Source organism: Colossoma macropomum, unplaced genomic scaffold (assembly GCF_904425465.1).
Source record: "Colossoma macropomum unplaced genomic scaffold, Colossoma_macropomum, whole genome shotgun sequence".
NCBI lineage: Eukaryota > Metazoa > Chordata > Actinopteri > Characiformes > Serrasalmidae > Colossoma > Colossoma macropomum.
This window is the reverse complement of record NW_023495319.1, coordinates 48,438-165,570: the sequence shown is the minus strand read 5'-3', so window position 1 is coordinate 165,570 and position 117,133 is coordinate 48,438. Positions and strand designations below refer to the sequence as shown.

The 117,133-nt window shown below is 40.1% G+C and overlaps 1 protein-coding gene, 1 non-coding gene and 1 pseudogene across 2 annotated transcripts; 2 read left to right on the top strand and 1 right to left on the bottom strand.

Moving 5' to 3' along the window:
• Positions 1-1,764: 1,764 nt before the first annotated feature.
• LOC118801765 (von Willebrand factor A domain-containing protein 7-like) lies at positions 1,765-70,861 on the top strand. The gene is made up of 15 exons (XM_036562129.1): positions 1,765-1,999; positions 5,710-5,918; positions 6,789-7,061; positions 10,394-10,487; positions 10,570-10,695; positions 14,026-14,212; positions 16,115-16,287; positions 16,483-16,598; positions 17,862-17,978; positions 19,564-19,737; positions 21,883-22,015; positions 23,033-23,185; positions 23,421-23,513; positions 24,149-24,420; positions 69,831-70,861. Exons 1-15 carry the CDS (start codon positions 1,948-1,950, stop codon positions 70,203-70,205), a joined length of 2,547 nt encoding a protein of 848 aa, XP_036418022.1. The 5' UTR covers positions 1,765-1,947; the 3' UTR covers positions 70,206-70,861.
• Positions 62,280-62,350, bottom strand: trnag-acc. Its single transcript has one exon. It is a non-coding gene; the product is annotated as a tRNA-Gly (tRNA).
• Positions 70,862-91,732: 20,871 nt separating the features above from the next.
• Positions 91,733-115,141, top strand: LOC118801766 (annotated as a pseudogene).
• Positions 115,142-117,133: the final 1,992 nt, after the last annotated feature.

The following is a 117,133-nucleotide window of genomic DNA, read 5'->3' as shown; positions in this document are numbered from 1 at the left end:
AAAAAGGGTTCTGCTATTGATATGATGTCAAGCCTGGGACAACAGAAGAACCATTTAACCATACAAAGGGTTTTTGAGTGTTCATTGTTCTATATAGAACCATTTTTGTTGTTGCCGGAATTAAAAAGACAAGAGAACTTATGAAGGGTGACATTTTAGCACTGACTGACAAAGAAGACCATAATGCAGTTGGACATAGACACCAAATACAAGACTGGACACCATGACTGGACACAGAAACAGTTCAGACTGACTCTTTTATTACTCCTAACACTGGTGAGGTAAGCCCTGCTGATCTCCATTGCATAATATATTATTAACACACAGGAGGCGTGATGTAATGTACAAACAACGCTTTTTCAAAACTCAGGAGACCGGTCCGACAATAACAAATCTGTACTGGTCTGTAAGGGGAAAGTGTGGAGCCGCATGCACTGTACAGCCCGAAATGCAAAAACTGCATTGTGGCTGCTCGGCACCCCACGGTTCCCTCTCTAAGGAACCCAAAACTCGTTGGATGGATGTAGGAGAATTTGTAACTCGCTGCGAGATTCTCCGGTTGGAGAATGGTCCAAGATCTACAAGCGGTAAATAAAGCTGTAATTCCTCGAGCACCAACTGTGCCCGACCCCCACACCCTGCTCAATGATCTGCTTCCTGAAAACAAGTTTTTTTTACTGTTGTTGACATAAGCAAAGCCTTTTTCTCCATTCCTGTGCATGAAGATAGTCAGTTTTGGTTTGCGTTTACCTTCAAACAAAAGAGGTTCACTTATACTCGTATCCCACAGGGGTATAGCGAAAGTCCTACCATTTTCTCAAAGGCCATGTCTGCTAATTTAGCTAAATTTATACCTCCATGCTCAAGCCAAATTTTGCTGTAGGTAGATGAGATATTGCTTGCTAGTCCTGATGAGGACTCGTGTTGGACTGACAGAGTAGCCCTTCTCCACTTCTTGGCGGAGAACGGCCACAAAGTCAGTAAAGACAAATTGCAACTTTGCAAGACAGAAGTGAAATATCTTGGCCACATTCTCTCCCATGAGGGCAGGCACATAGACGAGGCCCGTAAAAGTGCTAATCTCCAGGCGCCTAAACCTGAGACAAAACGACAAATGATGTCTTTTCTCGGCATGGTTAATTATTGCCGTAGTTGGATCGCTAATTATGCTGAGATTGTAGCCCATTGACGGACCTCATCTACTCTAGCCCCATGGCAGCCCATGACAGCCTCCTCTGGACTCCCGAAGTCGAGGACACTTTTATTCGTATTAAGCAATGCCTTAGCCACCAGCTGCTGAACTTATTGTTTTAACTGAGGCATGTAAGCTCGCGAAGGGTAAGTCCGCCGTAATCTGGACGGATAGTAACTACGCCTTCTCTACGGTTCACATTTTTGCCTAGCAATGGCAAAACAGAGGCAAATCAATTAACCACAAACAACTTATCCTAGACCTTTTAGACTCCATTCAATTGCCTAAGCGTCTCGCTGTTTGTAAGTGTGCTTCTCACACACACCACGATGACCCTGTCTCTAAGGGCAACCACAGAGCTGATGCGGAAGCGAAGCGGCTCACATCCTCTCTCTCAGTTCCGACACACACACACACACTTAAATGAGGAAGTTCTAGCAGATATGCAAAGTGTTTCTCCTGACACTGAAAAACAGCACTCCGTATGTAGACGAGGTCAAACAGAGTGCTACTGTTGTACAAAAAGCAAAACGTGACCCTTCTGGGTTAGCTTGATAAAACAGGATGTAAGAATAACTGAAGTTGTTTGCGGTCCAGACTGTCTAGGGGGTGGAACGTACATCTCTGTGTGTAACTGCTCCCATGCTGCAAGAATAAAAGCTAAAAAGACATCGGTGGTCTCAGGCTGATTATTTCAAGAAGATGTCTCTTACAAGAACCCTTGAAGGACCATCTTTCTTAAGAGTGTGGGGACAATGACTTTAGTGAATTCACAGACTTTTAACGTGTCAGATGCCCTTCATGACTGTAAGTACTGCTGCTCTACACGCACTACTGTAATCTGGCCTGTTTTATCTGCTCTGTCAACATTGTTTATAAGGGTGATGATGAGCGTGGAATCAAATGTGCAAACGTTAGATCACAGAAACAAAAAACAAACATTTCTGTATTGCTCATATCACCCCAAACAGGTTTGAAGGCATGACCGTGAAACGACTTTGAAAAAAACTGAAACTGATAAAGCACACACATCCGTGTAGGGTCAGACCTAAACGTGGAGCTGGAGCCGACATCTATGAGCTTTCAGACTTTCAGGTAAGACGTTTAACGAATGGTTATTATTTAACTATTTATTTTTTTAAAAAAGCCAAAGTCGTGCTCAGTATCAGGGAAAGTGTAATGAAATTTAGAATACGACTATAACGTGGGTCATGGTGGTGATAAAGAACTCCACAGAAATAAGCACAGCATTAGCTACATTGGCACAGCAATGCTCTGCAGCACACTCACTTTCATCAGTAACTGTTTTGATGTAATATCTTTTAATTCATGTGGGAATGATGGAATGTTTGAAGGAAGTAAATTCAATACATTAGATTTTCCGTGTTGATTTACAAATTACTGTTGTGGCTTTTACTGTTACTGTTGTTGCTTTAAATAACCGACATTGCGATCGCTTATACTGAAGCATACAGTCAGTTAGGCAGGTCTCTACATGCTGTAAGCCAGGTCACACTGAAACTGAAACATGTGAGCGTTAAAATAAACACTTAAAAGTAGTACTTAAAAGTTTTGGTAATAATTTATTTCAAGGCTACCAGCATAGGAACTTTCCTAACACATGCATATGCATTTAATAAAGCAATACTGCAGTATTGTTTCATTTGCAGCATTGATGTTAAGTATCATTCTCAAAGTGTGGAGCTTATAAGGTGATACAATTTTATAATGCCCTGAATCTAAAGTGACACTTTTATACATCATTTTACATACATATTTTTCTGTATGTTAATACCAGTAGTGGGCAAAGTGCACAAATATCCTGTACTCAAGCTAAAAGTAGAAGCACACTTGAGAAAAAAAATCCTCAAGTAAAAGTACAAAAGTACAGTATTTTAACACTTTAAAACCCCAGTCTTATCACATTAAGGCTTATTATTCAGTAACTATGAGGACTACAGTGCAAACTGGCTGAGCTATTCTTAGGTTATAAAAGCATATAATAAAATTTTGGGCCTGCTGGTGTGTCCTGGCCATTTAAGGGGTTAAATATAATTAAATGTATAGGTAAAAAATAAAGAGGATGTATTTCGCAGAAAATTGCCCCGAAGCCTCAACAACTAAATTTAATACACAAATTCCAAAAGCCTCCATTCTCAGAGCAATGGACTGGCCACCCCAGAGTCCAGACCTCAACATCTTTGTTTTGAATTTGATGCCAACAACATGTTCCAAGAAAGTTGGGACGGGGGCCTGTTTACCACTGTGTTTCATCACCTCTTCTTTTAACAACACTCTGTAAGTGTTTGGGAACTGAGGAGACACTGCTGTAGTTTAGAAAGTGAAATGTTTTCCTGCTCTTGTTTGATATAGAATTTCAGCTGCTCATCAGTTCAGGGGCTCATTTTTAGTATTTTTCATTTCATAATGTGCCAAATCTTATCAGTGGTGACAGGTCTGGACTGCAGGCAGGTCAGTTTAGCACATGGACTCTTTTAATACAGAGCAATACTGCTGTAATACATGCAGAATGTGGTTTTACATTGTCTTGCTGAAATAATCAAGGCCTTCCCTGAAAAAGACGTTGTCTGGATGGCAGCATATGTTGCCAAAACATGTATTTATCGTTCAGCATTAATGGTGCCTTCACAGATGTGCACGTCACCCATGCCATGTGCACTAATGCCCCCTATACCATCATGAATACTGGCTTTTGAACTGTGCGCTGATAACAAGCTGAGTGGTCTTTAGCCCGGAGGACACAGTGACCATGATTTCCAAAAAAAGAAGAAGGTGGCAGCGTTTCTGGATTCTGTTTATATTTGGTTTCTTCTTTGTGTTTTAGAGTTTTAACTCTCATTTGTGGATGCAGTGATGAACTGTTTTCACAAACAGTGTTTTTCAGAAGTGTTTCTGAGCCCATGCAGTGATTTCCACTACAGAATCATGTCTGTTTTTAATGCAGAGCTGCCTGAGAGCCCAAAGATCACGGCCAGCTAATACTGGTTTTTGGCCTCGTCCCTTACATACAGAGATTTCTCCAGATTCTCTGAATCTTTTAATGATATTATGTACTGTAGATGATGAAAAGCAGAAGTTCTTTGCTATTTTATGTTGAGAAACGTTATTCTTGAATTGTTGCACTATTTGATGGTGCAGTCTTTCACAGAGTGGTGAACCCCTCCTCATCTTTACTTCTGAAAGACTCCGCCTCTCTGAGATGCTCTTTTAATACTCAATCATGTTACTGACCTGTTGCCAATTTACCACCAGGTTTTTTTTAGCATTACACAACTTTACCAGCCTTTTGTTGCCCCATCAAAACTTTCTTGGAACGTGTTGTTGTCATCAAATTCAAAATGGGCAAATATTTTTCCAAAAAACTATAACATTTCTCAATTTCAGCATTTGATTTTCAATGAAATATAGGGTTTAAATGATTTCCACAGTATTGCATTTTGTTTTCATTTACATTTTGCACAGCATCCCAACTTTCTGGGAAATAGGGTTGTAAAACCAACTACTGCACTCTCAGAAATAAAGGTAGTAAACTGTCACTGGGTCAGTTCCCCTCTTGTCACTGGGGTGGAACAATCAAGGCTCCATCTCAGTACCTTTAGTCAGGGAACATAACTGAACCATAATCCACTGAAATGATATGTTCTAAGCTGTACTGACTCCACACACCCCGTCTCGTCTCCAGGACTTTATTTTACTGTTCTGTTTAAAACATTCGGTTATGAAAAGGTACAAATACGAACTTTTCACCTGGAGAAACTTATTTAAGGTTCACAATCAGACCTTAAAACCACTGTTGGAGCTTTGAGGGAACATTTACACTGTTTGTACCTTGATGAACGAAAAATGTACCTGAACAGAACCTTTATTACCAACAGTGTAAGACTGAACTTCAGAAGCTGTAATAAAGGTAAACAGTGGACACACTAAATACTAAAAACATTAGCTGTTGAGGCTTCTGGGTAAATGTTTCATTAGTGCTGTGCAAACATCTCACCGTGTTTAACGTCACTTATCCTGGCAGTCAGTGTGTTTTCACGAGAGAAAAACACAACATGGCATTAGAATAAATATAAATAAATCCTTAAAAAGTAGTTGAGATGCTGTGAGCTGGTTAGAAGAACACAGGTTTGGTTTCTGACTCCTCACTGCTCTCCAGACATCGCATGGATCAGTTCAGTTCCATCAGCAGCTCCTCATTTAACATAATGAAGCACTGAAGAGATAAAGCAGGTATTGGATCATCAGTACAGATAACACTGAGCTTCCTTGAGGAGAGCTTTAGTAGCATACATACATTCACTATTTGTTGTATTAAGTTTATTTGTGTTTATTCTAATATTACTGTTTTTTCAGAGCAAATTTATGCTCACTGCCCACATACAGTACTTTTGAAGCTAATTAAAACTTACTTAATGACAGTTTTTTTACTGAAAATGAAACAAATGAAGGGTGTTCTCTGACCTTTTTTGTTGTTTTGATTTTTGTTTCTTTGACAGGTGGACCGAAAATGTTTCCAAAGCTCATTTTCACCACCTTCTCCTTCTTCTTCTTCCTTTCCCTCATCGCTCAGATGAGCATTCAAGCTTTTAAAGTCATTTCTTTATCCTCTAATACCCACCACAACATCACAAGGGCAGCTGTTTTGAAGAAATCAGCAGAGGCCTGCAGGACCCACGTTCTGAAACAGGGTGGAAACTTCATCCAGGTGAGACAACAACAATCATATACATAAACTGCAGTGCTTACGAAAAAAACACAAAACAAACATGTCAGGGCTTAGAACCTGAAACCGATAGTTATTTGTGTGAAAGTATGTGCACACTCACAACACTGTAGTGTATCATTTCATGTCAGTACAACCATATTAGCTAAACACAACAGATGGCTAATTAGCCATTTTGGCCACTATAGGTTTGTACATTAATAGTTGCATATAATAATTATAATGTTCTACGTGTTAATTTTATAGTATTAGTTCTCTAGCATTTATTAGCTGGGTTGTTCTGTGCTGTGTTCTGTTAGTTTAGGATGTACTGAGTCAGTCTGACGCTGATGGCTGAAAAAGATGTAGAGAGGCTTAGAGCGAAGTGACAAAACTCTCTTTCTGTACAGTGCGGCTGTGGCCACCTACAGCCAGCAAATAAAGTACAATAACTTGTGGTCTTCTTTAATAGACTATTCTCAAATGTTAATGCGGCAACTTAGCCAATCAACTCTATCAAACTCAATCAAGTTTAAACATGTTCAATTTCAGCTGAAAAGCACCGCTCGTCATGTTTCACTTTTAATGAGGAAACCAATCAAAAAAGAGAGTAAAACTGAACTGGAGAGTGAACGTGGGCTGAACAGTAGGACAGTTTTGCTCACATTTGTGGTTGTGGTGTTCACAAATCCAAACATCTGTTTCTGAAGTATCGACGAATATTCCAAGCTTGTAAAATGCTGTTCGGGCCAATCAGGTATGCTCTGTACCACCAAGTTAGGTTTTGGATTGAGGTTCAGGTCGGATATTTAGTTAATGACAAGTTAAGCATCTGAAAAGCATCCAAATAAAGTGCTCCCTGTTTTTCTGCAGCCAAACCCGCTGACTGCAGAGTCTCTGGCCAAAGCTTGCCTCTCTCCTGCCTCAGCCTCCATGCTAAAGTCTGCCATCAGGGTTGTCAGCATAAGGAACGCCTGGGTGGATGGCAAGCATGTGCTCAATGCAGAGTACCATTTCGATGATGAGAGTTTCGAGCAAGCGCGCAACCTGATCACGCAGGGAGTCTCTCTGGTGAAGGCCAGCCTCAAACTGAAGAACTACGAGTACGCAAGACAGCGGCTGGGCGAGACCCTGCACACCTTACAGGTAATGGCACGAATAATAGGGCTGGGTATTATTTAAGGTTTTCAACACTAACATTAATATCCATACTTTACAAAATTATGTAAAATACATTGTCTCTCCATAGTATATAGGACCAAAAATCAATTTTACAAAAAAAAAAATGAAACTGGAAAGGGAAAGTCTGTGAATGAACTTTAACCTGGCTTGACAACGGAGACTAATAATGCTTCAGAAGTTACACAGTTGATTGTTTTTGATAACTTCCAATTGGATTTATTATGCAGTAATTCCAGGTAGGTGGTTAGGTGGTGTTGCTAGTGTCACATCTGCTGCTGACCATACTCCTCTGCACCACCAGAGGTCACTGTCTCCTGAGTTTTATCCCAGCTATTCTCCCTTGTTTGTCATTTGGTTATGTATTCAAAACTGTGAAATCTTTTTATTTGTGAAGTCTTGTTTGGTCTTACCTAGTATTTCTGAGCCTTTCTGTTATTTGACTAAGACCCAATCCACCCGTTCCACCTTAAATAGTCCAGCAGTTCTCATGCGCCAGAATGTAACTGCCACTCCATTTAAGGTGGAACAGGAAAATTTGAACAAGAAGCTGACGAACAGGTGATTTCAGCTTCCTATCACTGAAGAATTAGGGGTGGGTGATAAAAAATAATTGCCCCCCTCTTTGAAGGCATATGATGCCCTAAATGTAAATGAACTTTACCCTCCTCTGCTGTCACTGCAGACTGGCAGGGTCTCCTACAGAGCAGCGCTGGTAGCTGTTAATGAAGTGATGCTCTTTTTATTTGAGGGTCTCATTTCAGAGGAAGATTTCAACCACTACCCATTTGTGTCTCAGTTCCAAGGGGCAAGGAGACACTCGAAAACAAGGGGTAGGGGTAAAAATAAGAAATAGTCTTGGGCCTTAGTTTCTTTTTTTTTTTTACTTTGTATTGCCTGGTCCTTACTATCTTTTTTGGATTCATGACTTTGGACTTGTTTGCTGATATGTGTTGCACCTTTGGCCACATTGGGCCTTGTTGGGTTGTGTTTTTGGTCTGGTGTTTAATAAACTTGCAGCCTGATAATCCATTAATAATCAGACTAATAGCTTAATCAGAATAGAATACGTCCATGTAAACACCTCAGTCGGAATAGTCTAGTCTGATTGAGGCCATTCAGAATACAATCTCTATCCGACTGATCGAGGTGGGTAATCCTGTAAATAATCTGTTAAATAGAAGAATAATATCCGTGTAAACGCCTGTATCTGATTACATTCCCTATCGGAAAGTTTAAGTCTGTTCTGATCATGTTCGTCGCGTCATAGTGAAAGTTTATACCGTTCAACATGGCGGAGCAGAAACTGGTCTGCAGAGGAGACGAAGTTTATGCTCTGATCTTTAAAAGACGGCGGTGGGACGGACGTCCAGCTTATGTGTCTCAGAACACGACGTCTTCCTCTCGGCCTTCTTTAATAAGGACATGTGAAGGACGTTTTCCTGAGTCTGACATCATTTTAAAGCAGTTAAAAACACAAGCGCTGCTCACTGCTGCTCATCTCACTCTGACTGGACTCACGCGATGCTCGCTGTCATGGTAACGTCTACACTAAATAGTTCTCTCCGCATGCGTGTAATTTTGGATCTGATTACTTGTAGTGAGCATGATTGTTGAGTACAGTAAGCAAATAAACACCATTTTTACTATAAAACATTATTTTTAAGAGGTTTAACTCAGGAATTTGAATAAAACAGATTCAATGTTTACTTTTTATATCATTAAAGTTATACTACATTTAAAATTTAATTTGTCACAGATTCTGGTCACTGGTGTTTTCAGGACTCTTATTTTACATTATAACACAGTATTTTCAGCTCTATTAAACGGCTTCTTTGGGTCGAGGCTCATCAGAGAGGAAGCATCTGAAGGCATAAGAAGGCGAGTCACACTTGCTCACTATATTTCATAAATTTATTAATAATTTAGTTTATCAGGCAGCTCATAACATCTATTTGTCACCGGTGTTGTGTGTTTTAATGGCTGGGTAATTAAACTTTTGTCAAAATAATGCCATAAATATCATTTTAAATACACAAGGTCACCTGATCAGCCAACGAGTCAGCCAGTTTACAAAATCCTCAGTTTTAACCAGAATGTCACTGGAGTCACCGTCACTGGTGTTACAGAGTATTCATACACCACCAGTGACTGTAAAATGATTAAGATTAAGACTATTTCGTTTTGTGATGAAAGAAATAGACTTTTTAAAGTTTCCACTCCAGATGGAGCTGCTCTTGACCTTACATGCTGTATGGTGGTGTCCTGATGATCATCACTGAGGGCACTGGTGACTGCGGTTGCATTTGTGAGGCACTGGATTGGCTGCTGTCCCCTCTGGGGCTAGTGAGATGCAATTGAGAGACTGGGAGACACGTAATAATATAAGTGGAATGACGTTTAAATTAACAGTGTACGAATACCGTATGTTGAATTTTGGTTTAAAAAAAACAAACACAAGCAACCTTTTTAAGTTTAGGCTGTACAATCAATGCAAAGTTCTTACACAAATCCATAGGACAGGGGTGCCCAATCCTATCCACAAAGGGCTGGTGTGGCTGCATGTTTTCATTCCAGCAAAGCGGGAGATCCCATGATCAGCAGCTTGAAGACTAAAACCAACTGATTAAACCAGTGGCATCGGGTGAGCTCCAGCTTGTTTTGAGTGAAAACCTGCAGCCACACCGGCCCTTTATAAATAAGATTGGGCAGCCCTGCTATAAGGGAACACAGATAAACTGTTCTCCTTTACTAGCACATTACTTGCATGACTCACATACAGGAATCAGGAATGATGCTGTTAAATGCAAATTTGTTTAATTTAATTAAATACTTAAATATGTATTGAGCAATGTTTTTACTACTGCTAATAAACATTGACTAAGCTTCATTAAAAAAATCATACTTTAGAAGGTATGAGGCAGTATTTTTCAGCTTGCTCCCCTTGGAGAAGACCACCTGCCTTGTGGTCTCTTGGTAATTTGAGTTTGAGACCCCTGCTTTAATGCAATGTCTGGATAAAGCTATTCTGGATAAAATTAAATTGTGCATTACTACATAAAACTGGAGCCTTTGGTACCAAACCAGTGGCCAATGGCAAATCTGCAGTTCCAGCTTACTGGTGCCAAAGAATGTAGCACTTTAGAGAGTTTTTTACTGAATTATTGGATCTTATATAAGTAACATCATAATCAAGCTATATTCTGAAAGCATCTTTAGAAGCAGATTATCTCAGAACTAGTGAGCATAAGTTCATTAAACTGGCAATAACTGACACCGATTTTATGCTGATGTTGTAGGATTTCTACAGTCACAGTAACTGGATTGAACTGGGAAACAGGTCTCCGTACTCCACCCTCATCAAGCCAAGTCTGCCTTTTGAAAACCTTGCAGGTATTTGTGAATCTGTGTTTATAAGTATATTTCTTATCTGTGTGAATGAACATAAATTAAATATGTCTCACGCTCGGATCAGACGTGAACACCCCGACGTGCAGCAGCTGTGGTGGCGACTGCACGGGCAACATTTTGGACACGATCATCACCCAGAAGAAACTGACTTCTGGATATTTCAGCCTGACAAGCCCTTCCAAACCCAAAGGTACTGAGCAACTGTTTTCACAAGACTTCTCTTCTTGTTCCCAAAGTATATTAGAAGTAAGCAAAGTCTCTTGCAAAAGTATTCACCCCCCTTAAAAGTCGTTAGATTCGTCTAGATAACAAATGACAGCCAGTATTTTTATTGCAAACCAATATGCTCCGAAAGTACATTTTCCAAATCAAAATGCAGTATTTCTCAGCAGATATTTGTTTTATTTATTTTTTATTCCACCAATCTTTAACCCCCTTAGACTAATACTTCATAGAAGAACCTTTTGCTGCAATAACAGCTTTAAGTCTGCTACAGTGAGTTTCTACCAGCTTTGTACTCTTTTTGGGAGAAATTTTTACCCATTCACTCAGATTCTCAATTAGGCTGAGATCTGAACTTGACTGGGCCTTTTAATACAAGATGGAACTAAGAACAGCTGCGTGCCACGTTTTGTGTTTGTTTTAGTTTGTTAATGTCGTCTATTGTACGTCAAACTCAGTCAGGAGCAGGGAACAGTTACCAGATGGCAGGCGGCTTGGACACCTGAGGTGGCGTGGATTTCGGGCCCCTTTAGAGTCTTTACATCAAACGAAGAACTACATCTGCTAAACAAAATCAACAAGGACTTTTCACCTGCATCTCCCCTCTGCTTTACGGAGACCTGGCTTTCTGAGCTACACCTCCCTGGCTTCCATCTGCACCGAGCAGACAGAGGCACAGAGCTCAGTGGCAAAACCAGAGGAATCTGCTTCTCTGTCTACGAACTCTGGAGTAAAGATGTCGTTGTACTGTTAAAGCCATGCACTCCTCATCTAGCGTCACTTTTCATCAACTGCAAACTGATCTACTCTCCCAGAGAGTTTTCTTCTTTTATTTTGGTTTGGTTTAGGAGACATCCCAGATAGCACATTTGATATGGCCCAAACGTGTATATACCACATGGAATGATGGCACAGGAGTGGGCCAGATATGGTTGCCAGAGCCCAGCCTGTTTGATCTCACGATTACCTGGTGAAGGAGCAATTGCTTAGTCCACTGCGGTGCGCAGGTGCTGCTGTTTACAAGCCTACATGTCCAAAATGTTACTACACTGTGAAAAAGATCTGTTCAATTTAAAATAAGTGACGTGTCTGACAGAAAAGTTTAAGTTCAGTGAACCTCAGATCAGTTTTGTTGTTTAACGAATGCAACATTTTAAGCAGCCACAAATCACTGTAGAATAAAACTTAAATTAAACTGCAAACTAGGATATGTAGTAGGATATGTAGTCTGCCTAGTACTGAGGCAGACTGAGTTGAATTAAGTAAAATTAGCATTTTAACCTGGCATTTCTTTTTGTTGAAATAACAAATAAAATGTCACAAAATGTAAAACAGTTTAGGTTGGATTTTTATGGCCAAGATCTGAATGTAAACTGTGCTCCCCCACAGTCCTGTTAATCCCTGTTTAATATATAAATGATTATCATGTAGCTCATGTCAGCACTGGCAATGTTTGACATGTGGGCCATATGAGCATTTTAATATGTGGGCCACTTTTGGCTAACAATCAATTTGCCAGTGTCAATGGTAGCAGCACTGCCATATCTCTGCCAGAAGTGGCCCACATCTGCATGCTATCTGGGATGCGAGAAAGATGCACAGCAACTGCTGGCCGATTAGATAATCAAAGTAGAAAAAGGGAATCCGGACTCACTTCTCATCATTCTGGGAGACTTTAACAGCACAAATCTAATGAAAGAAATGCCCACATTTGACAACATGTCGCTTGTGCTGTGAGAGAAGGGAACATTTTGGATAATTGTTTTACCACCTATCGCGCCGTCACGCGTACGGCTCTCGGTCATTCCTACCACAGACTCATTCACCTCATCCCAACATACAGGCAGAAACGCAAAACCAACAAGCCTGGCATCACTAGAGTGAAGAGGTGGACCAGTGGAGACACTGACAAGCTACAGGGCTGCTTTGTATCCACAAACGGGACTGTTTTTGCATTTCAACTACAGCACGGATGAAATACAGCAATGACAATGGTTTTCAGCTGAACTCAGACAGCTTCGGAGGGAAAAGGAGGCAGCATTCAGAAGTGGAGACAGAACGTTCTAGGAGGAGAAATACACAGAAAAGCTGAAAAGCCACATTGCTGATAATGACCCAACTTCAGTCTGGAAAGGCTTTGATGTGTTTGTCTTCAGTGAGCTTCTTTCTAGCCTCCCTCCGATACAGGCCAGTTGTATGCAGACCTGGTACTCCTTCACTCCAGCCTCAGCCACTGACCTCTGTATCTCCTTCATAGTGACTGCTGGCCTCTCTGTGGTTTCCTTCACAGAGTCCCCTTCTTGCTTTGAGTTTTGGGGGATGGTCTTGTCTACGCAGCGCTTGCGTGGTATCAGCTTCCATTTCCTCACAAGTGATCCAACAGGATATCCAAACACTTGGATATATTTTTGTAGCCTTTTCCTTTCTTGTGCATATCTGTAACTTTATCTCTGATTTCCTTAGACTGCTCTGTGGTCTTATTTTCAACTCTTTCCTCCAGATTCACAGTCTGTGGTATTTGAATAAGGGGGGTCAGAAAAGGTGTTTTTGTTCAGATAAGGTGAACTTTTTTAGTGATTCACAGATCGATGCCAATTGTAGGCTTGTGTAAACTTGGCGCTTCCCAGCACAGGGGTCAAATACTTACGCAAACAGGATTTTTAAGTTTATTTTTTTGTCACAGAATTTTTTTTTATAGATAACCAACATCATTTTAATTCATTTCGAGGGTGAGTGTTTTAAATAAAATAACAGCTTCATTTGTGATTCCATGATTTTTGAATACTTTTGCAAGGCACAGTAAATTGGTCGAGACTGAGGGTATAGCAGATGCAGTGTAAACAGAGCAAACAATAATCAGAATTAGCTAAGGATAAACGTGTTCGTACAACATCTATAGTACTGCATAAAAGCCAGAGCCATTTTATTTATATCATTTCCAGGCAAGTTATTCATTTTTCAAAGCAGAAAATATATAACAGAAAAGTGACCTCATGGTATCTTGTCCAGTGAAACGATCTTAAACCTAGTCAGTGTATCTGAGTGGTGGCTCTCCCTTGCTGCCTGTTAAATAAATCAGCAGTTACCCTTTAAAGTGCAGTGTCTCCCATGTCTTAGTCTATGCCATCGCCACAATATCAAATTTCCAGAAAATAAAAACTTTTGAGAAACTTTTCAGAAAATTTTGGCACATTTTAATGAGGATCTGTTAATGAGGTGAGGCAAGAAGCCCATGCATGACATTTTCAGAGAGCCCAAAATGTTCTGAATGTTCTTCTGCCTGACGGAAAATCCACAGGGAAGTGCAGCCATGGAGGATTTTTTGATTTGACGAGTCGAGTGGAGCCCAAAGGTGGCATCAACAAGGATGGCGCCACGACTGCTCATGGCAGCCTCCACTTTGTGGCAGCAGATGTGGCTACAGCAGCCACCGGGGACCTCCTGCAGGACATCAGAGAAGAAGCAGGAGACGTTGAATTCCTCAGGTAGGAATGAATTATCAGCCATTAGTGTTGAATCAGAGAGGATTCGTGAAGCGAGAGCAGCCATGTGAAAATATTTACAGGAAAGTGATTTGGTTTTGGAAGCCAAACTAAGGTAAGGTATGCAGATAGCCAGATGGCTGCCTTTCCAACTTTAGCTTTTAGCTTGTTGTCCTTCTCTTATGAAGTGTCTGTCATTTGAGGAATCCATTATGCCAGCTGTAATGACGATTTGAAGATAGTTAGTACAGTTAATGGGCTGCAATGAGACCTTTAGCTTTCTAGTAGCAGCAGTTGCAACAGTTGTGTGCAACAGTTTGTTCACCTGTGAACATAAGAGGTGTACAAACTTTTGCACCCAACTGTATCTGCTTTCTTTCAGCTAATAAAAAATCTAAACAATAGTGGAGGTGGTTCATAACCTGTAAAAAGAGAGAAACAATGTGAAGACAAATTTTCTCAAATTCTCAAAAAGACATGTCTGAATTGTTTGTAGTTATTATTGTGCACATTGTAATTAATTATTTCATGCTGGTTTGTCCCTGATCTAGAGAAAGGGAGGGGCTAGCAGATAAAAGAGATGCCTGCTGCTGAGACAGGGGTTTCTTCTGATTGGGGTTCACAGCTCCTAGTTTAGGGGTCGGCAACCCAAATGTTAAGAAGAGCTATTTTGTCCTTTCAACAAAAATCAAACCACCTTGGGAGCCACATTTTATGTCCATTTACTATCTTGGCTGTAAACGTGTCTCAGTATTTGCTAATGCGCTAGTATAGACTGAAAAATATAAAATAATATAAACAAAAACGCAGACTTACTTTGCTCTGCTTTAAGCTTTAGATCAGCTATAGCCGCTTTTCTCGCATCTCCAGCAGGAAACTTTTCCTCAAAAGTGGAACAGTTTCTTGTAAAATGTCTCTCAATGTTCGACTTTTTACGAGGCTGAAGTCGCTTCTCATTCTCCAGGTTCTTGTTCTAATTTTCCCTGTTCCACCTTAAAAGATACCTGAGGCGCCAGCATGTAACTGCTGCACTATTTAAGGTGGAACAGGAGAATTCAAATGAGAATCTGACTTCAGCCTTGCAAATTTTTAGTTTTTCAGTTTCTCGCTGCAGATTAAACGTATCAGGAAACCAGCTGGAGTGATTATAAATGTAAACAAGTCCATTAATCTCCAAATTATCAATGTTCATCTTAAATCTCTCTCTTTGTCTTTTCGTTAGCTGCTAGCTAGGCGAGATTGCTGTCTGTGTTGCTATGGTGACCAGCAGTCTGTGCTGATCTTCAGGGTTAAAGGGTGAATCAGCAGTTCTACATTAACTCCAGAGTTTAAGACCATTTATTGTTAAACTGTGTTGAACGATCAGCAGAGCTTTATTTTACTGTAAAGGAGGATTATTTTATTTTTACCTACTAATCTAATTCAGCTGCGGAGCCTCAACAGGGCAGTAAAAGAGCCACATGCACATTGCTGACCCCTGTACTAGACTGTTAGGACCTACCATGCTGATAAAAGCTGGTGGGAGAGTGATTGCCAGATATTAGCCGCAGGGCTAATGGAATCACTTAGTTAGCTGTTTAAGTGCTGCTGCATCCTGTGACAGTATCTCCAGTGTGCAGCAGCTTTATTAAAGTGGTTATAATAGAGTAGAAATGGTCTAGTATTTGACTTTACACTCCCAGCTAGGTGCAAAAATTAGGCCTGGTCTTGGCGAAAATTCAGCTGCAGTGGTTTTAAAGTTATGCCCAGAAAGTCAATAAGTTTTTGACCAGACTTAAGACCTGTTGGTGTTAGAGGTCCCTGGTGAAAAGTATGTAAGATGGAGATGAAACAAAGACACGCTGATGTAGATCCAAACCTGTTTAGATGTTTATCTTCTCTCTGTTTGTCTTCTTTATCTGCCAGACTGATGGGAATCTCTAAGTCGTCCTCAGTCCTCTGTTTCGTGGTGGACACCTCAGTCACTATGACAGAGGAAATCGCTGAGGTCAAACATATCACTTCCTTCATCATCGACAGTAGGCGGGGCACCGCGGACGAACCTTCGGCCTACGTCCTCGTCCCCTTCAGCAACTCAGGTGGGCTGTGCTGTGGTGCTTCTATTTATATGTTTTATTTTTCAGGAATATAGTTATGTACTTTTGCATTGATCATGTAGCTTTAGTCTTTTATGTATTCTGGTCCTCTGAATGAGACCACTGTGAACTGAAAATCTGAATATTACAAAGAAATTTCAATTTTTCTCCTAAATGTCCTGTATTTGTATCCCACAGGTTTCGGACCAGTGGATAAAACAACAGACCCTGATGTGTTCAAAGCTAAAGTCAATGCTCTTTCTGCTGGTGGTAAAGGAGCAGATGATCTTGAAATGAGTCTCTCTGGACTTTGGGTACGGTACAGTTCATTGTGTGTCTTATTTATTTATTACTTGTTTATTTAATTTTAGTTGTTTGAAACCTACATGAAACTAAATTGTCCTTGAGATGTATAATGTAAAGCATCTGCATTTCACTTGAAACTCTGCTGAAACAGTTGCAAGCATCTGAACTTCGTGAAGCAAATTTCATGAAACAGCCAATCAAAACGCAGATTATGCATCATGTGATCACGTTCAACTGCATACTGTTAATTGACTGATTTCACTGGATGGGAGGACAAAAAATTAAAACCCTGGGCAGTTAAAAGGAGACCACCCTCTGACTTAAGGTTGGTTTTCTGGAACAACAAACATGAGTTTTTCAAGGCTAACATTTCAGTGAACAGCTGCTTTAACTAGCCATTAGAAGAGGCCAATCCTGGTCCAGAAAGTAAAAAATCCTCCCCAGGATTTTGTCCCAACTCCCTGGCTTCTCTACTTTGCTCAAACCAGGTGTTTAGGCATTTGGAACAAAATCCTAGGGAAGGTTTTTACTTTCTGACTTGGATTACCCACCTCTTGATGTCATCTATACTGTGAGAAATAAAGGTTCTGTGCAGGGACATTTTTCATCAATCAAGATACAAATAATGTAAACGTTCCCTCAAAGGTACAAAAGTGGTTTTAAGGTCTGATCGTGAACCTTAAATAGGTTTTTCCAGGTGAAAAAGCTTTTTCCAGGTGGAAAATGCAGAAAGCTGCAGTTGTGTCTGTTTAATCTCAGCATGTCCATCTTTGTGGAGAGGAGTGAATAGTTTTTCACAGCAGGGGGTTCTTACCCCTCCCCTTTCACCCCTCATTGCTCACTAGCAGCTCAACACAGAGTCACAACATTTCACATACAGAGACACAAAAGAGTCCTAGTTCATCTGATAAGAGAATTACGGAGACAAAATATTTTATTTATATTTTATATTTTATTTAATTTTACAGTAAAAATATCCAAGTCTGTTTCCATTCTGTTGGTCGAATGGCCACCAGGGGGCCTGCAAGAAGAGGTTAACGGGTTAAACAAGTTGAAAGTAAAGTTATTATTGTTTGTGATTGTATTTAATGGGTATTATCGGCTCTGAGGGCAGAGCTGACAGATTGTGTGTGATGCATTTGAAAAATGTTATGATTTTATGATTATATATTTATGTTTTCTGACACCAGCTTCACAAAAAACACATGATAGGTATGTATACTTTACATATTTAACACATTCTTCTAATATCTCTATATATCTCTCCACAGCTCGCTCTTGCAGCTGCTCCTGTGGCGTCTGAGATCTTTCTTTTCACTGACGGAGAACCCAAAGACCCTGAGATGAAAAGTACAGTTCTGGCACTGATCGAGAGCACAAAGTCCACGGCAAGTATTAACCAATCAAGGATTTCTTAGAGCTTAGAGTCTTGTCAGGTACTTAACATTAAACTTTTTTTTAATTCATATATATATATATATATATATATATATATATATATATATATATATATAAATAAAGGAAAAATGTCTACCTGGCCCTATGTGAAAAACTAATCACCCCTTATCTACTAAATTAACCAGCTATCCAAATTCAATTGACTATTAGGTTCAACTTCACAATCCACACCCAGACATGATCACTGCCAGACCTACTGAACCTAAACATCACTTAAATAGGAGCTGTCTGGCAATGTGAAGCAGCTAGAAGGTCTCAAAAAGCTGGACATGATGCTTCATTCTAAAGAGATTCAAATACAGACACAAAACAAACTCTAGCAAAATCAAACCTGTAATCCCAAACCTGAACTCTACCAGTCTAGAAAGGGTAACAAAGCCATTCCTGAGGCTCTGGGATTCAAGAGAACTACAGTGAAAGCCGTCAACCCACAAATGGTGAAAACCTGGAACAGTGTTGAACCTTCCCAGGAGTGGCCGACCTACCACAATTTCACAGAGACCACATTGATGATTCATCCAGGAGGTCCCAAAAAAACAGACAAACATCTAAAGAACTGCAGGCCTCACTTGCCTCAGTTAAGGTCAACGTACACGATTCCACAATAAGAAAGACACTGGGCAAAAATGGTGTCCATGGGAGAGCTGCAAGGTCAAACCACTGCTGAGCAAAAGGAACACAAAGGCTAATCTTACATTTGCCAAAAAACATCTAGATGACCCCCAAGACTTTTGGAATAACATTATGTGGACTGATGAGTCAAAGGTGGAGCTTTTTGGAAGGCATGGGTCCAGTTACATCTAGCGTAAAGCTAAAACCACATTCCACAATAAGAACATCAAACCAACATTCATTAACATTTATAGAGCACATAAAGGGCTGCTTTACTCAATTTTGATGCCATATCACTATGAAAATGAACGCTCTTTGGAATAAGCCTTTATAAATGTTTATATAGGTTTAAGTTAGGTGTAATAAAACGTTTATGTAGGTGTTACCAAATGTTTTTGTAATTGACATGAACATAATGAATTAATCTAAACTGCCCATAATACAGAGTGGTATTGTCATGCAGTGCTGGCCAACAGTGACTCTCCACTTCACCAAAAGGGTCAGTTCTAATAATCCATCAACAATCTATTCTGGTCTTTTTCTTATCCAGTTATGTAGTTACTAAATATTCTTCCACACTGATCAAAGAAACACCACCAACCAACATACTACACTGGCACTGGTCAGGAAAGAAACTGACAAGCCAAAGTACCCGTGTGAATATGTGAGAACATTTTAGAGACAGTGAAAAGCTACAAAAAGGCTGTTTAGAGCAATCCAATATTTAAGATTGGGCCTTAGAAGTCGCAGTTATCTCTCACACTAACAAAACATCATTTTATAGGACTTATTTTGGACTGGTTTGTTTATTAAATCTCTTCTTGCTACTTCTTTTCTTGAGTGCCTTGCTGTCCCTCATCTCATTATTATCTTATCTCATTTTCATCTCTGTTGCGTTAACAGGTGAATTTTGTGCTGACCAATCCTCTGACCAACAGGACTCGCAGCCTCTCTAACCCTGTAAACCAGGTGTACGAGGATTTAGCGGTGGCCTCAGGTGGACTGGCCATCGAGGTCCCCAATCAACTGCTATCTAACACTACTAGCGCCATCAATGACACCTCCGTCTCTTCTCTGGTAAACCCAACACTGATAAAAACACTTCTCAACATCTCTGCACTCATAAAATATGACAGCCAGATATGCAAATCAGAAACACATTAACAACTTCCAGTCACTTTTTTGTTAAACAGTTTGGTTTGTATGTCCTGATAACTGCGCTTTGATGGGATAGAAATGATACATCTGTTGACTAAAGTCGCCCTCAGCACTCTTGAATGTTTGTACTCTTGAATGTATTAGTTGACCCTTTTTCACAGAAAGACGTTAATTCATTTCTGTCTGATCTGGTGGTCCCTCAGTTTTTGCACTATAATTTTTTTCTTCAATAATGCTGATTGAATGTATTTTGATAGAATAGAATTCAGAACCATCAGCCAACTATGTTCGCACACAGAAGTATTAGACCTCCGCATTTAACCCATCCGTGCAGTGAACCACCCACATACATGCACTAGGGGGCAGTGGGCAGCCCTATCCACAGCGCCCGGGGAGCAGTTGGGGGTTAGGTGCCTTGCTCAAGGGCACTTCAGTCACATACTGTCAGCTGAGAGGATCGAACCAGCAACCTTCCGATCACAAGGCTGGTGCCCTAACCTCCAGCCCACGACTGCCCCTCGAACGTGATGGTAGCGGTGGGATGAAAATAAGTATGGCTTATAAACTAGAAGTGAACTGGATTTCTGTCTTCATAGGTGAGCAAATTAACATTTATATAAGTGTTTTTATAATTTTATAATTGTTTTTTTATTGTGTCAGACAGGACTGTTGCTGATTCTGGTGACTGTTCTGTCCTGGTCTTGCTGGACTTCAGTGCTGCGTTTGACGCTGTTGATCATGATATACTCATTGAGCGTTTGGAACATTGTGTTGGGGTCAGGAGTTTAGCTCTTAATTGGTTTATCTCTTATATTAAATACAGAACCTTTTCCGTTAACATTAGGAAATACTCCTCTGCATCTGTAGCTATGACATCTGGGGTTCCACAAGGGTCTATTTTAGGCCGTGTCCTTTTTTCGTTATATATTTTCCCCCCTAGGTCAAATTATTCGCAAACATAACATCTCATTTCATTGTTATGCAGATGATGTACAACTGTACTTACCTTTGAACCTTGGAAATCATCTTTCTTTAGGAAGATTCAATGAATGTATCATGTGTATATGATACACCCCCCCCCCACCCCCCACCTCAGTATCCAAGAGCTTGAAAAAAACCTTGGGTTCTTTAACCCCTTTTATAAAAAAACACAAGTTAAAAACTTCGGGTCATTTTTGATACTAAATAAAAATTTGATAAGCAAATAAATGCAGTTTAAAATTATTTCTTAATGCTGGAAAAATCTAGAAAAAGTCTTTCATGCCGTTGTGACATCTAGATTCGATTGCTGTAATGCACTATATTTTGGAATTAACGAAGCATCTCTTCAGAGAGCCCTTTATTCCAGGTTTAGCATCCTTACACTGGCTCCCAGCGCATTACAGAGTCCCATAAGAATGGCATTGATGGTTTTTTTAAAGCTTTGAATGGTCAGGCACCTGCATATGTTGTGAACATGCTTTGTATGTATGTGTCCTCAAAATATTTAAGGTCTGCATCTAAAGCACTGTTAACTGTTCCGCGGTCTCGTCTTAAACAAAAAGGGGATCGTGCTTTTGCTGTCGCTGCACCAAGACTTTGGAACGGTCTCCCAAGTGACATCAGGCTCCATCTGTGACTATTTTAAGCTTAAAACACATTTTTATCAATTAGCATTCAGCAGCCGTTGAACTGTAGACTGAAGTCTGTACACTGTTGTGTGATTGTACGGTGGTGGTGATCGGAAGGTGGAAATTTTGTAGTTTATTGTAAAGCACTTTGGTTTTAAATGTGCTATATAAATAAAATGTACTTACTTTGCAGCAAGGTGTGAATCGTTTTTCACAGCAGGGGGTTCTCACCCTCCCCTTTTACCACTCATTGCTCACTAGCAGCTCAACACACAGTCACAACATTTCACACTCAGAGAGACAACAGAGTCCTAGTTCATCTGATCTGGGTGACTGAAACTGAGCTGCTGTACATGCATTTCACTGTTACTGTAATACACATCCAGAACCACTGTGGTGAATGATATTAATGTGAGTTTCTGAGTGTTAATCCACCTCTCCTGTGTCTCCTCAGGTGACCATATTTCAGGCAGTGAGGGACCCGGGGACAGCAGAACATTTCTCCTTTGCAGTGGACTCCTCTGTGAAAAACCTGACGTTCTACATAACAGGAAATTCAACACAGTTCACCATCACTGCTCCCTCTGGTGATCACATACTGTACTCTACTGTTCTGAACCTACAATGTAACAAAACATTTACCAAGTTGTCTCCAGTTTATTTTTCCTAAAAGCAGTCTTTCCTGATCAGATTGTTTTAAGTGTTCTTGTTTTTATGAGATATGCTGCTATGTATAAGTGTTTAATATTATAAAGCCAATCTGGTGGCAGATGAATGCATAAAAAGATTTTAATGTGCTTGTCCTGAAAAATATCACGGGTTTCGGTAGGATAGTAGTGCACAAAAATGAAAGAAATGAATGATGAACGGAGCTGTAGAAGGGTCTAAAATGACTGAGAAAGCTGTAGAACATTGAGAACAGAGTCATAATAAAATGAATACTGAAATTGATCATATTTCAAATGTAGAGATCAAATCTCAAGGCAGAACCCTTGAAAATAGATAAATAAAAATGTATAAATGTGGCCTGTACAAAAGTTATGGCCTATTTTTTATGTAACGAGTAACTTCCCAGTAGATGTTTGGAATCAGCTGCAGGTTTATTACACAAGCAGAAGAAGCATCAACAAAACCAGGCAGGGTCAAAACCAGGCAGGGTCAAAACCAGGCAGGAAACCATAGAAAATCAAACAAACAATCCAAAAAAATGTGATCATTAAACTCATTAAAGTTACAAGAAAGCAAAAGGAAATACCAGAGATAGGCTAGGACCATGCTTAAAAAGATGATTCAAGGGTTCTGTAATAAAGATAATAGAACCATGTACACTCAAAAGAACCCTTTGCATGCTTAAATGGTTCTTTCCATCATGAAAGATTTCTATATATAATCATTTTCAAAAAGTTTCTATATAGAACCATCTATAGCACATTCTCCATCAGTCTAAAGAACGATTTCACAATGGGTTCTGAGTGTTCATAGTTCTATATAGAACCATTTTCTTCACTAAAGCATCCTTCCGTAACCTGAAAGAACACAGTGCATAAACTGTGCTCTGATGTAATAACATATACAAGACTAGAACGTTTCTCCCCTCCTCACAGGTCAGTCTCAGTCGAGTGGTCAGCCAGATGGTTCTCTGGCTGTGATTCAGAGTGTGGTGAACTTCCACATGGTGCAAATCAAAAACTCCAGCCAACCAGGAGAGTGGCTCATCTACATGAACTCAACTCAGCCCTACACACTCAAAGTCACCGGTAAAACTCTCTCAAGCTCACCGAGAGGCTTAAAAATATAATATGAAAATAGATATTTTAGCAAGTGGAATCATCATTCCAGGTCTATGAGGTGCTTCTCATGTAAAAAGGATTTCATCCTTACTTTAGGCCTTTAGTACATTTTAAGCATAAGTGAAAAGTGTTTTGTAACTCACTTAATACTCTAAGCTTGCACACGACATAATCTCCATTGCAAAATCTGCTTTGTTTCCAGGTAAAAGTTCAATAAACTTCCAGTTTGACTTTGTGGAGGTTTATCAGACCCCTCACCCCGGCTACACCGTGTTCAAAAGCAGACCTCGTGCCAGTAAGTCAACCCTCACAACCCACAAGACAGCCTAGTTTCTAGATAGTTTCTTGTTGTTTTTATCCATGCAAACATACTTTAGTCCATTTCTATATATGTGCACTATTGTTCCAATGTTTGTAATTGATGTTTACAATAATATAAGATCAATTTGATTTCAGATACATGTATAAAATGCCTAATTTTAGCAAATTAACAGTAATTGTGTATTAAAATGTGCTGAAGTGTGTCTCTGTAGAGGATGTGTTCAATTATTTTCACTTAAACAATCAACCACATCTTGTTCATTACATTCGTGAAACATTTAATAAATAATATAAGTCTGCATCATTGTAATTCATTGTATTATATAAGTTATTATATATAATATAGCAATAAATATTAATGTGGCCAAAAATTCCAAACTTTTGATATGATTGCAGTTGTCTGCTGATGTATGCATGCAGTTAGCACTATGCTAATTGGTAGAGTTTAAGCTTTAATTACTTGTTAGCTACATCAGTCTCATAGCTTCAGTACATAGATTGACTATGTTGGGGTAAGGATTTGGGGATTTCTCAATGAACTACTGCAAACACCCCCCAGTTGCTGAGAACTATCCACAGCATTCCTTCTCTCTTTCTCCCTGATGTTAGATGGAAACGTGACTCTACTGCTGTCTATACTTGGCTCGGGGTCGGAGGTGCCTACAACAGTGCGCCTGGTTGAAGCCTCAGGCTCCGGGTTCTACACAGGCCTTCTGGAGGACGTGGGGAACGGAGACTATCTGGTGACGGTGACCACAGTGCCAAAGGGGGAGTTTTTTGTACGCGTCAATGGTCAGATCAACTCCTCCTCCACCTCAGACTATAATGTTTTTCAGAGACAGTCGTCCACCCGGCACAGAGCTTCCAACATCAGTGTCACTGTGAGTCCATCACACCATGAACACTCAACTCCACATCCGTTTTAATGATGGTTATTGTATTGTGTGATTATAGCATTGTGTGCTACACGTCAAATTAGAGCTGGGTAACAGAACCAAAAATCTTATCACAATGTCATTTTTCATATCATTTATTATCAATAATGATCGATAATTACACTGTGATAGTTACAATGTGGCCAAAAGTATGTAGACACCCCTTATAATTACTGAGTTCAAGTCTTTCAGCCACATTGCTAACAGGTATATAAAAACAAACATATTTCTGTCCTGCTAGATCTGCCCTGGTCAACTATAAGTGCTATTATTGTGAAATGGAAGCATCTAAAGCAACAACAGCTCAGCCACAAAGCGGTAGACCATGTGAATTCATCAAGCGGTGTCACCGGGTGGTGAACCATGAAGTGTGTAAAATCGGCTTATCCTCTGCTGTATCACAGTAACTAACAACAGAGCTCCAGACCACATCTGGAAGCAACATCAGCACAAGCACTGAGCATCAGGACCTTCATGAAATGGATTTCTATGGCTGAGCAGCTGCACACAAACCTAAGATCACTATGCGCAATACCAAGCTTTATTGGCCAGGTATGCTACGCATACAAGGAATTTGGTTTTGCTTACAGGAGCTCACAGTGCAGAGTACCAGACAGACATTTACATGTAGTGAATAAAATAAAATAAATATAAAATATAACTAAATAAAATAAAATAAAATGAAACAAAACATTCCTACCATCACTCACTCAAACACACACACACACAGTCATATCTGTGGGGCCTAAAGAACGACATTTCCTTCCAATGTACAAGTTACATTGATGAATGACAATGACAACTTGATGAAATAAAAGAACTGGAAAAATTATCTTTCAATGCAGTGAGATAATTTAACCTTACAATGTGCAAAGTATGGGTCTAAAGTTAAAGTACTGAGTGCAGCAGCAGTTAAAGGGTGTATAGTGGCAGAGAAAGGGATCAGTAAGGTAACAGTCTGACCTAAACTGATCTTTAGTAAGCTTTATCAAAACTACCTCAATAAGTATCGATATCAAGCAGTATTGATATTGAAATATCTTTTATTTAGATAATCATTGTTATCATTTTAATTCAAGTAAATGTTTTCATTCCTATCAGCTGTTGTTTTCCATCCTCCTCAGGCTGTGAGAAATGGAACATGGTTTCCAGGGCAGATGTTCAGTCTCCCTTTCACCGTGGCAACAGACAACAGCTACAGTAACTACACCGTCACTGCCCGGAACAGTGGTCAGTACAACATCATGTTTCCCAGCTCTCTGACAACAGGGGGCGATGGTGTGGCTAACGGCGTCGTGGTGCTCAGCGCCCCAGATAACACTAAAGCCGGCACAGAAGACATTCTCACCATTGAGGTGACACAGCCGGAGACAAATGACACCAACTACGCTTTCCTGAGGCTCGCCGTGTCCAGGGCCGTGGTGCCCCCTGCTGGCCTGGCTCTCAGTCTGTGGCTCAGTGCAGTAACTCTCCTCATCAGTCTCGTAATCAATAAGTAGAAAGAAACGGAACCTGTGAATGTGGGTTTATATGTGGAGGTGCATTTTTACTAGGGGCAGTGATATAGTAAATAAGAGAGCAATTTCTAACTCACTTCTGGGTGATGGGTCAGGTGAGCGGTCAGTGTTTTTGTATGTTTGTGAGAATCATGTCATATAGAGAAGGAAAGTGGTCAGAGCACCCCCTACTGTTGGCTTTCAAAACATGAATCACATTGGAAGTGATCCACATTATAGGCTGTACAACATAATGTGCTGTGTCACACTATCCTGATCTTCTGGAAAGTGGAACTGTTTCCATTTCATCCCTGAAGCTGGAAAAGTTCTGGATTGAATTCTGTGAAAGATCACACAAAAGATGATATATTGGCAAATCATCTTAAATCTAGTTGATAAATTTAATATGTTTAATATGATGTAATCATATATGATACATATTCTTGTATATTGTTTTGCTATTTTGTCTAGTTAGGGTTAGATGTATTTGTCATGTACGTTTATTGTTCTGTTTTATGTATTTAGTGTATAGTCTGCACTCATTTCACACTGTTCTGTATCTGCACTCTGTAAAGTCCTATGTAACGTGCTGCTGTTGTGTGTTTCACGTTGGGGCCTAAAGAACGACATTTCCTTCCAATGTACAAGTTACATTGATGAATGACAAGGACCACTTGATGAAATAAAAGAACTAGAAAAATTTTCTTTCAGTGCAGTGAGATCATTTAAGTTGGTGTGTCATGTTGAAATAATCATATACGTCACTGAAAAAGACGGCGTCTGAAAGGCAGCATATGTTGCTCCAAAATGTGTTCAGTGTTAATGGTGCTTTCACAGATGTACAGGTTACCCACTAATACTCCCCACACACCATGATAGACACTGGATTTTAAACTTTACACCGGTAACAATCTCTATGGTCCTTTTCTTCTTTAGGCTGGAGAACACAACGTCCATTATTTCCATAAACAATCTAAAAGGGTGACTCATCAGACCACAGTACACGTTTCCACTGAGCATCAGTCCATTTCAGATGAGCCTGAGCCCAGAGAAGTCGGCGGTGTTTCTGGATGTTGTTGATGTGACTCCCACTGTGCAGCGATCGACAGTGTTTATTGATTACGGTTTGTCAAAGTATTCCTGAACGCATGTGGTGATATCATCATTGAAACAGTGCTGTCTGAGAGGTTGAAGGTCACAGGCATTTATTTGTGGTTTTTGGCCTTTTCCTTTACACACAGAGATTTCTCTGAATTCCCTGAATCTGTTGATGATATTATGCACTGTGGAGGGTAAAAAAAAAACATCATAAACATAACATAAAATTCTTGCAATCACTCACTGAAGACTCATAAAGGACTCTGCCTTTCCTGGATGCTCCTTTTATATCCAAGCATGATTACATCAACTCTCTGAAGATGTTTTCTGAATATTTAACAACATAGCAGTCCTGTCCAAATGTTTTTGGGACATGTTGCAGGCATCAGTTTCAGAATGAATGTATATTTATATAAAAAAAAGTTAAAAGTTGCTAAAATATATCAAATATCATGTGTTTTTTTTTTTTTCAATACAGAGTATAAAGTAGGTTTAGAAATCCTGGATCTCTGTAGCATTTTATCTACTGTCCCAACTTTTTTGGAAGTTGAAGCAGTGTACAGCTAAGGCCCATGTTCTTCAGTTTTCTTGTCTTTCATTTTCGCTGAGGTCTCCTTATGTTGTTGGTGTAACAAAAATGGTCATAAATCATTTTTAAATGACTGTTTCCAGCTTCTCTTTGAACAGGCTGCTTCTGTTACTGTGCCTGAAAAGACTGATATATGTAAATGAGCTTCGTTCTGATTGGCTGCTCTGTATTGGTGCGCAGTCGTCACCATATGTAGCAGAACATGATATCACCAGTAATGTGAGGCTACAAGCAGGAAAGAAGCTTTGGGTTCCCCTTCAAGTGATGTCGCACACACGTCCAGGTAAGTTCAAGTGCTGTCAGTCATTTATTAAGCATCGATCACCCAGTCAAGAAGATATTTACATATTTACAGCAGTGTTGGAGGTTTAAAAACAAAACTGGTTCTTAAGGTGACTCTTAGCTCCTCAGCTAATATCAGTAACTCGTGCTCACAGCCTAAACATCAGCCTGATGCACCTAAACATGCCTTGAGGCTACGAGGCCAAACAGACTGCACACTATGGCTCCCTTGAGCCGACTCCTTGACTACCTAAAGAACCCCATATGGTCTTGCTTTATACTCTAAGCCCCACCCTAATTGAGGCTGGAACATACCAATACAGATTACAGGGGTAACAACACACCAGTGGCTCACTATCAACCCATAATATATGCATATGCAATGTGAACAATATTTCCATGGTCAGTTCTTATTTCTGTACCAGTAAGTAAATTCACATTCCACTTTAATTAACTCTTTCTTTTCTCTCTACAGGTTCATTCTGGCTTTGCTCCCCCTCTGCGGGTTAACTGTGATGGAGGGGGGAGGCCCCTGTGGCACCATTTCAAAGGAATAAAGGTAAGCATACACGTACACTGATCAGCCATAACATAAAAAACCACCTCCTTGTTTCTACGCTCATTGTCCATTTTATCAGCTCCACTTACTATATAGGTGCACTTTGTAGTTCTACAGTTACAGACTGTAGTCCATCTGTTTCTCTGATACTTTGTTAGCCCCCTTTTACCCTGTTCTTCAGTGGTCAGGACCCCCATGGACCCTCACAGAGCAGGTACTGTTTGGGTGGTGGATCATTCTCAGCACTGCAGTAACACTGACGTGGTGGTGGTGTGTTAGTGTGTGTTGCGCTGGTCTGAGTGGATCAGACACAGCAGTGCTGCTGGAGGTTTTAAACACCTCAGTGTCGCTGCTGGACTGAGAATAGTCCACCAACCAAAAATATCCAGCCAACAGCGTCCTGTGGGCAGCGTCCTATGACCACTGGTGAAGGACTAGAGGATGACCAACACAAACTGTGCAGCAGCAGATGAGCTATCGTCTCTGACTTTACATCTACAAGGTGGACTGACAAGGTAGGAGTGTCTAATAGAGTGGACAGTGAGTGGACACAGTGTTTAAAAGCTCCAGCAGCACTGCTGTGTCTGATCCACTCGCATCAGCACAACACACACTAACACACCACCACCACGTCAGTATTACTCATCCACCACCCAAACAGTACCTGCTCTGTGAGGGTCCATGGGGGTCCTGACCACTGAAGAACAAGGTAAAAGGGGGCTAACAATGTATCAGAGAAACAGATGGACTACAGTCTGTAACTGTAGAACTACAAAGTGCACCTATACAGTAAGTGGAGCTGATAAAATGGACAATGAGCGTAGAAACAAGGAGGTGGTCAGAATGTTATGCCTGATTGGTGTATATTAAACTCTTCCAGTGTCTCTCTCCAGTGAGCTGTAATGTCTGAATCAGTCCAGGCTGAAACAGTCCTGATATCAACCTTCTATACAATCACAGTTTCCACTGATGCTGACTGCGCTCTAGTGAGTTCACAGGCCACTAACAAATGTACAAGAAATGTACTACTGCAAGACAATGCAGCCACTCCCCCTGCTGTTTTTAACTGGAATAACACATTTCATAATATTCATTGGAAAACAACTTGGTTATTTCCAAAAAAGCTTTCTATAACCAACAAACTACAGGAAGTTTACTGTAGAATAATACACAGACGCCATCCAGTGAAAGTGTACTTTGAAAAATGCTAAATTGGAGTTTGCACTGTAGCTTCTGCAGGTCAAGCAAAGAAACTTTAACACATCTATTTTGGGAATACCAATAGTCCTAGATATTCAGGACTGACTTGGATAAATTTATACCAAGACAGGGGTCCTTAATGGCCAGAGAGGTCATGAAGATCAAGGTGTGAAATAAGCACCAAATAAAGGGTCACACTGTGAAAAAGGTTAAGAAGAACCTCTGTTCTAAAAATATCAGACTTAAAACTAAATACCATTTTTGAGTTAACAAGACCTCACAGCAATGAATTTATATTTAAGGTCATTATCTTGAGGCTCTAAAGTCCAGTAAACATCACAAAGCTCTCAAAACCTGTAATACCTTTATACATACATACATACATACATCATCTAAACCGCTTATCCTTCTGGGTCACGGTGGGGTGCTGGAGCCTATCCCAGCTGTCATTGGGCGGAAGGCAGGACACACCCTGGACAGGTCGCCAGTCCATCGCAGGGCAGACAGACAGACATAACATTCACACACACACACTTAGGGGCAATTCAGCATGTCCAATTGGCCTGACTGCATGTTTTTGGACAGTGGGAGGAAACCCACGCAGACACAGGGGAGAACAGGCAAACTCCACACAGAAATGACCCTGGTCACCCGGCCGGGAATCGAACCCAGGCCATTCTTGCTGTGAGGCGACAGCGCTACCCACTGTGCCACCGTGCCGCCCCGTAATACCTTTATAATGGTTTCATTTTAAACGATTTTTATACAGATGTTGTCCTGTCATCATTGTCATCATATTACTTCTTGCTGTATTTTAATAAAATCCAAAACACTTCATATAACTTCAGTGTTAGGCTGAGTGGGCGGGGCTAAACTGCTGTAGGTCAAGGGGGGGCTGAACTGCTGTAAGCTGAATGAGTGGATTTATGTAAATGTGTCCGTGTTCATGACATCACTTTCCACATGCGGGCTGTATAGACTGGCGAGTGAATGATACGTCTTGAAACTGTAACAGTGTTTATACAGTTCTAGGCACCGTTATTGGCACCCATGAATTTTAAGTACATAATGTACAATATCTACAAAATCAAAAATGTGTTATGAAACATCTTTGGTCAATATACACTCATGTCCATTACCCAACAGTTAAGGGTAAAAAAAAAAATGGATATGACACAATTTTTGGCACCTTATTGATGAATTCCATTCAGATTAGACTAGATTAGTTTCACCTGTGATAAATGAGGGCTCACATGACTTTAATTAACCAATGAATGATGGCTTTACTGATTAAAACGGCCACATTACTTTCCCTGATGCCTTTTTACAATGCTGAAGACATGAGAGCTGCCTAAGAGCATCAGAAGTGCTATTATCTCCAAACACAAGAATGGAAAAGGGTGCTTTGCTGCCTCAGGTACTGAAGGCCTCAACCGAATTTAAGGGAATAATGAAATCAGAAGATGACCAAGACAATTCAGAGTGAAACGTGCTACCTAGTGTAAGGAAGCTAGGTTAAGGTCAAAGATCATTGGTCCTTCAGCATGATTAAGATCCAAAGCACACATCAAAAAGCACAACAGAATGGCTGCAAAGAAAGAAGTGGACTGTTTTGAACTGACCAGCAATGAGTCCTGATCTCAGCTCCAGTGAAAGTCTTCTTCTGCCATGGGGAAGAGACACCCTGCAAATAACCAAGAGCTTGAACAGTTTGCAATGTAGGAGTGTGAAAAACTACCAGCAGACAGGTGCAAGAAGGAGTCATCACTGGTAAAGAGTGTGCAACAAAATATTAGGAAAGGGTGCAGTTAATACTCTCCATGTCAGATATATATAATTTTGCTTCAAAATCACTTCCTGCAAGTTGAAAAGCCACAGATCTTCTCTGAAATTAGCCCTGTAAATGATGTTAGTTGGAGTGGCCAGCAGGTGGCACTGTGAGCATGTGCAGTGTTCAAAATAAGAACTTTTTTTGAGCCAAAACAATTCTGACTCTAAGTTTCTCTAGAACGGAGCGTTTCACACCAAACCACTCTGAAAGACTCTGTTTACATCTTAACCGTTTACTTGTGCAAAAATGCTGAAAAATCAAAGGGATTGCCCTTTATTTATTTATTTATTTATTTATTTTTGTTATTAAATTGCTTCTCTGCGATGGAGAACCTGCTGTATAAGATTATTTAAATAACTTTTTTCAATTTTATTATAGCACCTAGAACGGTTCTGCTATTGACACAAGACTGTACCACTGTCACACTATTATTGGTGTATATTATACTTGGTTCTCTCGATGTGGCCTACCTTTATTATCAGAGCCCACATTTTTCTAGCATTTGACCCACTCAACTAATAACTTAAAGGGTCCACAGGTGTTTAATCACAAATACGCACACAAAGCTTCTAGAGTCTCCATAGAAAAGCATTGCTAATAGAATGGGGCGCTCTAGAGCAGCCACACATGACCCTAAAGGTCAGTTTAGAGTCCAGGCAGAAGGTGTCGTCTGACAAAAAACTGTGGTCAACAGATATTGCAGTGCTGCAGGTCTTCATGGTCCTGCGTCAGCATTGATGATTTCATTTATTGAAGAAAAATTGCTGTTCAATGCTGTCCTACCTGACCCTGTGTGAAAAAGTAATTGCCCCCTTAGCTACTTAATCAACAAGTTAACCAAATTCAGTTGACTATTGGGTTCAGTTTCACTATCCACACCCAGGCATGATCACTGCCAGACCTGCTGAATCCAAACATCACTTAAATAGGAGCTGTCTGGCAGTGTGAGGCAGCTAGCTTCTCAAAAAGCAGCACGATGCCGCGTTCTAAAGAGATTCAAATACAGCGTCAGTGAACTCTACCAGTCTAGAAAGGGTTACAAAGCCATTCCTGAGGCTCTGGGACTCAAGAGAACTACAGTGAAAGCCGTCATCCACAAATGGTGAAAACTTGGAACAGTGTTGAACCTTTCCAGGAGTGGCCGACCTACCACAATTTCACCAAGAGCGCATCGACGAATCATCCATGAGGTCAAAAAAGAACCTAGATAAACATCTAAAGAGCTGCAGGCCTCACTTGCCTCAGTTAAGGTCAACGTACACGATTCCACAATAAGAAAGACACTGGGGCAAAAATGGCATTGATGGGAGAGCTGCAAGGAACAACCACTGCTGACCAAAAAGAACACAAAGGCTCGTCTCGCATTGACTAAAATACATCTAAATGACCCCCCAAGATCTTTGGGATAATATTCTGTGGACTGATGAGTCAAAGGTAGAACTTTTTGCAAGACGTGTCTTCTAAAACAACTAACTAAAACACTGACAAGTTTAGATGATAATGATTCAAATCTGAGGGAGTGAAGTGGAGCAGCTGGAGCTGAAGGAACAGAAAGGAGAAATGAAACCTGTTCTGTGGTGTTTGGATCTTAATGTTAGCTTAGTGAGCAGCTACAGACCCGGACAGAGCCACACACCACAGTACAGGTCTGATCCTGACTGACTGCTACTCTAAGTCTGAGACAGTAAAATTAGCTGGTGTTGGAGTGACAGAAAGCTGAAATCAAACCTGTTCTGTGGTGTTTGGGACTGTAGCTTGTTGGCTAAGCTAACGAGAGCTTAGTTAGCAGGTGAAACGTGCTACACGCCACAGAACACGTTCGATTTCAGCTTTGCTGTGGTGAGTGGAGCTCTTAGTCGTTGTCGAGCTGCTGTCATGTTTAGGTTTTTTTTTTTAGCTGTTCAGACATGGAATAGAAATATGATGTTATAATTTTAAAATATCATTTTAAATACCATGTATTATATACCTTATTACTGTTATACTGCCCCAGCCTATGGGATGAGTTACAGTACTGTTATTCATTGACAACTAATTAGCCAAGTAGCTATGTAGCCAGTCTACAGCTTACTGTAAGTACAGTACAGCACTAGAAACTCTGCTCTCAGTAAATAACTAAAATTTACAACAAATTTCAGTAAAACTAAATTACTGTTTTATTTTTGAGCTGAAAGATACAAGGTATAAAAGGCTAAGCTAGTAACATTAGCCTAGGTAAGATTAGCATTTGTGTGGTTATCTTGACTGTTGACTGACTGCCTTTCTCTGAGTAAACTTCTTACGTACTGTAGCTTTCTTGTTCTGGGTTCATTTTAATGCAGTAACAGTAAAATGCTGAGTGTCGTACTGAGACATTGAGCAGTTCTTCAAGTCGGTGAGCCGTGGTGTCGGTGCTAAATGTTGTTAGCAGGGTGCGCCCCTTCATTAAAATCAATGTTAAAATGAACATTCCTATGTTATGTTATGGTTACATTGTCTGCTTTTTATTTTTCAGTTTCCTTTTTTTTCTCTCTGTTTAGTTTTTCTTGATTTTTTACTCTTGTGTTTTGTGTGGCTTGTATTGTTAATTGTTAATGCACTATTTTTGTATGTATGATATGTCAACTGGACCCCAGGAAGAATAGCGGCTATCAGGGGATCCTAAAAATAAACAAATAAACAAATTAAATGTGTAGGAGCCAAATGCTTCCTAATAGCTTTAGGGACAGCCATAGAGTTTTGTGCCTAATTTTGAAATGTATATAGTTTGATGTTTTTATAAATCCATAGGTTTACCTTCATGCCTTGGCCTTGATACCATGATTTTTTTACGGGGTCTTGTGTGGTATTTTTTTGGGAGGGGGGTTCTTTTTAGGAAAGAGCGGAGCTGCGCGGTTTTCTGACCGTGTCATTGTGCCATGAACTGAATGTGGTTTTGGGGACATGTGGAAATGATTGGCTACCAGAGTGGAGCACGCATCAGTTACCCGGCTCAGCTTTTGCTTTCGGTTGGAAATCCCAGAACAAAAATGTTTGTAGTTAAACAGGCTTGCAGTTCCATGTCACTATAAATCTTTCATTAGAACCGATTGTAGTTGTTGGTGATTGGTTTTGACAGATGCTGTCACCTCCTGAAGGGCAGGGCTGAATAGTTGTTTTTCTTTTGGCAGTGATGCATTTAAAAAAATGTTGTTATACAATGCAAATGCAAAAACGAAAGAAGCTGAGATGACAAGTACAGTTCTGGCACTGATTGAGAACTCAGCAAGTGTTTAATTAACCACGATACCATTGTGGTGGCTTTTTTTCAATCAGTGAATGAAACCAGTGAAATCAGTGTTTTTCTACATGGCCCTTGACCAGACAGACATTATAAATAGGGATGCACTGATACCACTTATTTTCTTTCCAATACTGATACCTGATCCTTACATATGGGTGAATAGAGTACCAATAGTGATAGTAACTCTATCTAACCCTCTATCTAACCACACAGGGCCTACTCTACACCATACTTAAGACATAAAATGAACAGGGTCCCCACGCCTTATTATACTGTTCGCAATGTCAATTCTGTCAGCACGTTTCTGCATATGTTATAGCCCATATAACATATGGCTGCATACAGCCCCTTAGATGACTGCCCGCAAAACTCACCCTATGCTGGGTTGGTTACGGTGGGCTAACATATATAAAAGTCTGTGCATATAAACCCAAGAACACTATACTAACTTATTGGTTCTGTGAAACAGCAAAATTAGTTAATGTTACCCACTTGTCAAACAGAAACAGAGCAACCTCCTTAATAAACGTCATTTGATTTGATCCCTTTTCATGTTTTTCAACGCTTCTTGTTCAAATTTCCTCGTTCCACCTTAAATGGTGCAGCAGTTATGTTCTGGCACCTGAAAGTAACTGCTGTAGGCCCGGACGAAGGGGTGATGTCATTGGATATCGCTGTTGATGGACAAGTAAGCCGATGGCGATGTGTGATAGAGAGAGAGCACGAGACAGAGAGCGGGACAGAAAGAGAGGTTTGTTAAGAAACTGCCTGTGTTAATTCTCTCTGCTACACACTGTAATGCCAGTTTTACTGCACGGATTCCCTTTAATTCCCTTTGATTCATGGAATAAAAAATGAACGGCAACATGCTTTGGAGCTTCGTCTCGTTTCCTGTTCAGTTCATATTAAAAATGCACAAGCAAACTGTTACAACCATGTCTAGTCTATACAGTCATACGCAAAAGTTTGGACACGCTGGCCAAATTACCAAAACAGACCAAAAACATGTTGATTTTTTTAAGTGTAAATGAGTTACACATCCTCTACAGAGAGCACACTTCTGCACATTTTAATACACACTTACTGTTTATTTACTGAATTTAACATACTAGAATAAAAAAAATAAAAAAATAAAATGTGGACTGCGCAAATATAAAATTATATATATTATTTTTTTCCAAAATGTTAATCTAGAGAAATATAACTTGTGTGCAAAAATTTGCGGAAAAATATAATATTTAAGTGTTTTCTCTGTAGAGGGTGGCTTCAACAAAATCAACAAAAGATCTGACCAAAACTGTTCAAACTTACGACTGTATTTGAATTAATACAGGCATTAAATCAGCAGCCCTCTTTTCGAGCTGATCAGTGAATAAGTGTGTATATATATATATATATATATATATATATATATATATATACATACAGGACCCCCCAGAGAACAGGTATTATGTGAGTGGTGGGTCATTCTCAGCACTGCAGTAACACTGACGTGGTGGTGGTGTGTTAGTGTGTGTTGTGCTGGTGCGAGTGGATCAGACACAGCAGTGCTGCTGGAATTTTAAATGTTCCAATTGGTTAAACTCAGTAAATAAACATAAACTGAGGACTAGAATTCAATGGAAATAAAATGGAATATTTATTTTTTTTCTCTGTAGACTTATTTTCAGTTAGAAAATCAACACGTCATCTGAGAGTGTTCAAACCTCTGCATGCATCTAAAGGTAACTCTATAACTTGATTGTCTAAGATTGTCTGTACTAATGTTTACAGTAAGGGCACAGACTTAATCATAGACTCATTAGACTTAATAACCAAAAATAACCATCTCTGCTTTTCCAAAAATGTCAGAATTACTTCTTAAAGGTTAGACAGGATCTGACCTGACCTACATTTACTGGGACAAATCTGTGGATAGTTTCACTATCGCGTAAAGGTGTGAATGACAAAGGTATTTCAGCTTCCTTAGTCCTCAGAACAGGTTCACAGGTATTTACAGAAACACACATGGAGATGATGTGCCATTGAAAAAGCAAACCTACGACGACCTTCTTTCCAAATTCATCCCTAAGATTGTGGACTTTTTAAATGCTACTGTCCATTTCATTTACATAAAATGAGTCTTTATTCTTTGGTGCTGGTATAGAGCTCTGTGTAAAAGTCAGAGACCATCATATTTATTAATTCCCATTCATAACAGTAATTACACATTTAAAATCCCAGTCTTATTACATACTGAGGCTTATTATTCAGTAACAACAGGGACTTCGGTGCAAACTGGGTGAGTTGTTCTTGGGTTATAGAGGTGTGTAATAAAACTTTGGGCCATTTTTCAGCACCAGGAAGAAAAAGCAGAAAACATTTATTTTACAGAAAACCACACAGATTTTTTTTATTTATTTATTTACCCAAAAAGATTTGGGTGACTGTTGAGTTCTAGTGTTTGTTAGCTACGTTACCTTTTTAGTTCTAGTGCTAAACTAAAGAGTCAAAATTTGGACTCCAAACAAGCCTCGGCTGATCGTCTACATCTGAGTTAAGTGAAAAATTGCGTAAATTTGATTTTTTGCCAAACCATTTTGAGAATGTTCATGTTTTAGGGAAAGCCCATTAGATAAGACGGGGAGTTGGGGGTGGGTGGAATCTTTTTTTGGGGCATCTTTTTTGCCTCAAATCTAATGATACTTCACTTTTTAGAGTGCATATGACACTTATGAAGGGTACATAATGTCACCCTGTGGGTTTCAAAACTTCATATCAGATGAATCAGAATGATTGATTAATTTTTTTGAATTAGTGTGCACTACACTGTAAATGAGATCTGTTCACGGTATTTTGGAGTTATACTCTGTTAAGGCAAATGAAGTCTCAGTAGTGAGAGAAGAAGTGAACACTACAGCGATAAAATGAAAAACAGGATGACATACCGAATAAAAACACACCGAACTGATGGTCACATGCATGGAACCAGTTTAAGATGACATGCTTTGTGTCAAGGTGCATTATATCATGATGTTTAATGGACTTTTTTGCATTTTGAAGGCAAACAAAAAGGCCTTAGAACCTTAATGACAAAGCTCTGACTTTCAGTTTTGGTTGTGAAGAAAAGCTTCTCCGATTCGTGTTGTGCTGAGTGAGCTTTCAGGACTCGTCACATTCCACACAGTTATGTAAACGCTGATGTTTACTGAAGCTGAAATCCATCCAGAGTCAGAATAGGCCTTATTATATACAGCATTCTGTATTAATTGTCATTCAGTTTTGATATACAGTAAGTTAACTGGGCATCATCTTTTACAGTCTCCCAAGTTCTAGGTATTAACCTGGTCAGTGTACATTGCAAAATACTAGATAATTATTCTGGATAAAATATATTTTTATCCAAAATAAGTTCAGAGTTTGTTTTAATCATTACACTGAAATGGCCAACAGGTTCTAGATATTAAATTAAGTTTGGGACAGGGGCTGTGTAAGACTGGGAAGTTTGTCGAATAATCCAAAAAACCTGTTTTGGAACTTTCCACAGGTAAACAGGTCAATAGGTAGCAGGTGATGCTGTCATGATTGAGTTTAAAAAATTAAAGGCCACCACTTTGTGAAATAGTGTTTGATCGAATAGTCCAACAGTTGTAGGACAACACATGAATGTAGACAGTCCATAACATTTAAAGAGTCTCTGTGTGTAAAGGGCAAGGCTGAAAAATAATATTTAATGACCATGACATTTGATCCCTCAGATGGCACTGCATTAAAACAGACATGCTTCTGTAATGAATGAACTACATGGACTCAGAAATACTTTGGAACACCATTAGTAAACATTGTTTATCACTGCATCTACAAATGCGAGTTAAGACTGTGCTATGCACTACGCAAAATGAAAGCCTTATATCAACAACATCCAGAAACACCGCCGACTTCTCTGGGCTTGAGATTTGAAATGGATTGATGCTGAAGAGAAATGTGTATTGTGGTCGGACAAGTCAACATTTCAGATTGTTTATGGAAATAATTACACATTTTGTTTCTGGGCCAAAATGGTAAAGCACCATCCAGATTGTTACGAGTATAAAGTTTAAAATCCAAGGTCTGTCATGTTATGGGTTTATACAACTAACATCTATGAAGACATCATTAATGCTGAAGGGTACATACGCATTTTGAAGAAACATATTTTGCAATCTAGACAACGACTTTTTCAGAGATGTCCCTGCTTGTTTCAGCAAAACAAAGCCAAGCTACATTTTTTACATGTTCCAACAACGTGGCTTAAAAGTAAGAGAATGCAAGTGCTAGATTGGCCTCATTGGAAAAGTGTGGCGCATTATGAAGCGCAATATATGACAGTGGAGACCCCAGACTTCTGCTGGTCTTCTGCTGTTGTAGCCCATCCACCTTAAGGTTGGATGCATTTAGAGGTGCTATTCTGACAACCACTGTTGTTAAGAATGGTTATTTGGTCTCAAACCACCCCATCTGGCACCAACGACCAAGTTCAGTTTCCCTCCTTACCACAAATGTAGTCAATTAGCCAGGACAAGTTTGCTTTTTCAGTTTTACACTGGAGATAAGAGGTTAATAGAGCTAACAAGTAATGAAAGCTTATAGATAGATAGATAGATAGATAGATAGATCACACGGTTGTTTATTTTTATACCTCATCGGTTAGCATTGTGCAAACTGCTTGACATAAAAAGTAATTCCATTTGTGTGTACAAAATTTCATAAAATAGAAGAATATGTCTATAAAAATAAAAATTTTATCAGCTCCACTTACTATATAGGTGCACTTTGTAGTTCTACAGTTACAGACTGTAGTCCATTTGTTTCTCTGATACTTTGTTAGCCCCCTTTTACCCTGTTCTTCAGTGCTCAGGACCCCCATGGACCCTCACAGAGCAGGTACTATTTGGGTGGTGGATCATTCTCAGCACTGCAGTAACACTGACGTGGTGGTGGTGTGTTAGTGTGTATCGTGCTGGTACGAGTGGATCAGACACAGCAGTGCTTCACACTAACGTCCGTCATCAGTGATATAAACAAAAGGAACACCTGGGTGGACAGCAGGCACTCGTTTGATCCAGAAAACCATTCTGATCTTCACGATGCAGGGAATCTCTGATGTGAAGCCCAGCCTCAAACTGACGAACTCCAAGTGCACAAGACAGTGGCTGGGCGAGACCCTGGACACTTCACAGGTAACAGCATGATCAACATCACATTCATCAGGTTTCGGCATAGTTGGTAGTGTCTACATTCAATTATACAGTTGATCAGCCCCCCCTACCTCATTACCTTTATTACGGCTTCCGTTCATTTCAGGAGACTCACTTTCAGTTTTTCAAAGAAATCTGCAGCCACCTCAAATGTTCCACTTTAGAAGTTGGTTTAGCATTTTCAGCTTTTCACCATCCATGTAATCCCAAACACATTACCAGAGTATTTTGAAGTCTCAGCGCATCCTGCTAAACACAGCTCCTTGGCACCACCATCTTTGTTAACATGTGCAACCAGATGTCAGGCTGATGTCACAGGAGCTGGGGACAGTGCACAATGGTGGCCATCACCTGAACATGTGGATGATCCAAGCTTGGCTCTTACTCTCACCTCCACTGCTCTCCCACAGCACTCACGGGTGGTACGACACACCCTTGGTGGCTGTGACGCCCTTGAAGATGCAAATTCATCATTATCCTCCTCTATAGTCACACAAACAGAGTGCTCCATCCTCTGTCAGAGCTATGTAGCTTAGCTTAGCTCAGCTATGGGCTGAATCATTAAAATACCTGCCGGCAGTGAAACTTTTACTTCTGACACCAGTTGTAGCTTTTACCGCTACTGAAAGAGACACGGCTTCCACACGAGCTGTGGCGTTTTATTTTCCAGCTGTTGTTGGCCACAGCCATGTTATACATCAGCAAAGCTTTTCTTAGTGCTCTTATTGGATGGTCAGGATATTGGTTATTGCAATTATTACAGGATTGGTTGTTGGAGTTATTGCTTCTGAGTGCTGATTGGTTAGCATTGCTGCTACTGCATGCAGGAGTTAAGACTAGGTTTAGTATTAGATTTTGGATCGAAATTAAGATTAGAGTTTGGTTTCATTTTTGGGTTGAAGTTAAGATTAGGGTTAGGTTTAGTATTAGATTAGGTTTAGTATTAGATTTTGGGTGGAAGTTAAGATTAGAGTTAGATTTATTTTTTGAGTTGAAGTTAAGGTTAGGGTTAGGTTTAGTATTAGATTTATATTTTGGATGGAAGTTAAGATCAGGATTAAGTTTAGTGCCAGGCTTAGATGAGTTTAAGTTCAGATTAGAGCTAATGTTTAGGGTGTAAGATTATGGTTAGATTTAGTAGAATCTTTTATATTCTTTATTTTTAGTAGAATAAATTCTAGATTTAGAAGAATATTTAATATCAATACTATATTGTACCTTATCATGTGGTGAAATCAAAAGTGCATATCTTAGCCTGCAGATAAAATGCATCCCAGCATTCCTCATGTTCCTCAGAACAGGTTTGTAAGCATTTCTATGAAACAGTTCAGAAATAATGTAAAGCTGGAAAGGTAAGCCAACACCCCTGAAGAGGACCTCCTTCCCCAAGACCGGGCATAAAAGGGCACGAATCAAATCTACTCACACTTTCTGTTTTCCCCATTGAATCACAGATTTGCAGCTCCTGAATTTAAAGCTACAAACAGCATCTATAGACATCTGAACTCTCAGGTAAGAAACTACGATTGTTTTAACAGCCAGGATGCAGTCGGTAACATATATACTGGTACATTTCTATTGGTTGTGGTTGTGATAAGAAACTACATCATTTACACAAGAAGAAAATATAATGCATCAACATAGTACTCTCTTTCAGTTTACTCAGCTTTGACAGTAATTGCTTTGTACAATATCTTTTATGAATGTTAAAATTATGTACACATGAAACAAATTCAATACATATATTTTCAGTGTAGGTTACTGATACTGAGATTGCTTTTTCTAAATAATTGCTCACAGTAAATCAGACAGTTCTGTATTAGATATAAGTCACTTTGCAGCTGAAATGCTGCAACATGTAGATATTGAAATGAAAACGGGCACAGAAATATTATATTTGAAGGCTACCAACATAAGAACTTGCTTTAACATTGAATAACATATTGAAACTGTTTATAATACTGATATTAAGCATCATTCGCAAGTAGTGGAAGCAGAGGTTATTAAATATTTTGATGCTCTGTAACTAAAGTGACATTTTTACTCATAATTTACACATATTTACATACTTATTTTCCTGTATGCAAATATCAGTGGTGGTCAAAGTACAAATATATACTTCAGTGAAAATAGAGATACAGTTATACAGCAAGTAGAAATGTGAGAGTAATTTACATTCAAAACAGCCCTTACATTCATTTACCATCATCATCATCATCACCATCATCATCATCATCGTTAACCGCTTAGTCCAGATAGGGTCGCGGTAGCAGTTGGGAGAGCAGAGAGTCCCAGATGACCCTGTCCTCCGCAACTTCCTCCAGCTCATTCCCGGGGACCCCAAGCTGCTCCCAGGCCAACCTGGAGATATAATCCCTCCAGCGGGTCCTAGGACGACCCCGGGGTCTCGTCCCAGTAGGCTGTGCCTGGTTAAACCCCCACCGGGAGGCGTCCAGGGGGCATCCGGATCAGATGCCCGAACCACCTCAGCTGGCTCCTCTCAATGCGGAGGAGTAGTGGCTCTACTCCGAGCTCCTCCCGGATGGCCGAGTTCTCACCCTATCGAATAGAGTGTAGCCGCCACCCTGCGAAGAAAGCTCATTTCTGCCGCTTGTATTCGCGATCTCATTCTTACGGTCATTACCCACAGTTCATGACCACAGTTGAGGATCGAGATATTCATTTTCCAGCACCAGGAAAAAAAAAACAGAAACACATTGAACAGAAAATTAGACAGAAGCCTCAACAACTAAATATATCACATTTCCAGAAGCTTTTATTATCAGAACAACGGACTGACCACCCCAGAGTCCAGACCTCAACATCACTGAATGTGTTTGATTACTTCAGAAAATCTTCTAAGACTGAACTTTGGAGGTGTGTCTGCAGATTCTTTGAGGAACTGAAAGTGAGTCTCCTGAAAACAGTGGAAGCTGGAATGAAGGTATTTTTAAGAGTAAGAGCGACACACTCAATACTCAAAACAGCTGATAGTAGATTTAGCTGTTGAGGCTTCTGTGTATTTTTTAATAATAAGAGTACGATGCAAGTTTAAAGTCTCACATTGTATAAAACCATTATCTTTGCAGAAAAAACATATAACTTTGGAATAAATACAGATCTCAAAAAGTACAATGTCTCATGAGCTAGTTAGAAGAACACAGGTTTAGCTCCGTATTTAATTTGTTGGAGGACTGATTAGGTCAGCGGTCGGCAACACCCGGCTCTTTCACTGCTCTGTTGCTCCACAGCAGAATCAGATTTGTAGGTAAAAATAAAATAATCCTCCTTTACAGTAAAATAAAGCTCTGCTGATCGTTCAACACAGTTTAACAATAAATGGTCTTAAACTCTGGAGTTAATGTAGAACTGCTAATTCACCCTTTAACCCTGAAGATCAGCGCAGACTGCTGGTCACCATAGCAACACAGACAACAGTCTGGCCTAGCTAGTAGCTAACAAAACGGCAAAAAGAGAGATTTAAGATGTGCCGCTTGACCACGCCCCCTCCTCCACAAAGTGCTTTCAGCGCAAAACCCTGTCCAGATAAACAGCTTTGTAATCTAATTTTCTCAGGTGGTTAAAACTTTTTGCACACTACTGTAAGTTTTCTATTATGGCGCTTTAGGGCCACTGTTACAAAAATAAAAATAATAGACTTCGAGAATAAAGTCGTAATATTTCAAGAATACAGTCGTAATATTTAGAAAATAAAGTTGTAATGTTTCGAAAATAAAGTCATAGAGTTACAAGAATAAACTCGTGCTATTTATGGTCTGTATATGGTCTAACTGTAGGACAGCTGCCATAACGTGTTGAGGCCTCGGTTGCTGTACTGACGAGGATGAAGACGCAGAGTGCGCCGGCGTTCCACTCACTCCTGCAAGTTCTCCTTCAACAACACAGACAGACAGTTTCCTCCGAGTCCGTCTGGCTCTTTATTCTAGATAAATACAGTTTCCTGCTCAGCCGTTTCAGCCGGTTCTTATACTAATAACAGGCTGGTGCTGATGTGCAGGAGAGACAGGGAGACTGAGTGTTTCTTTATGGGTGAATCCATATGAAAATATAGCTCCACAAACTCCTCACCGCCCCTCATTTTAACACAAGAGGTTGCTGCTACCTTGCCTATGGCTACAGTATTGCAGCTTTAATGTCATAATTCTATGTCTTTATTATCAAAATATTATGACTTTATTCTCAAAATATTACGATTTTATTCTCGAAATATTATGACTTTATTCTCACATTTTCATATCATACGACTTTTTATCTTGAAATATTACGCCTTCATTCTCAAAGTCTGTTTTTTTATTAACAGTGACCATAAAATGCTGTTGTAGTTTTCAGATTTTCCCTAATGCTGAAATATGAATGAATATGTACTTAATGATGATTTTGACTGTAAAGTAAATAAATTAAGAGTGGACTCTTGCACAGCACTGTATGTTGACACCATTTTCTGTTTCTTTCACAGGTGGACTGAAAATGTTTCCAAGACTCATTTTCACCGCATTCCTCTTCCTGTCCCTCATCGCTCAGATGAACATTCAAGCTTTTAAAGTCATGTTTTCATCATCTAATACCCACCAAAACATCACAAGGGCAGCTATTTTACAGAAATCAGCAGAAGTGTGCAGGGACCACATTGTGAGCCAGAAAGGAACCTTCGTTCAGGTGAGAGAACAGTCAAAACAAACCGTCATGCTCACATCAGCACATCTCAGGGCTTAGACCATGGTAATAATAATGGAAAAAGATGACATGAAAAAGAATCCTGTTCTAAATATAAACTAGTCGGAAGTAAACATTTCAGCTTGCAAATAAATGGATGATTCTACTGAACTGGTTTAAACTCAGAGCTGATAGACATTTGGGACTTTTAACTGATTTTGGACTTTAGACTAAAATTCTTTATTCATCTGATGAGTGTTCAAGGTTAAGGAGCAACTGAGTGAGAAGTTTAAGCTCAAGGATAATTGAAATGAATTTAAACAGAAATAGGGTCAGTGGTATAACGTGAAAAAGGTAATCATTCTACACCTTGCTAAATGTGCATCCACAAGACAATACACAGTATAAGTTATTCTTCAACAATGTCCAGAAACACCGCCGACTTTTCTGGGCTTGTTTATTGACTTGCCTGACTTTTTGGCAAGAGTTGGTCAAAGTAGTGCTGTCTGAGGGGTTGAAAGTTACAGGCATTCAGTTGTGGTTTTCAGCCTTTTTGTTTACGCACAAAGATTTCCCCCGAATCTGTTGATGTTATTATGCTCTGTAGAGGGCATATAATCCTTGCAATCACTCGGTGAAGAATTTCATTCTTAAACTGTTGGATTATTCGCTGATGCATTTTTGTCAAGGTGATGAACCTCATAAAGGACTCTGCCTTTCCTGGCTGCTCCTTTTATACCCAAGCATGAATACATCAACTGTTTAAGATGTTTTCAGAATATTTTACAGCACTCCTAGTCTTAAATTGCTCCTGTCCCAACTTTTTTGGAACATGTTGCAGGCATCAGTTTTAGAATGGGCACATATATACAAAAAACAATGAAGTTGATAAAGTAAAACATTATATCTTGTCTTTGGTTTTGTTGAAATGCAGGTCAAATTAGATTAATTATATAAATCACTGCTTACTGTTTTTATTTGCATGTTACGTGCTGTTTTTAGAAATTATAGTTAGTTGCATATTTAGTTATTCAAACTACTGTGACCTTTTAGAAACAGTCCCTTAACGACTTTTACTTTTGGTTATAATCAAAAGAGTGCAGGCTTTTCCACATTCCATACATTTATGTAAACACTGATGTCTACTGAAGCTGAAGTCCTGGCAGTTTTTCAGAGTCAGTTTAAGATTTATTACATACAGCATTGTTTATTCATTGTGGTACTCCAGCATCTGTTTGTTACGTTGGTAGTCTGTTTCTCTATTTAGCATTCGAAAGCAATGTCTTTTTTAAAGCCACAACAACTGTAGCCTAAACTAAATAAGCCAAATAAACCAAAAGCCTTTAGATAGACCTGTAATTGCACCTTGAATTATCAGCAAATAAGAAAAACACTCATATACTATAATAAGGTCACACACAAACAGGCTCAACAAGAAGGTCCGGCTCGATGTTTAGGTCTCGAATGATCTTAAAATCAACATCGTACTGATGAAAATGTGATGACAGTAGTAGATAATTCACTCACATCCTCAGAAGACGCTCCTTCACTGAGTTTAGACTGACACAGACTCATGGGAAATGCAGTCTGTATACAGTCAGCATCTCGGTTTTTTTACTGAAGCAGACTGAGCTCCACTCTTCTAATGTTCAACACTGTTGAGGGTGTTTAAAAGTGAGGTAAACTAAGCAGCTACCTGTGATAATGTAAGATCCTGCCAGTTCGTTATCTACTGCAGGCTGTAGCGCCCCTGGATTAAAAACACTAATGCTATTGCCGAGTTTGTTAGCGATAGCTAGCTAGTTTAGTAGATCTAGCGTATTTGTTTACTTTGTGAAACCTAGAAAAAAGCTTTAAACATGTGAAGGAACACTTGTGTGTCTGTGTGACACCTATGCTTGTCCAGGGTCGCCAGGAGTCCGATTTTAGACTGGTGCCCAGTAAGAACTGCTGACTCTCTAAAGCAGAGACATTATAAAGGAGGAGGAGACCAATCATTGGTTGAAAAGTAAGTGGGAAAGTCAGTGAGAAAGTGTTTCTCTATTTAATATTTGAAAGCGACGTGGTTTTTCAAAGCCACAACAATTGCAAAAAGTAAGTGTGAAAGCTTGTAATGGTCAATGTGGTATCTGAGTGAAAATGAAACCTACACCACTGTTCAGAAACATCAACGAGCATGCAAAGCCTGTAAGCCTGTAACATGCTGTTCTGGTGAGCCCTAAGGCCTGATTCACACATACTGCGTCTGTGTGGCGTGAGTGATGAGTGATGCGTTTCATTGTGGTGTCCATGTTAAGTGGTCAGCGCTTTCACACAAGTTGCACATGCGAAGCGGCAGAGCCTCCCAGACACTGCACTGAAGTGCCGCGGTGTATAGAGAATAGACCCGGCACTGTTTTTTTCACACACTGCGGCAAAATACATTGAAATAAGCCATGAAAATCAGTGAAAATGAAATAAAAAAAGGTTTGCAAACTTAACAACGCTATTTAATTTAATTCATGATGAAATACTAGTTAAATAATCTGTGCTGCAAACAGGTTTCCCGGTTTGTCTACCAGGCTTGAAACTTTTGCCTAATTACAATTCAGAATGTTGTTGAGGATAAACAGATATATTGTGCACCTTTATATATTATACTTTTATGGAGCAGAGTGACTGATGTGACTATTTATCTGCCTGAAAAATGAAGGTCTGTGTAACTTTCTCACTGCTCCACTCTGCAGCACAAACGCTGTATGTATGAAAGACCAGCTCTAGCGCTCATGCTGCTGCGTAGCTCACGCCACACAGACACAGCATGTGTGAATCAGGCCTAATGGTTCGTCTATTTTCCTTATATATAATGGGATTTGTAATGAATATACAATGGTCTGTATGTGAGTATAATAAGTACTGATACATAATTGTTGATAAATACAATAAGCACATGTCTGAGGCAAGGCAGTGGACTATATTAGTTTGGTTCCAGTGTTTCTGGGATCATCCTTCTAGATGAACTACAAAATCAAAAACTTAAATTATTACCAAACTGTCTGACCAACCTCAGTTATTACCAGGTTAGAGGTAAGATTAGCCTCGCCAGGACAGACGTGATCTCCTGAGACTGGCTGGATCATGGTGAAATTCACTGTTATCAAGGGTACACCCCTTCTGAAACCCACCCCCCCAAATTCTTATAGTTGGAGCTGATTTAACGTCCAGAGAACAATCTGTAACACAAGCTAGCGAAACGCTATCATAAGCTAAGCGTTCATCCTTCAAAACAAATGTTTCAGGAATGAAGATCCTGTTCCAGGTGTGCTGATGGACAACGTCTATTCCATGAAACAACTTCAAATACCTTGTTTGGAAGCATTAACACAGGAGAAAAGAGATGTCTTAGTTTCTTTGCCAGCAGGATGTGGTGAAAGTTTACTTTACCATAACGTGATATTTAAAAGACTAAAGTTGATAGTCTTGATCATATATCCATCACTGTCCATAACAAAGGGGATTCCAGCTGAAATACGCTAACAACAGGATTGTCAGAGCTCTGCTCTCACAAGCTGTTGGATTGGTTTGGAAATTGTCAGACTCAGTTTGCTCAAATCCTAAAGTTCCTGACCACATTTAGCTCACATTTTCTTATGGTTGTCCCCAGATGTTCTCCTTACAAGATCACATCTGGCCCTGCATGTCTAGGAGCAAGATTAGAACGATGATTAAGGGTTACATTTAAGTTATCGTTAGAATTAGGTTTTGGACTGAGGTTAGAGTTATTTTTATTTGAATGTAATTAAATGACAAGTTAAGCGTCTACAGTGGACCAGCCTAATAAAGTGTTTCCTGCTTTTCTGCAGCCAGACCCGCTGACCGAAGAGTCTCTGGCGGAAGCTTGCCTCTCTCCTGCCTCAGCCACCACACTAAAGTCCGCCATCACTGATATCAGCAAAAGGAACGCCTGGGTGGACGGCAAGCACGTGTTCGACGCAGAGTACCATTTCGATGATGAGAGCTTTGAAAAAGCACGAAACCTGATCACGCAGGGAGTCTCTCTGGTGAAGGCCAGCCTCAAACTGAAGAACTATGAGTATGCAAGACAGCGGCTGGGCGAGACCCTGCACACCTTACAGGTAACGTGACATGACATGGACGTGAAATGATGTACCTCACTTCACTGCTGAAAAGACCAGCACAGACCAACATGATTTCCATGCTGGTTTAAGGTGGCTTATATCAGTTTAGGCCGGTCTAGGGCCAATTTAGCTTGTCCCGCATCCAAAGCACAGCATATGTTGGTTTTGGTGGTGACCAGCATATCAACTTCTATTGTCACTGACCACAATATCAGCATCCAAAACACAGCATATGTTGGTTTTGGTGGTGACCAGCATATCAACTTCTATTGTCGCTGACCAGAGTATCAGCATCCAAAACACAGCATATGTTGGTCTTGGTGGTGACCAGCGTATCAACTTCTATTGTCGCTGACCAGAATATCAGCATCCAAAACGGTTTTGGTGGTGACCAGCTATTTGGTCTATGCTGTTTATTCTAATAGTGTTTTCTTCAGGCATCCATTTACACAAATGTGTGAATGGGTACATGAATCTTGGCTAGAAAATGCTGATAATCTTTGCGTTAGCTACATTAATAACTCACCATAGTGAACCCTTTACAAAGTAATAATTCTAAAAAAGTCAGTCAATATGTCATCATACCATTGAAGTGTCCATTCTGGTCACTCATTTGTCATGTAATGTTGGCCCTGGACTGATTACATTCGAAGCGAATAAATTAGCAAGTGGAAGCCTTCAAAACTGAGGTTTAGGTTGTTTTTGCTTAAAAATCGAACACTTGGAGAAGCTTTACTTGGCCATCTTCGTTCTTTTTGTTGTCTAAGTGGAAGTAGCATAACTCTGCAATGGCTTCCTCTCAACAGGAGTGACTAACACAGTGTGTCAGTTAGACTTGATTAACCCAATTTCAACTCACTTAATAATACAGTGGATTAACTGTATATCATTGTTGTCAGAAGAAAACCTTGTATCTCTAAAATGGTAACTATACAGGAGAAGGAAAAAACCTACTTTACTTTTAATGTAAGTCAATGGAACCAGAGGTTTTTTCAAAGTCATTTTGGGCCGTTTCTTTTGGTCCATTCATCATGAAATTTACATACAATTTAAAGAACAACAGGCATTTTCACATTATGTCAAAAACTGAAAAACAACAAAAATGGAGATACGAGGTTTTCTTTTGACAGGAGCAATATACTTTTTTCAAACCTGCCAATAATAAAGAGCAGTCAGCTCAAATTTTGCTAACCCACCAAAGCACCCCCCCCCCTCACACCAGAAACCCACCCAGTCTGGTAACACTGGCTAGCATTCACTCACATTCCACAGAAAGAATGCCATCACAATAAGACTCCTGTAGAATTATACTAATACTGGTAAATGTAGCTACTACTACTGCCACTACTACTATGAATATTGTTATTATTAGTAGTAGTTGTGTTTTGTGGTGAAAAAATATTGCTGGTGAACATTGACTAAGTGCTTAACTGAGCGTGTGTTACGTAGTTTAAATTATCCTTAAAAAGGAATCAGGCAGGGCAGTTTTTTTCTTGCATTTTTTCAAATGGGCCCCTTTGGGGAAGACCACCTATGTAGAGGCCCCCATGTAATTTGAGTTTGAAGCAGCAGTAATATCCATCTCCAGCCCATAGCGTTGTCTATGGTTCTGGTGCTGTCTTGCATAAAATTAAGTGAAGTGAAACCCAGAGTCACACATCATTACATAAAACTGGAGCCTCTGGGACTGAACTGGTGGCCAATGCAAAAATCACAGTTCCAAATTACTGGTGCCAAAGACTGTAGCATTTTGTGCAGTGGAGAAATGATTTTTGATTTTCAATTTTAACCCTAAAGGAGCTAAAATACATCTCAAGTACTGGATCTTACGGTTACACTTTCTTTGAATGTCACCTTTGTAAGCATCTATAGACACATTCATAACATGTTATAATGCATTCATAAGGCATCATAAACATGGCTATAAATATTTATAAAAATGCATTACACGTTATAGCCATGTTTATTATGCATTATGAATTGTTAACATAATACATTATAAGTACTGTTCATAACAAATTATAAGAGCTCATAAGTTGTATTTGTCCGCTCTAAGTAAAGTGAAGCGTACTGTACTAAAGCCTCCTCCAGTGTTCAGAGTGAGGCTTCAAGTTGAAGTATCTACTGAAGGATTTACTGAAACACTAAAACATTCACAGTAAAGCACATTACAGGCTTCAAATGTCAGAGTTTAAACTAGAGCTGCCATCAGTGTTTTACCCAATGTGGGAAAGGTAATGTTCACCACCGTTAGCTTGGCACTAACTTAACACTGCATTTCCAATAGAATGCTAACAGCATTAGCATTAGCTGTACTGTAGTGTAGTGATGATACAGAGTGAAAGGCTCCAGTGGCCTTCACTCCACAGTGACTTCACGCTCGGGGTGATGTCAGAGGGGGTTCAGGGGAGGGGCTGATGGGTACTTGGTTTGCTGTGATATAATGTATTGTTTAAAGTGAGACGCTGGGTAAGAAAAGCATATTGTAGCAGTAATTCTAGGCTGGACAGCCAGTTTGGAGCGTCTGAATATTCAGGACTGAAGTCTCGAAGATGCAGCTCTAACAGCCCCAGCGCTGAGGAGTAAAATACTGGAAATCTCTTTGTATTAACTGGAATAAACTTTGTATTTGTCTTTACACTCTCCAAGCTGGGACTGACTTCTTGGCACTGACAGTATAACATGTTATTAACACTATTTATAATGCATTATATTAACATTTCATAATGTATAATAAACATGGCTATAAAGTTTCATTCATTGTTATTCATTTTATAAATATTTATAACCATGTTTATAATGCCATATGAATGCATTATAACATGTTATAAATGTGTTTATAGATGCTTACAAAGGTGACATTCATAGAAAGTGTTACATAACTACTAAAACTACATTCTTGGAGAATCTTTGCAGATCACCTCAGAATTAAAGACAGCTTTCAGCACTGAAGTTAAATTGTTCCAGTTGTTTTTATTAAGCGTTCACCAATGTGACTCAAATACATAACAGAACTACATTAAAAATGCATTGTGTTACATTTAGGGGGATCTATTAGAATATAGTAAACAAGACCATGTTTTCGTTAGTATATAATCACCTGAAAGTATGAATCATTGTGTTTTGGTTAGCTTAGAATGAGCCCTTCATATCTACATTAGGAGCAGCTCCTCTTCCAACAAAGTCCGTCATGTTGCACCATCATGTTTCTACGGTAGCCCGGAGTGGACAAACCAAACACTGGCTCTAGAGGGCACCTTTCATGTTTTTATGCTGAAGCACCAGCTTGAATTTGGTGGTGCTGTAGCTCTTGTTGTAAGACATAGAAAGAAGAAGATTGGTTGCTGCTGGTGCTGGCTGACCATTCTGTGTTGAGAAGTTTGAAAACCCAAATTGCGACAAATGGAGGATAAGACTTATTATTTAGCACAAGAAAAGGCGAGTAAGGGTGAATCCTCACCGTCAAAGAAGAGAAAACATGAAGACGCTAAACGAAATCGGGACAGATGACGGTAAAAAACCTGATGGCCACCATAGGTTCTACTACACGCTTGGAAAGAGAGGGGTGAGGGAGAGAGATTCTGCTGGCTGCAATCTGCAACCTCTCCACTAGATGCCACTAAATCATACACTGCATCTTTAAACAGTGTGTGTCGTCCTGTTTAGTTGTGTAAGTAACTGACTGACTTTATGCTGATGTTGTAGGATTTCTACAGTCACAGTAACTGGATTGAACTGGGAAACAGGTCTCCGTACTCCACCCTCATCAAGCCAAGTGTGCCTTTTGAAAACCTTACAGGTATTTGTGAATCTGTGTTTATAAGTATATTTCTTATCTGTGTGAATGAACATAAATTAAATATGTCTCACGCTCTGATCAGACGTGAACACCCCGACATGCAGCAGCTGTGGTGACGACTGCACGGGCAACATTCTGGAGACGATCATCACCCAGAAGAAACTGACTTCTGGATATTTCAGCCTGACGAGCCCTTCCAAACCCAAAGGTACTGAGTTAATGTTTCAGCCCCCTTAAAAGTCATCAAATAAATTTGTCTGTATATCAAATGACAGCCAGTATTTTTATTGTTAACCAATATGGTCTTAATGTCGATTTTTGACGCTTGTGGACCACAGTTTTTAAATAGTGCCACAGATGCTTTTAGCTGGTTAACCCTGATGATTTCTGGCAAAAAAGCAGACATGCTTTGATGAAGTTTGCTAGCTTCTTCCTAGCCTCCCTCCCATACCTGCCAGTTGTATGCAGAGCTGTGGATATTGTTGACTGGTGTACCTTCACTGCATACTCAGCCACTGAACTCTGTAGCTCCTTCATAGTGAGCTTAGAGTTTTGAGGGACGGTTTCAACACTGTTGATCCAACAGGAAATCCAAACTCTTGGATATTAATTTGGATCATTTTTTACTTGTGCATGTCTAGAACTTTATATTTGATTTATTTAGAATTTTCATAGCTTTCCTCTAAATTCACAGTCTGGGCAATGGTACTTGAATTAAGGGGGTCATTTATCCAGAAAAGGTGAACTTTTTTAATGATTCACAGATGGAGGCCAATTGTAGGCCTGTGTAAACTTAGAGATTCCACAGCACAAAATGTTCTGAATGTTCTTCTGACTGACTTGAAATGGACAGGGAAGTGCAGCCACGGAGGACTGGGTGACCTGACGAGTTTGGCGGAGCCCAAAGGCGGCATCAACAAGGATGACCCCAAGGCTGCTCATGGCAGCCTCCACTACGTGGCAGCTGATGTGGCCACAGCAGCCTCCAGGGATCTTCTGCAGGACATCAGAGACACAGCAGGAAACGTTGAATTCCTCAGGTAGGAATGAGTTATCAGGCATTAGTGTTGAATCAGAGAGGATTAGTGAAGTGAGAGCAGCCATGTGAAAATATTTCCAGGAACATGTGATTTGATTTTGGAAGCAAAACTGAGGAAAGGTATCCAGATGGCCAGGTGGCTGCCTTTCTAACTTTAGATTTAGCTTGTTATATTTATCTTCTGAAATGTTTGTCATTTGAGTAATTCATTCTGAACTATAATGATGATCTGAATATGGTTAGTACAGTTAAACAGCTGCAATATGGCCTTCAGCTTTCTAGCCGTAATGCTAGTTAGAGCAGCCTTTCTCAAACAGAGTGCCTTGGCTGTCTGGCTTTGTCAGGGGTGCCATCAAAAATATTCTGGCATTGCTGACATAACAAAATGAATTAAAATTGCAAAAAACAATAGTTACGCAACGTACCATCATTAAAATTTGTCTCACATGCTCCCTTCCCCATGTCACAGCGTGAACGCCGTGGTCAGCGTATGACTACAGAAAGGCTGGCGTAAATAGCCTACTACAGTGTTTTTATTCATTATCACATGATGCGTTACGAGTGTTGCGTGAGGCACACAAACTAGCTTGGATTTGTTTTTGAAAAAAACAATCAGATAACTAATCTGATCCACTAACTTCATCATCCAGTGGGAGCTCAGCAGCGAGGGTAGTACAGGCCAGCAGCAAGACAAAGAAAAGACAGTACAGTGACAGCTCCTTGTCGTAGGGTTTTCATCTTTACCGGGGATCCATCATGTCTTCTCTCTATATGCCTGGTATGTGGTACGAAATTGTCAAATCAAGCAATGAGACCAAACAAGCTTAAAAGACACCTGACAACAAATCATCCATCACTAGCCAGTAAGGGTGCAGAATACAGGGTGATTTAAAAAGACTCACCCGATTTAAAAATTACAGAACAATGCAGTAAACTGTAAATGGTTTAAATGAGCATAAAGTTTATTATGTAATTGTACAAGGTCTCAGTATGAACCTCCTCCAGCTGTACAGACAACATCAACGCCATAGTCAAATTCATCCCATGCTGGATTGAGCATGTCGGGTGTCGCTGCACTCTCGGCTCTTTCAGTGCGATTTCGGAGATCATCCAGTGTTGTGGAACCAACGACGAACGCTCTGAGCTGTTGGAGCCTCACTGCCCACGAAAATCACACTGCACAGTTATGACGGATTCACTCTTATTGAAGTGGAGAACGCAGAACGCTTTCTGCTCAGGGGTCTCATCTCCTCTCAGACTGAAGGGAGCCGTCTTCCACTGACAGTCAGAAACTCTATGACCCCTCTTTCAGTTGGATTGTGATTGGTTCCTAGGCGCCTCACGGTTGCAAAAATATGGAGCTTTGAAATCAGATGAATCTTTTTTAATCACCCTGTATTTTATTCTTTTGAAAAATCAACACAACCGACAAGAACAGGTCATGATGAATTGTGCAAAAGTGTCAGAGAAAGCACTGGAGGCCAGCTATCTAGTGGCCGAGATAGTAGCTAAGGCTAAGAAGCCACACACGATTGCTGAGACGGTCATATTGCCAGCCTGCACAGCAATTGTCAGCAAAAAGCTAAGCCCACAAGCAGCAAAAGAAACTGTAAAGGTTCCACTGTCAGCCTCTACAATTGTAAGGCGAATTAATGACATGCCTGCAGATATTGACGATGTGGTTTTGGAAAAAATCAGATGTAGTGGGAAATTTCATTACAAGTTGACAAATCAACAGACGTCAGTGGGCACGCTCAGCTGCTTCCTTCACAGCGAGGCACTAGTAGCGAAGATGCTTTCAGATGTACTGGACAGAGTGGTGGACGTTGTTAATTTCATCAAGGCGCGGCCGTTAAAGACCCATCTGCTTTTGATTCTGTGTAAGGAAATAGGAGCAAAACATCATGTATTTGTGAACTGAGCTTTTTAAGTCTAACTTACAGCGAGAACAAGTACAGAGAGCGTCTAGGAGATGTGGAGTGTATGCCTTTCATCTGTCCCTGCCAGAATAGGGAGGTTGTGTGCATCGTCCACTTATTGAGAGTGTGGCCGCCAAGGGATGCAGGGTTTATATTTTTAAATACATTTAGACTGGAGTGACTTGAGATTTTGCGTACTTTTAAAGCGTGCCATGACTGAAAAAAGGTTAAGAAACACTGAGCTAAAGTTATCTGATACACCATTTACATGTTTTGTTGGCTTTCTAAGTAAAAAAATGAACACATCCTCTGTAGAAAAGTGTCTTGTATAAAGTGTTCTCTGGATGTGTTAACTACCTTAGAAAATCGCCAGATTATGTAAGGGGTACACGACTGAACCTACCTTCTGCTTTTAGCTGCTAATAAAAAATCAAAATAACAGGTTTTGATTGATTGATTGATTAAATGCAAGTATGAGTCAAGGTGAGAGTCCATTAAGTGCAAGTCCAAGTGTAAATTTGTAAAGGTGTAAAGTTACAGCCAGTCTGTTGGAAGTCCTAAAGATCCTGTTGGTGCAGCCGGCCCCTGATGGAGATAAAGCAAAGACACGCTGATGTAGATTCAAATCTGTTTAGATGTTTATCTTCTCTCTGTTTGTCTCCTTTATCTGCCAGACTGATGGGAATCTTCCAGTCGTCCTCTGTGCTCTGTTTCGTGGTGGACACCTCAGCCAGTATGGCAGAGGAAATCGCTGAGGTCAAGCGTATCACTTCCTTCATCATCGACAGTAGGCGGGGCACCGCGGACGAACCTTCGGCCTACGTCCTGGTCCCATTCAGTGACCCAGGTGGGCTGGGGTGTGGTGCTCAGGCTCATACATTTTATATCAGTAATACATACACCGATCAGGCATAACATTCTGACCACCTCCTTGTTTCTGCACTCATTGTCCATTTTATCAGCTCCACTTACTATATAGGTGCACTTTGTAGTTCTACAGTTACAGACTGTAGTCCATCTGTTTCTCTGATACTTTGTTAGCCCCCTTTTACCCTGTTCTTCAGTGGTCAGGACCCTCACAGAGCAGGTACTATTTGGGTGGTGGATCATTCTCAGCACTGCAGTAACACTGACGTGGTGGTGGTGTGTTAGTGTGTGTTGTGCTGGTACGAGTGGATCAGACACAGCAGTGCTGCTGGAGTTTTTAAACACTTCAGTGTCACTGCTGGACTGAGAATAGTCCACCAACCAAAAATATTCAGCCAACAGCGTCCTGTGGGCAGCGTCCTGTGACCACTGATGAAGGACTAGAGGATGACCAACACAAACTGTGCAGCAGCAGATGAGCTATCGTCTCTGACTTTACATCTACAAGGTGGACTGACAAGGTAGGAGTGTCTAATAGAGTGGACAGTGAGTGGACACAGTGTTTAAAAGCTCCAGCAGCACTGCTGTGTCTGATCCACTCGCATCAGCACAACACACACCAACACACCACCACCACGTCAGTGTTACTGCAGTGCTGAGAATGACCCACTACCCAAATAGTACCTGCTCTGTGAGGGTCCATGGGGGTCCTGACCACTGAAGAACAGGGTAAAAGGGGGCTAACAAAGTATCAGAGAAACAGATGGACTACAGTCTGTAACTGTAGAACTACAAAGTGCACCTATATAGTAAGTGGAGCTGATAAAATGGACAATGAGCGTAGAAACAAGGAGGTGGTCATAATGTTATGCCTGACCGGTGTGTATGTACTTTTTGTATTTAGTCTTTTGTGTACTCTGGTGCTCTGAATGAGACCACTGTAAACCGCAAATCTGAATATTACAAATAAATTTCCATTTTTCTCCTAAATTACCTGAATCTATTATGATCTACAGGTTTTGGACCAGTGGATAAAACAACAGACCCTGATGTGTTCAAAACTAAAGTCAATGCTCTTTCTGCCGGCGGAGGAGGAGCAGATGATCCTGAAATGAGTCTGTCTGGACTTTGGGTACGTGAATCTTACTTTAAAATGTCAACACAACATACATGTTGTATTAATTGCATTCACTGTGCATTTTGAGCTTTTGTATTAATTTATAATAAAATGAGGTCTAAGGCTGGCTTTACACTGTGAAACGTTTATTTACTTTAGTTGCTTGAAACCTACATGAAACTAAATTGTGCATGAGTTGGGTAAAGCATCTACATTTCACTTGAAACTCAGCTGAAACAACTGCAAGCATCTGAACTTCACGAAACAAGTTTCATGAAACAGTCAGTCAAAATGCAGATTATGCATCATGTGATTACATTGATGAAAGAGGTCAACAGGTTAAACAGGTTAAAAGTTCAGTGTTGGGTTGTTATCATTTGTGACTGTATTTGATAGATGCTGTGACCTCAGAGGGCAGAGCTGACTGTTTCTGTTCGTGGCAGTGATGGATTCAAAAATTGTTGTTACACAAACACTGATGTCCTCAGACAGCAGTATCACAAAAACATACTTCACATATTTAACACATTGTCCTAATATCTGTATATCTCTCTCCACAGCTCGCTCTCGCAGCTGCTCCTGTGGCGTCTGAGATCTTTCTTTTCACCGATGCAGAACCCAAAGACACTGAGATGAAAAGTACGGTTCTGGCACTGATCGAGAGCACAAAGTCCACGGCAAGTATTAACCAATCCAGGATTTCTTAGAGCTCTGTCTTGTTAGATACTAAATTATGGAGGGAAAATACTTATTTCACTTGAAATGAATGTTTGGTAACACTGTACTCATAAACCATCAATCATAAAGCCACATGACACCTACATGAGCCCCTTATGATATAAACTGACTCTTAGCAATAAGCGTTGCAAGAACAGCAGGCATGGATTTTTTTTTTCTTATCTTTGAAGTAAGATCCCCCAGGCATGTCTTTTGTAAATCTGGAGCTTAAATTCAAAGTGCATTCACAGGAACACTAGTTTGAAATAAAAAAAAACTGAAGACTTAAGGCAATGGAGGATAGTGGAACGGTTGCTAAGCAGTGATTGGAGGAGAAATTAAGTGAACGTTCAGGAAAGGCATGGTCAGCGTCAGGAATATGATCGGCCGCAACACAATAACAAGATCGAAATTCGTTCATTTTTTTCGCTGTGCTGCTAGGAAAGTTTACCGCAAGCCAAAACAGCACAAAATTGCGCATGGGGGCCCCCAAGTGGCTCGGCCCCTGCGTATGCACCTAAAAACCTATTGGACGATCCAGGCCTGCTGACAAACCTCCATTAACATTTATAAAGCCAGTATTAGTACTATAAACGCTGCTTTAGTCAAATGAGATGCCATTGTAGGCTTATGAATACTGACCTACAGTAAAGTGTTACCGAATGTTTTTGTACTTGACATAAACATAAAGAATTCATCTAAACTGGCCATAATCCAGAATGGCATGGTCAAGGAGTGTTGGCCAACAGTGACTCTCCACTTCACCAAAAGAGTCCATTCTGGTCTTTTTTTTTTAACCAGTTATCCAGTTACTAAATATTCTTCTACGTGGATCAAATAAACACCACCAACAAAAAGCCAACATACCACAAAAGCACTTCAAATTGGTCAAGAAAAGGAAATGACAAGCCAAAGAACCAGTGTGTTTCTGGGAGAACATTTCAGAGACAGTCAAAAGCTACAAAAAAGGCTATTTATACCAATTCAACATCTATGGTTGCTTAGAAGTCGCCGATATCTCTGGTGCTAACAAAAACATGCTGTAATATTATATGAATTATTTTGGACTTGTTCACTCAAACAAGTGGAGAAATTGTGCTAAAAGTACAGATTTCGAACTTCAATCCATACCATGTTTGTGTTTATAAGTACAACAGTGCAGCTCCAAAAACTCCAACTCCCAGAAGCCCTGGCGATAATCAGTGCTGACCGGTTGCACTTGGGGAATGCTGCATAAAAGCTCGCCCAAACAGCAGCTCAGCATTACACTTTTGTAGAGGGGTAACTGGTATGGTAGTTTAGCCCAGGTGGGTATAAAGGAAGAACGAAACAAAAAGAAACAAACAAATAAAGAAAGTAAAAAAGGTAAAAGAAAGAGCACTGAAGCTGGCAAAAGAAAAGAAAAGAAAAGAAAAGAAAAAAAAGAAAAGAAAAAGAAAAGAATGGAAGGAGAACCTAAAAGGGAAAAGCTGTAACAGATCAAAAGGAAAAGACCATATCCAGAGAGGTTGGTGACATGGACTGTGGTAAGTTCAGCTCTCGCCTTTATGCCCTCTTGAGCTTGAGGGCGGTTTCGTGCTTTTTTAGGCTTCCCCTTTTAAACAAGTTCCTTTGTTCTCTCATGCAGTAGGTCGCTGGTTCCAACCCGGCGTCCGCCCTTGCATTTGCAAAACCTAGCCGGGAGCAGAGACGCTATTTCATCAACTTTCACACTTTGGCTGTGGAAAGTGGGTGAAATGTGGATGCACTGAGCGCAATTTTCCAACGGGGGCTTAGCGATAGGCTAAAAGATGAGGTGGCCATCTGAGATTGACCCTCCACCCTAATGAAATATGCATCAGGCTAGACGCCCGCATGCGTCAGAGGGTCAAGGAGAGAGCTAGCAGTGCTCGAGGCCCTTCTTCCCACTCCGGTTGGCGCAGCCTTCCCACTAGACCACTGTCTCCTCAGGAGACCGCCGAGCCCATGCAGTTGGGCGGTACCCATCTCCACAACCATAAATCAAATCACTGCTTCTCAAGAGCAGAACATACGGGCACTTCCCAACCCTTGGGAAACCCAAAGGCCTACACAAGCCAGGGGAACCAAGCTCACCCCACTACCTCAGGTCTTCACCTGGACGTCACTCTTTTAATGGGGTCCCCACCGACACACCAAGCTGCAGGCTTTTGTGGATTCTGGGGCTGCAGGAAGCTTAACAGACTCCTTGCCTCAGCCCTCTGGCTATCAGTAGAGCCTTTGGACCGTCCCTTGCCAATTCTTGCCATTGATGGGCGGTCACTGGGATCTGGCTAGGTTATACACACTGCACGCCCCCTCTTACATTACAGGTAGGCTTCCACACTTAAAAAATAGAGCTGTTCATCACCCAGACTCCACATCATCTCCAGTTAGTTCTAGTGTACCCCTGGCTTGAACAACACAACCCACGCATGAACGGGTGCACTCAGTTGGTGTATGCATGGGGTCCGCGCTGTCAGGGGACTTGCCTGGGGCTTTCAGGGCCCACGTCTGAGCCCCAAACACCTCAAGACCCGGTTGTGCCTGACCTCTCCCAGGTCCCTGAGATTTACTGGGACCTCTGAGAGGTGTTCAGTAAAAAGAAGGCTCAAATCCTACCCCCACAGAGAGTTTGACTGCTCTATCAACCTTCTTTTCGGGCACTGGATTGGCATTTCTCAACATCGGCAAGCTGAGAAAAAATTAGAATGTAAATCAAATGTATCACTGTGTAACTAACTACATAAGTAGTGATGCAACTGCATGCTTAAATTTAAATAGTGTGGCAAAACAACAGTAATGACTCCATTAGATTTATAGTACTAATGAAGTTTATATTCATATTACTACAATTTCCATCTCTATTGCGTTAACAGGTGAATTTTATGCTGACCAATCCTCTGACCAACACAACTCGCAGCCTCTCCAACCCAGTGAACCAGGTGTACGAGGATTTAGCGGTGGCCTCAGGCGGACTGGCCATCGAGGTCCCCAAAGAACTGCTACCTAACGCTACTAGTGCCATCAATGGCACCTCCGTCTCTTCTCTGGTAAACCCAACACTGATAAAATAATACTCCTTAACATCTCTACAGTCATAAATATGATAAACTGCCAAACATAAAAGAACATACATGTTTTTGTGAAGCAGTAGTGTATATTCGCAATTTATTGCCATGATCAAAATGATTTAATCACAGTTATTTAAGCCGACTGAGGTCCAGCTTTAAAGGCACTGAAAAGTGCCCAGCAAAGGTTTTTGTTTTGGAGAAAAGGATGTTTTGGTTGAGAGTTGTTTTGTGTTTGTTGGGTGAGAAAATAAATTTAAACGGCTGCTGTGAACTTGACCCCTGCCTCCAGCATCCTTCCTGAGTCTGAGGTAGCACAGGGCGTTTTACACAGTCATATCATGCCACAGCAAGCAGAATGTGAATTTGGTGTGTTTAGTTGAGGCAAATACATGTAAATAAAAGAAAAGCGGTAAATGCAAAAAACAGCCATCTTTGTGGAGGGGTGTGAATAGTTTTCACAACAGGGGGATCTCACCCCTCATTGCTCACCAGCAGCTCAACACAGAGTCACAACATTTCACACTCAGAGAGAGTTCTAGTTCATCTGATCTGGTGTGACTGAGACTGATTTTGTCACACAACCCTCTGGCTCAGACTCACACTCAGACTTTTCTCAAGCCTCCTATCAACGTTTACAGTCACCAGAGTACTGATATGTTAATTAATTAATTAATTAAGTTTTTAAATTAATTAATCCTTATTAGTCCCACAATGGGGAAATTTCACCTCCACAATCTAACCTATCCATGCAGTGAAACACCACATACACACTAGTGAATACACTCACTAGGGGGCAGTGAGCACACTTGCCCGGAGTGGTGGGCAGCCCTATCCGCAGCGCCTGGGGGTTAGGTGCCTCATGTACTGTCGGCTCAGGGGATCAAACCAGCAACCTTCCAGTCGCAAGGCTGGTTCCCTAACCTCCAGCCCACGACTGCCCCAAAGTTTAGCTGCATTGGCCGGGAAATGAACCCGGGCCTCGCTCGTGGTAGGCGAGAATTCTACCACTGAACCACCAGTGCACCTGTTGCACCTGTTTTCTATGTCATATGACCTGTGTAGTTCCTTTTTAAAGCCCGGGCTTTAGCTTAGCCTAGTTGCGAGGTATTGCTTCTCTTTGTAGAGCTACTGAGCGTTTCCTCAGTGTTATTGTTTGCCGTTTGGTGTATTGGACTGACTTTTGCCATTTTGTCTTTGCCCTTTTGGATTTGACACCCTGTATGTTCACCGACTACGATTCGTCAAGCCCTTTTCATTCAAAGCCTCATTTCTTGCTTTTTACAGACGGCGTCTGACTGGGTCTGTCACGTAGCAGATTTATTGTACATGCATTACATTCAGAACCACTGTGGTGAATGATATTAATGTGAGTGTTAATCCAGCTCTCCTGTGTCTCCTCAGGTGACCATATTTCAGACAGTGAGGGACCCGGGGAGAGCAGAAACTTTCTACTTTCAGGTGGACTCCGCTGTGAAAAACCTGACGTTCTACATAACAGGAAATTCAACACAGTTCACCATCACTGCTCCCTCTGGTGATTACACACTGTACTGTTCTGAACATAAAACTTTTACGAAAGCCGTCTTTCCTGACCAGATTATTGTAAAAGTTCTAGCTGTGATGCATTACACTGCTGTCCATAAGTTTGGAACCAGTATTGTTAATAATATAAAAACAATCAGGTTGCAGATAAATGTATAAAATAACTAATATGTTAGTCCTTAACACCTTTACAGGTTTCAGATAATATTTATGAAAATATGAAGCTGTTCATAAAAAAATCGAATTGTAGAATGATGAACAGAGCTCTAGAAGACGGTAAACTGACTGAGAAATCTGTAGAACATTGAGAATAAGAATATGAATGAGTCATAATAAAATTAATCTCCAGAATTCATCATATTTGTGGCACAGTTTTTAGAGAATAGACCTGAAGGAGCTGAATTTACACACGTCTTGCAGCAAAAGACACTGAAATAAGTCATGAAAATCGGTGCAAATTAAACAGAAAGTGGAATAAAAACTTAAAAATGCGAATTCTGTAATTTAACTTCAGTTATGAACGATATCAAAGAAAATACTAGATAAACATTTTGTGCTGCAAACAGATTGTCCTGCTGGTCTACCACGCTTGGGTAAACAAATATATATATCGCTGCTGTCAGAAGAAAACTTCTTATCTCCATTTTTGCCGTTTTTCAGTTTTTGACATAATTTGAAAGTACTTGTTGCCCTTTACATTGTATGTAAATTTCATGATGAATGGACTAAAAGTTATGACCTAAAATGACTTGGAAAAAAGTCTGGTTCCATTGACTTACATTAAAAGTAAAGTAGGTTTTTTTCTTCTCCTGTAAAGTTACCATTTTGGAGACACAAGGTTTTCTTCTGACAACAGCGATATATATTTGTTTACCTAAGCCTGGTAGACCAGCGGGAAAATCTGTTTGCAACATATATATATTTATTCATATATTCATATATATGTTCATTTATTCATTACGAATAAAAGTTACAGTGCGGGTGGTTGCTAGGTCTATGAACTGAATGTTTGAGAACTCAATGCATAAACCATGCTTTGATGTAATAACATACACTAGAACTTTTCTCCTCTCCTCACAGGTCAGTCTCAGTCGAGTGGTCAGTCATACGGTCCTCTGGCTGTGATTCAGAGTGTGTTGAACTTCCACATGGTGCAAGTCAAAAACTCCAGCCAGGCAGGAGTGTGGACCATCTACATGAACTCAACTCAGCCCTACACGCTCAAAGTCACCGGTAAAACTCTCTCAAGCTCACTGAGGGTTTTTTGAAATTCCCAGGATTGGGACGAGTTTCATTTAAGCCCATTAAGTTGCATATCAATTCAAACAATTCAGCCAACCAGCTTAAAGATCCCCTGATTCATAACATTCATAGATACACACTGCAGCCAGTTGCACCAGCTGAATGTAAGTTTGATAGTGATTAACCTTACGTTAAGAGGGGTTCGTTTACAACTAGCAATACACACAGAATTCCGGTTGCACCACAATCACTTAAGGTATATCTTAACTAGTCCAAAGTGATTGTAGATCAAAACGCTGCAGCACAGAATGACGTTTTCTCTCTGCAGCCCAGCTGCCCAACATAAACAGGACAGATTACATGTGATCTGAACACTCTCCCTCGTTTCTCTCCTTCCGTGCTGTGTTTACTTCCCTTAAGGTGTGTGTGTGTGGTATGAGTTATATTTTTAAAAGAGATTGTTTTACAGTAAAGTGGTGTCCTCAAATTGTCCATCTATGTGTGTTTATTCTGTTCTGCTGCTGGAATTTGTCCGATGCTCAGGCTGGGCTCTCGTGCACAACTTTTTGATGGCATTTTATCAATCATGGCCAATAACGTCAGCAAAGCTGCGGCTAACATAATCACTATTTGAATCTTCTGAATGACAGAAAGGTAACGTTAGATTTGTTAGTTATCTGTTATGTATTGTATGATAATAAAGTCAGCGTCACAAGCAACCTGAGCATTGATGATGTGGTAAACCCGTGAAACTGGGGGCCTTGATTCTAAAATATGTGCCATCCACACATCCGAGCATATCAGAAAGCTGGCAATATGAAAAAAACATCTGACGGCTGTTATTTTGTTGGTCAGGCTGTACTGGGGACTGCACTTAAGTGATGTGCCTGCATAATGACAGCACAACTGCTCTTATTGATATGTGTACTTGAATAGAGTCACCCAGCAGATTTTGGAATGACCTTTGATCTAAATCTCACAGCCAGACACACTTAAAAGTAGGACTGAGGGCTCTGTTCCTGCTGGTGGCTAGGAGGTCTGTGATCTTTTCAATCTCTGATAAATAAAAGTCGTCTTTAATCAAAGGGCTGTAATCTGTCCTGCAGAACTGGTTGCCAACCAGTTTTCCCATCAGTCAAATCGACCAGCCGTTTTAACAGATTTTTCACAGCAGAATTCACAGATACTATAGGTTGTGTGAATTTTAAGTTAGAACTTACAGCTATGTTGAAACTATGTTACTTGATGTAACCTGTTAAATTCTACTGGCTCATAAGCATATTGGCAGTTTACATTCAAAACAGGCTATGATCGGACTTACATTCAATGGTGCAACTGGCTGCAGAAGTTTGGAAACAATAAACTTTATTATTAGAACACAGTAAGATCATTCAAACTATTACTAGACCTTTTTGCCTGTTTCATGTATTTTATATTACAGTATTTCCTAATACAAACAAAAATATCATGTCATGAAATATGCATGCTAAAAATACACTATGAAATAAGATAGTAAATTAGATTTTACTAGATATACACTATATGGACAAAAGTACTGGGACACCTACACATCACACCTACAGGAGCTTTTATGAATCCCATTCTAAATCCATAGGTATTAGTATGGAGTTGGTCCCCCTTTGCAGCTCTAACAGCTTCCACTCTTCTGGGAAGCTTCTACAAGATGTTGGAGAGTGTCTGTGGGAATTTCTGCCCATTCATCCAGAAGAGCATTTGTGAGGTCAGACACTGATGTTGGGCGAGAGGGCCTGGCTCACAATCTTCATTCTAGCTCCTCCCAAAGGTGTTGGATGGGGTTGAGGTCAGGGCTCTGTGAGGGCCAGTCAAGTTCTTCCACACCAAACTCACCCAGTCATGACTTTATGGAGCTGCTTTGTGCGCTGGGGCTCAGTCATGCTGGAACAGGAAAGGTTCTTCCCCAAACTCTTCAGAGTTGAAGACAAATGTCCAAGTTGTCCAAAATGTCTTGTTCTCCTGAAGCATTAAGATTTCCCTTCACTGGAACTAAGGGTTCTAGGCCAACCCCTGAAAAACAACCCCATATCATCATCCCTCCTCCACCAAACTCTACAGCTGGCACAGTGCAGTCAGGCAGGTAACGTTCTCCTGGCGTTCACCAAACCCAGACTCGTCCATCAGACTGACTGATCGAGTATTCGTTTCCTCTGCTCCAGAGTCCAGTGGCGGCGCTTTACTCCACCCGAGGCTTGGCATTGTGCTTGGTGATGTAAGGCTTGTGTGCAGCTGCTCATCCATGGAAACCCTGTCATGAGGCTCCCAGTGCAGAGTTTTGTGCTGAGGTTGATGCCAGAGGAGGTTTGAACTTTGCAGTTATTGATCAGCAGAGTGTTGGGGACTTTATGCTCCTCAGAACTCGGCGACCCGCTCTGTAACTTGTGGTCTGACACTTCATGGCTGAGTCGCTGTGGTTCCTAAACGCTCCCACTTTTCAATACACCCACAGTTGATCGTGGAATATCTGGGAGGAAAGAAATTTTGTAAACTGACTTGGTACAATGGTGGCATCCCATTACAGCACCACAGTTGAATTCAGTGAGCTCTTTAGAACAACACACTCTTTCACAAATGTGTGTAAAGCCAGGCTGCATGGATAGGTGCTTGATTTGATACACCTGTGGCAATGAGACTGAATGAAAACACCTGAATTCAATGATGAAAAGCTGTGTCCCTATACTTTTGTCCATATGATGTAATTACTTACCACAAGTAAAGAAAGGATATACACTGTCACTGATGTGAAGCACCACGTTATTTGAGTAACTCAGTCACTGAGTGAGTGAGTGAGTTACAAGCCAGGTCTAAGAGGTGCTTCTCATCTAAAAAGGTTACTTTTGGCCTTGTATATTTTAAGCATAAGTGTTTTATAACTCACTTAATTTGCCAAGTTTGCAAACTACATAATCAAAACTGCAAAATATGCTTTGCTTTCAGGTAAAAGTTCAATAAACTTCCAGTTTGACTTTGTGGATGTTTATCAGACCCCTCACCCCGGCTACACTGTGTTTTAAAAGCAGACCTCGTGCCAGTAAGTCAACACTCACAACCCACAAAATAGTTTGGCTTTAATATATGCACGTTTTAAAGTGATAGTTTCTTGCTGTTTTTAGCAATGCCATCGTAGTCTAGTCCATTTTTATAGACGTACACTGCTGCTCCAATGTTTGTAATTGATGTTTATAATAATATAAAAACAATTTGGTTTCAGATTAATGTATAAAACACTAAATTCAGCAAATAAACACTGTGACGAAGTGTTCGCAACCCCCCCATTTCCTCCTTGTTCCTCAGTCCTACATCAGTCCTACTACAGCTATGAGTAGCCCAAGTTCTCCCCCCTCCCTCAATCAGTCTTCCCTCATACTACCACCACCATGTTGAAGGCATGGTCTGAACTTAGAAAATCTATCATTTCTTGTTCACAGCACTCTTGAAATGTTGAATAAAACATATTAAAGCATCATTTTGATTCACGCAGAACAAGCTATTGTATATAATATAGCAAAAACATTAAAATAGCAAATAATTCCAAACTTATGATACCATATAATAATAATTGTCTGAAGATGTAGGCATGCAGTTTAATCTTTCATCACTAGCCTCATAGCTCCAGTACAACAATAAAGACGAAAACACACCTGTCTTGTCTGATCAACTACGTTTGGAGTGAGGATTTGGGGATTTTTCACTGAACTATCACTTTAAAACAGGACAAAGAAAACAAGCAGCCCATTGTTGCTGAAAACTATCCACAGCATTCCTTCTCTCTTTCTCCCTGATGTTAGATGGAAACGTGACTCTACTGCTGTCTATGCTTGGCTCGGGGTCGGAGGTGCCTAGATGGGTGCTCCTGGTTGAAGCGTCAGGCTCCATGTTCTACACAGACCTTCTGGAGGACGTGGGGAACGGAGACTATCTGGTGACGGTGACCACAGTGCCAAAAGGGGAGTTTTCTGTATGCGTCATTGGTCAGATCAACTCCTCCTCCACCTCGGACTATAGTTTTTTCCAGAGACAGTCGTCCACCCGGCACAGAGCTTCCAATATCAGTGTCACTGTGAGTCCATCACACCATGAATACTCAACTCCACATCCGTTTTTATGATGGTTATTGTATTGTGTGATTATAGCATTGTGTGCTACAGGTCAAATTAGAGCTGGGTAACAGAACCAAAAATCTTATCACAATGTCATTTTTCATATCATTTATTATCAATAATGATCGATAATTACACTATGTGGTCAAAAGTATGTAGACACCCCTTATAAGTCAAGTCTTTCAGTCACATTGCTAACGGGTATATAAAAACAAACATATTTCTGCCCTGCTTGATCTGCCCTGGTCAACTATAAGTGCTATTATTGTGAAATGGAAGCATCTAAAAGCAACAACAGCTCAGCCACAAAGCGGTAGACCATGTGAACTGAGCAGTGCCACCGAGTGCTGAACCAGCAGTTATCTGCTTCCAGCTTTGTGTCAGCAGTTTGGGGAAGAGGCTTTCCTGTTCCAGCATGACTGAGACCCAGCACACAAAGCAGCTCCATAAAGACACTAATGTGCAGGGAACTAGTTGCATGAAAGTTACACCGTGAAGTCTGAATCTGAAACCTCTCCATGATGCTTCATTATTCCACACCAGATGCGACACATGCATCAAGAGGCACAGTTTCTGTTTGCATTGCATTTTCACATAATACAAATGGCTGAATTGTCCATTAATTGACTTGCTGTCGTGATTGTCAATAGTTTTCTCTCCATGTGATGTACAGCTATATGAAGAGGAGGAGACATAACCTACATAGGGGATGTCTATCACCTTGTAAAAGAGTTAAAAATATATTCATTGTTTTATGAGCTTAGATTGTACAGGGAGATTCACTGGAAAGAGGCCCCGAATATTCTGTAATAACTCTCTCTAGGACAAAGCAATCTGAACGAAACCAGGTGCAATGAGATCCTCAGTATATGGAGCCTCGAACAAGCCAGGATGCCCCTGCGTCGGAGCGATGAAATAGGCACCGGACAGCCGTCACGACGTTTAACCTCCGTTTGCAACTTCCGGATGCAGACCCCCCTACCCCTTCATGTGTCTGGCAGAAAACAGAGATCATTTCCAGCATCGCATGTAATGCGATCAGTTACACATACGTCAACGCATGTAGCATATTTTCTTGGTTCAGACCGCTTCCTCCTAACAGGAGTTACAACAGAATATTCAGGGCCTCTTTCCAGTGAATCTTCTGTATATTATAGCATCAACACTGCATTTCTTTACTGTATCTGCCTTTGATGTGTCAAAAACAGAGAAATGGGCTTTAGTAAGCTGTGCGTAATTTCAACATTAGTCCGCTGGTTAACACTAGATAACTCTGTTAACTGTTCTGCTGGTTTGAGCTGTTGTGAGTGAACAGCTAGACTTCTTCTCCCTTCTCAACTAGAGAGCAAAACAATGCCATCTAGTGTCCGGAAGTAGCAAATTTTGCCCCCAATGCTAGTTGAGTATTAAACAGGAACAGAACGGCATGGTTATTTATCAAAAATATCTCAAACATGCAGTATTGATTGGTATCTTTTATTTAGATAATAATTATCATTTTAATTCAAATACATGTTTTCGTTCCTATCAGGTGTTGTTTCTTGACTATGTAGTATAAAGAGCTGTTTTCTATCCTCCTCAGGCTGTGAGAAATGAAACATGGTTTCCAGGGCAGCTGTTCAGACTCCCTTTCACCGTGACAACAAACAACAGCTACAGTAACTACATCGTCACTGCCCGGAACAGCGGTCAGTACAACATGACATTCCCCAGCTCCCTGACAACAGGTAGCGACAGCACGGCTAACGGCGTGGTGGTGCTCAGCGCCCCGGATAACACTACAGACGGCACAGAGGTCATCCTCACCATCGAGGTGACACAGTCGGGGACAAACGACACCAACTACTCTTTCCTGAGGCTTGCCGTGTCCAGGGCAGTGGCGCCCCCTGCTGGCCTGGCTCTCAGTCTGTGGCTCAGTGCAGTAACTCTCCTCATCAGTCTCGTCATCAATAAGTAGAAAGAAACGTAACGTGAATGTGGGTTTATATGTGGAGGTGTATTTTTTGGGGAGGGGGGCACACTGATACATTAAATAAGAGTGCAGTTTCTAAATGACGTCTGGGTGGTGGGTCAGGTGAGTGGTCAGTGTTTTTGTATGTATGTAAGAATCATGTCATATAGAGAAGGAAAGTGGTCAGAGTGCCCCCTGCTGTTGGCTTTCAAAACATGAATGAATGATAATGGAAGTGATGCACATTACAGGTTGTACATAATGTGCCATGTTGTCCCCATATTTAGTTATATCTGACAAAATTATGATCTACTGTAAATTAAGAATTTGAATAAAGACAAATACAGTTTTTTGTGAGTGTTTTCCCAAAATGGACTACAAAGTCTTGGGTTTTGAAGTTCAGTTGTATTTTAGTCTCTGCACTTGTATTGGTCAGCCTATACATGATCTGTAGATACTTCTGCGCTGATTTCACACTGTTGTGTATCTGCACTCTGTAAAGTCCCATGTAATGTGCTGCTGTTGTGTGTTTCACTTTGGGGCTGTTAGTTATGCTGATGAATGACAAGAACCACTTGATATAATAAAAGAACAAGAATAATTATCTTTTAGTGCAGTGAGATCATTTAAGTTGGTACCGTCATGTTAAAAATTCATGGAAGTCCCTGAAAAAGACGGCGTCTAAAAGGCAGCATATGTTTCACCAAAATGTGTTCAGTGTTAATGGTGCTTAGGTGCTCATATGTGCAGGTTACCCACTAATACCTCCCCCATACCATGATAGATGCTGGATTTAGAATGATATGCTGGTAACGATCTGGATGCTCCTTTTCATCTTTGGCCGGGAGAACACAACATCTATTATTTCCATAAACAACCTGAAAAGTTAACTCGTCAGATACAATACACGTTTCCTCTGAGCTCAGTCCAGAGAAGCCCAGAGAGGTCAGCGGTGTTTCTGGATGTTGTCGATATGTGACTTCCACTGTGCAGAGTACAGACTTAACCTGCATTTGTGGATGTAGAGATGGACGGTGTTTATTGATAACGGTTTGTCAAAGAATTCCTAAGCAAATGTGATGATCTTTATCCCAGAAACATACTGGTTTTTAATGCAGTGCTGTCTGAGGGGTCAAAGGTCACAGGCATTTACAACCACAACTAAAAAAGTTGGGATGCTGTGCAAAATGTAAATGAAAATAGAATGCAATGATATGCAAATTACATAAACCCTATGTTTAATTGAAAATAGTATAACGGCAAAATATCAAATGTTGACACTCAGAAATTGTAGTAAAATAATTTTTGAAAAATATTTGCCCATTTTGAATTTGATGCCAACAACACGTTCCAAAAAAGTTGGGACGGGGGCCTGTTTACCACTGTGTTTATCACCTCTTCTTTAACAACACTCTGTAAGTGTTTGGGAACTGAGGAGACGCTGCTGTAGTTTTGAAGGTGAACTGTTTTCCTGTTCTTACTTGATATAGGATTTCAGCTGCTCATCGGTTCCTGATCTCCTTTGTTGTATTTTCATTTCATAATGGGCCAAATGTTTTCAATGGGTGACAGATCTGGAGTGCAGGCAGGTCAGTTTAGCACCCAGACTTGTACTATAGAACCATGATTTGGTAATGTTTGCAGAATGTGGTTTGTCATTGTCTTGCTGAAATAATCAAGGCCTTCCTTGAAAAAAAGGTTGTCTGGATGGCAGCATCTGTTGCCAAAACCTGTATGTTTCATCCAGTATTAATGGGGCCTTCACAGATGCACACTAATGCACCCCTACACCATCATGAATACTGGCTTTTGAACTGTGCACTGATAACTTTAGCCCGGAGGACACAGTGTCCATGATTTCCAAAAAGAATTTCAAATTATGATTTGGCAGAACACAGGACACTTTTCCCCTCAGTCCATTTTAAATGAGCTCAGGCCCAGAGAAGGCGGCGGCATTTCTGGAACCTGTTTATATTTGGTTTCTTCTTTACATGGTAGAGTTTTACCTTGCATTTGTGGATGCAGCAACGAACTGTGTTCAAAGGCAATAGTTTTTGTAAGTATTCCTGAGCCCATGCAGTGATTTTCACTACAGAATCATTTCTGTTTTTATTTATTTATTTATTTATGTCTGTTATTTATTTATTTAATGATGAAATTCCCACGTTCTTTGCTATTTTGCGCTGAGAAAGGTTATTCTTGAATTGTTGCTCTATTTGATGGTGCGGTCTTTCACAGAGTGGTGAACCCTCCTCATCTTTACTTCTGAAAGACTCCGCCTCTCTGAGATGCTCTTTATACCCAATCATGTTACTGACCTGTTGTCAATCAACCACCAGGTGTTTTTTCAGCATTACACATCTTTACCTGCCTTTTGTTGGCCAACTTTTTTGGAACTCTTTGTTTGGCATCAAATTCAAAATGGGGATATATTTTTCAAAAAACAACACAGTTTCTCAGTTTCAACATTTGATTTGTTGTCTTTGTACTATTTTCAAATAAATACAGGGTTTACATTATTTGCACAGCATTGCATTTTGTTTTTGCTTACATTTTGCACAGTGTCCCAACTTTTTTTGGAAATGGGGTTGTAATTGAGGTTTTGACCTTTTCCTTTACACACAGAGATTTCTCTGGATTCCCTAAATCTGTTGATGATATTATGCACTGTGGAGGGTAAAAAACATCAAAAACATAACAAAAAATCCTTGCAATCACTCACTGAGGAGCTTTCTTTTTAAATAATAGTAATAAATAATTAAATAATATTTTTTTAAATAATGAAAATGATCCTTTTCTATTTGGACATCCTCGACTCATCCTCACTCGTAAAGGACTTGGCATTTTCTGGATGCTCCTTTTATATCCAAGCATGATTATATCACCTCTTAAAATGTTTTCAGACCATTTTTGGAATGTGTTGCAGGCATCAGTTGCAGAATGAATGTATATTTTAAAAAAAAAGAGTTAAAGTAATACTTTATATATTTTTATCACATCTTTATGATATTTTTGTTTAAATACAGAGTAGAGAGCAGGTTTATAAATCATGGCTCTGTTTTTATTTGCATTTTATCTACTGTCCCAACTTTTTTGGAAGTTGAAGCAGTTAACATTAAAGGCCCATGTTTTTGAGTTATCAGCCTTTCATTTTGAGTTCTCCTCATATTGTTTGTGTACCAAAATCATTTTTAAATGACTTTTCCAGCTTCTCTTTAAACAGCCTGTTTTTGTTACTGTGCCTCAATAGACTGATATATGTAAATGAGCTCTGTTCTGATTGGCTGCCCTGTATTGGCTGTTGTGGTGCGCAGTTGCCACCATACATAGTGGAACATGATGTCACCAGTAGTGTGAGGCTACAAGCAGGAAGGAAGCTTTGGGTTCCCTTTCAAGTGATGTCGCACACACACCCAGGTAAGTTCACATGCTCTGGGTCATTTATTAAGCGTCGATCACCCAGTCAAGAAGATATTTACATATTTACAGCAGTGTTGGAGGTTCTTAAGGTGACTCTTAGCTCCTCAGCTAATATCAGTAACTCGTGCTCACAGCCTAAACATCAGCCTGATGCACCTAAACATGCCTTGAGGCTACGAGGCCAAACAGACTGCACACTATGGCTCCCTTGAGCCGACTCCTTGACTACCTAAGGAACCCCATATGGTCTGGCTTTATACTCTAAGCCCCACCCTAATTGAGGCTGGAACATACCAATACAGATCACCGGTGTAACCATACATCACTGGCTCAGCATCAACCAATAAAATATGCATATGCAGTGTCCTGTATTCTATACCGGTAAGTAAATTCACATTCAGCTTTAATTAACTCTTTCATTTCTCTCTACAGGTTCACTCCGGCTTTGCTCCCCCTCTCCAGGATAGCTGTGACGTCACCCAGCTCCACTAAGAAGACAGAGGCCCCTGTGACACCATTTCCATGGAATAAAGGTAAGCGCACACGGTAACACTTTCTATGAACGTCACCTTTGTAAGCATCTATAAACACATTCATAACATGTTATAATGCATTCATAAGACATTATAAACATAGCTATAAATATTTATAAAAATGCATTATACGTTATAGCCATGTTTATTATGCATTATGAATTGTTAACATAATACATTATAAGTACTGTTCATAACAAATTATAAGAGCTCATAAGCTGTATTTGTCCGCTCTAAGTAAAGTGAAGCGTACTGTACTAAAGCCTCCTCCAGTGTTCAGAGTGAGGCTTCAAGTTGAAGTATTTACTGAAGGATTTACTGAAACACTAAAACATTCACAGTAAAGCACATTACAGGCTTCAAATGTCAGAGTTTAAACTAGAGCTGCCATCAGTGTTTTACCCAATGTGGGAAAGGTAATGTTCACCACCGTTAGCTTGGTATTTGTCTTTACTTTACGCTCTCCAAGCTGGGACTGACTTCTTTGGCACTGACATTATAACATGTTATTAACACTATTTATAATGCATTATTTTGACAATTCATAATGTATAATAAACATGGCTATAAAGTGTAATCCAGTGTAATTTTTTTTTATAAATATTTATAACCACGTTTATAATGCCTTATGAATACATTATAACATGTTATAAATGTGTTTATAGATGCTTACAAATGCGACATTCATAGAAAGTGTTACTGCATACACATATATTAATCTCTGTCCTAAGAGATGTAATGTCTTAAACAGTCTTGGTGATGTATCCTGGCCACTGACATCATCACATGTGCCAATTTCAAGAATCAGTCCAGGCTGAAACAGTCCTGATAACAACTTTCTACACAATCACAGTTTCCACTGATGCTGACTGCCCTCTAGTGAGTTCACAGGCCACTAACAAATGTACAATAAATGTAATTCTGCAAGACAATGGAGCCACTCCCCCTGCTGTTTTTAACTGGAATAACACATTTCATAAACTTCATTGGAAAACAACTTGTCTATTTCCAAAATAGCTCATACTAACCAACAAAGTACAGGAAGTTTAGTGTAGAATAATACACAGACGCTGACCAGTGAAAGTGTACTTCAAAAAAATGTTAAATTGGAGTTTGCACTGTAGCTTCTGTAAGTCAAGCAAATAAATATCAGACTTAAAACTAAATATCATTTTAGAGTCAAGACCTCATAGCAATGAATTTATATTTAAGGAACTCTAAAGTCTAGTAAACTTCGCAAAGCTCTCAAAACCTGTACTGAGATGTTTTCTCTTCATTTTTAATGTATTCTATACAGATGTTGACCTGTCATCATTGTTATCATATTACTTTGTAAATCTGTATTTTAATAAAATCAAAAACACTCCTTATAACTTCATTGTGAATGGGTGGGGCTAAACTGCTGTAGGCTGAATAGGCTATATGTACATATGTAAATGTGTCTTTGTTCATGACTTCACAAAACGAATATATTAAAAACTATTAAAGGCTGTTTTTGCAGTTTAGTTTCCACATGTGGGCTGCATGGACTGGAGAGTGAACGGTGCGTTTTGACACTATAACAGTGTTTCTATACCACAATAAATGCTTTCATTTATGATAAAAAGCAGAAAATTTTCTCTGAAATGAGCCCTTTAAATGATGTTAGTGCTTGGAGTGGCCAGCAGGTGGCACTGTGAGTGTGTGCAGGATGTAAGAAAGAGAAGTGTGCAGCAACTGAGCAACAACTGGGCAACTCTGAACACGTCCTCTACAGAGACACACTTCAGCACATTTTAATGCACAATTACTGTTTATTTGCTGAATTTAACAAACCTGGGGGAAAATAAAGCAAAAATATGGTCAGTGCAAAAGATACGGCACATATGTAGCATATGACTATACAATACTAGAGAGTAAGTGTTGTTTATTCTGATGTAGAGTTTCTATTTATTAATTTATTTATCTGTTTATTTTTTGCTTGAACTAATGTTGCTTCCACACTTCTGACGATATTTCAAGGCATTTCAACCAACTCATTTTTATATTTTTAAACACTACACTTTTAAACAGGGAGTTCTTAAGGATTCTATATTAAAGACCCCCAGTTGCATATAGATTAATGACAACTCTGACAACACTGCATGATTCTCTCCACCATTATGGATTTTAAACAGTGTCTCAGTCATCAGGCAGTGAATTCATAACCATTTCATGTAGGAACTTTCTGTGAGGGAGCTTTTAGAGGTGGACGTCTGGTTCCTATCACCACCACTGTGAACAGTTCTGACTCGGTAAGTTTATCTAGAACAGAGCGTTTCACACCAAACCACTCTGAATGAGTCTGTTTACATCTTAATCATTTAATTATGCAGAAATTTTGAAAAATCAGTGGAATTCCATTCTAAATCTTTTTCTTTTCATTATGAAAGTGCTTTTCTGTGATGGAAAAACTTGTTGCATAAGATTATTTAAATAACTAAATGTAAAATACATACAAACATATTCTTATAAATATATATATCTACTTCAAAGTAAATAGGATTAATGAAAGAGGCTGTCAAACACACATTTATTTTACTCCACAAAGTTGAATGACAGGTATTAGCACAACAAAACTGAAATATTTACACATGTAAATGACAAATATACAACATTTTTGATAAAGAAAAGAATGAGCTGTGTTGAATGTATATGTGGGGACATCACTGTGTACTTTGGGGGTCTTAGTTGTAACAGTGTGATTCTTACATCAATGAAACCACATAACTCCTCATACAATAAACGTAAGTGGGAAATCGAACTACAGAGGAGATTTCAATAGAAAAATATGTAAAGGTAATTTTTGCGTGTCATTTAATTACTTGTTCCAAGAATTGAAGGGAATTCAGATGGAAGTTTATTGTTAGTTATTTTAGTACATCACATATAACAGACAGGATTGGTTCATCTTCATCTAGTAGTTTTGGTGAAATGGATTCAAATTTATTCATGTAAAATGCTGAAGAAGTTTTAGAAAGATTTCTACAAGGCCCTAAACCGTCATCCGTATTCAAATCCATTAAGAGACATTAGTGTTATTGCTAGAAGTCGTTCTCCAGGGAATCTGATACTCTATCCTCTCCACATTTTGTTTACAGCAGCCATTAAAGGTGGAGTCAGCAATTTGGAGACTGTTTATAATTGATCTCAACAGCAAAACAAACACACCCCTCCCCTTCAGTGCTTCTTCAGAAGCTCCGCCCTAAAACCCATGGCATATAAATATACATATAAATTTGTAAAGGGCTTAAAACCCTTTGCAAATGTTGTACGGACTGCTGTACTGTTGCTACAATTGCTGATGCAATGCTGACCAGTTACTACCACAAACATTACCAAACAGGACAAAAAAAAAATACTGACCTGTTGTTTCTGTGAAATAGCAAAAAAAAAGTTAATGTTACCCACCTGTCAAACAGAAACAGAAACAGAGCACCCCCTCATCCCTTTTCATGTCTTTCAACCCTTGTTAAAATTTTCCCAATGGTGATGTGCAAAAAGTGATGATCCCCATTTTGGTAAAATAACTGAGAGAAATTAGAGAGGAATAATTTACTGTTAAACAGCTCAAAAAATAAATACATGGGAAACTGGGGTTCATGTTCAGGAGGGGTGCGAGCTCACACACCAGCAGTCAGTTTCACAGAGAGAGAGACAGCGAGACAGAGAGAGAGGTTTGTTAAGAAACTGCCTGTGTTATTTCTCTGCTTTACAGCTTTACTGCACAGATTCCCTCTAATTTACATTTTGAATGCCGACGTGCTTTGGAACTTCAGCTCACCACAAAGTGACTCACTGCAGTAAAATAAAGCCAAAAAGACTGAAAGGTAACACAGAGCAGCTAAGTTAACTTTAACCTGGAGAGAAAGTTCCTCTGATCCTCATCTATGGCCGGTGTGCATTATTTTCTGTGCAGATTCGGTGTCCTGCTGGTTAGCTGAATTATGACAACACTGCTGTAATGATGGAAAACGCCTTGTTTTTAATGTGGAAAGCACATAAAAATTTTGCATTACAGTTTGCCCCTTGTTAGGGTGTATCCTGCTCTCTTCTATGTTCCCTGCCTTTTAATGTAAGCAGCCAAGAAACCCTGATTTTAGGTGAGAGATTTAGAAGCCTTCTAGAAAACCTCTCCAAACAGAGATATGTGACAGAGCAGGACTCACTGCTCCGAGTGAAACTGCTGAAAGGAAAGCAATGGAATTTCATTTCAGTTAGAACAGACAACAGAGAGATACACAGTCATTCAGGCGTATCAGAAGGCGACTCCTAACCCTCATACAACCTCAAACTGATGGTGACCTCTGATGACCCAATTTCTGTCTTTGTAGTCTGTACCAGAGTGGGCCGCTTTTGGGTTTTGGGTTGGTTATGGTGGGCTAACATACATAAAAGTCTGTGCATGTAAACCCAAAAACACACAGACAAACTGTTACAACCAGTCTTACAACCAGTCACATGCAAATATTTGGGCACCCTGGCTAAAGTACCACGACAATATTTTTTACTCTAATCGATTTCTATTTGATTTTCTAAGTGTAAATAAGTTACACATTCTCTACAGAGAACAGACTTCATTTTTTTAAACACTACTGTTTATTTACTCAATTTTACACACTGGAATAAAAATAAAACATTAAAATGTGGACTGTGCAAAAGTTATATTTTATATCTTACTGTTTTCCCAATATGTTAATCTAGAAAAATAGAAATTCTGCACAAAAATGGCAGAAAAATGTCTTATTTAAGTGTGTTTTCTGTAGAGGGTGGCTTCAACAAAATCAACAAAAGATCTGACCAAATCGATTCAAACTTACGACTGTATTTGAATTAACACAGGTGTTAAATCAGCAGCCCTCTCTTTGAGCTGGTCAGTGAATGAGTATGTGTGTGTATGTATATGTGTATGTATATACACTGATCAGGCATAACATTATGACCACCTCCTTGTTTCTACGCTCATTGTCCATTTTATCAGCTCCACTTACTATATAGGTGCACTTTGTAGTTCTACAGTTACAGACTGTAGTCCATCTGTTTCTCTGATACTTTGTTAGCCCCCTTTTACCCTGTTCTTCAGTGGTCAGGACCCCCATGGACCCTCACAGAGCAGGTACTATTTGGGTGGTGGGTCATTCTCAGCACTGCAGTAACACTGACGTGGTGGTGGTGTGTTAGTGTGTGTTGTGCTGATCTGAGTGGATCAGACACAGCAGTGCTGCTGGAGTTTTTAAACACCTCAGTGTCACTGCTGGACTGAAAACAGTCCACCAACCAAAAATATCCAGCCAACAGCGTCCTGTGGGCAGCGTCCTGTGACCACTGATGAAGGACTAGAGGGATGACCAACACAAACTGTGCAGCAGCAGATGAGCTATCGTCTCTGACTTTACATCTACAAGGTGGACTGACAAGGTAGGAGTGTCTAATAGAGTGGGCAGTGAGTGGACACAGTGTTTAAAAACTCCAGCAGCACTGCTGAGTCTGATCTACTCGTACCAGCACAACACACACTAACACACCACCACCACGTCAGTGTTACTGCAGTGCTGAGAATGACCCACCACCCAAATAGTACCTGCTCTGTGATGGTCCATGGGGGTCCTGACCACTGAAGAACAGGGTAAAAGGGGGCTAACAAAGTATCAGAGAAACAGATGGACTACAGTCTGTAACTGTAGAACTACAAAGTGCACCTATATAGTAAGTGGAGCTGATAAAATGGACAAGGAGCGTAGAAACAAGGAGGTGGTCAGAATGTTATGCCTGATCGGTGTATATCTACACACAGGACCCACACAGAGCAGGTATTATTTGGGTGGTGGGTTATTATCAGCGCTGCAGTGACAGTGACGTGGTGGTGTGTTAGTGTATGTTGCGCTGGTGCTGCTGGAGTTATACATGTTCCAGTTGGTTAAACTTAGCAAAAAAACAGAAACTGAGCACTAAAATTCTCACTTAAATGCAATATTTATTTTTTTTATTTTTTTTCTCTGTAGAGGACAGAGACAGTGTTCATACTTTGCATATGTCTGTAGGTAACTCTTTAACTTACAAATGACAGATTGTATTAACATTTACAGTAAGGGCACAGACTTAATCATAGATACACTAGACTTAATAACTAAAATACATCACTACATTTCTAAAAACGTCAGAATTACTCCTTAAAGGCCAGACAGGATCAAAGGCAAATCTGCGGAACGTTTCACTGTAGTGTATAGTGAAAGTAAAAGTGTGAATGTCGATTACAAAACAAAGAGTATTTCAGCATGCCTCAGTCCTCACAACAGGTTTGCAGGTATTTGCAGGTAGGAAACCACATAGAGATTGAAAAAACAAGCCTAAGAGGACCGTCTTCCCTAAGACGATTCTCTAAAATCACACTTAACAGTCAACTTTCAAACTTTATTTCATTTCATTTCATTTACATTTCATTTACAACCCCATTTCCAAAAAAGTTGGGAAGCTGTGCAAAAAGTAAAAAGAACAACATGCAGTGATGTGCAAATCACTTAACCCTATATTTTAAACCCTATTGAAAATAGTACAAAGAAAACATTTCAAATGTTGAACCTGAGAAATTTTAATGTTTTTTGAAAAATATTTGCCCGTTTTGAATTTGATGGCAGCAACATGTTCCAAAAAAGTTGGGACGGGGGCCTGTTTACCACTGTGATTCATCACCTCTTCTTTAACAGCACTCTGTAAGTGTTTGAGAACTGAGGAGACACTGCTGTAGTTTAGAAAGTGAAATGTTTTCCTGTTCTTACTTGATATAGGATTTCAGCTGCTCAGACATTTGGGGGTCTCTTTTGTATTTCTCATTTCATAAAGTGCCAAATATTTTCAGTGGTAACAGGTCTGATCTGCAGGCAGGACGGTTTAGCACCCTAACCTTTTTACTACAGAACCATGCTGTTGTAATATGTGCAGAATGTGGTTTTACATTGACTGTTTATATCATTCAGCATTAATGGTGCCTTCACAGATGAGCACATCACCCATGCCACATGCACTAATGCCCCCTATACCATCATCATACTGGCTTTTAAACTGTGCACTGATAACAAGCTGAGTGGTCTTTAGCCTGGAGGACACAGTGTCCATGATTTCCAAAAATTTTAATTTGTCAGACCACAGGACACTTTTCCAGCTTGGCCTCAGTCCATCTCAGAGGAGCTCAGGCCCAGAGAAGGCGGCGGCATTTCTGGATCCTGTTTATATTTGGTTTCTTCTTTGTGTTTTAGAGTTTTAACTTGCATTTGTGGATGCAGTGATGAACTGTTTTCACAGACAGTGTTTTTCAGAAGTGTTTCTGAGCCCATGCAGTGATTTCCCTTACAGAATCATGTCTGTTTTTAATGCAGTGCCACGTGAGAGCCCAAAGATCACGGCCAGCAAATACTGGTTTTCAGCCTTGTCCCTTGCAAACAGAGATTTCTCCAGATTCTCTAAATCTTTGAATAATATTATGTACTATAGATGACGAAGTAACCAAGTTCTTTGCTATTTTATGTTGAGAAATGTATTCTTGAATTGTTGCACTATTTGCCCACACAGTGGTGACCTCTCCCCATGTTATCTTCTGAAAGACTCTCTGAGAAGCTCTTTTTCTACACAGTGATGTTACTGACCTGTTGCCAATTAACCTTTTTTATTTATTTAAGTATTACACAACTTTATGTTGCCCTGTCCCAACTTTTTTGTAATGTGTTGCTGCCATCAAATTCATATTGGGCATACGTTTTTCAAAAAACAATAAAATTTCTCAGATTTAGCATTTGATATGTTGTCTTTGTAGTATTTTCAAATACATATAGGGTTTAAATGATTTGCACATCATTGCATTTTGTTTCTAATTTACATTTTGCACAGCGTCCCAACATTTTTGGAAATGGGGTAATATATACAATGGATGTTTTATTCTCTGGTGCTGGTAATACAGCTCTGTGTAAAAGTCAGAGACCGCCCAATTTATTCATTTCCATTCAAAACAACCATTAACCACTTAAAATCCCAGTCTTATTACATACTACGGCTTATTATTCAGTAACTACAGGGACTTCAATGCAGTCTTGCTGAGTTTTTCTTAGGTTATAGAGGTGTGTAATTGAACTTTTCGCCAGCAAGTGGACCCTGTTAAGTACATGTAACTCATTTTTCAGCACCAGGAACAAAAAGCAACAAAAGAAAACATTCATTTCACAGAAAATCACAGAGAAGCCTCAATAGCTAAAAAAATTCTAAGCTGTTCAGTGTTCAGTATGTGACTTTTTCCCTTTATTCCAGCTTTCATCTTTTCAGGAGCCTCACTTTCAGTTCCTCAAAGAATCTGCAGACACACCCCCAAGGTTCAGTCTTAGAAGTCGGTTGATCTTGAGAATCCAGGGAAATCAGGGTCTTGGAAAAACTTTGGAAAACTCTTATCAGTAAACACTGTTCATATCAACAAGATCCAGAAACGCCGCCGACTTCTCTGGGTTCGGACACATCTGAAATGAACTGATGCTCAGTGAAAATGTGTATTGTGGTCTGAAGAGTCAGCCTTTCAGATTGTTTATGGAAATAATAAAAGTTATGTATGTAACACTTCTGGTGTAAAGTATGAAAGATGGAGATAAGCAAAGACTATCTGCAGTGGCTTCAAATCTGTTTAAATGCTTGTTTACAGTCAATTCATCTTCTTTATCTTCCAGTCATCCTCAGTCCTCTGTTTCATAGTGGACACCTCAGTCAGTGTGGCTGATGAAATTGCTTACGTCAAATATATCACTACAGATAACAAAAATATATAACATAATATATATAAATATAAATATACCAACATCCCAGGTGGGCTGGGCTGGACTTGACTGTGGTTTATAAGTTTTATATCAGCAACACAGTTATTAGGGGTGTAACTATTCACAAAATTCAAAATTCAGTTCAATGCAATACAGTGGTGTCTACATTCCAAAACTTTTTAATACTAAAAAAACTTTAATACATACTTTAATAAAACTAAGGAGCAGCCGAAAATGTGCTAATATGTTTTTTTCCATTTTTGGTTAATTGGAGTATTCAGCATTACAAAAATCTAATAATTCATAATAATGTGCTAATCATAATGTTTTGTTGATTTGTTTTTAAGTGTTAATAAATTAGCACATCCTCTACAGAGAACACACTTCTGCACACTAATGCACAATTACTGTTTATTTGCTGAATTTAACAATCTGGGGAAAAAACAAAAGATTTGGCCTGTGCAAAGTTTATGGCACATTTTATATTTTATGTTTTATTTTTTTCAATATGTTAAACTTAAATCAATAGAAAATGTGCACTAAATGTTCAGAAAAGTGTCACATTCAAGTTCAAATCACCTCTTTTATCTTATTTTCAAAACATACACTTTGTCTGGGAGTATTTAAACATTGGTATATGACTGTATGTTAGCCCTGAGCTAGTACACTCTTTTCCTAGTAGTATGTATAGTAGCATGTATAATATTATGCTTTTTCTCTCTGCACTCAAATTTAAGGTAAAGAGAAAAAGGAGTGAGGTTTTCCCCTCCCTTAAATGTGAAGCTTAAAATACTTCATGCAATACAATCAATTAATTCAGCTCTTTACTTGTCTGAGCATTTATTAGATATTTTATTCAACTTTAATAATTAAATAGAATGAATGATTCTTTGAATCGATGTAATTTTTTGAGTTGAATAAAACTAGTTCAATTGCCTGTTACTACATGAAGTAATTTTTTTCATTTTTTCCAGTGTAATTATAACATAAATAAAAGAAACATGATCAAATGAATTTGCAAGGCAATTTAACACCATCAAAGTTGCGAGAGAAGTTTTGTTCTAGGGTCGGGCAGCTGGTATCCACTTATTTCATACTTTCAAGTCATCTCTAAGTATTACCACAGAGGAGGTAGACAAAAATATAACAGCGACGTAAGTGAAAATAATCAAAATGTTTAGTTCGCTTACGCATCACCAAATAAGTGAATGCAGTGAGTGGTTCTGAAGCCACCATTCAATAAATACTGAACCACCTACCTATCAGTTGCTAAATTTTAATCAGTGTTGCAACTGGTTAGCATTAGCTTAGCTAGCGTGGTAACAGCTCTGCTTACCACAGAACATGGATTCTGGCTAAACTAAGCAACCAAGTTTAGATGATGATTTAAATCTGAGGGAGTGAAGTGGAGCAGCTGGAGCTGAAGGAACAGAAAGGAGAAATGAAACCTGTTCTGTGGTGTTTGGATCTTAATGTTAGCTTAGCGAGCAGCTACAGACCCGAACAGAGCCACACACCACAGTACAGGTCTGATTCTGTCTGACTGCTGCTCTGAAACAGGCATAGATAATAAACTAATGTCTGAGAGAGTAAAAGTGGAGTGTCTAATCTGGTTTATGCTGGCCTGGTGCTGGCTTAGTTAGCCACCCAGCATGGTCAAGCAGGCTGACCTGCAGACCAACATGCAAAACACAACATTTGCTGGTTTTGGAGACCAGCTGTGCTGATTTTTCCAGCAGGGTAGCTCTTATCCGTTGCCAAGCTGCTATCATGTTTAGTTTTTCTGAGGTTTTTACTGGCTCTGATTTTTCCTCTCTTTTTTGTCAGCGCCACCTATTGAGGAGCTCCCACACCACCAATCAGTGACCCCTCTAAAATTTAAATATGTGTATATATATATATATATATATATATATAATATATCCATTCAGATGTAGAATATAAATTTGACATGCGATAATTTTAAAATATCGTTATCATTTTTAAATACTGCAGTGTACCACCCAAGCTACAGTACAGTTACAGTACTGTAATTCATTCACAGCTAATTAGCTAAGTAGCCAGTCTACTGTAATTTTTCTGTACAGCACTAGAAACTCTGCTGTCTGTGAATAACTGCAAAATGTACAACAAATTTCATTAGTGATCATTAATCCACAGTTCAGTACAGCTTTTAACTGTATGCTTATATTCGTCAGGTTTGGTATCAGCCAACTAACTGTTGTATTTTGAGCTCAAACATACAAGGTGATTAACGTTTCTCTGTTTATCATAAAGACTGTAGACTGACTGCTATTCTCTGTGTAAATTTCAAGCCACCTATCACTTACTCTAGTTTTCTTGTTCTGGGTTTAGCTTAATGCAGTAACAGTGAAATGCTGAGTGTCTTACTGACAATTCAGTCAGTTCTTCGAGTTTGTGAGTAGCGGTGCGTATCGGTGCTGAATGTCACTGCCTGGGTGTGCACCTTCATTAAAATCAACAGTGTTAAATGTTTGTGGTTAAAGAGGCTTGCAGTTCAATGTGAATCTTTCATTAAAACTGGTTGAAGTCGTTGGTGATTGTATTTGATAGATGCTGTCACCTCTGAGGGCAGCGCTGAGTAGTTTTTTTGCAGTGGCGGTGCATTTAAAAAATGTTGTTATCCAAATGTTAGACAGAACAAGCAGTTTCACAATAACATGCTTTACATACTTTACACGTTCTCCTACATATCTGTATATCTCTGCTCCACTTTCCACGCTTGCAGGGGCACCTCCGGCATCTCAGATCTTTTTTTTTCACTGATACAGAGGCGAAAAAACCTGAGATGATAAGCACTGTTTTGGCCCTGACTGAGAACACAAAGTCCTCAGAAAGTATTTAATCATCCTTGACATCACGTGATGCCGTTTTATTTTTCAATCAGTGAGTGAAATCAATGATCAGTGTTTTTCTACATGGTCCCTGACCAAACAGACATAATAAATGCACTGATACTACTTTTTTCCTTTCCAATACCGATACCTGGTCCTTAGGTATTGGTGGATACAGAGTACCGGTACTGATACTTGCTCTATTTACTTATATAATTCCACTTTTTAAACATTGTGGCGTTTACCACTATTAAAAAAGACACAGCTTTTGCACAAGTCGTTATTGGTCACAGCTATGTATTTCATGTAGGGAAAGTCAAGTCAAATTTATTTATATAGCACCTTTTACAATAGATGTTGTCACAAAGCGGCTTTACAGAGAATCCGGGTCCACGCCCCCAGTGAGCGAGCCTTGGTGACAGTAGCAAGGAAAAACTCCCTCAACAGGAGGAAGAAACCTCGAAAGGAACCAGACTCAAAAGGGGAACCCATCCTCCTCTGGTCGACACTGGATAACAGCACAGACACAAAACAGTATAAGTGGATAGAGTTTTACAGTTCTGTACAGGGTTGGGTATGGAGTTAAGAGTCCTTTGTACAATGAAGACCACACAAGGATCCACATAGCACAAGGCTCTGCCATGCACGCGAGCAGCCCATCCAATCATGGCAGACAAAGCAACAGCACCACACAGGACAGAGCGCCGGCCGCATCAGACCCCCCTGGGGCGGGATTTAGTGGTGTTCACATCAGACCCTCTTGGGACGGGCAGCCACTCAGCTCAGAGCAGTGGGACGACAGCACCAACATTCCCAGATTACCATAAGACTCTCTGTCCGTGACCCCCCAGATCTGCACCTTTTTCTAACAGGAAAACTAATCAACCAAAGGCTCGACTAAACCAGTACATTTTTAGCCTAGACTTAAAGATGGAGGCTGTGTCTGAGTCCCGAACACAGACTGGTAGGTTGTTCCAAAGCTGGGGGGCTTTGTATGAAAAGGCTCCTCCCCCTGACGTAATTTTATTTATTCTGGGTACTAATAATGAGCAGCACCTTGTGATCTAAGTGGGCGTGTCAGTTGATCATAGGAAATAAGGTCACTGAGGTACTGAGGATCAAGGCCATTCAGAGCTTTATATGTCAGTAGAAGAATTTTGTACTCAATGCGGAATTTAACTGGCAACCAGTGTAAGGTACACAAAATTGGGCTAATGTGGTCAGATTTCCTGGTTTAGCTGAGAACTCTGGCTGCAGCGTTCTGGACTAACTGAAGCTTGTTAAGGTTTTGGCTGGAACAACCAGAAAGCAGAGCGCTACAGTAATCTAACCTGGACGTGATGAAGGCGTGAACTAACGTTTCTGCATCCTGTAGCGACAGTGCATTTCTTAATTTAGTGATGTTACGCAGGTGGAGGAAAGCTATTCTGGTAATATTGGTAATATGCTCATCAAAGGCCAGACTGGGATCAATCGCGACACCAAGGCTTTTTACAGATGTGCCTGGTGCGATTGAGAAACTATCGAGATTAAGAGTAAACGTAGGCAGATTATTAAGTCTTTTACACAGTCCTCTATCTTATTAAGTTCGATTTTGTCTTCTGGTTTAGCTGAACTATACAATTGTGTATCATCGGCATAGCAGTGGAAACTGATGCCATGTTTTCTAATGATGGTACCTAGTGGTAGCATATATAAGGTAAATAACATGGGTCCTAAGACAGAGCCCTGTGGAACACCATACTTTACTCTTGTGAGAGCTGATGGTTCACCATTTACATTAACAAACTCAAAGCGATCACTAAGGTAAGATTTGAACCACGAAAGAGCTTTACCTGTCACTCCTACTAGTTTCTCAAGCCTGTCTAATAGAATGGAATGGTCTATTGTGTCAAAAGCTGCACTAAGATCAAATAGAACCAGTAGGGATATGTTTCCTTTGTCAGCGGTCAATAAAAGATCATTTACAATTTTCACTAACGCTGTTTCGGTACTATGGTGAGGCCTGAAGCCAGACTGAGATTTTTCATATATATTACTCCTATGCAGATGGAAACATAATTGTTTTGCCACGGCTTTCTCTAAAATTTTTGATAAAAAGGGAAGATTTGAAACAGGTCTATAGTTTGATAACTCAGAGGGGTCAAGACTAGGTTTCTTTATTAGGGGTTTAATTACACCTAATTTAAGAGATTGTGGAACATGGCCGAGGCTGAGAGAAGAGTTTGTTATAGATAGAAAAGGCTTGGTCTTTAAGTAAACCTGTAGGAATTGGATATACAAGTTGTTGTTTTTGAAGATGAAATAATTTGGACGAGCTCTGTTTGTTGGAGTAAAGTAAAAGACTCCAGCGTCTCTGTAGTGGTTATACTGCACTCTAGATCTAGATTAGGTTTATAGGACGCTGCACTGCAATGCTGCGCATTTTCAATTTTGTGCCTAATCAATTCAATTTTATTACTGAAGAAGTTCATGAAGTCATTGCTGCTGTAGGCTGATGGTATCTGGGCTTCAGTAGCTGCTTGATTATTAGTTAATTTAGAGATAGTACTGAATAGTAGCCTAGGATTATTCTTGTTATTTTCAATCAATGACGAGAGACTGAGAGGCTGAACGTGCTGACTCTAGTGCTCTTCTATAGTCTATAAGACTGTCATTCCAGGCAGATTGGAAAACCTCAAGTTTAGTCTGACGCCATTTACACTCTAATCGCCTAACAGTCTGTTTCATAGCTCGAGTATGGTCTTTGTACCATGGAGCCTTTTCTGCCTTATTCTTTTACTTTTTAATGGAGCCACATTATCTAAAGTGGAGCGAAGAGTGTCTTCCAAACATTTAGTCAGTATATCTAATTCATTAGGTTCAGACGGACAACTAATTAAGGACAAAAGATCTGGAAGGTTTTCAATAAAGCTATTGGGTGTAGACGATGTTATAGTACGTTTAACACTATAGCGTGTGGATGAACATATATTACGACTAAAACTGATTTCATATGAGATTAAGTAGTGATCTGACACCGCTGTGGTCTGAGGAAGGATGGCCAAATGCTTAATGTCTATACCTAAGGTCAATATTAAGTCTAGAGTGTGGTCACAGTAATGAGTAGGCCCCATAATATTTTGAGTGAAGCCAAAACAGTCTAAAATAGATATGAATGCCTTACTTAGCGGATCCTGTGGTTTGTCTATGTGGATATTAAAATCTCCAATTATTACTTTATTCGAGATTGTTATTAAACTAGATAACAGGAATTTATTGACCTGTAAAAACTCAGAGTAAGGCCCCGGTGGCCTGTAGATTATGATAAGCGAAAATGAGCTCTCATTTGTTCCTCAATTGCTAACACTGAGAAACTGAATTTCAAAGAAAGAGAAACTACGGTCTGCTTTCTGGTTTAGTCCTAAAGTATTGGTGTAAATGGTTGCTATGCCTCCACCTATGTACATAGCTATAGCCTGTCGGGGTGGCTTCATTTAAAGCTAAGTACTCTTCAGGTCTATTCCACGTCTCTGTTAGACACAGAGCATCAAAGTCGTGATCAGTGATAATTTCATTAACAATGATGGCTTTAGATATAAGAGATCTTATGTTAAGCAGTCCTAGTTTTAGACCAAAGGTGCGGTCATTGCAGAGTAGTACAACTGGTCTAATATTAATAAAGTTACTAGAGCAAACATTTTGAGGCTTTTTGATGCTTTGTTTTATTCGGTGAACAGACACAGTATCAATTAGGAGAAACCTATGAGCATTTGTATTTATAGAATAAGTATTTTTATCAGCACTTGCCTTATTTACAGTGTAAGTGCTAGTAATCGTCTTATTTTCAGTACTAACCCTAACATTATAAGCTGTAGCGTTTCTACTTTTGGCGCTACTTACGTGGCCTTCACTGTGTAGTCAGTGGATGGCCCTCTCGATGTTCCTAGAGAGGACAACAGATCCGAGATGACTAGGGTGAAGCCCATCCCTGCGGTAGAGCGCTGGCTGTTCCCAAAACGAGGCCCAGTTGTCCACCTAGCCCAAGTCGTTAAGGGTGCACCAGCCGTGGAGCCAAGACTGCAGCGCGAAGAGCCTGCTGAAGCGCTCGGATCCCCTCCTGTATGTGGGAAGATGTCCAGATATGATGATCCTGGTGTCCGTCTTCCTCCTGGCAGTGTCCAGCAGCGTCTGGTAGTGCTCCTTCAGGACCTCACTATGCCGGTCGGAGATGTCGTTGGTCCCGACATGGATAACCATTGTCCCGAAGGCGTTACCTCTGCTGAGAGCCAAAGAGAGACGCTTGGCTAGGGGCAGGTGGCAAGGAGGCCCAGGACGTAGGTGAGGGCCTAGGCGGTGAACTGAGGGCGGCGAAACAGTTGCAGGAGGTGAATATCGGCTGGGGCGGTGGTGAGGGTCTGCAAGGCCTTCTGCGGCGCTGGCATTCCCAGGGTCCATGTGGGGCTGGCGTGACAATGGCGTCTCCCAGTGTGTGAAAAGACGAGGTTGGTGCAACCACCGAGGGGGAAACTTCCCGGTCGGCTTCGGGCATTGACTTCTGCCGAAGGAGCTCGTTCTGCTTTTTTAGGAGGGCGGTGATCTGCCGGTCCAGCTGGGCAAACTCTGAGCTCAGTGCCTGGAGAGCTCGTTCTTGGGGGGACGCCATGGTGGATGGGCTGAGGAAGTATCTGTGTGAGAGACAGAGAAAGAGAGAGGGAGAAAACAAAATAAGAGGGAGAGGCGTGAGGGGGTTAGCGGCCTGCTAACTGCAAAATTTTCAAGTAAAGTTTGGACACTGCTCGATCTGAAGCTCCAAGGTATGCTGCTCTCTTTTGCTCAGAAAGCAAAAGTGCATATAAAATATAGATAAACTTTTGGATACCAAAAAGTATTTCACCAGTCCTCATTTTCTCAGTACAGGTTTGAACACATTTTCAGAAAATCACCAGTTTAGGGGCAACCTGGCCACTTCTTATTGGCCAATGCGGCTACTGTGCTGATTGGTAAGCGTTACTGCTACTGAGGACTGATTGGTTAGCATTACTGCTACTGAGGGCTGATTGGTTAGCATTACTGCTACTGAGGGCTGATTGGTTAGCATTACTGCTACTGAGGACTGATTGGTTAGCATTACTGCTACTGAGTGCTGATTGGTTAGCATTACTGCTACTGAGTGCTGACTGGTTAGCATTACTGCTACTGAGAGCTGATTGGTTAGCATTACTGCTACTGAGGACTGATTGGTTAGCATTACTGCTACTGAGGGCTGATTGGTTAGCATTACTGCTACTGAGTGCTGACTGGTTAGCATTACTGCTACTGAGTGCTGACTGGTTAGCATTACTGTTCTAGTATGGAATTAGCTTTATTATTTTATTAGCTGAGCTATTAGAATATTGAGTATTAGATTAGTATTAGATTTTGGGTTGAAGTTAAGATTAGAGTTAGCTTTATTTTTAGCTTCATGTTAAGATTAGAGTTAGGTTTAGTATTAGATTTTGGGTTGAAGTAAACCCTAGGTTAGGTTTCATTTTTGGATGGAAGTTAAGATTAGGGTTAGGTTTAGTATTAGATTTAGGTTTTGGGTTGAAGTTAAGATTAATATAAAGTTTGGTGTCAGGTTTAGATTTTAGGTTGTAGTTAGATTAGTGATTAAGTTTAGTATCAGGCTTAGATTTTGAGTTGAAGTTTAGATTAGGATTAGGATTATCATGTGGTGAAATCAAAAAGTGTATATGTTAGCCAACAGAAAAATGCATCCCAGCATTCCTCATGTTCCTCAGAACAGGTCTGTAGGCATTTTTTATGAAACAGCTTAGAAATAATGTAAAGCTGGAAAGGTGAGCCAACACCCCTGAAGAGGACCTCCTTCCCCAAGACCGCATAAAAGGGCAACTCACACTTTCTGTTTTCCCCATTGAATCACAGATATGCAGTTCCTGAATTTAAGGCTACACACAGCATCTCGAGATATCTGACCTCTCAGGTAAGAAACAATGATTGTTTTAACAGCCAGAATGCAGTCGGTAACATATATACTAGTACATTTCTATTGGTTGTGGTGGTGATAAGAAACTACATCATTTACACAAGAAGAAAATATAATGCATCAACATATTTTTGTCAGTGACATATGATTGATAGTCATTATTTTCAGTATAAATTACTGATACTGATTGCTTTTCTAAAGCCATAATTGCTCACGGTAAATCAGACAGTTCTGTATTAGCTATGAGTCACTTTGCAACTGAAATGCTGCAACATGTAGATATTAAAACGAAAACAGGCACAGAAATATTATATTTGCATAAATGTTAAATAAAGTATTTAAAGAGTTTATAACACTGATATTAAACATTCTTAAGTAATAGAGCTTATAAGGCAGAGGCTATTAAATATGTCGATGCCCTAAAGCAAAAGTCACATTTTTAAACATAATTAACATACATACTTACATACATATTTTCCTGTATGTAAATATCAGTGGTGGTCAAGGTCAAAATATCCTGTACCTAAGCAAACATAGAAATACAGTTATACAGCAAGTAGAAATGTGAGAGACCACCCTTCATTTATTTAACTTACAGTCAAAATAGCCATTAGGTACAAGTTCTTCATTTTCCAGTGTCAGAAAAAAAAACATATTTCAAACAAGCTAAATATGTCAGATTTATAGAAGCTTCTATTATCAGAACAGTGGAGTGACCATCCCAGAGTCCAGACCTCAACACCACTGAATGAGTTTGATTACTTCAGAAAATGATCAACCAGCTTCTAAGACTGAACTTTGGAGGTGTGTCTGCAGATTCTTTGAGGAACTGAAAGTGAGTCTCCTGAAAACAATGGAAGCTGGAATAAAGGGAGACAGTGACTCACTGACTCACACAGCTGATAGTAGATTTATTTGCTGAGGTTTCTGTGTACTTTTTATTAAACACACAGTACTGAGCAAAAGTCTCACATTGTTTGAAACCATTATCTTGGCAAAAAGTGAGTTTTTGCCAGAAAGAACACACATAACTTTAGAATTAATACACAGGTTTGGTTTCTGATTTAATTTAATGAAGGATTAATTAGATAAAGTATTTGATGATAACTACAAATAATACTGGGCTTCCTCGAGGAGAGGTTTGGAAATGGTTAAACAAACAGATTGACTTACATATGATCAATACTTATTGTATAAATATTGTTTATTAGTAATATTTTTTGTAATATTAGTGCTTTTCTGAGCAAACAAGCTCTTTCTGTCCAGATAAACAGCTTTCTAAATATAATTTTCTCAGGTGCCTGAAACTCTTTGCAGTTTTGAAATGTTTCAGATTTTTTTCAGACGCTGAAAAACAAACGAACCAGTACTTCATCATTTTGACTTTAAAGTAAATGAATGAAGGGTGGACTCTTTACACAGTACTGTATGTCGACACCATTTTCTGTTTCTTTCACAGGTGGACTGAAAATGTTTCCAAGACTCATTTTCACCGCATTCTTCTTCCTGTCCCTCATCGCTCAGATGAACATTCAAGCTTTTAAAATCATTTCTACATCATCTAATACCCACCAAAACATCACAGTGTCAGCTATTTTACAGAAATCAGCAGAAGTGTGCAGGGACCTCATTCTGCAACAGGGTGGAACCTTCGTTCAGGTGGGAAAACAGTCAAAACAAACCTCAGCTCAGCTCAGCTCACATGAAGCCAATAGGAATTCTTGAAAATAATAATGGGAAAAAGTGCATTTGAAAAATAGTGCTGTCCTAAACATAAGCTGGGTGGAAGTAAACATTTCAGCTCGGTTATGATAAAGTGAAAAAGTCAAAGTCAAAGTGAGCTTTATTCGCATTTCTTCTCATCACAGATGTGTTGAGAGAGGAATTAAATGTAGTTTCTCCAGGACACGGTGCTACATTTAACCCAGAACAGCAGCAGACAGACAACAAACACAATAGATACAAACTAGACAAGCACTATACATTACATTTTTCTCTAAATATACCATAACTACAACTGTACAGCCATTGAGCACAAGATAATAGAGAAAACAGACCATCTGTTGGTCCACAGCAGCAGTGACAGTTGTTTTGTAATGCAATAACAAGGACTAATAACACTGTGGACTGTGTACAGACTAAAGTGTGTCACGGTTTCCTTCCTCGTTCCAGACTGTGTCTGTTTCTTCCCCTCTCTTGTAGCCATGTGCCTTTTGTTTTCTTGTGCCACGTGCTGGTCCTGCCCCCTTGTTATCTGCTCTACCTGCCTGTAGCTCCGCCCCCTCATTAGTCCCAGGTGTTTCTTGTTTCCCCCCAGTGTATTTATACCCCCCTGTGTTTGTTCAGATGTTACCCTGTCACCTGTTTTCTTTGACCTTGTTGTTTTGGTTTTGGTTCATTATAGACTTGTCTGTCCTCCAAACCTCAGACCTGCTTCTCAGTTTCTGGACTCTGTTAACTCTAATTTGAATAAAAGCAACTCACACTTGCATCCCGCCACCTCACCTCCTTACCACGTCACAAAGTGACTGTGCATATAAAGTGAGTGAGATTACAGTTTCACAGTAAAGTGGCTGAGTGTGGAAGTTAGAGTGCAACAGATAAAGTGAGCAGTATGGCTGAGGTCGCAGTTCAGTGAGAATGTTTGAAGGTCCATCGGGTAGATCCATTCAGCAGTCCAACAGATTCTGCTCATCAGTCTGGAGGACTTGGCCCTGTGTAATCCCCCCATGTAGCAGCATCCTCGAACATGCTCCAGTCAGTGCAGCTGAAATAGTACTGTGGTGCTGAAACTGCTCATTCTGGCCACACCTTGATGATTTTCGTGGCTGGTTTCTCTCTTTTCAGCAGTGCTTGGTAAGCAGGGAACAGCATCACACTGTTGTGATCAGAGAGTCTGAAGTAGGGGTGGGGAACAGCTTTGTCTCCTTTTGTGTTGCTGTAAACATGGTCCAGTGTATTCTCTTCCCTTGTTGGTATAGAAACATGTTGGTAAAATTTAGGGACAATGTTCCTCAAATTTACGTGGTTGAGGTTGCCTGCGACATTAATGAAAGTCTCAGGGTGTTTGTTTTGAACTGAGCTGGCTGCATCACAGAGCGACCCCAACATAGACGGCTACGGTGCCAGCATTATGTAAACTTCAAGGATAAAGATGGTAGAGAGCTCTCTCTGTAAATAATGGGGTTGTTGCTTTTATTGTTACGTATTCCACTACAGTGGCTAGAAATCACAGAAGCATTTGTACACCAACTTTTATTCATGTAGACGCACAGTCCGCCTCCTCTGGGTTTCCTGAACAATAGGTCTCTGTCCGCAAGGAAGCAGGTTAGTCCGTCCAGCCTGACTGCTGCATTGGGATGTTGCTGTGAAGTCACATTTCAGGCAGAATTAAAATGCAGCAGTCCCTCATCCCACGCGCAGTAGTTCTGAGTCTGAGCGAGTTTGTTGTCGAGCAAGCAAACGTTGGCTAGAAATAGCAAGGATACGGCCAACCTGGTGGGGTTAGATTTTAGCCTAACTCCAACTCCAGCATGTCTACCAATTTGTGTTTCCACTCACACCATCTCCTGTGCCTCCGCCCCTGGTGGGTCGCTCAGGTCAGACCGTGGTGACTGGGCATGACATCCAAAGAAGGCCAGCTTTGCTTAGCTCCTCCAGTAGCTCTGCTTGTAGTGCGAATAGCTGTGAAACACTGCATTTTCCTCTAATTCCTAGGAGTGTTGCACTGCTGTACTTGACTGTTTCAGTGCAACACATGTTTCTGTTGGTCCAGTGATGAACTGAATGTGGAAAACACACAATAACATAAGATAAACCTATAAATTAGCTTTGCTGTGACACGGAAAAGCTGCAGCGTCTACTCAAGCGTGGCCATCCTTCTTGTTCTTTTTAGATCACCTGCAACTTGTATAAATGTAAATGTATCATTCTGCTGAACTGGTTCAAAGTCAAATTGTGATTTAGAGAAGATTTAAAACGTTTTTGCTTTGAGCGACTCTATACCTTAATTATATTTATATTATTGACACAAATGACTGAACTTTTCATTTTGTCACTACCAAAACAATCATAACACTGCTAAACTTTACCAAATGTTTCAGCAGTGACTGTCACTACTGAACACTACTGAACTAGTGTTTTCAGTGTTTCATTTTGAGCAGAACTCAAAAATGCTAGCCAGTACATGACCAGCAAACACAGCTTTGAACAGCTGTGCACAAATAAAATTATCATATCATTTAGTGACAATTCTTACTGTCCCACACTGATTTTCAGACTTTGGGACATGTTTACTTCAAAACAATGGGATCTAACTGCTCACCATGTGGCCATGAGGGACAGGGATGCAGCCTCACTTCCTGCTCTAAAATGCAGGGGCGTGGCTAAAATAAGGCTCTGTGTTTCAGTAGTGACATGATTTTGTATATATTTAGCTTATTACTATTATTATTCTCTATTAATGCCTTGGGTTTAAATTGATCAGAACAGAATCGTTGTAAATATCTAAGGTACATACAACATACAACATCTGTTGTGACAAAGGAAGGGAACACTGCTATGATTAAAAGCACCATGATATGCAGCATATAAACACATTAAATGACATCATCATACTGTAATAGATAGTTATTTTCATATTTGGTTATTTAAACTATAAAATAGGCCCTTAATGACATGACACTTTCAGTTTTGGTCATAATAAAAAAGGCCACCACTGTTGCAAAGCTGTAGTGAAAATACTTCACGGTCTGCTGAGTGAGCTTTCAGGATTCGCCACATTCCATGTGTTTAGATGTTAAAGTTTACTGAAGCTGAAATCCAGTGGCAGGTTTCCAGAGTCAGGTAAAGCCTTATTATGTACAGCATTGTTTTAAGTAATTGTGATTCATTCCAGATATGGAATAAACAAATAAAGAAACTTCATGTGAGTACCCAAAATAAATAAATGTATGAAGAAATAAGAACACTGAAAAAAAGAAAGAGTATGTACAGTAGAATATGTGACTCATATAGGGCAATGGACCATATAATTTTACTGTCCCACTTTATTTGCATGGTCTTCTATACCTGTTAAATCATCTAATTAAACTCAGTTGGGTTTTTAAGGGTATGCATCAGCTGAGTTAAAAGTTTTAAAAAGTTATGATGTTAATTTTAATAGAAATGGGGACTGTGTTAAAACTCAGCAGTACACCATGCTAAATGTGCTGCACAGCAGAAAAATGCTGCTCTCACAAATGTGAGTTAAGACTGTACTATGAATGGGTTAAGTTATATATCAACAACACCCAGAAAGTCAACAACACCCAGTCAGCCGACCTCTCTGGACTTGCTTATTGACGTGCTTGACTCTTTGATAACAGTTTGTCAAAGTATCCCTCAGCCCATGTGGTGATATTGATCATGGTGAGATTTTAAAAAATAAGCCCTTAACAACAAAACAATGACTTTCACTTTTGATTGGAATAAAAACATCTATTTTCATGGTGTGCTGAGTTCAGGATTCTACACATTCCATATGTTTATGCAAGACTGATATTTACTGAAGCTGAACTCCAGTCAGTTTAAGCTTTATTACATACAGCGTTCTTTATTCATTATAGGGCCCAAATAATTTTGAGAATTCATTTGTAATATTGGTAGTCATTTCCCTATTTAGCATTTAAACCAATATCTTTTTGAAAGCCACAGCAATTGTAGCCTAAACCAACTATCATTAGCAAAAACCTTCAGACAGAACTGCCATTGCACTTTGAATTATTACACATTAAGAAAAATACTCGGTGGAAATTTTATAATAAGAGACTGGTATACCATGGAGGCACAACAAATTTGATTAGTCATCTCAAATATGTAAAGATAGTGATATTTATATGAGAACCGCCAAGTGTCCAGTCCACAATACCTCAGACTCCATAACCTCTTCAGTTAAGAATGTCGGCTCTTTTTTCTCCATTTCTTTTTTGTTGTACAAACCTCATTTCCAGAAATGCTGGGTCATTTTGTAAAATGCAATAATAACAAGAATATGTGATTTGTTAAATCTCTGAGATCTTTATTTAACTAACAAAAGTATAAAGAAGAGATTTCCAATGTTTTAACTGACCAACTTAACTGTATTATTTTGTAAATATACAATATTCAAATTTGATTCCTGCAGCATGCTCAAAAAAGTTGGGACAGAGGCATGTTTATTCCTTGAGTACACACCCTGGTATGTTATCAGCACCTGCAGCTTTCCATGGCTTGACCCATCACCTGGGTTGAGACAGAGTACTTTGTCGCCCAGACTGAGAGGGGCTTTCATTACTGTGGTAGTGTTCTTTTCCACAAATTGGCTGAAGTAAGTATTGAGTGTGTTGAGGAAGTCAGTGTCGTCATCGCAGGGTGGTGGGGGGGGGACCTGTAGTCTGTGATGGACTGGATACCTTGCCACAAGCGCCTGGGGTCTTTTGAGTCAGTGAAGTGACTCTGGATTTTCAGACCATAAGCATGCTCTGCTCCTCACACTCTCCTGTTCAAAGCACCATTAACACTGAACACATTTTGGAGGAACATATGCTGCCTTTTAGACGCCGTCTTTTTCAGGGACGTCCATGATTATTTTAACATGACACACCAAGAAACATTCTGCATGTGTTACACCAGAGAGTGTGGGTGCTAGACTGACCTGCCTGCAGTTCAGAACTGTCTCCCACTGAAAATTGCAAAAAATGCTCTTTCAAAACTGGATCAGTTTGTGTCTTTTGTCCTCAAACAGCTGCTGACTGTTGTTAAAAAGAAAGGTGATGTAACACAGTGGTAAACATGCTCCCGTCACAACTTTTTGGAATGTGTTGCAGGCATCAAATTTAGTATAAGCATATATTTACTATACATTTATATTAGTATAATATAAATAAGTTCAAAATGTAAAACATCAAATATTGCATTTGTTACCGTTTTCAATTTAAAACAGCTCAAACAGAATTTACTAATCACTGCTTTGTTTTTTTTCATACCATCCCAACTCTTAACAGTGAAATACTATTGAAAGCTAACATTCACATTTCAGGAATGCAGATTCTGTCAGAGGTGTGTTCGATGTACAAAATCCTGCCCATGAAACCACTTCAAATACTTTGTTTGAAGACATTAACTGAGGAGAAAAAGGGATGTCTTGATTTGTTTGCCCACAGGTTATGGTAAAATTTAGACATTTAAGTTAAAATTCGAATCAGATTTTGAACGGAGATTAAAGTTATTTTTGTTTTTATGTAATTCAATGACAAGCTACACATCTACAGTGGACCAGCCAAATAAAGTGTTACCTGCTTTTCTGCAGCCTAACCCGCTGACCGCAGAGTCTCTGGCGGAAGCTTGCCGCTCCCCTGCCTCAGCCTCCATGCTACAGCTCATCATTAGTTATGTCAGCACAATGAACGCCTGGGTGGACGGCAGACACGTGTTCGACGCAGAATACCATTTTGATGATGAGAGCTTTGAAAAAGCACGAAACCTGATCACGCAGGGAGTCTCTCTGGTGAAGGCCAGCCTCAAACTGAAGAACTACTGGTACGCGAGACAGCGGCTGGGCGAGACCCTGCACACCTTACAGGTAACGTGACATGACATGGACATGAAATGATGTACCTGACTTTTCTGCACACAATTGTACAGAATCATGTGTAGAGTTTGCATTGTTATCTGAAGAGTGCAAGCAGGGAGACCAGAGGCTCTGAGTGAGTGAATGGGGGGTAAATGCCCACGTACCCTGAACGTACTGCTGTTTTGTGGACGTATATCATAACATAACAAATTGACTGTCCTGTCGTTCATCTTTAATGTTTTCTAAGATGGGTGCATTTTTAAAAAAAAACAATCGTTTTGCAAGACGACTAACAGTAGATGATGTTGCGACAGTTAGTGGTCATTTACGGCACTGCACCAGCGTCTCCAAAAACCAATTTTCTTTGACCAGCAAAAGACTAAATACAATTTACTTCTTCAAAAACTGCAAACGTATTTCCACTCCTTCAGGAATACTCAGTCACTGAATGTCTGTTCAGTCATCACTTGACTGTGCTTTAGCTACAGCTGCTATGAATTGGCACTTTTTACAAGAAAAGGAGGAGCGTAAACAATAGGTAAAACAAATTCCACTATTGCCTTACAGACAATTTCAGAAATGCTTGTGTTTGTATCATGTCATAGAAAGGTGTGTCACTTTATCTTTGTCATAGTTGCCTAAATTTGAAATTCAGGAACTCTTGGAGAACAGAAAACTCAGAACAATCTGGAAGTATGTAAATTCTTTGCGGAAAAATTGCTTCACAACTGTCAGAGTATGATCACGTCAGCTAATGTCTACAGAGTGATAAATCTATGGGTATGTGAAAATAACCATAACCACAAGGCTGGAGAAACAGCTCACTAACAAGAAACTAGCTGACAAATAGCCAAACATTTACACATGCCAGCAGGGGGCGTACTTGAGCACTTGCTCTCTCAGATGCTGACAGGGTTTGAGGGGGGGATGAAAACACTAAAAATCAGATGCAGAACAGGCTTTAAAGTGTGAACTGCATTCAGTGTCAGTGTCATGTTAGTCAGCATCGGTGAAATGCTAAAATACAGATTAAGTACTGGATGTTACATAAATCTATATTCTTGGAGCATCTTGGCAGATCGCCTCAGAATTAGAGACAGCTTAGTTAGTTAAATTGTTCCAGGTGGTTTTTATTATGTGTTCACCAATGTGACAAAAACATAACAGAACTACATTAAACAGTGTTTTGCTTTGTTTAGTTCTGTAACTGACTGACTTTATGCTGATGTTGTAGGATTTCTACAGTCACAGTAACTGGATTGAACTGGGAAACAGGTCTCCGTACTCCACCCTCATCAAGCCAAGCCTGCCTTTTGAAAACCTTGCAGGTATTTGTGAATCTGTGTTTATAAGTATATTTCTTATCTATAAGAATGAATGTAAATTAAATGTGTCTCGTGTTTATTTCAGACGTGAACACCCCCGACATGCAGCAGCTGCAGTGACAACTGCACGGGCAACATTCTGGACACGATCATCACCCAGAAGAAACTGACTTCTGGATATTTCAGCCTGACGAGCCCTTCCAAACCCAAAGGTACTGAACTACTGTTTTCACAAGTCATATGCTAGAAATAAGCGAAAAAGTAAAAGTAGCCTCTTAAAGGTCATCAGATTGAATGACGGACAGTATTTTTATTGCTAACCAATGTGCTCTTAAAGTCAATTTTAGACGCTTGTGGACTGCAGCTTTCAAACTGTGCCACAGATTCTTGGCAGGATTGAGATCTGGACTTTGTCTTGGACATTGTACAACATTCACCTTTTTGTTGTTAAACCACTCCTGTGTTGTCTTGTGCTTGGGATCACTGTCCTGCAAAAAGGTGAAGTTTCTCCCAAGGTTTAGTTTTAGGTTTGCGCCACACGTCTGACCACAAAACCTTATTCAACATTTTAGCTGGGTCACTCTACAGCTTTCTGGCAAACTCCATATGTTTTTCCTTTAGTAATGGCTTCTTTCTAGCCTCTCTCCCATACCAGCCAGTTGTATGCAGAGCTCTTGATATCGCTGGCTGGTGCATCTTCACTCCAGTCTCAGCCACTGAACTCTGTAGCTCCTCCATATGGATTGCTGGCCTCTCTGTGGCTTCCCTCACAGAGCCCCCTTTTTGCTTAGAGTTTTGAGGGATGACCTTGTCTAGGCAGTGCTTGTGCAGTTTCATCTTCCATTTCCACACAGTTGATCAAATCAAATCAAATCAAATCAGGTTTAGTCACATCACATTTACACAGGTGTGAAAGTGAGTGAAAAGGCGTCTTGGGTGGGTGGAGTCCTTTAGAATCGGTATAAATAGGTATAAATCCAGGAGGTCTGGAAGCTGGACCCCGGCGATGTGCTGGGCTGTCCGCACCACCCTCTGCAGAGCTTTCTGCTCATGCATTTTCCATACCAGGTGGTGATGGAGCTGTTAGAATGCTCTCCACAGTACATATGTAGAATGTTCTGAGAATGCAGGGGTTCATGCCAAACCTCCTCAGCTGCCTGAGGTGGAAGAGGCGCTGTTGCGCCTTCTTTACCACCTGTGTGGTGTGCTCAGTCCATGTCAGCTCATCTAAGACGTGAACACTAATTCCACAAGACTTCCATACACTTGGATAGTATTTTGTAGCCTAAGGGGGTCTTTTATCCAGAAAAGGTTAACAGCTGAAGGGCAAACAGAGCCACAAATCATCAGAATTAGTTAAGGATAAGGATAAAGGTGTTCATACAACACTGTCTACAGTAGTGTGCAAATTCCAGAGACAACAATTTTATGTATTCATTTCCAGTCAAAACAGACATTAAGTACAAGTTATTCATTTTTCAAAGCAGAAAATATATTTAACAGAAAATTACACTCAATAAATAAACATCAAGTTTCCAGAACATGAAAATTCCCACATTTCACTGAATTTTTTGCATGTTTTAATGAGGTGCTGTTAATGACGTGAGGCAAGAAAGCCATGCATGACATTTTCAGAGGGCCAAAAATGTTCTGAATGTTCTTCTGACTGACTTGAAATGGACAGGAAAGTGCAGCCATGGAGGATCACTTGACAAGACCAGCACTACGGAGCCCAAAGGTGGCATCAACAAAGATGGCACCACGGCCTCTCACGGCAGCCTCCACTTTGTGGCAGCAGACGTGGCCACAGCAGCCACCAGTGACCTCCTGCAGGACATCAGAGAAGCAGCAGGAGACCTTGAATTCCTCAGGTAGAGAAATGAGCTATCAGGCGTTGTGTTGAATCAGAGAGGATTAGTGAATGACAGCAGCCATGTGAAATTATTTCCAGGAACATGTGATGTGGTTTTAGAAGCCAAACTAAGGTGAGGTATGCAGATAGCCAGGTGGCTGCCTTTCCAACTTTAGCTTTTAGCTTGTTATCCTTCTTGACTTGAAGACAGTTACTACAGTTAAACGGCCGCAGTGAGACCTTCAGCTTCCAAGCAGTAACATTAGCTAAAGTTCTATGCCAGAGTTTGTACAACCCTCACATGTTTTGTTCATTTAGTGAAGTGAAAACAAGTTATACAAGTTATATATTCTCTATTATAAGTTTTACATATATATACATTCAGCAGCTAATAAAAAAAAATCAACATAACAGGTTTTGATTGATTGCTTGAATGATTAAACAGTATGAGTGAGGTTGAGAGTGATGTAAGTGTAAGTACGTGTCAGTGTGTTAAGTGTGAATACAGGTCAAGGTGAGTCAGTTAAGTGCGAGCATGAGTCAAGGTGATGGTCAGTTCAGTGTGAGTATTATTTAAGTCGAGTCAAGTAAGCATGAATATGATTCAATTTGAGTTTTAGTTAAGCAAGAGTCAGATTTGATTTGATTTGAGTCATGTGAGTGCAAGTTCAAGTCAAGGTAAGAGTCAGTTAAGTGTGAGTAAGAGTCAAGGTGACAGTTAAGTGTGACTACAATTCAAGAGTCAGTTAAGTGTGAGTAAGAGTCAGGGTGAGAGTCAGGTAAGTGTGAGTAAGAGTCAAGGTGACAGTCAGTTAAGTGTGACTAAAATTCAAGAGTCAGTTAAGTGTGAGTAAGAGTCAGGATGAGAGTCAGTTAAGTGTGAGTACGAGTCAGGGTGAGAGTCAGTTAAGTGTGAGTAAGAGTCAGGGTGAGAGTCAGTTAAGTGTGAGTAAGAGTCAGGGTGAGAGTCAGTTAAGTGTGAGTAAGAGTCAGGGTGGCAGTCTGTTAAGTGTGACTACAATTCAAGAGTCAGCTAAGTGTGAGTAAGAGTCAGGGTGAGAGTCAGTTAAGTTTGAGTAAGAGGGTGAGAGTCAGTTCAGTGTGAGTACGAGTCAAGGTGACAGTCAGTTAATTGTGACTACAATTCAAGAGTCAGTTAAATGTGAGTAAAAGTCAGGGTGAGAGTCAGTTAAGTGTGAGTAAGAGTCAGGTTGAGAGACAGTTAAGTGTGAGAATGAGTCAAGGTGACAGTCTGTTAAGTGTGACTACAATTCAAGAGTAAGCTAAGTCTGAGTAAGAGTCAGGAGTCAGTTAAGTGTATGTTTGAAGGTGAGGGTCAATTTGAGTCGTGTAAGCGCAAGTACAAGTCAAGATTAGAGTCAGTTAAGTGTGAGTACGAGTCAAGAGTCAGTTAAGTATGAGTATAAGTCAAGGTGAAAGTCAGTTAAGTGCATGTTCGAGTCAAGAGTCAGTAAAGTGTGAGGAAGATTCAAGGTAAGAGTCTGTTAGGAGTGAGTCAGAGTGTGAAGTTGTAAAGGTGTAAAGTTACAGCCGGTCCTAGTGAAAAACAGACTCAGTTTACAGCCAGGCGTTGGTGCAAAAACAGAGACACGCTGATGTAGATTCAAATCTGTTTAGATGTTTATCTTCTCTCTGTTTGTCTTCTTTATCTGCCAGACTGATGGGGATCTTCCAGTCGTCCTCTGTTCTCTGTTTCGTGGTGGACACCTCAGCCAGTATGGCAGAGGAAATCGCTGAGGTCAAGCGTATCACTTCCTTCATCATCGACAGTAGGCGGGGCACCGCGGACGAACCTTCGGCCTACGTCCTGGTCCCCTTCAACGACCCAGGTAGGCTGGGGTGGCCTGTACAATTCTGTACTTCTGCATTTATCACATGGCTTTAATATTTTATGTATTCTGGTGCTCTGAATGAAACTATGAACCGTAAATCTGAATATTACAAATAAATTTCCATTTTTCTCCTAAATTACCTGAATTTATTATGACCTACAGGTTTCGGACCAGTGGATAAAACAACAGACCCTGATGTGTTCAAAACTAAAGTCAATGCTCTTTCTGCCGGCGGAGGAGGAGCAGATGATCCCTGAAATGAGTCTGTCTGGACTTTGGGTACGGTACAGTTCATTATGTGTCATAAGAGTGTTGTTTTAAAATGTCAGAACAACAAATTTGTTGTATTAATTTGCACTGGTTGTGTATAAATCATTACAGCAAAAGTTAATAGATTCCTACAATGTCATTCTTCTACTATACTGTTAATTGCTGTGCATTTGGGGACTCAAGGCTACACTGTTTAAAGTGTTCACACTGTTAAAAATGTTCTATATGACAAAATCATAGTGATCGAGACTAGGATTACCCACCTCTCATCTAACTTTATACAGAGCTCAAATTTATTTGGAAAGGATCAAAAATTATTACTATTACAGAATTGAGACGTGCTCCTCAGTGTTCTTCTAGGACAGGATGAGCGAGACATCAAGCATGCTATAATCTATACGCTAAAAACATTCACTTTCAAATGCACACAACAGGTAAAAAACTCAATTTTATAGAAAAGTATGCCAAAGCGATAGATAAAAGACAGATATATACACAGAGGAAAAAAGAATGGTGAAAAAGAAAAATGCTCCAAGTATGTAAACTTCATTTGCGGATGACATTATGTTACATTATGATGGAGTTACTGAACGTGTTCTGTCCAACTTTGATTGCTGTTGAGTTGCATCATGTAACAGTCACGATGCATGGAAATTTTATAGCAGGCGACTCACAAAATGACACTAGTGGTCTCGTACGGTTCGTTTTGTGGTCCGATGAATGCATTATGGAAACGAAACAGCCCCAGTCAGCTTCACATTTAGCTTTATGGTTAAAGAACCTCAAGGCTTACTGTACATACACAGCCACAATCTTCCAGCTGAAGCCTATACTGGTGGTAAACCACTGTAATGCATGGCCTCAAGAGGCTTGTTGCCTTTGTAAAACATTGCCAAACAATATAATATACATTATCATAAAAGACAATACAATAAAATACAACCTTCAGTATGAAATGAATTTAGATCATGTATAATTCAATGAACAGCCCGAACAACTGCATGCTTTTTTACTGACCTGACACAACCATTTGAAGTCCACTTACATTATGACACAAAAATCACTGAGGTCATTTACAGTTTTCAGACTGATTTTATCTTAGTTTAGTTCATTAAAAATTAGATTTAAAAAGACACACTTGCAATTAACCCTTTCACAGCAGCCATAAAGTGTCAGGACAAGCCAGTGTGAGAGTCAGTTAAGTGTGAGTATGAGTCAAAAGTCAGTTAAGTGCAAGAACAAGTCATGGTGAGAGTCAGTTAAGTGTGAGTATGAGTCAAGAGTCAGTTAAGTGTGAGTAAGATTCAAGGTGAGAGTCAGTTAAGTGTGAGTATGAGTCGTTAAGTGCAAGAAAAAGTCAAGGTGAGAGTCAGTTAAGTGTGAGTAAGATACAAGGTGAGAGTCAGTTAAGTGTGAGTATGAGTCAAGAGTCAGTTAAGTGTGAGTAAGATACAAGGTGAGAGTCAGTTAAGTGTGAGTATGAGTCAAGAGTCAGTTAAGTGTAAGATTCAAGGTGAGAGTCAGTTAAGTGCAAGAACAAGTCAAGGTGAGAGTCAGTTAAGTGTGAGTATGAGTCAAGAGTCAGTTAAGTGCAAGAACAAGTCAAGGTGAGAGTTAAGTGTGAGTATGAGTCAAGAGTCAGTTAAGTGCAAAATCAAGTCAAGGTGAGAGTCAGTTAAGTGTCAGTATGAGTCAAGAGTCAGTTAAGCACAAGAAGAAGTTAAGGTGAGAGTCTGTTAAGTGTGAGTATGAGTCAAGAGTCAGTTAAGTGTGAGTAAGATTCAAGGTGAGAGTCAGTTAAGTGTGAGTAAGATTCAAGGTGAGAGTCAATTAAGTGTGAGTAAGATTCAAGGTGAGAGTCAGTTAAGTGTGAGTAAGATTCAAGGTGAGAGTCAGGTAAGTGTGAGAATGTTTTTCTTCAATAACATGGATAAAATATCTCAATGGTTTACAAAACCAGACAAAAGCTGACCTGAAGTGTTTGATATGAAGGAAGCGGCAGTTGTGTCTGTTTTATCTCTGCAAGGCCGTCTTTGTGGAGAGCTATGAATAGTTTTCACAGTGGGGCCTTCTCACCCTTCCCTTTTACCCTTCATTGCTCAATAGCAGCTCAAAACAGAGAGACAACAGAGTCCTAGTTCATCTCATAACAGAGTTACAGGGACAAAATATTTAGCTTGATTACATTAAGTAAAAATATCCGAGTCTGTTTCCATTCTTCTGGTGGAATGACCACCAGGGGGCCTGCAGAAAGAGGTTAACAGGTTAACCAAGTTCAGTGTTGGATAATTATCGTTTGTGACTGTATTTGACAGATGCTATCACCTCTGAGGGCAGAGCAGACAAACACTGATGTCCTCAGACAGCAGTATCACAAAAACATACTTCACATATTTAACACATTGTCCTAATATCTGTATATCTCTCTCCACAGCTCGCTCTTGCAGCTGCTCCTGTGGCGTCTGAGATCTTTCTTTTCACCGATGCAGAACCCAAAGACACTGAGATGAAAAGTACGGTTCTGGCACTGATCGAGAGCACAAAGTCCACGGCAAGTATTAATGGCCAAATGCTTCTCAGGGCCATCCCATGCTGATCCAGACTTGTGAGACTGCTTACAGTATCTGTTGTACCGCTAAATCAGAAAATACTCACAGCCCTGAAAACTACTGCCCTGATAGCAAGAGGACAGTGGTCCACTGTCGGCCTGCTAATGGCAAAGCTGGTGGACCACTGGCGTTTTGCTCAGTGTTTTCCAGGCGGTCCACCGGCAGTTAAGCAGAGTATTAGACAAAAGTCCACTTGTCATCTCTCATTTCCCATTTACAGTCCAGTTTACTGATTTTTCCTTCCTTTTTTTCTTTACTTACACTTTGTAAATTAGATTAGCAAATAGTATTAATCCAGCACAGCTTTAGCAACATTTTCCATAGAATCATTTCGTATCAGGCATAGTCATGATTTTTTTTCTCTGTGTTGTTTGTAATATTTGTCTAAGTTTATTTCCTAAAATAAAAGTCTCTGTGCATTTAAAATCTGTTTGAGGAGATTAAAAACTAGTTAGAGCTTGTTTGCAGGACAGTAATCTGGGTGGACCAGCAGCGGCAAATAGTCACTGGGGTGCCGAACTTATCAAACCAGCGGACTGATTTGCTCACTGTCTGGGACAAACGAGTGGCTAACTGCTAACAGGCTAATAGCTATGCACACACCACCCACCACAAACATGTTTGATCCATCAGAATCCCCATCTTGTTTGTCCTCTAAATGGGTGGTATTTGAGCATCAGTTACTGAAACAGACTGTACTGCGGTGGGTTTCACCTGTAGCTGGATAACTACACCAGCATTAGTGTAAACCAGAAGGGTTCAGCTCAAAGCACCATAGAACAATTCTGTTTCTATCTTTCTGTCACCAGACATTCGAATGTGCTCTCAGACATGAGTCTTTATCCTCTAAACGGGTGTTTTTAATCATCAGTTCACTAGAACCGAGCCCACACTGAGGTAGAAGGCAACATACACTCGCGTTAGCTTAGCTTAAAGCACTACAGAACAGGTTCAATTTCGGCTTTCTGTCACTCCACCACCAATCAGTTGACTTTGCTCTCGTTGTTATAAGTTTGTTTCATCGATACTTGTGATAGCAGACCACCAGGTAGTCGAATTGACGCCCCACTGGGGTGTTTGGATCTCTTTAGCTAAGCTAACTAGGAGAGAGGAGCTGGCTAGCATTAGCTTAGCTGGGAGGCCCCAGCTCCAGACACCAGAGAACAGGTTTAATTAAGTTCTGTCCCTCTAACATCAGCCACTCGACTTCGCTTCCTCAGAGCTGAGTTATCATCTAAATTTGTGTCAGTAAAGCTTCTGTTAGTCAGAACTGAACCTGTTCTGTAGTAATCACAGCTGGCAGCATGCTAGCTAAGCTAATGCTAACCAGTTACTCTTTTCTGGTTAGCAGTGCCGTTTAACATTTAGAAACTGGTGTTAGATTGAAGTTTTGATATGGTTCCAGTTAGCAAAATTTGTCTGGCCCACTGGTGGGCCACATCCTTGGTTTGTTCTGGACCAATGTACGACTGACTCCTCAGCCCAGTTCTGGCCCACGCACTGTAAAGTGAGTAGAACTGAAGGATATGGCCCAAATTTGGCTCCAGTCTGGCTCAGCTACATTGCTGGTCCACAACATTCACGCCGGAATTGTCATACGAATGTAGAGACGAGGCAAAACCATGTGGAGTTGTCCAGGATCTGGCCCTATAATGACCCGCATGTCTAGCATTTACCCAGGAAAGCCATAATTGGCCCAAAACTGTCTGCTATTTGGGGTGGGATTTATTTGCTGTCTGTGTAAGATCATGCAGCAAGATGCTGTGGCACAATATCAACATAACCAATTAGCTAATAGCTAGTGTAGAATTCTTCTACACTGATCAAAGAAGTACCACCAATAAAAAGACAGCATATACAGTAGCACTTTAAATTGGTCAAGAAAAGGAAACGACAAGCCAAAGAACCAGGAACACATTTTAGAGACAGTCAAAAGCTACAAAAAGGCTGTTTATACCAATCCAACATCCAAGATTACATATAAGACCAATCCTTAGAAGTCACACATATCTCTGATGCTAACAAAAACATGCTGTAATTTTATATGAATTATTTTGGACTTCACTGAAACAAATGGAGGAATTGTGCTAAAAGTGCAAATTTTAAACCTTCAATATCACATTTGTGTTTATAAGTGCAACAGGATTTTTTTTCATGATTTGAATATGATGAAAAATTATTGCCATTTTTTGAATGTCAAAACAACATTACTATATAATTAGTAATGTAGCTGAAGTAACTGCATGTTTTGCATTTAAAATATGGCAAAAGAACACTTAAACTCCATTAGTTGGTACTAATGATATTTATATTCATATTACAATTCTTATCTCTGCTGCGTTAACAGGTGAATTTTGTGCTGACCAATCCTCTGACTAATACGACTCGCAGCCTCTCCAACCCAGTGAACCAGGTGTACGAGGATTTAGCGGTGGCCTCAGGTGGACTGGCCATCGAGGTCCCCAGTCAACTGCTAGCTAACACTACTAGCGCCATCAATGACACTGCCGTCTCTTCTCTGGTAAACCCAACACTGATAAAAACACTTCTCAACATCTCTGCACTCATAAAATATGACAGCCAGATATGCAAATCAGAAACAGATTAGCCCCTCAAATCTTGTTTTTGTTAATCAGTATGTGTTGTATGCCCTGTCAGCTACATTATGATGGGATAGAAATGTGGATACATGTATCCGTCACAAATATTACATAATAGCCTATTCATCACAATTAGTACATGATCACAATGACTTTATTGCAGTTATTTCAGCTGAGTGTAGGTGTTTTTCACGGTCATCGACAATGTGGACACCAAAACCTTCTCACCCCTCTTCTTTCACCCCTCATTGCTCACCAGCAGCTCAACACAATGTCGAAACATTTCACACTCAGAGAGACAACAGAGTTCATCTGATCTGGGTGACTGAAGCTGAGCTGCTGTACATGCATTTCTGTGCTCCTGTAATAAACATCCAGAACCACTGTGGTGAATGATGTTAATGTCAGTTCCACATCTGTGTTAATCCACCTCTCCTGTGTCTCCTCAGGTCACCATATTTCAGACAGTGAGGGACCCGGGGACAGCAGAATTTTACTACTTTCTGGTGGACTCCTCTGTGAAAAACCTGACGTTCTACATAACAGGAAATTCAACACAGTTCACCATCACTGCTCCCTCTGGTGATTACACACTGTACTGTTCTGAACATAAAACTTTTACCAAAGCCGTCTTTCCTGACCAGACTATTTTAAATGTTCTAGCTGTGATGCATTACACTGCTGTCCATAAGTTTGGAACCAGTGTTGTTAAAGAGTAACTCCTCTCTAAGACCTTCTTTTGTCATTAACAGCTGAAATGCTCTGCTGTGTAATAATAAAATATGCCGGCCTTGCTTGAAATGTAAACACATCCTACCAAACTGTGAAAATATCATTTTTATCGTGGTCAGTTCCGCCTCTGCAGCACCCCCTCTAACTGTGCTATAGGCGCGGATGACATGTCTTCATACCGAAGTACAATGACACGTCACATTATGCAAATCAGTCTAATGATGCCCTACTCATGCCACACTCATAAATATGAAAGCAGGAGCCGGGAGTGAGGAGATAAGCGCATTCACGTCCCGAGCTAAACCTCCTCACAAGGCTGCGATACAGCTGCGTCTGTACCAACTGCAAATAACCCAGTTAATCTGATCTTAGTTTGTAATAAAGATGTTACGATTAGCATATTTTGTGTTATTGTGTTGCATCCCATTCACGTTTCCCTTCACAACTCGGACCCTCGGGCGTGACTCACTGAACAGAAATCAACAGCAAGCAACACTGGAACTACAGAAAGCGAAACGGTTCAGGAAAGGTTGATGTTAAATTGCCATTGTTACTGACTGTCAATCTGTTCTTTAATCTTTTTCCCACTTTCTTTTCTTCACAGATTCTAAAAACACATTTATATGCCATACAGTGTTATGCAAAAGATTGCGCACCGCTGGTCAAATGACTTTGTGTGTCTTTTAAGTTTTGTTGCGGGTGGTTGCTAGGTCTGTGACCTGAAAGCACACAATGCATACACCATGCTTTGATGTAATAATATATACAAGACTGGTCTTGTGTTTTGTCCTCTCCTCACAGGTCAGTCTCAGTCGAGTGGTCAGTCAGACGGTTCTCTGGCTGTGATTCAGAGTGTGTTGAACTTCCACATGGTGCAAATCAAAAACTCCAGCCAGGCAGGAGTGTGGACCATCTACATGAACGCAACTCAGCCCTACACGCTCAAAGTCACCGGTAAAACTCTCTCAAGCTCACCGAGGGGTTTTGTGAAAGTCACAGAACTGGGGCGAGTTTCATTTCAGCTCATTAAGTTACAGCCAATAAGCTTAACGTTCCGCTCGTTGGTAACATTCATAGATACATCCTTCATTGTAGCAAGTGAAATTATATTAACATATCTAATATTTCCCGTTATTAGAATATTTTAAGATTATTGAACCTATTCCAGGACATCTTGACTTGTTTCATGCATTATTTCCTAAACCAAACATATCGTCATTATATTTATTTCTTAAAACAAGCGAATCTACCATGGAGTCCGACCATTTTACTAGATATAATTACTTACAGCGAGAAGAAAAGGACACAGAGTGTTGCTGATGCGAAGCACCAAAAGTTGCTTGAGTAATACTCTTGTGGAGAATCTTCATGAGTGAGTTAGTGACTGATTGAGTTACAAGCCAGGTCTATGAAGTGCCTCTCATCTAAAAAGGTTTGCGTCCTTGTGGCCTATGGTTTATTTTAAGGAAGTGTTTTGTAACTCACTTAATTCGCCCAGCATAACTACATAACAAACTACATAATCAATACTGCAAAATCTGCTTTGTTTCCAGGTAAAAGTTCAATAAACTTCCAGTTTGACTTTGTGGAGGTTTATCAGACCCCTCACCCCGGCTACACCGTGTTCAAAAGCAGACCTCGTGCCAGTAAGTCAACCCTCACAACCCACAAGACAGCCTAGTTTTACTGTCTTGACTGATCGACCATGTTGAGGGTGAGAATTTGGGGATTTTTCACTGAACTATCACTTTAAAACAGGACAAGGAAAGCAAACAGATTGTACAGTTGCTGAGAACTATCTACAGCATTCCTTCTCTCTTTCTCCCTGATGTTAGATGGAAACGTGACTCTACTGCTGTCCATGCTTGGCTCGGGGTCGGAGGTGCCTACAACAGTGCTCCTGGTTGAAGCCTCAGGCTCCGGGTTCTACACAGGCCTTCTGGAGGACGTGGGGAACGGAGACTATCTGGTGACGGTGACCACAGTGCCGAAAGGGGAGTTTTTTGTACGCGTCATTGGTCAGATCAACTCTTCCTCCACCTCAGGCTATAATTTGTTCCAGAGACAGTCGTCCACCCGGCACAGAGCTTCCAACATCGGTGTCACGGTGAGTCCATCGCACACCACGATGAATACTCAACTCCACATACATTTTTATGGTCATTATTGTGAATGTTCAGAATAACTAACGCTACAAGTCAAATTAGAGCTGGCTGATAGAGCCGAAAATCTTATTACAATATCATTTTCCATTTTGTTCATCATCAATAGTGATCAATAAGTAACTAAGTTCAAGTATTTCAGCCACATTGCTAACAGGTATAGAAAATTAAGCACATTTCTGCTCTGCTAGATCCGCCCTCCGTCAACGGTAAGTGCTATTATTGTGAAATGGAAGCGTCTAGGAGCAACAACAGCTCAGCCACGAAGTGGTAGACCACAAGAACTCACTAAGTGGTGCCACCAAGTGCTGAACCATGTGGCATGTAAAATCCTCTGCTGTATCACAATAACTAACTACAGAGTTCCAAACTGCCTCCGGAAGCAACAATAGCACAAGAACTGCATCAGGAGCTTCATGAAATGGGTTTCCATGGCTGAGCAGCTGCACACAAGCCTAAGATCATGATGTGCAATGCCAAGCGTCGGCTGGAGGGTTGTAAAGCGCCGCCACTGGACTCTGGAGCAGTGGAAACATGTTCTCTGGAGTGATGAATCAGCTTCACTATCTGTCAGTCTGATGATGAATCTGGGTTTGGTGGATGTCAGGAGAACGTTACCCACCGGAATGCAGAGCCAACAGTACAGTTTGGTGGAGGAGGGATGATGGGCTGGGCTGTTTATCAGGGTTTGGGCCCCTCAGTTCCAGTGAAGGGTGATGTTGATGCTGCAGCACAAAGACATTTTACACAGTTATCTGCTTCCAGCTTTGTGTCAGCAATTTGGGGAAGAGCTTTTCCTGTTCCAGCATGACTGAGCCCCTGAGCACAAAGCAGCTCCATAAAGACATGGAGTGACCAGTTTGGTGTGGAGGAACTCCAGTGGCCTGCCAAAAGCCCTGACCTCAACCCCACTGAACACCTTTGGGATGAACTAGAACGGAGATTGTGAGCCAGAACCTCTCGTCCAACATCAGCGTCTGACCTCACAGATGGTCTTTTGACCAAACGGACACAAATTCCCACAGATTCTCTCAAAAATCTTGTAGAAAGCTTCCCAGAAGAGTGGAGGCTGTTACAGCTGTAAAGTGGGGCAACTCTGTATTAATGCCAATGGATTTGGAACGGGACATCCAACAAACTTATAAAGGTGTGTCGGTCAGTTGTCCACATCCATATTATGACTGAACAGAATAAGCAAGACATCATGTAGGCATTAACTGTAATGGCTACTTGAACCCTGATTTTCAAAGGCATATATATATATATATAAACTCCACACAGAAATGACCGTAGTCGCCCAGCCGGGAATCGAACCCAGGCCATTGTTGCTGTGAGGCGACAGCGCTACCCACTGCGCCACCGTGCCATTTTCACATAATACATGTGCCATCTGCAGAAAGCAAGCAATTTCCATGCAGAAACAGTAAATAAATGCAGTGTTTATGCTTCGATAACTCTAGATAACTCAGTGTTTAATGCTAGATAACTCTGTTACCTGTCCTGCTGGTTTGAGTTGTTGTGAGTGAGCAGATCTTCTCCCTTCTAGACTAGAAAGTAAAACAGCACTATCTAGTGATCTGAAGTGCAACATCTCCTGCCAGTACTGGTTTGAGGAACAGGCATGGTCATTTTATCAAAAATATTAAAACATGCAGTATCAATAGTGAAATGTTTTATTTAGATAATTATTGTTATAATTTTTATTCAAATACATGTTTTCGTTCCTATCAGCTGTTGTTCCTTGACTATGCATTATAAAGAGCTGTTTTCCATCCTCCTCAGGCTGTGAGAAATGGAACATGGTTTCCAGGGCAGCTGTTCAGTCTCCCTTTCACCGTGGCAACAAGCAGCAGCTACACTAACTACATCGTCACTGCCCGGAACAGCGGTCAGTACAACATGACGTTCCCCAGCTCCCTGACAACAGGTAGCGACAGCACGGCTAACGGCGTTGTGGTGCTCAGCGCCCCGGATAACACTACAGACGGCACAGAGGTCATCCTCACCATCGAGGTGACGCAGTCGGGGACAAGCGACACCAACTACGCTTTCCTGAGGCTTGCCGTGTCCAGGGCAGTGGCGCCCCCTGCTAGCCTGGCTCTCAGTCTGTGGCTCAGTGCAGTAACTCTCCTCATCAGTCTCGTCATCAATAAGTAGAAAGAAATGGAACCTGTGAATGTGAGTTTATATGTGGAGGTGCATTTTTTGGGGAGGGCAGTTTCTAACTTCTGGGTGGTGGGTCAGGTGAGCGGACAGTGTTTTGGTATGTTTGTAAGAATCATGTCACATAGGGAAGGAAAGAGGTCAGAGCGCCCCCTTTTGTTAACTTTCAAATCATAGGTTGCCAATGGAAAACACTGCTCTTTGTTTTTATTTGAACTGTACATACTGTCTGAACCTTTCTAGAAGTTTGTAATTTTTAATCTCTATTGAAGAAATGAACATTAAAAGGCCCAAATTCAACATTTTTCACGTCTTTCATTTTTTCTGAGGTCCACTTATACAGTTTGCTTGGTTTTATGCTTTAAAAACAGTCATTTTTTCCAACCTCTATTTAAACAGGTTAGCAAATATATTTTTACTACCAAAAAAGAGTCGCGCTGTGAAAGAAGTTCACTGTAAACTAAATATTGAACATCATCATCATCATTTTTGGGATAACATCTCATGACCTCAATGACCTTTTTCTGAGCAAAAGCCAAATTTTGTCAATTTTTATTTTAGTTCATTTCTATAATCAATGTCAATTTCATGAAACTCTAAACTCCAGTAATCATTGTAAAGCCTAGTTTCCACATAGGGGCTGCATGAACTGAAAGTATATCAGTGTTTATATACTACAGCAAACACTTTATTTATCAAAAAAAAAACAAAAAAACAAAAAAAAAAACGAAGAAAACACGATTTTCTCTGAAATTAACCCTTTAAATGATGTTAGTGCTTGGAGTGGCCAGCAGGTGGCACTGCGAGCATGTGCAGGATCTAAGTAAGCGTAGGTGTTCTTGTGTAAGTAGCTGGCAGCAGCTTTTTGTGAAAACTGAAGGCTTTATATTATGTCTTAGAGACAGTCGTATGCCAAAGTTTGTGCACCCTGGTGAAAATTCCCTTTTGTGTTGATTTTCTTAGTGTTAATTAGTTACACATCCTGTACAGAGACACACTTCTGCACAGTTTAATACATGGTTACTATTTATTTACTGATTTTAACATACTGGAGAAAACAGAATGTCCCTGGTGCAAAAGTTATGGCACATTTTATATTTTATTTTTGTCCCTTAGAAAATTGTGATTGTGCTCTAAAAATATTAGAGAGTAAGTCTTGTTCATTCTGATGTAGAGTCTCTATTGAATTTTTTGCTGCTTCATTTAATGCTGCCATTATTATTTTTTGAGGATATTTCAGGGCATTTCAGTGAACTCTAAAAAACAGTGTTTTAGCCATCAGGCAGTGAATTCATATACATTTCATGTAGGAACTTTCTGTGAGGGAGCTTTTAGAGGTGGACGTCTGGTTCCTATCACCACCACTGTGAACAGTTCTTAATATCATTAATATTAGATATATTATACATGGTTAATTGATTATATTCCTACATACTGATGTCTACATGAATAGCGCCCCCCCCCCAAGCATGCTAATTTGTAGCTGCAGTTCACAACAGTAAAATTGGGGTTATACAACATATTATAGTTCAAATTAAACAATGAATAGAGTGAAATACACTTTAGCATACCTTTAGCATGGCAACCACAAGATGTAGTTTTATTCATAATTTGGTCAGCTTTTCTGTCTAAACAAAACAAGCTAGACTTAGCATTGCCTTGTCCAGCTCAAACAATAAAAATGACTGAAATAGCTGAGTCTGCTAGTCCCAACTTCGGCATGTTGGTCTCTATGGGGTATTAACTCTAAATATTTCAGCCAACGCAGGATATTACTGCGCTTTACAGTGTTATTTTAATTTTTCTTGGGTCACAGTCAGGAGCAGTACTTACCCACTGCAACGCTTTGCCTAGAGTTTCCCATGATTGCCTTATTAAGATGGGCTGCATTTTACTGACCAAACAGTTGGTGGTGCCAAACCCATTTAGTATAGGAGGAAAATCCAGCTAAAAATATATTAGAATTAAAACAATAAAATGTAAATGCAAACCTCTTTTTGTCTTTTCTTTTTCCCAAACATCTGCACAAATACCCTGCCAAAATTTAAAAAAATGAAATAAAATAACTACATTTGCAATTTATTTTTTCCACATATGCTCACATATGAGTTATTTGTGACAAAAATAAAAATACATTTAAAATGGCTATTTGTCATTTCATTTTAGTCGTTATTCTGGTGTTTCGTGGCCATAT

What these genes read in the sequence shown, in the direction of transcription:
- LOC118801765 (XM_036562129.1), top strand. Translation starts at nt 1,948, where the DNA reads ATGACTTTAGTGAATTCACAGACTTTTAACGTGTCAGATGCCCTTCAT. An exon ending in GTCAGATGCCCTTCATGACT is followed by an intron (nt 2,000 to 5,709) that starts GTAAGTACTGCT and finishes TTTCTTTGACAG; the next exon opens with GTGGACCGAAAATGTTTCCA. An exon ending in CTTCCAACATCAGTGTCACT is followed by an intron (nt 24,421 to 69,830) that starts GTGAGTCCATCA and finishes TATCCTCCTCAG; the next exon opens with GCTGTGAGAAATGAAACATG.